Consider the following 144,179-nt stretch of genomic DNA (forward strand, 5'->3'; position numbering starts at 1 on the left):
CGAACTCATCACAAAGAACTTTCTGAGAATCCTTCTCTCTAGTTTTTATGTGAAGATATTTCCTTTTCCAACATAGGCCTCAAAGCGCTCCAAATAAACACTTGCAGATTCTACAAAAGGAGTGTTTCAAAACTGTTCTATCAAAGGGAACGTTCAAGTCTGTGAGTTGAATGCACTCATCACACAGAAGTTTCTCAGAATGCTTCTGTCTAGTTTTTAGTTGAAGAGATTTCATTTCCCAGCATAGGCCTCAAAGCGCTCCAAATATCCACTTGCAGATTCTACGAAAAGAGTGTTTCAAAGCTGCTCTCTCAAAAGCAAGGTTCAAGTCTGTGTGTTGAATGCACTCATCAGAAAGAAGTTTCTGAGAATGCTTCTGTCTAGTTCTTACGTGAAGATATTTCCTTTTCCAGCTTAGGCCTCAAAGCGCTCCAAATGAATACTTGCAAATTCTACAAAAGGAGTGTTTCAAAAGAGTTCTATCAAAAGGAACGTTCAAGTCTGTGAGTTGAATGCACTTATCATACAGAAGTTTCCTGGAATGCTTCTGTCTAGTTTTTATGTGAAGACATTTCCTTTTCCAGCATAGGCCTCAAAGCGCTCCAAATATCCACTTGCAGATTCTACCAAAAGAGTGTTTCAAACTGCTCTATCAAAAGCAAGCTTCAACACTGTGAGTAGAATGCACTCATCACAAAGAAGTTTCTGAGAATGCTTCTGTCTAGTTTTTATGTGCAGATATTTCCATTTCCAACAGAGGCCTCAAAGCGCTCCAAATAAACACTTGCAGATTCTACAAAAGGATTGTTTCAAAACTGCTCTTTCGAGAGGAACGTTCAAGTCTGTGAGTTGAATGCACTCATCACACAGAAGTTTCTGAGAATGCTTCTGTCTAGTTTTTATGTGAAGATATTTCCTTTTCCAGCATAGGCCTCCGAACGCTCCAAATATCCTCTTGCAGATTCTACAAAAAGAGTGTTTCAAAACTGTTCTATCAAAAGGAAGGTTCAACTCTGTGAGTTGAATGAATGCATCGTGAAGAACTTTCTGAGAATGCTTCTCTGTAGTTTTTAGGTGAAGATATTCCATATCCCAGCACAGGCCTCGAAGTGCTCCAAATAACCACTTGCAGATTTTACCAAAAGAGTGTTTCAAAACTGCTCTTTCTATAGGGAAGTTCAAGTCTGTGAGTTGAATGCACTCAACACAAAGAAGTTTCTGAGAATGCTTCTGTTCAGTTTTTATGTGAAGATATTTCCTTTTCCAGCATAGGCCTCAAAAGGCTCCAAATATCCACTTGCAGATTCTACAAAAAGAGTGTTTCCAAACTTCTCTATCAATTGGTAGGTTCAACTCTGTGAGTTGAATGAACTCATCACAAAGAAGTTTCTGAGAATACTTCTCTCTAGTTTTTATGTGAAGATATTTCCTTTTCCAACATAGGCCTCAAGGTGCTCCGAATAAACACTTGCAGACTCTACAAACGCAATGTTTCAAAATTGTTCTATCAAAAGGAACGTTCAAGTTTGTTTGTTCAATGCACTCATTGCAAAGAAGTTTCTCAGAATGTTTCTGTCTAGTTTTTAGGTGAAGAGATTTCATTTCCCATCATAGGCCTCAAAGCGCTCCAAATATCCACTTGAAGATTCTATAAGAAGAGTGTTTCCAAACTGCTCTTTCAAAAGGAAGCTTCAAGTCTGTGAGTTGAATGCATTCATCACAAAGAAGTTTCTGAGAATGCTTCCGTCTAGTTTCTATATGAAGATATTTCCTTTTCCAACATAGGCCTCAAAGCGCTCCAAATAAACACATGCAGATTCTACAAAAGGAGTGTTTCAAAACTGTTCTATCAAAGGGAACGTTCAAGTCTGTGAGTTGAATGCACTCATCACACAGAAGTTTCTCAGAATGCTTCTGTCTAGTTTTTAGGTGAAGAGATTTCATTTCCCAGCATAGGCCTCAAAGCGCTCCAAATATCCACTTGCAGATACTAAGAAAAGAGTGTTTCAAAGCTGCTCTCTCAAAGGCAAGGTTCAAGTCTCTGTGTTGAATGCGCTCATCAGAAAGAAGTTTCTGAGAATGCTTCTGTCTAGTTCTTACGTGAAGATATTTCCTTTTCCAGCTTAGGCCTCAAAGCGCTCCAAATGAACACTTGCAAATTCTACAAAAGGAGTGTTTCAAAAGAGTTCTATCAAAAGGAACGTTCAAGTCTGTGAGTTGAATGCACTTATCATACAGAAGTTTCCTGGAATGCTTCTGTCTACTTTTTATGTGAACACATTTCCTTTTCCAGCATAGGCCTCAAAGCGCTCCAAATATCCACTTGCAGATTCTACCAAAAGAGTGTTTCAAAACTGCTCTATCAAAAGCAAGCTTCAACACTGTGAGTAGAATGCACTCATCACAAAGAAGTTTCTGAGAATGCTTCTGTCTAGTTTTTATGTGCAGATATTTCCATTTCCAACAGAGGCCTCAAAGCGCTCCAAATAAACACTTGCAGATTCTACAAAAGGAGTGTTTCAAAACTGCTCTTTCGAGAGGAACGTTCAAGTCTGTGAGTTGAATGCACTCATCACACAGAAGTTTCTGAGAATGCTTCTGTCTAGTTTTTATGTGAAGATATTTCCTTTTCCAGCATAGGCCTCCGAACGCTCCAAGTATCCTCTTGCAGATTCTACAAAAAGAGTGTTTCAAAACTGTTCTATCAAAAGGAAGGTTCAACTCTGTGAGTTGAATGAATGCATCGTGAAGAACTTTCTGAGAATGCTTCTCTGCAGTTTTTAGGTGAAGATATTCCATATCCCAGCACAGGCCTCGAAGTGCTCCAAATAACCACTGCAGATTTTACCAAAAGAGTGTTTCAAAACTGCTCTTTCTATAGGGAAGTTCAAGTCTGTGAGTTGAATGCACTCAACACAAAGAAGTTTCTGAGAATGCTTCTGTTCAGTTTTTATGTGAAGATATTTCCTTTTCCAGCATAGGCCTCAAAAGGCTCCAAATATCCACTTGTAGATTCTACAAAAAGAGTGTTTCCAAACTTCTCTATCAATTGGTAGGTTCAACTCTGTGAGTTGAATGAACTCATCACAAAGAAGTTTCTGAGAATCCTTCTCTCTAGTTTTTATGTGAAGATATTTCCTTTTCCAACATAGGCCTCAAGGTGCTCCGAATAAACACTTGCAGACTCTACAAACGTAACGTGTCAAAACTGTTCTATCAAAAGGAACGTTCAAGTCTGTGAGTTGAATGCACTTATCATACAGAAGTTTCCTGGAATGCTTCTGTCTAGTTTTTATGTGAACACATTTCCTTTTCCAGCATAGGCCTCAAAGCGCTCCAAATATCCACTTGCAGATTCTACCAAAAGAGTGTTTCAAAACTGCTCTATCAAAAGCAAGCTTCAACACTGTGAGTAGAATGCACTCATCACAAAGAAGTTTCTGAGAATGCTTCTGTCTAGTTTTTATGTGCAGATATTTCCATTTCCAACAGAGGCCTCAAAGCGCTCCAAATAAACACTTGCAGATTCTACAAAAGGAGTGTTTCAAAACTGCTCTTTCGAGAGGAATGTTCAAGTCTGTGAGTTGAATGCACTCATCACACAGAAGTTTCTGAGAATGCTTCTGTCTTGTTTTTATGTGAAGATATTTCCTTTCCCAACATAGGCCTCAAAGCGCTCCAAATAAACACTTGCAGATTCTACAAAAGGAGTGTTTCAAAACTGCTCTTTCGAGAGGAACGTTCAAGTCTGTGAGTTGAATGCACTCATCACACAGAAGTTTCTGAGAATGCTTCTGTCTAGTTTTTATGTGAAGATATTTCCTTTTCCAGCATAGGCCTCCGAACGCTCCAAATATCCTCTTGCAGATTCTACAAAAAGAGTGTTTCAAAACTGTTCTATCAAAAGGAAGGTTCAACTCTGTGAGTTGAATGAATGCATCATGAAGAACTTTCTGAGAATGCTTCTCTGTAGTTTTTAGGTGAAGATATTCCATATCCCAGCACAGGCCTCGAAGTGCTCCAAATAACCACTTGCAGATTTTACCAAAAGAGTGTTTCCAAACTTCTCTATCAATTGGTAGGTTCAACTCTGTGAGTTGAATGAACTCATCACAAAGAAGTTTCTGAGAATCCTTCTCTCTGGTTTTTATGTGAAGATATTTCCTTTTCCAACATAGGCCTCAAGGTGCTCCGAATAAACACTTGCAGACTCTACAAAAGTAATGTTTCAAAACTGTTCTATCAAAAGGAACGTTCATGTCTGTGAGTTGAATGCACTCATTGCAAAGAAGTTTCTCAGAATGTTTCTGTCTAGTTTTTAGGTGAAGAGATTTCATTTCCCAGCATAGGCCTCAAAGCGCTCCAAATATCCACTTGAAGATTCTATAAGAAGAGTGTTTCCAAACTGCTCTTTCAAAAGGAAGCTTCAAGTCTGTGTGTTGAATGCACTCATCAGAAAGAAGTTTCTGAGAATGCTTCTGTCTAGTTCTTACGTGAAGATATTTCCTTTTCCATCTAAGGCCTCAAAGCGCTCCAAATGAACACTTGCAAATTCTACAAAAGGTGTGTTTCAAAAGAGTTCTATCAAAAGGAACGTTCAAGTCTGTGAGTTGAATGCACTTATCATACAGAAGTTTCCTGGAATGCTTCTGTCTAGTTTTTATGTGAAGACATTTCCTTTTCCAGCATAGGCCTCAAAGCGCTCCAAATATCCACTTGCAGATTCTACAAAAAGAGTGTTTCCAAACTTCTCTATCAATTGGTAGGTTCAACTCTGTGAGTTGAACGAACTCATCACAAAGAACTTTCTGAGAATCCTTCTCTCTAGTTTTTATGTGAAGATATTTCCTTTTCCAACATAGGCCTCAAAGCGCTCCAAATAAACACTTGCAGATTCTACAAAAGGAGTGTTTCAAAACTGTTCTATCAAAGGGAACGTTCAAGTCTGTGAGTTGAATGCACTCATCACACAGAAGTTTCTCAGAATGCTTCTGTCTAGTTTTTAGTTGAAGAGATTTCATTTCCCAGCATAGGCCTCAAAGCGCTCCAAATATCCACTTGCAGATTCTACGAAAAGAGTGTTTCAAAGCTGCTCTCTCAAAAGCAAGGTTCAAGTCTGTGTGTTGAATGCACTCATCAGAAAGAAGTTTCTGAGAATGCTTCTGTCTAGTTCTTACGTGAAGATATTTCCTTTTCCAGCTTAGGCCTCAAAGCGCTCCAAATGAATACTTGCAAATTCTACAAAAGGAGTGTTTCAAAAGAGTTCTATCAAAAGGAACGTTCAAGTCTGTGAGTTGAATGCACTTATCATACAGAAGTTTCCTGGAATGCTTCTGTCTAGTTTTTATGTGAAGACATTTCCTTTTCCAGCATAGGCCTCAAAGCGCTCCAAATATCCACTTGCAGATTCTACCAAAAGAGTGTTTCAAACTGCTCTATCAAAAGCAAGCTTCAACACTGTGAGTAGAATGCACTCATCACAAAGAAGTTTCTGAGAATGCTTCTGTCTAGTTTTTATGTGCAGATATTTCCATTTCCAACAGAGGCCTCAAAGCGCTCCAAATAAACACTTGCAGATTCTACAAAAGGAGTGTTTCAAAACTGCTCTTTCGAGAGGAACGTTCAAGTCTGTGAGTTGAATGCACTCATCACACAGAAGTTTCTGAGAATGCTTCTGTCTAGTTTTTATGTGAAGATATTTCCTTTTCCAGCATAGGCCTCCGAACGCTCCAAATATCCTCTTGCAGATTCTACAAAAAGAGTGTTTCAAAACTGTTCTATCAAAAGGAAGGTTCAACTCTGTGAGTTGAATGAATGCATCGTGAAGAACTTTCTGAGAATGCTTCTCTGTAGTTTTTAGGTGAAGATATTCCATATCCCAGCACAGGCCTCGAAGTGCTCCAAATAACCACTTGCAGATTTTACCAAAAGAGTGTTTCAAAACTGCTCTTTCTATAGGGAAGTTCAAGTCTGTGAGTTGAATGCACTCAACACAAAGAAGTTTCTGAGAATGCTTCTGTTCAGTTTTTATGTGAAGATATTTCCTTTTCCAGCATAGGCCTCAAACGGCTCCAAATATCCACTTGCAGATTCTACAAAAAGAGTGTTTCCAAACTTCTCTATCAATTGGTAGGTTCAACTCTGTGAGTTGAATGAACTCATCACCAAGAAGTTTCTGAGAATCCTTCTCTCTAGTTTTTATGTGAAGATATTTCCTTTTCCAACATAGGCCTCAAGGTGCTCCGAATAAACACTTGCAGACTCTACAAACGTAATGTTTCAAAACTGTTCTATCAAAAGGAACGTTCATGTCTGTGAGTTGAATGCACTCATTGCAAAGAAGTTTCTCAGAATGTTTCTGTCTAGTTTTTAGGTGAAGAGATTTCATTTCCCAGCATAGGCCTCAAAGCACTCCAAATATCCACTTGAAGATTCTATAAGAAGAGTGTTTCCAAACTGCTCTTTCAAAAGGAAGCTTCAAGTCTGTGTGTTGAATGCACTCATCAGAAAGAAGTTTCTGAGAATGCTTCTGTCTATTTCTTACGTGAAGATATTTCCTTTTCCTTCTTAGGCCTCAAAGCGCTCCAAATGAACACTTGCAAATTCTACAAAAGGAGTGTTTCAAAAGAGTTCTATCAAAAGGAACGTTCAAGTCTGTGAGTTGAATGCACTTATCATACAGAAGTTTCCTGGAATGCTTCTGTCTACTTTTTATGTGAACACATTTCCTTTTCCAGCATAGGCCTCAAAGCGCTCCAAATATCCACTTGCAGATTCTACCAAAAGAGTGTTTCAAAACTGCTCTATCAAAAGCAAGCTTCAACACTGTGAGTAGAATGCACTCATCACAAAGAAGTTTCTGAGAATGCTTCTGTCTAGTTTTTATGTGCAGATATTTCCATTTCCAACAGAGGCCTTAAAGCGCTCCAAATAAACACTTGCAGATTCTACAAAAGGAGTGTTTCAAATCTGCTCTTTCGAGAGGAACGTTCAAGTCTGTGAGTTGAATGCACTCATCACACAGAAGTTTCTGAGAATGCTTCTGTCTAGTTTTTATGTGAAGATATTTCCTTTTCCAGCATAGGCCTCCGAACGCTCCAAATATCCTCTTGCAGATTCTACAAAAAGAGTGTTTCAAAACTGTTCTATCAAAAGGAAGGTTCAACTCTGTGAGTTGAATGAATGCATCGTGAAGAACTTTCTGAGAATGCTTCTCTGTAGTTTTTAGGTGAAGATATTCCATATCCCAGCACAGGCCTCGAAGTGCTCCAAATAACCACTTGCAGATTTTACCAAAAGAGTGTTTCAAAACTGCTCTTTCTATAGGGAAGTTCAAGTCTGTGAGTTGAATGCACTCAACACAAAGAAGTTTCTGAGAATGCTTCTGTTCAGTTTTTATGTGAAGATATTTCCTTTTCCAGCATAGGCCTCAAACGGCTCCAAATATCCACTTGCAGATTCTACAAAAAGAGTGTTTCCAAACTTCTCTATCAATTGGTAGGTTCAACTCTGTGAGTTGAATGAACTCATCACCAAGAAGTTTCTGAGAATCCTTCTCTCTAGTTTTTATGTGAAGATATTTCCTTTTCCAACAAAGGCCTCAAGGTGCTCCGAATAAACACTTGCAGACTCTACAAACGTAATGTTTCAAAACTGTTCTATCAAAAGGAACGTTCATGTCTGTGAGTTGAATGCACTCATTGCAAAGAAGTTTCTCAGAATGTTTCTGTCTAGTTTTTAGGTGAAGAGATTTCATTTCCCAGCATAGGCCTCAAAGCACTCCAAATATCCACTTGAAGATTCTATAAGAAGAGTGTTTCCAAACTGCTCTTTCAAAAGGAAGCTTCAAGTCTGTGTGTTGAATGCACTCATCAGAAAGAAGTTTCTGAGAATGCTTCTGTCTATTTCTTACGTGAAGATATTTCCTTTTCCTTCTTAGGCCTCAAAGCGCTCCAAATGAACACTTGCAAATTCTACAAAAGGAGTGTTTCAAAAGAGTTCTATCAAAAGGAACGTTCAAGTCTGTGAGTTGAATGCACTTATCATACAGAAGTTTCCTGGAATGCTTCTGTCTACTTTTTATGTGAACACATTTCCTTTTCCAGCATAGGCCTCAAAGCGCTCCAAATATCCACTTGCAGATTCTACCAAAAGAGTGTTTCAAAACTGCTCTATCAAAAGCAAGCTTCAACACTGTGAGTAGAATGCACTCATCACAAAGAAGTTTCTGAGAATGCTTCTGTCTAGTTTTTATGTGCAGATATTTCCATTTCCAACAGAGGCCTTAAAGCGCTCCAAATAAACACTTGCAGATTCTACAAAAGGAGTGTTCAAATCTGCTCTTTCGAGAGGAACGTTCAAGTCTGTGAGTTGAATGCACTCATCACACAGAAGTTTCTGAGAATGCTTCTGTCTAGTTTTTATGTGAAGATATTTCCTTTTCCAGCATAGGCCTCCGAACGCTCCAAATATCCTCTTGCAGATTCTACAAAAAGAGTGTTTCAAAACTGTTCTATCAAAAGGAAGGTTCAACTCTGTGAGTTGAATGAATGCATCGTGAAGAACTTTCTGAGAATGCTTCTCTGTAGTTTTTAGGTGAAGATATTCCATATCCCAGCACAGGCCTCGAAGTGCTCCAAATAACCACTTGCAGATTTTACCAAAAGAGTGTTTCAAAACTGCTCTTTCTATAGGGAAGTTCAAGTCTGTGAGTTGAATGCACTCAACACAAAGAAGTTTCTGAGAATGCTTCTGTTCAGTTTTTATGTGAAGATATTTCCTTTTCCAGCATAGGCCTCAAACGGCTCCAAATATCCACTTGCAGATTCTACAAAAAGAGTGTTTCCAAACTTCTCTATCAATTGGTAGGTTCAACTCTGTGAGTTGAATGAACTCATCACCAAGAAGTTTCTGAGAATCCTTCTCTCTAGTTTTTATGTGAAGATATTTCCTTTTCCAACATAGGCCTCAAGGTGCTCCGAATAAACACTTGCAGACTCTACAAACGTAATGTTTCAAAACTGTTCTATCAAAAGGAACGTTCATGTCTGTGAGTTGAATGCACTCATTGCAAAGAAGTTTCTCAGAATGTTTCTGTCTAGTTTTTAGGTGAAGAGATTTCATTTCCCAGCATAGGCCTCAAAGCACTCCAAATATCCACTTGAAGATTCTATAAGAAGAGTGTTTCCAAACTGCTCTTTCAAAAGGAAGCTTCAAGTCTGTGTGTTGAATGCACTCATCAGAAAGAAGTTTCTGAGAATGCTTCTGTCTATTTCTTACGTGAAGATATTTCCTTTTCCTTCTTAGGCCTCAAAGCGCTCCAAATGAACACTAGCAAATTCTACAAAAGGAGTGTTTCAAAAGAGTTCTATCAAAAGGAACGTTCAAGTCTGTGAGTTGAATGCACTTATCATACAGAAGTTTCCTGGAATGCTTCTGTCTACTTTTTATGTGAACACATTTCCTTTTCCAGCATAGGCCTCAAAGCGCTCCAAATATCCACTTGCAGATTCTACCAAAAGAGTGTTTCAAAACTGCTCTATCAAAAGCAAGCTTCAACACTGTGAGTAGAATGCACTCATCACAAAGAAGTTTCTGAGAATGCTTCTGTCTAGTTTTTATGTGCAGATATTTCCATTTCCAACAGAGGCCTTAAAGCGCTCCAAATAAACACTTGCAGATTCTACAAAAGGAGTGTTTCAAATCTGCTCTTTCGAGAGGAACGTTCAAGTCTGTGAGTTGAATGCACTCATCACACAGAAGTTTCTGAGAATGCTTCTGTCTAGTTTTTATGTGAAGATATTTCCTTTTCCAGCATAGGCCTCCGAACGCTCCAAATATCCTCTTGCAGATTCTACAAAAAGAGTGTTTCAAAACTGTTCTATCAAAAGGAAGGTTCAACTCTGTGAGTTGAATGAATGCATCGTGAAGAACTTTCCGAGAATGCTTCTCTGTAGTTTTTAGGTGAAGATATTCCATATCCCAGCACAGGCCTCGAAGTGCTCCAAATAACCACTTGCAGATTTTACCAAAAGAGTGTTTCAAAACTGCTCTTTCTATAGGGAAGTTCAAGTCTGTGAGTTGAATGCACTCAACACAAAGAAGTTTCTGAGAATGCTTCTGTTCAGTTTTTATGTGAAGATATTTCCTTTTCCAGCATAGGCCTCAAAAGGCTCCAAATATCCACTTGCAGATTCTACAAAAAGAGTGTTTCCAAACTTCTCTATCAATTGGTAGGTTCAACTCTGTGAGTTGAATGAACTCATCACAAAGAAGTTTCTGAGAATACTTCTCTCTAGTTTTTATGTGAAGATATTTCCTTTTCCAACATAGGCCTCAAGGTGCTCCGAATAAACACTTGCAGACTCTACAAACGCAATGTTTCAAAACTGTTCTATCAAAAGGAACGTTCAAGTTTGTTTGTTCAATGCACTGATTGCAAAGAAGTTTCTCAGAATGTTTCTGTCTAGTTTTTAGGTGAAGAGATTTCATTTCCCAGCATAGGCCTCAAAGCGCTCCAAATATCCACTTGAAGATTCTATAAGAAGAGTGTTTCCAAACTGCTCTTTCAAAAGGAAGCTTCAAGTCTGTGAGTTGAATGCATTCATCACAAAGAAGTTTCTGAGAATGCTTCCGTCTAGTTTCTATATGAAGATATTTCCTTTTCCAACATAGGCCTCAAAGCGCTCCAAATAAACACATGCAGATTCTACAAAAGGAGTGTTTCAAAACTGTTCTATCAAAGGGAACGTTCAAGTCTGTGAGTTGAATGCACTCATCACACAGAAGTTTCTCAGAATGCTTCTGTCTAGTTTTTAGGTGAAGAGATTTCATTTCCCAGCATAGGCCTCAAAGCGCTCCAAATATCCACTTGCAGATACTACGAAAAGAGTGTTTCAAAGCTGCTCTCTCAAAAGCAAGGTTCAAGTCTCTGTGTTGAATGCGCTCATCAGAAAGAAGTTTCTGAGAATGCTTCTGTCTAGTTCTTACGTGAAGATATTTCCTTTTCCAGCTTAGGCCTCAAAGCGCTCCAAATGAACACTTGCAAATTCTACAAAAGGAGTGTTTCAAAAGAGTTCTATCAAAAGGAACGTTCAAGTCTGTGAGTTGAATGCACTTATCATACAGAAGTTTCCTGGAATGCTTCTGTCTACTTTTTATGCGAACACATTTCCTTTTCCAGCATAGGCCTCAAAGCGCTCCAAATATCCACTTGCAGATTCTACCAAAAGAGTGTTTCAAAACTGCTCTATCAAAAGCAAGCTTCAACACTGTGAGTAGAATGCACTCATCACAAAGAAGTTTCTGAGAATGCTTCTGTCTAGTTTTTATGTGCAGATATTTCCATTTCCAACAGAGGCCTCAAAGCGCTCCAAATAAACACTTGCAGATTCTACAAAAGGAGTGTTTCAAATCTGCTCTTTCAAGAGGAACGTTCAAGTCTGTGAGTTGAATGCACTCATTGCAAAGAAGTTTCTCAGAATGTTTCTGTCTAGTTTTTAGGTGAAGAGATTTCATTTCCCAGCATAGGCCTCAAAGCGCTCCAAATATCGACTTGAAGATTCTATAAGAAGAGTGTTTCCAAACTGCTCTTTCAAAAGGAAGCTTCAAGTCTGTGGGTTGAATGCACTCATCAGAAAGAAGTTTCTGAGAATGCTTCTGTCTAGTTCTTACGTGAAGATGTTTCCTTTTCCATCTGAGGCCTCAAAGCGCTCCAAATGAACACTTGCAAATTCTACAAAAGGAGTGTTTCAAAAGAGTTCTATCAAAAGGAACGTTCAAGTCTGTGAGTTGAATGCACTTATCATACAGTAGTTTCCTGGAATGCTTCTGTCTAGTTTTTATGTGAAGACATTTCCTTTTCCAGCATAGGCCTCAAAGCGCTCCAAATATCCACTTGCAGATTCTACCAAGAGTGTTTCAAAACTGCTCTATCAAAAGCAATCTTCAACACTGTGAGTAGAATGCACTGATCACATAGAAGTTTCTGAGAATGCTTCTGTCTAGTTTTTAAGTGAAGATATTTCCTTTTCCAACATAGGCCTCAAAGCGCTCCAAATAAACACTTGCAGATTCTACAAAAGGAGTGTTTCAAAACTGCTCTTTCGAGAGGAACGTTCAAGTCTGTGAGTTGAATGCACTCATCACACAGAAGTTTCTGAGAATGCTTCTGTCTAGTTTTTATGTGAAGATATTTCCTTTTCCAGCATAGGCCTCCGAATGCTCCAAATATCCTCTTGCAGATTCTACAAAAAGATTGTTTCAAAACTGTTCTATCAAAAGGAAGGTTCACCTCTGTGAGTTGAATGAATGCATCATGAAGAACTTTCTGAGAATGCTTCTCTGTAGTTTTTAGGTGAAGATATTCCATATCCCAGCAGAGGCCTCGAAGTGCTCCAAATAACCACTTGCAGATTTTACCAAAAGAGTGTTTCAAAACTGCTCTCTCTATAGGGAAGTTCAAGTCTGTGAGTTGAATGCAATCAACACAAAGAAGTTTCTGAGAATGCTTCTGTACAGTTTTTATGTGAAGATATTTCCTTTTCCAGCATAGGCCTCAAACGGCTCCAAATATCCACTTGCAGATTCTACCAAAAGAGCGTTTCAAAACTGCTCTATCAAAAGCAAGCTTCAACACTGTGAGTAGAATGCACTCATCACAAAGAAGTTTCTGAGAATGCTTCTGTCTAGTTTTTATGTGCAGATATTTCCATTTCCAACAGAGGCCTCAAAGCGCTCCAAATAAACACTTGCAGATTCTACAAAAGGAGTGTTTCAAAACTGCTCTTTCGAGAGGAATGTTCAAGTCTGTGAGTTGAATGCACTCATCACACAGAAGTTTCTGAGAATGCTTCTGTCTAGTTTTTATGTGCAGATATTTCCTTTTCCAACAGAGGCCTCAAAGCGCTCCAAATAAACACTTGCAGATTCTACAAAAGGAGTGTTTCAAAACTGCTCTTTCAAGAGTAACGTTCAAGTCTGTGAGTTGAATGCACTCATCACACAGAAGTTTCTGAGAATGCTTCTGTCTAGTTTTTATGTGAAGATATTTCCTTTTCCAGCATAGGCCTCCGAATGCTCCAAGTATCCTCTTGCAGATTCTACAAAAAGAGTGTTTCAAAACTGTTCTATCAAAAGGAAGGTTCAACTCTGTGAGTTGAATGAATGCATCGTGAAGAACTTTCTGAGAATGCTTCTCTGTAGTTTTTAGGTGAAGATATTCCATATCCCAGCACAGGCCTCGAAGTGCTCCAAATAACCACTTGCAGATTTTACCAAAAGAGTGTTTCAAAACTGCTCTTTCTATAGGGAAGTTCAAGTCTGTGAGTTGAATGCACTCAACACAAAGAAGTTTCTGAGAATGCTTCTGTTCAGTTTTTATGTGAAGATATTTCCTTTTCCAGCATAGGCCTCAAAGGGCTCCAAATATCCACTTGCAGATTCTACAAAAAGAGTGTTTCCAAACTTCTCTATCAATTGGTAGGTTCAACTCTGTGAGTTGAATGAACTCATCACAAAGAAGTTTCTGAGAATCCTTCTCTCTAGTTTTTATGTGAAGATATTTCCTTTTCCAACATAGGCCTCAAGGTGCTCCGAATAAACACTTGCAGATTCTACAAACGTAATGTTTCAAAACTGTTCTATCAAAAGGAACGTTCAAGTCTGTGAGTTGAATGCACTCATTGCAAAGAAGTTTCTCAGAATGTTTCTGTCTAGTTTTTAGGTGAAGAGATTTCATTTCCCAGCATAGGCCTCAAAGCGCTCCAAATATCGACTTGAAGATTCTATAAGAAGAGTGTTTCCAAACTGCTCTTTCAAAAGGAAGCTTCAAGTCTGTGGGTTGAATGCACTCATCAGAAAGAAGTTTCTGAGAATGCTTCTGTCTAGTTCTTACGTGAAGATATTTCCTTTTCCATCTTAGGCCTCAAAGCGCTCCAAATGAACACTTGCAAATTCTACAAAAGGAGTGTTTCAAAAGAGTTCTATCAAAAGGAACGTTCAAGTCTGTGAGTTGAATGCACTTATCATACAGTAGTTTCCTGGAATTCTTCTGTCTAGTTTTTATGTGAAGACATTTCCTTTTCCAGCATAGGCCTCAAAGCGCTCCAAATATCCACTTGCAGATTCTACCAAAAGAGTGTTTCAAAACTGCTCTATCAAAAGCAAGCTTCAACACTGTGAGTAGAATGCACTCATCACAAAGAAGTTTCTGAGAATGCTTCTGTCTAGTTTTTAAGTGAAGATATTTCCTTTTCCAACATAGGCCTCAAAGCGCTCCAAATAAACACTTGCAGATTCTACAAAAGGAGTGTTTCAAAACTGCTCTTTCAAGAGGAACGTTCAAGTCTGTGAGTTGAATGCACTCATCACACAGAAGTTTCTGAGAATGCTTCTGTCTAGTTTTTATGTGAAGATATTTCCTTTTCCAGCATAGGCCTCCGAATGCTCCAAATATCCTCTTGCAGATTCTACAAAAAGATTGTTTCAAAACTGTTCTATCAAAAGGAAGGTTCAACTCTGTGAGTTGAATGAATGCATCATGAAGAACTTTCTGAGAATGCTTCTCTGTAGTTTTTAGGTGAAGATATTCCATATCCCAGCAGAGGCCTCGAAGTGCTCCAAATAACCACTTGCAGATTTTACCAAAAGAGTGTTTCAAAACTGCTCTCTCTATAGGGAAGTTCAAGTCTGTGAGTTGAATGCAATCAACACAAAGAAGTTTCTGAGAATGCTTCTGTTCAGTTTTTATGTGAAGATATTTCCTTTTCCAGCATAGGCCTCAAACGGCTCCAAATATCCACTTGCAGATTCTACAAAAAGAGTGTTTCCAAACTACTCTATCAATTGGTAGGTTCAACTCTGTGAGTTGAATGAACTCATCACAAAGAAGTTTCTGAGAATCCTTCTCTCTAGTTTTTATGTGAAGATATTTCCTTTTCCAACATAGGCCTCAAGGTGCTCCGAATAAACACTTGCAGATTCTACAAACGTAATGTTTCAAAACTGTTCTATCAAAAGGAACGTTCAAGTCTGTTTGTTCAATGCACTCATTGCAAAGAAGTTTCTCAGAATGTTTCTGTCTAGTTTTTAGGTGAAGAGATTTCATTTCCCAGCATAGGCCTCAAAGCGCTCCAAATATCCACTTGAAGATTCTATAAGAAGAGTGTTTCCAAACTGCTCTTTCAAAAGGAAGCTTCAAGTCTGTGAGTTGAATGCATTCATCACAAAGAAGTTTCTGAGAATGCTTCCGTCTAGTTTCTATATGAAGATATTTCCTTTTCCAACATAGGCCTCAAAGCGCTCCAAATAAACACATGCAGATTCTACAAAAGGAGTGTTTCAAAACTGTTCTATCAAAGGGAACGTTCAAGTCTGTGAGGTGAATGCACTCATCACACAGAAGTTTCTCAGAATGCTTCTGTCTAGTTTTTAGGTGAAGAGATTTCATTTCCCAGCATAGGCCTCAAAGCGCTCCAAATATCCACTGGCAGATTCTACGAAAAGAGTGTTTCAAAGCTGCTCTCTCAAAAGCAAGGTTCAAGTCTCTGTGTTGAATACACTCATCAGAAAGAAGTTTCTGAGAATGCTTCTGTCTAGTTCTTACGTGAAGATATTTCCTTTTCCAGCTTAGGCCTCAAAGCGCTCCAAATGAACACTTGCAAATTCTACAAAAGGAGTGTTTCAAAAGAGTTCTATCAAAAGGAACGTTCAAGTCTGTGAGTTGAATGCACTTATCATACAGAAGTTTCCTGGAATGCTTTTGTCTAGTTTTTATGTGAAGACATTTCCTTTTCCAGCATAGGCCTCAAAGCGCTCCAAATATCCACTTGCAGATTCTACCAAAAGAGTGTTTCAAAACTGCTCTATCAAAAGCAAGCTTCAACACTGTGAGTAGAATGCACTCATCACAAAGAAGTTTCTGAGAATGCTTCTGTCTAGTTTTTATGTGCAGATATTTCCATTTCCAACAGAGGCCTCAAAGCGCTCCAAATAAACACTTGCAGATTCTACAAAAGGAGTGTTTCAAAACTGCTCTTTCGAGAGGAACGTTCAAGTCTGTGAGTTGAATGCACTCATCACACAGAAGTTTCTGAGAATGCTTCTGTCTAGTTTTTATGTGAAGATATTTCCTTTTCCAGCATAGGCCTCCGAACGCTCCAAGTATCCTCTTGAAGATTCTACAAAAAGAGTGCTTCAAAACTGTTCTATCAAAAGGAAGGTTCAACTCTGTGAGTTGAATGAATGCATCGTGAAGAACTTTCTGAGAATGCTTCTCTGTAGTTTTTAGGTGAAGATATTCCATATCCCAGCACAGGCCTCGAAGTGCTCCAAATAACCACTTGCAGATTTTACCAAAAGAGTGTTTCAAAACTGCTCTTTCTATAGGGAAGTTCAAGTCTGTGAGTTGAATGCACTCAACACAAAGAAGTTTCTGAGAATGCTTCTGTTCAGTTTTTATGTGAAGATATTTCCTTTTCCAGCATAGGCCTCAAAAGGCTCCAAATATCCACTTGCAGATTCTACAAAAAGAGTGTTTCCAAACTTCTCTATCAATTGGTAGGTTCAACTCTGTGAGTTGAATGAACTCATCACAAAGAAGTTTCTGAGAATCCTTCTCTCTAGTTTTTATGTGAAGATATTTCCTTTTCCAACATAGGCCTCAAGGTGCTCCGAATAAACACTTGCAGATTCTACAAACGTAATGTTTCAAAACTGTTCTATCAAAAGGAACGTTCAAGTCTGTGATTTGAATGCACTCATTGCAAAGAAGTTTCTCAGAATGTTTCTGTCTAGTTTTTAGGTGAAGAGATTTCATTTCCCAGCATAGGCCTCAAAGCGCTCCAAATATCCACTTGAAGATTCTATAAGAAGAGTGTTTCCAAACTGCTCTTTCAAAAGGAAGCTTCAAGTCTCTGAGTTGAATGCATTCATCACAAAGAAGTTTCTGAGAATGCTTCCGTATAGTTTCTATATGAAGATATTTCCTTTTCCAACATACGCCTCAAAGCGCTCCAAATAAACACTTGCAGATTCTACAAAAGGAGTGTTTCAAAACTGCTCTTTCAAGAGGAACGTTCAAGTCTGTGAGTTGAATGCACTCATCACACAGAAGTTTCTGAGAATGCTTCTGTCTAGTTTTTATGTGAAGATATTTCCTTTTCCAGCATAGGCCTCCGAATGCTCCAAATATCCTCTTGCAGATTCTACAAAAAGATTGTTTCAAAACTGTTCTATCAAAAGGAAGGTTCAACTCTGTGAGTTGAATGAATGCATCATGAAGAACTTTCTGAGAATGCTTCTCTGTAGTTTTTAGGTGAAGATATTCCATATCCCAGCAGAGGCCTCGAAGTGCTCCAAATAACCACTTGCAGATTTTACCAAAAGAGTGTTTCAAAACTGCTCTCTCTATAGGGAAGTTCAAGTCTGTGAGTTGAATGCAATCAACACAAAGAAGTTTCTGAGAATGCTTCTGTTCAGTTTTTATGTGAAGATATTTCCTTTTCCAGCATAGGCCTCAAACGGCTCCAAATATCCACTTGCAGATTCTACAAAAAGAGTGTTTCCAAACTACTCTATCAATTGGTAGGTTCAACTCTGTGAGTTGAATGAACTCATCACAAAGAAGTTTCTGAGAATCCTTCTCTCTAGTTTTTATGTGAAGATATTTCCTTTTCCAACATAGGCCTCAAGGTGCTCCGAATAAACACTTGCAGATTCTACAAACGTAATGTTTCAAAACTGTTCTATCAAAAGGAACGTTCAAGTCTGTTTGTTCAATGCACTCATTGCAAAGAAGTTTCTCAGAATGTTTCTGTCTAGTTTTTAGGTGAAGAGATTTCATTTCCCAGCATAGGCCTCAAAGCGCTCCAAATATCCACTTGAAGATTCTATAAGAAGAGTGTTTCCAAACTGCTCTTTCAAAAGGAAGCTTCAAGTCTGTGAGTTGAATGCATTCATCACAAAGAAGTTTCTGAGAATGCTTCCGTCTAGTTTCTATATGAAGATATTTCCTTTTCCAACATAGGCCTCAAAGCGCTCCAAATAAACACATGCAGATTCTACAAAAGGAGTGTTTCAAAACTGTTCTATCAAAGGGAACGTTCAAGTCTGTGAGTTGAATGCACTCATCACACAGAAGTTTCTCAGAATGCTTCTGTCTAGTTTTTAGGTGAAGAGATTTCATTTCCCAGCATAGGCCTCAAAGCGCTCCAAATATCCACTGGCAGATTCTACGAAAAGAGTGTTTCAAAGCTGCTCTCTCAAAAGCAAGGTTCAAGTCTCTGTGTTGAATACACTCATCAGAAAGAAGTTTCTGAGAATGCTTCTGTCTAGTTCTTACGTGAAGATATTTCCTTTTCCAGCTTAGGCCTCAAAGCGCTCCAAATGAACACTTGCAAATTCTACAAAAGGAGTGTTTCAAAAGAGTTCTATCAAAAGGAACGTTCAAGTCTGTGAGTTGAATGCACTTATCATACAGAAGTTTCCTGGAATGCTTTTGTCTAGTTTTTATGTGAAGACATTTCCTTTTCCAGCATAGGCCTCAAAGCGCTCCAAATATCCACTTGCAGATTCTACCAAAAGAGTGTTTCAAAACTGCTCTATCAAAAGCAAGCTTCAACACTGTGAGTAGAATGCACTCATCACAAAGAAGTTTCTGAGAATGCTTCTGTCTAGTTTTTATGTGCAGATATTTCCATTTCCAACAGAGGCCTCAAAGCGCTCCAAATAAACACTTGCAGATTCTACAAAAGGAGTGTTTCAAAACTGCTCTTTCGAGAGGAACGTTCAAGTCTGTGAGTTGAATGCACTCATCACACAGAAGTTTCTGAGAATGCTTCTGTCTAGTTTTTATGTGAAGATATTTCCTTTTCCAGCATAGGCCTCCGAACGCTCCAAGTATCCTCTTGAAGATTCTACAAAAAGAGTGCTTCAAAACTGTTCTATCAAAAGGAAGGTTCAACTCTGTGAGTTGAATGAATGCATCGTGAAGAACTTTCTGACAATGCTTCTCTGTAGTTTTTAGGTGAAGATATTCCATATCCCAGCACAGGCCTCGAAGTGCTCCAAATAACCACTTGCAGATTTTACCAAAAGAGTGTTTCAAAACTGCTCTTTCTATAGGGAAGTTCAAGTCTGTGAGTTGAATGCACTCAACACAAAGAAGTTTCTGAGAATGCTTCTGTTCAGTTTTTATGTGAAGATATTTCCTTTTCCAGCATAGGCCTCAAAAGGCTCCAAATATCCACTTGCAGATTCTACAAAAAGAGTGTTTCCAAACTTCTCTATCAATTGGTAGGTTCAACTCTGTGAGTTGAATGAACTCATCACAAAGAAGTTTCTGAGAATCCTTCTCTCTAGTTTTTATGTGAAGATATTTCCTTTTCCAACATAGGCCTCAAGGTGCTCCGAATAAACACTTGCAGATTCTACAAACGTAATGTTTCAAAACTGTTCTATCAAAAGGAACGTTCAAGTCTGTGAGTTGAATGCACTCATTGCAAAGAAGTTTCTCAGAATGTTTCTGTCTAGTTTTTAGGTGAAGAGATTTCATTTCCCAGCATAGGCCTCAAAGCGCTCCAAATATCCACTTGAAGATTCTATAAGAAGAGTGTTTCCAAACTGCTCTTTCAAAAGGAAGCTTCAAGTCTCTGAGTTGAATGCATTCATCACAAAGAAGTTTCTGAGAATGCTTCCGTATAGTTTCTATATGAAGATATTTCCTTTTCCAACATACGCCTCAAAGCGCTCCAAATAAACACATGCAGATTCTACAAAAGTAGTGTTTCAAAACTGTTCTATCAAAGGGAACGTTCAAGTCTGTGAGTTGAATGCACTCATCACACAGAAGTTTCCCAGAATGCTTCTGTCTAGTTTTTAGGTGAAGAGATTTCATTTCCCAGCATAGGCCTCAAAGCCCTCCAAATATCCACTTGCAGATTCTATGAAAAGAGAGTTTCAAAGCTGCTCTTTCAAAAGCAAGGTCCAAGTCTGTGTGTTGAATGCACTCATCAGAAAGAAGTTTCTGAGAATGCTTCTGTCTAGTTCTTACGTGAAGATATTTCCTTTTCCAGCTTAGGCCTCAAAGCGCTCCAAATGAACACTTGCAAATTCTACAAAAGGAGTGTTTCAAAAGAGTTCTATCAAAAGGAACGTTCAAGTCTGTGAGTTGAATGCACTTATCATACAGAAGTTTCCTGGAATGCTTCTGTCTAGTTTTTATGTGAACACATTTCCTTTTCCAGCATAGGCCTCAAAGCGCTCCAAATATCCACTTGCAGATTCTACCAAAAGAGTGTTTCAAAACTGCTCTATCAAAAGCAAGCTTCAACACTGTGAGTAGAATGCACTCATCACAAAGAAGTTTCTGAGAATGCTTCTGTCTAGTTTTTATGTGCAGATATTTCCTTTTCCAACAGAGGCCTCAAAGCGCTCCAAATAAACACTTGCAGATTCTACAAAAGGAGTGTTTCAAAACTGCTCTTTCGAGAGGAACGTTCAAGTCTGTGAGTTGAATGCACTCATCACACAGAAATTTCTGAGAATGCTTCTGTCTAGTTTTTATGTGCAGATATTTCCTTTTCCAGCATAGGCCTCCGAACGCTCCAAGTATCCTCTTGCAGATTCTACAAAAAGAGTGTTTCAAAACTGTTCTATCAAAAGGAAGGTTCAACTCTGTGAGTTGAATGAATGCATCGTGAAGAACTTTCTGAGAATGCTTCTCTGTAGTTTTTAGGTGAAGATATTCCATATCCCAGCACAGGCCTCGAAGTGCTCCCAATAACCACTTGCAGATTTTACCAAAAGAGTGTTTCAAAACTGCTCTTTCTATAGGGAAGTTCAAGTCTGTGAGTTGAATGCACTCAACACAAAGAAGTTTCTGAGAATGCTTCTGTTCAGTTTTTATGTGAAGATATTTCCTTTTCCAGCATAGGCCTCAAACGGCTACAAATATCCACTTGCAGATTCTACAAAAAGAGTGTTTCCAAACTTCTCTATCAATTGGTAGGTTCAACTCTGTGAGTTGAATGAACTCATCACAAAGAAGTTTCTGAGAATCCTTCTCTCTAGTTTTTATGTGAAGATATTTCCTTTTCCAACATAGGCATCAAGGTGCTCCGAATAAACACTTGCAGATTCTACAAACGTAATGTTTCAAAACTGTTCTATCAAAAGGAACGTTCAAGTCTGTGAGTTGAATGCACTCATTGCAAAGGAGTTTCTCAGAATGTTTCTGTCTAGTTTTTAGGTGAAGAGATTTCATTTCCCAGCATAGGCCTCAAAGCGCTCCAAATATCCACTTGAAGATTCTATAAGAAGAGTGTTTCCAAACTGCTCTTTCAAAAGGAAGCTTCAAGTCTGTGTGTTGAATGCACTCATCAGAAAGAAGTTTCTGAGAATGCTTCTGTCTAGTTCTTACGTGAAGATATTTCCTTTACCATCTTAGGCCTCAAAGCGCTCCAAATGAACACTTGCAAATCCTACAAAAGGAGTGTTTCAAAAGAGTTCTATCAAAAGGAACGTTCAAGTCTGTGAGTTGAATGCACTTATCATACAGAAGTTTCCTGGAATGCTTCTGTCTAGTTTTTATGTGAAGACATTTCCTTTTCCAGCATAGGCCTCAAAGCGCTCCAAATATACACTTGCAGATTCTACCAAAAGAGTGTTTCAAAACTGCTCTATCAAAAGCAAGCTTCAACACTGTGAGTAGAATGCACTCATCACAAAGAAGTTTCTGAGAATGCTTCTGTCTAGTTTTTATGTGCAGATATTTCCATTTCCAACAGAGGCCTCAAAGCGCTCCAAATAAACACTTGCAGATTCTACAAAAGGAGTGTTTCAAAACTGCTCTTTTGAGAGGAACGTTCAAGTCTGTGAGTTGAATGCACTCATCACACAGAAGTTTCTGAGAATGCTTCTGTCTAGTTTTTATGTGAAGATATTTCCTTTTCCAGCATAGGCCTCCGAACGCTCCAAGTATCCTCTTGAAGATTCTACAAAAAGAGTGCTTCAAAACTGTTCTATCAAAAGGAAGGTTCAACTCTGTGAGTTGAATGAATGCATCGTGAAGAACTTTCTGAGAATGCTTCTCTGTAGTTTTTAGGTGAAGATATTCCATATCCCAGCACAGGCCTCGAAGTGCTCCAAATAACCACTTGCAGATTTTACCAAAAGAGTGTTTCAAAACTGCTCTTTCTATAGGGAATTTCAAGTCTGTGAGTTGAATGCACTCAACACAAAGAAGTTTCTGAGAATGCTTCTGTTCAGTTTTTATGTGAAGATATTTCCTTTTCCAGCATAGGCCTCAAAAGGCTCCAAATATCCACTTGCAGATTCTACAAAAAGAGTGTTTCCAAACTTCTCTATCAATTGGTAGGTTCAACTCTGTGAGTTGAATGAACTCATCACAAAGAAGTTTCTGAGAATCCTTCTCTCTAGTTTTTATGTGAAGATATTTCCTTTTCCAACATAGGCCTCAAGGTGCTCCGAATAAACACTTGCAGATTCTACAAACGTAATGTTTCAAAACTGTTCTATCAAAAGGAACGTTCAAGTCTGTGATTTGAATGCACTCATTGCAAAGAAGTTTCTCAGAATGTTTCTGTCTAGTTTTTAGGTGAAGAGATTTCATTTCCCAGCATAGGCCTCAAAGCGCTCCAAATATCCACTTGAAGATTCTATAAGAAGAGTGTTTCCAAACTGCTCTTTCAAAAGGAAGCTTCAAGTCTCTGAGTTGAATGCATTCATCACAAAGAAGTTTCTGAGAATGCTTCCGTATAGTTTCTATATGAAGATATTTCCTTTTCCAACATACGCCTCAAAGCGCTCCAAATAAACACTTGCAGATTCTACAAAAGGAGTGTTTCAAAACTGCTCTTTCAAGAGGAACGTTCAAGTCTGTGAGTTGAATGCACTCATCACACAGAAGTTTCTGAGAATGCTTCTGTCTAGTTTTTATGTGAAGATATTTCCTTTTCCAGCATAGGCCTCCGAATGCTCCAAATATCCTCTTGCAGATTCTACAAAAAGATTGTTTCAAAACTGTTCTATCAAAAGGAAGGTTCAACTCTGTGAGTTGAATGAATGCATCATGAAGAACTTTCTGAGAATGCTTCTCTGTAGTTTTTAGGTGAAGATATTCCATATCCCAGCAGAGGCCTCGAAGTGCTCCAAATAACCACTTGCAGATTTTACCAAAAGAGTGTTTCAAAACTGCTCTCTCTATAGGGAAGTTCAAGTCTGTGAGTTGAATGCAATCAACACAAAGAAGTTTCTGAGAATGCTTCTGTTCAGTTTTTATGTGAAGATATTTCCTTTTCCAGCATAGGCCTCAAACGGCTCCAAATATCCACTTGCAGATTCTACAAAAAGAGTGTTTCCAAACTACTCTATCAATTGGTAGGTTCAACTCTGTGAGTTGAATGAACTCATCACAAAGAAGTTTCTGAGAATCCTTCTCTCTAGTTTTTATGTGAAGATATTTCCTTTTCCAACATAGGCCTCAAGGTGCTCCGAATAAACACTTGCAGATTCTACAAACGTAATGTTTCAAAACTGTTCTATCAAAAGGAACGTTCAAGTCTGTTTGTTCAATGCACTCATTGCAAAGAAGTTTCTCAGAATGTTTCTGTCTAGTTTTTAGGTGAAGAGATTTCATTTCCCAGCATAGGCCTCAAAGCGCTCCAAATATCCACTTGAAGATTCTATAAGAAGAGTGTTTCCAAACTGCTCTTTCAAAAGGAAGCTTCAAGTCTGTGAGTTGAATGCATTCATCACAAAGAAGTTTCTGAGAATGCTTCCGTCTAGTTTCTATATGAAGATATTTCCTTTTCCAACATAGGCCTCAAAGCGCTCCAAATAAACACATGCAGATTCTACAAAAGGAGTGTTTCAAAACTGTTCTATCAAAGGGAACGTTCAAGTCTGTGAGTTGAATGCACTCATCACACAGAAGTTTCTCAGAATGCTTCTGTCTAGTTTTTAGGTGAAGAGATTTCATTTCCCAGCATAGGCCTCAAAGCGCTCCAAATATCCACTGGCAGATTCTACGAAAAGAGTGTTTCAAAGCTGCTCTCTCAAAAGCAAGGTTCAAGTCTCTGTGTTGAATACACTCATCAGAAAGAAGTTTCTGAGAATGCTTCTGTCTAGTTCTTACGTGAAGATATTTCCTTTTCCAGCTTAGGCCTCAAAGCGCTCCAAATGAACACTTGCAAATTCTACAAAAGGAGTGTTTCAAAAGAGTTCTATCAAAAGGAACGTTCAAGTCTGTGAGTTGAATGCACTTATCATACAGAAGTTTCCTGGAATGCTTTTGTCTAGTTTTTATGTGAAGACATTTCCTTTTCCAGCATAGGCCTCAAAGCGCTCCAAATATCCACTTGCAGATTCTACCAAAAGAGTGTTTCAAAACTGCTCTATCAAAAGCAAGCTTCAACACTGTGAGTAGAATGCACTCATCACAAAGAAGTTTCTGAGAATGCTTCTGTCTAGTTTTTATGTGCAGATATTTCCATTTCCAACAGAGGCCTCAAAGCGCTCCAAATAAACACTTGCAGATTCTACAAAAGGAGTGTTTCAAAACTGCTCTTTCGAGAGGAACGTTCAAGTCTGTGAGTTGAATGCACTCATCACACAGAAGTTTCTGAGAATGCTTCTGTCTAGTTTTTATGTGAAGATATTTCCTTTTCCAGCATAGGCCTCCGAACGCTCCAAGTATCCTCTTGAAGATTCTACAAAAAGAGTGCTTCAAAACTGTTCTATCAAAAGGAAGGTTCAACTCTGTGAGTTGAATGAATGCATCGTGAAGAACTTTCTGAGAATGCTTCTCTGTAGTTTTTAGGTGAAGATATTCCATATCCCAGCACAGGCCTCGAAGTGCTCCAAATAACCACTTGCAGATTTTACCAAAAGAGTGTTTCAAAACTGCTCTTTCTATAGGGAAGTTCAAGTCTGTGAGTTGAATGCACTCAACACAAAGAAGTTTCTGAGAATGCTTCTGTTCAGTTTTTATGTGAAGATATTTCCTTTTCCAGCATAGGCCTCAAAAGGCTCCAAATATCCACTTGCAGATTCTACAAAAAGAGTGTTTCCAAACTTCTCTATCAATTGGTAGGTTCAACTCTGTGAGTTGAATGAACTCATCACAAAGAAGTTTCTGAGAATCCTTCTCTCTAGTTTTTATGTGAAGATATTTCCTTTTCCAACATAGGCCTCAAGGTGCTCCGAATAAACACTTGCAGATTCTACAAACGTAATGTTTCAAAACTGTTCTATCAAAAGGAACGTTCAAGTCTGTGAGTTGAATGCACTCATTGCAAAGAAGTTTCTCAGAATGTTTCTGTCTAGTTTTTAGGTGAAGAGATTTCATTTCCCAGCATAGGCCTCAAAGCGCTCCAAATATCCACTTGAAGATTCTATAAGAAGAGTGTTTCCAAACTGCTCTTTCAAAAGGAAGCTTCAAGTCTCTGAGTTGAATGCATTCATCACAAAGAAGTTTCTGAGAATGCTTCCGTATAGTTTCTATATGAAAATATTTCCTTTTCCAACATACGCCTCAAAGCGCTCCAAATAAACACATGCAGATTCTACAAAAGTAGTGTTTCAAAACTGTTCTATCAAAGGGAACGTTCAAGTCTGTGAGTTGAATGCACTCATCACACAGAAGTTTCCCAGAATGCTTCTGTCTAGTTTTTAGGTGAAGAGATTTCATTTCCCAGCATAGGCCTCAAAGCCCTCCAAATATCCACTTGCAGATTCTATGAAAAGAGAGTTTCAAAGCTGCTCTTTCAAAAGCAAGGTCCAAGTCTGTGTGTTGAATGCACTCATCAGAAAGAAGTTTCTGAGAATGCTTCTGTCTAGTTCTTACGTGAAGATATTTCCTTTTCCAGCTTAGGCCTCAAAGCGCTCCAAATGAACACTTGCAAATTCTACAAAAGGAGTGTTTCAAAAGAGTTCTATCAAAAGGAACGTTCAAGTCTGTGAGTTGAATGCACTTATCATACAGAAGTTTCCTGGAATGCTTCTGTCTAGTTTTTATGTGAACACATTTCCTTTTCCAGCATAGGCCTCAAAGCGCTCCAAATATCCACTTGCAGATTCTACCAAAAGAGTGTTTCAAAACTGCTCTATCAAAAGCAAGCTTCAACACTGTGAGTAGAATGCACTCATCACAAAGAAGTTTCTGAGAATGCTTCTGTCTAGTTTTTATGTGCAGATATTTCCTTTTCCAACAGAGGCCTCAAAGCGCTCCAAATAAACACTTGCAGATTCTACAAAAGGAGTGTTTCAAAACTGCTCTTTCGAGAGTAACGTTCAAGTCTGTGAGTTGAATGCACTCATCACACAGAAATTTCTGAGAATGCTTCTGTCTAGTTTTTATGTGCAGATATTTCCTTTTCCAGCATAGGCCTCCGAACGCTCCAAGTATCCTCTTGCAGATTCTACAAAAAGAGTGTTTCAAAACTGTTCTATCAAAAGGAAGGTTCAACTCTGTGAGTTGAATGAATGCATCGTGAAGAACTTTCTGAGAATGCTTCTCTGTAGTTTTTAGGTGAAGATATTCCATATCCCAGCACAGGCCTCGAAGTGCTCCCAATAACCACTTGCAGATTTTACCAAAAGAGTGTTTCAAAACTGCTCTTTCTATAGGGAAGTTCAAGTCTGTGAGTTGAATGCACTCAACACAAAGAAGTTTCTGAGAATGCTTCTGTTCAGTTTTTATGTGAAGATATTTCCTTTTCCAGCATAGGCCTCAAACGGCTACAAATATCCACTTGCAGATTCTACAAAAAGAGTGTTTCCAAACTTCTCTATCAATTGGTAGGTTCAACTCTGTGAGTTGAATGAACTCATCACAAAGAAGTTTCTGAGAATCCTTCTCTCTAGTTTTTATGTGAAGATATTTCCTTTTCCAACATAGGCATCAAGGTGCTCCGAATAAACACTTGCAGATTCTACAAACGTAATGTTTCAAAACTGTTCTATCAAAAGGAACGTTCAAGTCTGTGAGTTGAATGCACTCATTGCAAAGGAGTTTCTCAGAATGTTTCTGTCTAGTTTTTAGGTGAAGAGATTTCATTTCCCAGCATAGGCCTCAAAGCGCTCCAAATATCCACTTGAAGATTCTATAAGAAGAGTGTTTCCAAACTGCTCTTTCAAAAGGAAGCTTCAAGTCTGTGTGTTGAATGCACTCATCAGAAAGAAGTTTCTGAGAATGCTTCTGTCTAGTTCTTACGTGAAGATATTTCCTTTACCATCTTAGGCCTCAAAGCGATCCAAATGAACACTTGCAAATCCTACAAAAGGAGTGTTTCAAAAGAGTTCTATCAAAAGGAACGTTCAAGTCTGTGAGTTGAATGCACTTATCATACAGAAGTTTCCTGGAATGCTTCTGTCTAGTTTTTATGTGAAGACATTTCCTTTTCCAGCATAGGCCTCAAAGCGCTCCAAATATACACTTGCAGATTCTACCAAAAGAGTGTTTCAAAACTGCTCTATCAAAAGCAAGCTTCAACACTGTGAGTAGAATACACTCATCACAAAGAAGTTTCTGAGAATGCTTCTGTCTAGTTTTTATGTGCAGATATTTCCATTTCCAACAGAGGCCTCAAAGCGCTCCAAATAAACACTTGCAGATTCTACAAAAGGAGTGTTTCAAAACTGCTCTTTCGAGAGGAACGTTCAAGTCTGTGAGTTGAATGCACTCATCACACAGAAGTTTCTGAGAATGCTTCTGTCTAGTTTTTATGTGAAGATATTTCCTTTTCCAGCATAGGCCTCCGAACGCTCCAAGTATCCTCTTGCAGATTCTACAAAAAGAGTGTTTCAAAACTGTTCTATCAAAAGGAAGGTTCAACTCTGTGAGTTGAATGAATGCATCGTGAAGAACTTTCTGAGAATGCTTCTCTGTAGTTTTTAGGTGAAGATATTCCATATCCCAGCACAGGCCTCGAAGTGCTCCAAATAACCACTTGCAGATTTTACCAAAAGAGTGTTTCAAAACTGCTCTTTCTATAGGGAAGTTCAAGTCTGTGAGTTGAATGCACTCAACACAAAGAAGTTTCTGAGAATGCTTCTGTTCAGTTTTTATGTGAAGATATTTCCTTTTCCAGCATAGGCCTCAAACGGCTCCAAATATCCACTTGCAGATTCTACAAAAAGAGTGTTTCCAAACTTCTCTATCAATTGGTAGGTTCAACTCTGTGAGTTGAATGAACTCATCACAAAGAAGTTTCTGAGAATCCTTCTCTCTAGTTTTTATGTGAAGATATTTCCTTTTCCAACATAGGCCTCAAGGTGCTCCGAATAAACACTTGCAGATTCTACAAACGTAATGTTTCAAAACTGTTCTATCAAAAGGAACGTTCAAGTCTGTGAGTTGAATGCACTCATTGCAAAGAAGTTTCTCAGAATGTTTCTGTCTAGTTTTTAGGTGAAGAGATTTCATTTCCCAGCATAGGCCTCAAAGCGCTCCAAATATCCACTTGAAGATTCTATAAGAAGAGTGTTTCCAAACTGCTCTTTCAAAAGGAAGCTTCAAGTCTGTGAGTTGAATGCATTCATCACAAAGAAGTTTCTGAGAATGCTTCCGCCTAGTTTCTATATGAAGATATTTCCTTTTCCAACATAGGCCTCAAAGCGCTCCAAATAAACACATGCAGATTCTACAAAAGGAGTGTTTCAAAACTGTTCTATCAAAGGGAACGTTCAAGTCTGTGAGTTGAATGCACTCATCACACAGAAGTTTCTCAGAATGTTTCTGTCTAGTTTTTAGGTGAAGAGATTTCATTTCCCAGCATAGGCCTCAAAGCGCTCCAAATATCCACTTGCAGATTCTACGAAAAGAGTGTTTCAAAGCTGCTCTTTCAAAAGCAAGGTTCAAGTCTGTGTGTTGAATGCACTCATCAGAAAGAAGTTTCTGAGAATGCTTCTGTCTAGTTCTTACGTGAAGATATTTCCTTTTCCAGCTTAGGCCTCAAAGCGCTCCAAATGAACACTTGCAAATTCTACAAAAGGAGGGTTTCAAAAGAGTTCTATCAAAAGGAACGTTCAAGTCTGTGAGTTGAATGCACTTATCATACAAAAGTTTCCTGGAATGTTTCTGTCTAGTTTTTATGTGAACACATTTCCTTTTCCAGCATAGGCCTCAAAGCGCTCCAAATATCCACTTGCAGATTCTACCAAAAGAGTGTTTCAAAACTGCTCTATCAAAAGCAAGCTTCAACACTGTGAGTAGAATGCACTCATCACAAAGAAGTTTCTGAGAATGCTTCTGTCTAGTTTTTATGTGCAGATATTTCCTTTTCCAACATAGGCCTCAAAGCGCTCAAAATAAACACTTGCAGATTCTACAAAAGGAGTGTTTCAAAACTGCTCTTTCGAGAGGAACGTTCAAGTCTGTGAGTTGAATGCACTCATCACACAGAAGTTTCTGAGAATGCTTCTGTCTAGTTTTTATGTGAAGATATTTCCTTTTCCAGCGTAGGCCTCCGAACGCTCCAAATATCCTCTTGCAGATTCTACAAAAAGAGTGTTTCAAAACTGTTCTATCAAAAGGAAGGTTCAACTCTGTGAGTTGAATGATGCATCGTGAAGAACTTTCTGAGAATGCTTCTCTGTAGTTTTTAGGTGAAGATATTCCATATCCCAGCACAGTCCTCGAAGTGCTCCAAATAACCACTTGCAGATTTTAACAAAAGAGTGTTTCAAAACTGCTCTTTCTATAGGGAAGTTCAAGTCTGTGAGTTGAATGCACTCAACACAAAGAAGTTTCTGAGAATGCTTCTGTTCAGTTTTTATGTGAAGATATTTCCTTTTCCAGCATAGGCCTCAAACGGCTCCAAATATCCACTTGCACATTCTACAAAAAGAGTGTTTCCAAACTTCTCTATCAATTGGTAGGTTCAACTCTGTGAGTTGAATGAACTCATCACAAAGAAGTTTCTGAGAATCCTTCTCTCTAGTTTTTATGTGAAGATATTTCCTTTTCCAACATAGGCCTCAAGGTGCTCCGAATAAACACTTGCAGATTCTACAAACGTAATGTTTCAAAACTGTTCTATCAAAAGGAACGTTCAAGTCTGTGAGTTGAATGCACTCATTGCAAAGAAGTTTCTCAGAATGTTTCTGTCTAGTTTTTAGGTGAAGAGATTTCATTTCCCAGCATAGGCCTCAAAGCGCTCCAAATATCCACTTGAAGATTCTATAAGAAGAGTGTTTCCAAACTGCTCTTTCAAAAGGAAGCTTCAGTCTGTGAGTTGAATGCATTCATCACAAAGAAGTTTCTGAGAATGCTTCCGTCTAGTTTCTATATGAAGATATTTCCTTTTCCAACATAGGCCTCAAGGCGCTCCAAATAAACACATGCAGATTCTACAAAAGGAGTGTTTCAAAACTGTTCTATCAAAGGGAACGTTCAAGTCTGTGAGTTGAATGCACTCATCACAGAAGTTTCTCAGAATGCTTCTGTCTAGTTTTTAGGTGAAGAGATTTCATTTCCCAGCATAGGCCTCAAAGCGCTCCAAATATCCACTTGCAGATTCAACGAAAAGAGTGTTTCAAAGCTGCTCTTTCAAAAGCAAGGTTCAAGTCTGTGTGTTGAATGCACTCATCAGAAAGAAGTTTCTGAGAATGCTTCTGTCTAGTTCTTACGTGAAGATATTTCCTTTTCCAGCTTAGGCCTCAAAGCGCTCCAAATGAACACTTGCAAATTCTACAAAAGGAGTGTTTCAAAAGAGTTCTATCAAAAGGAACGTTCAAGTCTGTGAGTTGAATGCACTTATCATACAGAAGTTTCCTGGAATGCTTCTGTCTAGTTTTTATGTGAAGACATTTCCTTTTCCAGCATAGGCCTCAAAGCGCTCCAAATATCCACTTGCAGATTCTACCAAAAGAGTGTTTCAAAACTGCTCTATCAAAAGCAAGCTTCAACACTGTGAGTAGAATGCACTCATCACAAAGAAGTTTCTGAGAATGCTTCTGTCTAGTTTTTATGTGCAGATATTTCCATTTCCAACAGAGGCCTCAAAGCGCTCCAAATAAACACTTGCAGATTCTACAAAAGGAGTGTTTCAAAACTGCTGTTTCGAGAGGAACGTTCAAGTCTGTGAGTTGAATGCACTCATCACACAGAAGTTTCTGAGAATGCTTCTGTCTAGTTTTTATGTGAAGATATTTCCTTTTCCAGCACAGGCCTCCGAACGCTCCAAGTATCCTCTTGCAGATTCTACAAAAAGAGTGTTTCAAAACTGTTCTATCAAAAGGAAGGTTCAACTCTGTGAGTTGAATGAATGCATCGTGAAGAACTTTCTGAGAATGCTTCTCTGTAGTTTTTAGGTGAAGATATTCCATATCCCAGCACAGGCCTCGAAGTGCTCCAAATAACCACTTGCAGATTTTACCAAAAGAGTGTTTCAAAACTGCTCTTTCTATAGGGAAGTTCAAGTCTGTGAGTTGAATGCACTCAACACAAAGAAGTTTCTGAGAATGCTTCTGTTCAGTTTTTATGTGAAGATATTTCCTTTTCCAGCATAGGCCTCAAACGGCTCCAAATATCCACTTGCACATTCTACAAAAAGAGTGTTTCCGAACTTCTCTATCAATTGGTAGGTTCAACTCTGTGAGTTGAATGAATTCATCACAAAGAAGTTTCTGAGAATCCTTCTCTCTAGTTTTTATGTGAAGATATTTCCTTTTCCAACATAGGCATCAAGGTGCTCCGAATAAACACTTGCAGATTCTACAAACGTAATGTTTCAAAACTGTTCTATCAAAAGGAACGTTCAAGTCTGTGAGTTGAATGCACTCATTGCAAAGAAGTTTCTCAGAATGTTTCTGTCTAGTTTTTAGGTGAAGAGATTTCATTTCCCAGCATAGGCCTCAAAGCGCTCCAAATATCCACTTGAAGATTCTATAAGAAGAGTGTTTCCAAACTGCTCTTTCAAAAGGAAGCTTCAAGTCTGTGAGTTGAATGCATTCATCACAAAGTAGTTTCTGAGAATGCTTCCATCTTGTTTCTATATGAAGATATTTCCTTTTCAAACATAGGCCTCAAAGTGCTCCAAATAAACACATGCAGATTCTACAAAAGGAGTGTTTCAAAACTGTTCTATCAAAGGGAACGTTCAAGTCTGTGAGTTAAATGCACTCATCACAGAAGTTTCTCAGAATGCTTCTGTCTAGTTTTTAGGTGAAGAGATTTCATTTCCCAGCATAGGTCTCAAAGCCCTCCAAATATCCACTTGCAGATTCTACGAAAAGAGTGTTTCAAAGCTGCTCTTTCAAAAGCAAGGTTCAAGTCTGTGTGTTGAATGCACTCATCAGAAAGAAGTTTCTGAGAATGCTTCTGTCTAGTTCTTACGTGAAGATATTTCCTTTTCCAGCTTAGGCCTCAAAGCGCTCCAAATGAACACTTGCAAATTCTACAAAAGGAGTGTTTCAAAAGAGTTCTATCAAAAGGAACGTTCAAGTCTGTGAGTTGAATGCACTTATCATACAGTAGTTTCTTGGAATGCTTCTGTCTAGTTTTTATGTGAAGACATTTCCTTTTCCAGCATAGGCCTCAAATCGCTCCAAATATCCACTTGCAGATTCTACCAAAAGAGTGTTTCAAAACTGCTCTATCAAAAGCAAGCTTCAACACTGTGAGTAGAATGCACTCATCACAAAGAAGTTTCTGAGAATGCTTCTGTCTAGTTTTTATGTGAAGATACTTCCTTTTCGAACATAGGTCTCAAAGCGCTCCAAATAAACGCTTGCAGATTCTACAAAAGGAGTGTTTCAAAACTGCTCTTTTGAGAGGAACGTTGAAGTCTGTGAGTTGAATGCACTCATCACACAGAAGTTTCTGAGAATGCTTCTGTCTAGTTTTTATGTGAAGATATTTCCTTTTCAAGCATAGGCCTCCGAATGCTCCAAATATCCTCTTGCAGATTCTACAAAAAGATTGTTTCAAAACTGTTCTATCAAAAGGAAGGTTCAACTCTGTGAGTTGAATGAATGCATCGTGAAGAACTTTCTGAGAATGCTTCTCTGTAGTTTTTAGGTGAAGATATTCCATATACCAGCACAGGCCTCAAAGTGCTCCAAATAACCACTTGCAGATTTTACCAAAAGAGTGTTTCAAAACTGCTCTTTCTATAGGGAAGTTCAAGTCTGTGAGTTGAATGCACTCAACACAAAGAAGTTTCTGAGAATGCTTCTGTTCAGTTTTTATGTGAAGATATTTCCTTTTCCAGCATAGGCCTCAAACGGCTCCAAATATCCACTTGCAGATTCTACAAAAGGAGTGTTTCCAAACTTCTCTATCAATTGGTAGGTTCAACTCTGTAAGTTGAATGAACTCATCACAAAGAAGTTTCTGAGAATCCTTCTCTCTAGTTTTTATGTGAAGATACTTCCTTTTCCAACATAGGCCTCAAGGTGCTCCGAAAAAACACTTGCAGATTCTACAAACGTAATGTTTCAAAACTGTTCTATCAAAAGGAACTTTCAAGTCTGTGAGTTGAATGCACTCATTGCAAAGAAGTTTCTCAGAATGTTTCTGTCTAGTTTTTAGGTGAAGAGATTTCATTTCCCAGCATAGGCCTCAAAGCGCTCCAAATATCCACTTGAAGATTCTATAAGAAGAGTGTTTCCAAACTGCTCTTTCAAAAGGAAGCTTCAAGTCTGAGAGTTGAATGCATTCATCACAAAGAAGTTTCTGAGAATGCTTCCGTCTAGTTTCTATATGAAGATATTTCCTTTTCCAACATAGGCCTCAAAGCGCTCCAACTAAACACATGCAGATTCTACAAAAGGAGTGTTTCAAAACTGTTCTATCAAAAGGAACGTTCATGTCTGTGAGTTGAATGCACTCATTGCAAAGAAGTTTCTCAGAATGTTTCTGTCTAGTTTTTAGGTGAAGAGATTTCATTTCCCAGCATAGGCCTCAAAGCGCTCCAAATATCCACTTGAAGATTCTATAAGAAGAGTGTTTACAAACTGCTCTTTCAAACGGAAGCTTCAAGTCTGTGTGTTGAATGCACTCATCAGAAAGAAGTTTCTGAGAATGCTTCTGTCTAGTTCTTACGTGAAGATATTTCCTTTTCCTTCTTAGGCCTCAAAGCGCTCCAAATGAACACTTGCAAATTCTACAAAAGGAGTGTTTCAAAAGAGTTCTATCAAAAGGAACGTTCAAGTCTTTGAGTTGAATGCACTTATCATACAGAAGTTTCCTGGAATGCTTCTGTCTACTTTTTATGTGAACACATTTCCTTTTCCAGCATAGGCCGCAAAGCGCTCCAAATATCCACTTGCAGATTCTACCAAAAGAGTGTTTCAAAACTGCTCTATCAAAAGCAAGCTTCAACACTGTGAGTAGAATGCACTCATCACAAAGAAGTTTCTGAGAATGCTTCTGTCTAGTTTTTATGTGCAGATATTTCCATTTCCAACAGAGGCCTCAAAGCGCTCCAAATAAACACTTGCAGATTCTACAAAAGGAGTGTTTCAAATCTGCTCTTTCGAGAGGAACGTTCAAGTCTGTGAGTTGAATGCACTCATCACACAGAAGTTTCTGAGAATGCTTCTGTCTAGTTTTTATGTGAAGATATTTCCTTTTCCAGCATAGGCCTCCGAACGCTCCAAATATCCTCTTGCAGATTCTACAAAAAGAGTGTTTCAAAACTGTTCTATCAAAAGGAAGGTTCAACTCTGTGAGTTGAATGAATGCATCGTGAAGAACTTTCTGAGAATGCTTCTCTGTAGTTTTTAGGTGAAGATATTCCATCTCCCAGCACAGGCCTCGAAGTGCTCCAAATAACCACTTGCAGATTTTACCAAAAGAGTGTTTCAAAACTGCTCTTTCTATAGGGAAGTTCAAGTCTGTGAGTTGAATGCAATCAACACAAAGAAATTTCTGAGAATGCTTCTGTTCAGTTTTTATGTGAAGATATTTCCTTTTCCAGCATAGGCCTCAAACGGCTCCAAATATCCACTTGCAGATTCTACAAAAAGAGTGTTTCCAAACTTCTCTATCAATTGGTAGGTTCAACTCTGTGAGTTGAATGAACTCATCACAAAGAAGTTTCTGAGAATCCTTCTCTCTAGTTTTTATGTGAAGATATTTCCTTTTCCAACATAGGCCTCAAGGTGCTCCGAATAAACACTTGCAGATTCTACAAACGTAATGTTTCAAAACTGTTCTATCAAAAGGAACGTTCAAGTCTGTTTGTTCAATGCACTCATTGCAAAGAAGTTTCTCAGAATGTTTCTGTCTAGTTTTTAGGTGAAGAGATTTCATTTCCCAGCATAGGCCTCAAAGCGCTCCAAATATCCACTTGAAGATTCTATAAGAAGAGTGTTTCCAAACTGCTCTTTCAAAAGGAAGCTTCAAGTCTGTGAGTTGAATGCATTCATCACAAAGAAGTTTCTGAGAATGCTTCCGTCTAGTTTCTATATGAAGATATTTCCTTTTCCAACATAGGCCTCAAAGCGCTCCAAATAAACACATGCAGATTCTACAAAAGGAGAGTTTCAAAACTGTTCTATCAAAGGGAACGTTCAAGTCTGTGAGTTGAATGCACTCATCACACAGAAGTTTCTCAGAATGCTTCTGTCTAGTTTTTAGGTGAAGAGATTTCATTTCCCAGCATAGGCCTCAAAGCGCTCCAAATATCCACTTGCAGATTCTACGAAAAGAGTGTTTCAAAGCTGCTCTCTCAAAAGCAAGGTTCAAGTCTGTGTGTTGAATGCACTCATCAGAAAGAAGTTTCTGAGAATGCTTCTGTCTAGTTCTTACGTGAAGATATTTCCTTTTCCAGCTTAGGCCTCAAAGCGCTCCAAATGAACACTTGCAAATTCTACAAAAGGAGTGTTTCAAAAGAGTTCTATCAAAAGGAACGTTCAAGTCTGTGAGTTGAATGCACTTATCATACAGAAGTTTCCTGGAATGCTTCTGTCTAGTTTTTATGTGAACACATTTCCTTTTCCAGCATAGGCCTCAAAGCGCTCCAAATATCCACTTGCAGATTCTACCAAAAGAGTGTTTCAAAACTGCTCTATCAAAAGCAAGCTTCAACACTGTGAGTAGAATGCACTCATCACAAAGAAGTTTCTGAGAATGCTTCTGTCTAGTTTTTATGTGCAGATATTTCCATTTCCAACAGAGGCCTCAAAGCGCTCCAAATAAACACTTGCAGATTCTACAAAAGGGGTGTTTCAAAACTGCTGTTTCGAGAGGAACGTTCAAGTCTGTGAGTTGAATGCACTCATCACACAGAAGTTTCTGAGAATGCTTCTGTCTAGTTTTTATGTGAAGATATTTCCTTTTCCAGCACAGGCCTCCGAACGCTCCAAGTATCCTCTTGCAGATTCTACAAAAAGAGTGTTTCAAAACTGTTCTATCAAAAGGAAGGTTCAACTCTGTGAGTTGAATGAATGCATCGTGAAGAACTTTCTGAGAATGCTTCTCTGTAGTTTTTAGGTGAAGATATTCCATATCCCAGCACAGGCCTCGAAGTGCTCCAAATAACCACTTGCAGATTTTACCAAAAGAGTGTTTCAAAACTGCTCTTTCTATAGGGAAGTTCAAGTCTGTGAGTTGAATGCACTCAACACAAAGAAGTTTCTGAGAATGCTTCTGTTCAGTTTTTATGTGAAGATATTTCCTTTTCCAGCATAGGCCTCAAACGGCTCCAAATATCCACTTGCAGATTCTACAAAAAGAGTGTTTCCAAACTTCTCTATCAATTGGTAGGTTCAACTCTGTGAGTTGAATGAACTCATCACAAAGAAGTTTCTGAGAATCCTTCTCTCTAGTTTTTATGTGAAGATATTTCCTTTTCCAACATAGGCCTCAAGGTGCCCCGAATAAACACTTGCAGACTCTACAAACGCAATGTTTCAAAACTGTTCTATCAAAAGGAACGTTCATGTCTGTGAGTTGAATGCACTCATTGCAAAGAAGTTTCTCAGAAAGTTTCTGTCTAGTTTTTAGGTGAAGAGATTTCATTTCCCAGCATAGGCCTCAAAGCGCTCCAAATATCCACTTGAAGATTCTATAAGAAGAGTGTTTCCAAACTGCTCTTTCAAAAGGAAGCTTCAAGTCTGTGTGTTGAATGCACTCGTCAGAAAGAAGTTTCTGAGAATGCTTCTGTCTAGTTCTTACGTGAAGATATTTCCTTTTCCAGCTTAGGCCTCAAAGCGCTCCAAATGAACACTTGCAAATTCTACAAAAGGAGTGTTTCAAAAGAGTTCTATCAAAAGGAACGTTCAAGTCTGTGAGTTGAATGCACTTATCATACAGAAGTTTCCTGGAATGCTTCTGTCTAGTTTTCATGTGAACACATTTCCTTTTCCAGCATAGGCCTCAAAGCGCTCCAAATATCCACTTGCAGATTCTACCAAAAGAGTGTTTCAAAACTGCTCTATCAAAAGCAAGCTTCAACACTGTGAGTAGAATGCACTCATCACAAAGAAGTTTCTGAGAATGCTTCTGTCTAGTTTTTATGTGCAGATATTTCCATTTCCAACAGAGGCCTCAAAGCGCTCCAAATAAACACATGCAGATTCTACAAAAGGAGTGTTTCAAAACTGTTCTATCAAAGGGAACGTTCAAGTCTGTGAGTTGAATGCACTCATCACAGAAGTTTCTCAGAATGCTTCTGTCTAGTTTTTAGGTGAAGAGATTTCACTTCCCAGCATAGGCCTCAAAGCGCTCCAAATATCCACTTGCAGATTCTACGAAAAGAGTGTTTCAAAGCTGCTCTTTCAAAAGCAAGGTTCAAGTCTGTGTGTTGAATGCACTCATCAGAAAGAAGTTTCTGAGAATGCTTCTGTCTAGTTCTTACGTGAAGATATTTCCTTTTCCAGCTTAGGCCTCAAAGCGCTCCAAATGAACACTTGCAAATTCTACAAAAGGAGTGTTTCAAAAGAGTTCTATCAAAAGGAACGTTCAAGTCTGTGAGTTGAATGCACTTATCATACAGAAGTTTCCTGGAATGCTTCTGTCTAGTTTTTATGTGAACACATTTCCTTTTCCAGCATAGGCCTCAAAGCGCTCCAAATATCCACTTGCAGATTCTACCAAAAGAGTGTTTCAAAACTGCTCTATCAAAAGCAAGCTTCAACACTGTGAGTAGAATGCACTCATCACAAAGAAGTTTCTGAGAATGCTTCTGTCTAGTTTTTATGTGCAGATATTTCCATTTCCAACAGAGGCCTCAAAGCGCTCCAAATAAACACTTGCAGATTCTACAAAAGGAGTGTTTCAAAACTGCTCTTTCGAGAGGAACGTTCAAGTCTGTGAGTTGAATGCACTCATCACACAGAAGTTTCTGAGAATGCTTCTGTCTAGTTTTTATGTGTAGATATTTCCTTTTCCAGCACAGGCCTCCGAACGCTCCAAGTATCCTCTTGCAGATTCTACAAAAAGAGTGTTTCAAAACTGTTCTATCAAAAGGAAGGTTCAACTCTGTGAGTTGAATGAATGCATCGTGAAGAACTTTCTGAGAATGCTTCTCTGTAGTTTTTAGGTGAAGATATTCCATATCCCAGCACAGGCCTCGAAGTGCTCCAAATAACCACTTGCAGATTTTACCAAAAGAGTGTTTCAAAACTGCTCTTTCTATAGGGAAGTTCAAGTCTGTGAGTTGAATGCACTCAACACAAAGAAGTTTCTGAGAATGCTTCTGTTCAGTTTTTATGTGAAGATATTTCCTTTTCCAGCATAGGCCTCAAACGGCTCCAAATATCCACTTGCAGATTCTACAAAAAGAGTGTTTCCAAACTTCTCTATCAATTGGTAGGTTCAACTCTGTGAGTTGAATGAACTCATCACAAAGAAGTTTCTGAGAATCCTTCTCTCTAGTTTTTATGTGAAGATATTTCCTTTTGCAACATAGGCCTCAAGGTGCCCCGAATAAACACTTGCAGACTCTACAAACGTAATGTTTCAAAACTGTTCTATCAAAAGGAACGTTCATGTCTGTGAGTTGAATGCACTCATTGCAAAGAAGTTTCTCAGAAAGTTTCTGTCTAGTTTTTAGGTGAAGAGATTTCATTTCCCAGCATAGGCCTCAAAGCGCTCCAAGTATCCACTTGAAGATTCTATAAGAAGAGTGTTTCCAAACTGCTCTTTCAAAAGGAAGCTTCAAGTCTGTGTGTTGAATGCACTCGTCAGAAAGAAGTTTCTGAGAATGCTTCTGTCTAGTTCTTACGTGAAGATATTTCCTTTTCCAGCTTAGGCCTCAAAGCGCTCCAAATGAACACTTGCAAATTCTACAAAAGGAGTGTTTCAAAAGAGTTCTATCAAAAGGAACGTTCAAGTCTGTGAGTTGAATGCACTTATCATACAGAAGTTTCCTGGAATGCTTCTGTCTACTTTTTATGTGAACACATTTCCTTTTCCAGCATAGGCCTCAAAGCGCTCCAAATATCCTCTTGCAGATTCTACCAAAAGAGTGTTTCAAAACTGCTCTATCAAAAGCAAGCTTCAACACTGTGAGTAGAATGCACTCATCACAAAGAAGTTTCTGAGAATGCTTCTGTCTAGTTTTTATGTGCAGATATTTCCATTTCCAACAGAGGCCTCAAAGCGCTCCAAATAAACACTTGCAGATTCTACAAAAGGAGTGTTTCAAATCTGCTCTTTCGAGAGGAACGTTCAAGTCTGTGAGTTGAATGCACTCATCACACAGAAGTTTCTGAGAATGCTTCTGTCTATTTTTTATGTGAAGATATTTCCTTTTCCAGCATAGGCCTCCGAACGCTCCAAATATCCTCTTGCAGATTCTACAAAAAGAGTGTTTCAAAACTGTTCTATCAAAAGGAAGGTTCAACTCTGTGAGTTGAATGAATGCATCGTGAAGAACTTTCTGAGAATGCTTCTCTGTAGTTTTTAGGTGAAGATATTCCATCTCCCAGCACAGGCCTCGAAGTGCTCCAAATAACCACTTGCAGATTTTACCAAAAGAGTGTTTCAAAACTGCTCTTTCTATAGGGAAGTTCAAGTCTGTGAGTTGAATGCAATCAACACAAAGAAATTTCTGAGAATGCTTCTGTTCAGTTTTTATGTGAAGATATTTCCTTTTCCAGCATAGGCCTCAAACGGCTCCAAATATCCACTTGCAGATTCTACAAAAAGAGTGTTTCCAAACTTCTCTATCAATTGGTAGGTTCAACTCTGTGAGTTGAATGAACTCATCACAAAGAAGTTTCTGAGAATCCTTCTCTCTAGTTTTTATGTGAAGATATTTCCTTTTCCAACATAGGCCTCAAGGTGCTCCGAATAAACACTTGCAGATTCTACAAACGTAATGTTTCAAAACTGTTCTATCAAAAGGAACGTTCAAGTCTGTTTGTTCAATGCACTCATTGCAAAGAAGTTTCTCAGAATGTTTCTGTCTAGTTTTTAGGTGAAGAGATTTCATTTCCCAGCATAGGCCTCAAAGCGCTCCAAATATCCACTTGAAGATTCTATAAGAAGAGTGTTTCCAAACTGCTCTTTCAAAAGGAAGCTTCAAGTCTGTGAGTTGAATGCATTCATCACAAAGAAGTTTCTGAGAATGCTTCCGTCTAGTTTCTATATGAAGATATTTCCTTTTCCAACATAGGCCTCAAAGCGCTCCAAATAAACACATGCAGATTCTACAAAAGGAGTGTTTCAAAACTGTTCTATCAAAGGGAACGTTCAAGTCTGTGAGTTGAATGCACTCATCACACAGAAGTTTCTCAGAATGCTTCTGTCTAGTTTTTAGGTGAAGAGATTTCATTTCCCAGCATAGGCCTCAAAGCGCTCCAAATATCCACTTGCAGATTCTACGAAAAGAGTGTTTCAAAGCTGCTCTCTCAAAAGCAAGGTTCAAGTCTGTGTGTTGAATGCACTCATCAGAAAGAAGTTTCTGAGAATGCTTCTGTCTAGTTCTTACGTGAAGATATTTCCTTTTCCAGCTTAGGCCTCAAAGCGCTCCAAATGAACACTTGCAAATTCTACAAAAGGAGTGTTTCAAAAGAGTTCTATCAAAAGGAACGTTCAAGTCTGTGAGTTGAATGCACTTATCATACAGAAGTTTCCTGGAATGCTTCTGTCTAGTTTTTATGTGAACACATTTCCTTTTCCAGCATAGGCCTCAAAGCGCTCCAAATATCCACTTGCAGATTCTACCAAAAGAGTGTTTCAAAACTGCTCTATCAAAAGCAAGCTTCAACACTGTGAGTAGAATGCACTCATCACAAAGAAGTTTCTGAGAATGCTTCTGTCTAGTTTTTATGTGCAGATATTTCCATTTCCAACAGAGGCCTCAAAGCGCTCCAAATAAACACTTGCAGATTCTACAAAAGGAGTGTTTCAAAACTGCTGTTTCGAGAGGAACGTTCAAGTCTGTGAGTTGAATGCACTCATCACACAGAAGTTTCTGAGAATGCTTCTGTCTAGTTTTTATGTGAAGATATTTCCTTTTCCAGCACAGGCCTCCGAACGCTCCAAGTATCCTCTTGCAGATTCTACAAAAAGAGTGTTTCAAAACTGTTCTATCAAAAGGAAGGTTCAACTCTGTGAGTTGAATGAATGCATCGTGAAGAACTTTCTGAGAATGCTTCTCTGTAGTTTTTAGGTGAAGATATTCCATATCCCAGCACAGGCCTCGAAGTGCTCCAAATAACCACTTGCAGATTTTACCAAAAGAGTGTTTCAAAACTGCTCTTTCTATAGGGAAGTTCAAGTCTGTGAGTTGAATGCACTCAACACAAAGAAGTTTCTGAGAATGCTTCTGTTCAGTTTTTATGTGAAGATATTTCCTTTTCCAGCATAGGCCTCAAACGGCTCCAAATATCCACTTGCAGATTCTACAAAAAGAGTGTTTCCAAACTTCTCTATCAATTGGTAGGTTCAACTCTGTGAGTTGAATGAACTCATCACAAAGAAGTTTCTGAGAATCCTTCTCTCTAGTTTTTATGTGAAGATATTTCCTTTTCCAACATAGGCCTCAAGGTGCCCCGAATAAACACTTGCAGACTCTACAAACGTAATGTTTCAAAACTGTTCTATCAAAAGGAACGTTCATGTCTGTGAGTTGAATGCACTCATTGCAAAGAAGTTTCTCAGAAAGTTTCTGTCTAGTTTTTAGGTGAAGAGATTTCATTTCCCAGCATAGGCCTCAAAGCGCTCCAAATATCCACTTGAAGATTCTATAAGAAGAGTGTTTCCAAACTGCTCTTTCAAAAGGAAGCTTCAAGTCTGTGTGTTGAATGCACTCGTCAGAAAGAAGTTTCTGAGAATGCTTCTGTCTAGTTCTTACGTGAAGATATTTCCTTTTCCAGCTTAGGCCTCAAAGCGCTCCAAATGAACACTTGCAAATTCTACAAAAGGAGTGTTTCAAAAGAGTTCTATCAAAAGGAACGTTCAAGTCTGTGAGTTGAATGCACTTATCATACAGAAGTTTCCTGGAATGCTTCTGTCTAGTTTTCATGTGAACACATTTCCTTTTCCAGCATAGGCCTCAAAGCGCTCCAAATATCCACTTGCAGATTCTACCAAAAGAGTGTTTCAAAACTGCTCTATCAAAAGCAAGCTTCAACACTGTGAGTAGAATGCACTCATCACAAAGAAGTTTCTGAGAATGCTTCTGTCTAGTTTTTATGTGCAGATATTTCCATTTCCAACAGAGGCCTCAAAGCGCTCCAAATAAACACATGCAGATTCTACAAAAGGAGTGTTTCAAAACTGTTCTATCAAAGGGAACGTTCAAGTCTGTGAGTTGAATGCACTCATCACAGAAGTTTCTCAGAATGCTTCTGTCTAGTTTTTAGGTGAAGAGATTTCACTTCCCAGCATAGGCCTCAAAGCGCTCCAAATATCCACTTGCAGATTCTACGAAAAGAGTGTTTCAAAGCTGCTCTTTCAAAAGCAAGGTTCAAGTCTGTGTGTTGAATGCACTCATCAGAAAGAAGTTTCTGAGAATGCTTCTGTCTAGTTCTTACGTGAAGATATTTCCTTTTCCAGCTTAGGCCTCAAAGCGCTCCAAATGAACACTTGCAAATTCTACAAAAGGAGTGTTTCAAAAGAGTTCTATCAAAAGGAACGTTCAAGTCTGTGAGTTGAATGCACTTATCATACAGAAGTTTCCTGGAATGCTTCTGTCTAGTTTTTATGTGAACACATTTCCTTTTCCAGCATAGGCCTCAAAGCGCTCCAAATATCCACTTGCAGATTCTACCAAAAGAGTGTTTCAAAACTGCTCTATCAAAAGCAAGCTTCAACACTGTGAGTAGAATGCACTCATCACAAAGAAGTTTCTGAGAATGCTTCTGTCTAGTTTTTATGTGCAGATATTTCCATTTCCAACAGAGGCCTCAAAGCGCTCCAAATAAACACTTGCAGATTCTACAAAAGGAGTGTTTCAAAACTGCTCTTTCGAGAGGAACGTTCAAGTCTGTGAGTTGAATGCACTCATCACACAGAAGTTTCTGAGAATGCTTCTGTCTAGTTTTTATGTGTAGATATTTCCTTTTCCAGCACAGGCCTCCGAACGCTCCAAGTATCCTCTTGCAGATTCTACAAAAAGAGTGTTTCAAAACTGTTCTATCAAAAGGAAGGTTCAACTCTGTGAGTTGAATGAATGCATCGTGAAGAACTTTCTGAGAATGCTTCTCTGTAGTTTTTAGGTGAAGATATTCCATATCCCAGCACAGGCCTCGAAGTGCTCCAAATAACCACTTGCAGATTTTACCAAAAGAGTGTTTCAAAACTGCTCTTTCTATAGGGAAGTTCAAGTCTGTGAGTTGAATGCACTCAACACAAAGAAGTTTCTGAGAATGCTTCTGTTCAGTTTTTATGTGAAGATATTTCCTTTTCCAGCATAGGCCTCAAACGGCTCCAAATATCCACTTGCAGATTCTACAAAAAGAGTGTTTCCAAACTTCTCTATCAATTGGTAGGTTCAACTCTGTGAGTTGAATGAACTCATCACAAAGAAGTTTCTGAGAATCCTTCTCTCTAGTTTTTATGTGAAGATATTTCCTTTTGCAACATAGGCCTCAAGGTGCCCCGAATAAACACTTGCAGACTCTACAAACGTAATGTTTCAAAACTGTTCTATCAAAAGGAACGTTCATGTCTGTGAGTTGAATGCACTCATTGCAAAGAAGTTTCTCAGAAAGTTTCTGTCTAGTTTTTAGGTGAAGAGATTTCATTTCCCAGCATAGGCCTCAAAGCGCTCCAAGTATCCACTTGAAGATTCTATAAGAAGAGTGTTTCCAAACTGCTCTTTCAAAAGGAAGCTTCAAGTCTGTGTGTTGAATGCACTCGTCAGAAAGAAGTTTCTGAGAATGCTTCTGTCTAGTTCTTACGTGAAGATATTTCCTTTTCCAGCTTAGGCCTCAAAGCGCTCCAAATGAACACTTGCAAATTCTACAAAAGGAGTGTTTCAAAAGAGTTCTATCAAAAGGAACGTTCAAGTCTGTGAGTTGAATGCACTTATCATACAGAAGTTTCCTGGAATGCTTCTGTCTAGTTTTTTTTTTTTTTTTTTTTTATTGTAATTATTATTATTATTATTATTATTATTATTATACTTTAGGTTTTATGGTACATGTGCCCAATGTGCAGTAAGTTACATATGTATACATGTGCCATGCTGGTGCACTGCACCCACCAACTCGTCATCTAGCATTAGGTATATCTCCCAATGTTATCCCTCCCCCCTCCCCCCAACCCACAACAGTCCCTGAAGTGTGATGTTCCCCTTCCTGTGTCCATGTGTTCTCATTGTTCAATTCCCACCTATGAGTGAGAATATGCGGTGTTTGGTTTTTTGTTCTTGTGATAGTTTACTGAGAATGATGATTTCCAATTTCATCCATGTCCCTACAAAGGACATGAACTCATCATTTCTTATGGCTGCATAGTATTCCATGGTGTAGATGTGCCACATTTTCTTAATCCAGTCTATCATTGTTGGACATTTGGGTTGGTTCCAAGTCTTTGCTATTGTGAATAATGCGGCAATAAACATACGTGTGCATGTGTCTTTATAGCAGCATGATTTATAGTCCTTTGGGTATATACCCAGTAATGGGATGGCTGGGTCGAATGGAATTTCTAGTTCTAGATCCCTGAGGAATCGCCACACTGACATCCACAAGGGTTGAACTAGTTTACAGTCCCACCAACCGTGTAAAAGTGTTCCTATTTCTCCACATCCTCTCCAGCACCTGTTGTTTCCTGACTTTTTAATGATTGCCATTCTAACTGGTGTGACATGGTATCTCATTGTGGTTTTGATTTGCATTTCTCTGATGGCCAGTGATGGTGAGCATTTTTTCATGTGTCTTTTGGCTGCATAAATGTCTTCTTTTGAGAAGTGTCTGTTCATGTCCTTCGCCCACTTTTTGATGGGGTTGTTTGTTTTTTCCTTGTAAATTTGTTGGAGTTCATTGTAGATTCTGGATATTAGCCCTTTGTCAGATGAGTAGGTTGCGAAAATTTTCTCCCATTTTGTAGGTTGCCTGTTCACTCTGATGGTAGTTTCCTTTGCTGTGCAGAAGCTCTTTAGTTTAATTAGATCCCATTTGTCAATTTTGGCTTTTGTTGCCATTGCTTTTGGTGTTTTAGACATGAAGTCCTTGCCCATGCCTATGTCCTGAATGGTATTGCCTAGGTTTTCTTCTAGGGTTTTTATGGTTTTAGGTCTAACATTTAAGTCTTTAATCCATCTTGAATTGATTTTTGTATAAGGTGTAAGGAAGGGATCCAGTTTCAGCTTTCTACATATGGCTAGCCAGTTTTCCCAACACCATTTATTAAATAGGGAATCCTTTCTCCATTTCTTGTTTTTCTCAGGTTTGTCAAAGATCAGATGGTTGTAGATATGTGGCATTATTTCTGACGGCTCTGTTCTGTTCCATTGATCTATATCTCTGTTTTGGTACCCGTACCATGCTGTTTTGGTTACTGTAGCCTTGTAGTATAGTTTGAAGTCAGGTAGCGTGATGCCTCCAGCTTTGTTCTTTTGGCTTAGGATTGACTTGGCGATGCGGGCTCTTTTTTGGTTCCATATGAACTTTAAAGTAGTTTTTTCCAATTCTGTGAAGAAAGTCATTGGTAGCTTGATGGGGATGGCATTGAATCTGTAAATTACCTTGGGAAGGATGGCCATTTTCATGATATTGATTATTCCTACCCATGAGCATGGAATGTTCTTCCATTTGTTTGTATCCTCTTTTATTTCCTTGAGCAGTGGTTTGTAGTTCTCCTTGAAGAGGTCTTTCACATCCCTTGTAAGTTGGATTCCTAGGTATTTTATTCTCTTTGAAGCAATTGTGAATGGGAGTTCACTCATGATTTGGCTCTCTGTTTGTCTGTTATTGATGTATAAGAATGCTTGTGATTTTTGCACATTGATTTTGTATCCTGAGACTTTGCTGAAGTTGCTTATCAGCTTAAGGAGATTTTGGGCTGAGACAATGGGGTTTTCTAGATATACTATCATGTCATCTGCAAACAGGGACAATTTGACTTCCTCTTTTCCTAATTGAATACCCTTGATTTCCTTCTCCTGCCTAATTGCCCTGGCCAGAACTTCCAACACTATGTTGAATAGAAGTGGCGAGAGAGGGCATCCCTGTCTTGTGCCAGTTTTCAAAGGGATTCTGTCTAGTTTTTATGTGAAGACATTTCCTTTTCCAGCGTAGGCCTCAAAGCGCTCCAAATATCCACTTGCAGATTCTACCAAAAGAGTGTTTCAAAACTGCTCTATCAAAAGCAAGCTTCAACACTGTGAGTAGAATGCACTCATCACAAAGAAGTTTCTGAGAATGCTTCTGTCTAGTTTTTATGTGCAGATATTTCCTTTTCCAACATAGGCCTCAAAGCGCTCCAAATAAACACTTGCAGATTCTACAAAAGGAGTGTTTCAAAACTGCTCTTTCGAGAGGAACGTTCAAGTCTGTGAGTTGAATGCACTCATCACACAGAAGTTTCTGAGAATGCTTCTGTCTAGTTTTTATGTGAAGATATTTCCTTTTCCAGCATAGGCCTCCGAACGCTCCAAATATCCTCTTGCAGATTCTACAAAAAGAGTGTTTCAAAACTGTTCTATCAAAAGGAAGGTTCAACTCTGTGAGTTGAATGAATACATCGTGAAGAACTTTCTGAGAATGCTTCTCTGTAGTTTTTAGGTGAAGATATTCCATATCCCAGCACAGGCCTCGAAGTGCTCCAAATAACCACTTGCAGATTTTACCAAAAGAGTGTTTCAAAACTGCTCTTTCTATAGGGAATTTCAAGTCTGTGAGTTGAATGCACTCAACACAAAGAAGTTTCTGAGAATGCTTCTGTTCAGTTTTTATGTGAAGATATTTCCTTTTCCAGCATAGGCCTGAAACGGCTCCAAATATCCACTTGCAGATTCTACAAAAAGAGTGTTTCCAAACTTCTCTATCAATTGGTAGGTTCAACTCTGTGAGTTGAATGAACTCATCACAAAGAAGTTTCTGAGAATCCTTCTCTCTAGTTTTTATGTGAAGATATTTCCTTTTCCAACATAGGCCTCAAGGTGCTCCGAATAAACACTTGCAGATTCTACAAACGTAATGTTTCAAAACTGTTCTATCAAAAGGAACGTTCAAGTCTGTGAGTTGAATGCACTCATTGCAAAGAAGTTTCTCAGAATGTTTCTGTCTAGTTTTTAGGTGAAGAGATTTCATTTCCCAGCATAGGCCTCAAAGCGCTCCAAATATCCACTTGAAGATTCTATAAGAAGAGTGTTTCCAAACTGCTCTTTCAAAAGGAAGCTTCAAGTCTGTGAGTTGAATGCATTCATCACAAAGAAGTTTCTGAGAATGCTTCTGTCTAGTTCTTACGTGAAAATATTTCCTTTTCCAGCTTAGGCCTCAAAGCGCTCCAAATGAACACTTGCAAATTCTACAAAAGGAGTGTTTCAAAAGAGTTCTATCAAAAGGAACGTTCAAGTCTGTGAGTTGAATGCACTTATCATACAGTAGTTTCCTGGAATGCTTCTGTCTAGTTTCTATGTGAAGACATTTCCTTTTCCAGCATAGGCCTCAAATCGCTCCAAATATCCACTTGCAGATTCTACCAAAAGAGTGTTTCAAAACTGCTCTATCAAAAGCAAGCTTCAACACTGTGAGTAGAATGCACTCATCACAAAGAAGTTTCTGAGAATGCTTCCGTCTAGTTTCTAAATGAAGATATTTCCTTTTCCAACATAGGCCTCAAAGCGCTCCAAATAAACACATGCAGGTTCTACAAAAGGAGTGTCTCAAAACTGTTCTATGAAAGGGAACGTTCAAGTCTGTGAGTTGAATGCACTCATCACACAGAAGTTTCTCAGAATGCTTCTGTCTAGTTTTTAGGTGAAGAGATTTCATTTCCCAGCATAGGCCTCAAAGCCCTCCAAATATCCACTTGCAGATTCTACGAAAAGAGTGTTTCAAAGCTGCTCTTTCAAAAGCAAGGTTCAAGTCTGTGTGTTGAATGCACTCATCAGAAAGAAGTTTATGAGAATGCTTCTGTCTAGTTCTTACGTGAAGATATTTCCTTTTCCAGCTTAGGCCTCAAAGCGCTCCAAAAGAACACTTGCAAATTCTACAAAAGGAGTGTTTCAAAAGAGTTCTATCAAAAGGAACGTTCAAGTCTGTGAGTTGAATGCACTTATCATACAGAAGTTTCCTGGAATGCTTCTGTCTAGTTTTTATGTGAAGACATTTCCTTTTCCAGCATAGGCCTCAAAGCGCTCCAAATAAACACTTGCAGATTCTACAAAAGGAGTGTTTCAAAACTGCTCTTTTGAGAGGAACGTTCAGGTCTGTGAGTTGAATGCACTCATCACACAGAAGTTTCTGAGAATGCTTCTGTCTAGTTTTTATGTGAAGATATTTCCTTTTCCAGCATAGGCCTCAGAACGCTCCAAATATCCTCTTGCAGATTCTACAAAAAGATTGTTTCAAAACTGTTCTATCAAAAGGAAGGTTCAACTCTGTGAGTTGAATGAATGCATCGTGAAGAACTTTCTGACAATGCTTCTCTGTAGTTTTTAGGTGAAGATATTCCATATCCCAGCACAGGCCTCGAAGTGCTCCAAATAACCCCTTGCAGATTTTACCAAAAGAGTGTTTCAAAACTGCTCTTTCTATAGGGAAGTTCAAGTCTGTGAGTTGAATGCACTCAACACAAAGAAGTTTCTGAGAATGCTTCTGTTCAGTTTTTATGTGAAGATATTTCCTTTTCCAGCATAGGCCTGAAACGGCTCCAAATATCCACTTGCAGATTCTACAAAAAGAGTGTTTCCAAACTTCTCTATCAATTGGTAGGTTCAACTCTGTGAGTTGAATGAACTCATCACAAAGAAGTTTCTGAGAATCCTTCTCTCTAGTTTTTATGTGAAGATACTTCCTTTTCCAACATAGGCCTCAAGGTGCTCCGAAAAAACACTTGCAGATTCTACAAATGTAATGTTTCAAAACCGTTCTATCAAAAGGAACTTTCAAGTCTGTGAGTTGAATGCACTCATTGCAAAGAAGTTTCTCAGAATGTTTCTGTCTAGTTTTTAGGTGAAGAGATTTCATTTCCCAGCCTAGGCCTCAAAGCACTCCAAATATCCACTTGAAGATTCTATAAGAAGAGTGTTTCCAAACTGCTCTTTCAAAAGGAAGCTTCAAGTCTGAGAGTTGAATGCATTCATCACAAAGAAGTTTCTGAGAATGCTTCCGTCTAGTTTCTATATGAAGATATTTCCTTTTCCAACATAGGCCTCAAAGCGCTCCAAATAAACACATGCAGATTCTACAAAAGGAGTGTTTCAAAACTGTTCTATCAAAGGGAACGTTCAAGTCTGTGAGTTGAATGCACTCATCACAGAAGTTTCTCAGAATGCTTCTGTCTAGTTTTTAGGTGAAGAGATTTCATTTCCCAGCATAGGCCTCAAAGCGCTCCAAATATCCACTTGCAGATTCAACGAAAAGAGTGTTTCAAAGCTGCTCTTTCAAAAGCAAGGTTCAAGTCTGTGTGTTGAATGCACTCATCAGAAAGAAGTTTCTGAGAATGCTTCTGTCTAGTTCTTACATGAAGATATTTCCTTTTCCAGCTTAGGCCTCAAAGCGCTCCAAATGAACACTTGCAAATTCTACAAAAGGAGGGTTTCAAAAGAGTTCTATCAAAAGGAACGTTCAAGTCTGTGAGTTGAATGCACTTATCATACAGAAGTTTCCTGGAATGCTTCTGTCTAGTTTTTATGTGAACACATTTCCTTTTCCAGCATAGGCCTCAAAGCGCTCCAAATATCCACTTGCAGATTCTACCAAAAGAGTGTTTCAAAACTGCTCTATCAAAAGCAAGCTTCAACACTGTGAGTAGAATGCACTCATCACAAAGAAGTTTCTGAGAATGCTTCTGTCTAGTTTTTATGTGCAGATATTTCCTTTTCCAACATAGGCCTCAAAGCGCTCCAAATAAACACTTGCAGATTCTACAAAAGGAGTGTTTCAAAACTGCTCTTTCGAGAGGAACTTTCAAGTCTGTGAGTTGAATGCACTCATCACACAGAAGTTTCTGAGAATGCTTCTGTCTAGTTTTTATGTGAAGATATTTCCTTTTCCAGCATAGGCCTCCGAACGCTCCAAATATCCTCTTGCAGATTCTACAAAAAGAGTGTTTCAAAACTGTTCTATCAAAAGGAAGGTTCAACTCTGTGAGTTGAATGAATGCATCGTGAAGAACTTTCTGAGAATGCTTCTCTGGAGTTTTTAGGTGAAGATATTCCATATCCCAGCACAGGCCTCGAAGTACTCCAAATAACCACTTGCAGATTTTACCAAAAGAGTGTTTCAAAACTGCTCTTTCTATAGGGAAGTTCAAGTCTGTGAGTTGAATGCACTCAACACAAAGAAGTTTCTGAGAATGCTTCTGTTCAGTTTTTATGTGAAGATATTTCCTTTTCCAGCATAGGCCTGAAACGGCTCCAAATATCCACTTGCAGATTCTACAAAAAGAGTGTTTCCAAACTTCTCTATCAATTGGTAGGTTCAACTCTGTGAGTTGAATGAACTCATCACAAAGAAGTTTCTGAGAATCCTTCTCTCTAGTTTTTATGTGAAGATATTTCCTTTTCCAACATAGGCCTCAAGGTGCTCCGAATAAACACTTGCAGATTCTACAAACGTAATGTTTCAAAACTGTTCTATCAAAAGGAACGTTCAAGTCTGTGAGTTGAATGCACTCATTGCAAAGAAGTTTCTCAGAATGTTTCTGTCTAGTTTTTAGGTGAAGAGATTTCATTTCCCAGCATAGGCCTCAAAGCGCTCCAAATATCCACTTGAAGATTCTATAAGAAGAGTGTTTCCAAACTGCTCTTTCAAAAGGAAGCTTCAAGTCTGTGTGTTGAATGCACTCATCAGAAAGAAGTTTCTGAGAATGCTTCTGTCTAGTTCTTACGTGAAGATATTTCCTTTTCCAGCTTAGGCCTCAAAGCGCTCCAAATGAACACTTGCAAATTCTAAAAAAGGAGTGTTTCAAAAGAGTTCTATCAAAAGGAACGTTCAAGTCTGTGAGTTGAACGCACTTATCATACAGTAGTTTCCTGGAATGCTTCTGTCTAGTTTTTATGTGAAGACATTTCCTTTTCCAGCATAGGCCTCAAAGCGCTCCAAATATCCACTTGCAGATTCTACCAAAAGAGTGTTTCAAAACTGCTCTATCAAAATCAAGCTTCAACACTGTGAGTAGAATGCACTCATCACAAAGAAGTTTCTGAGAATGCTTCTGTCTAGTTTTTATGTGAAGATATTTCCTTTTCGAACATAGGTCTCAAAGCGCTCCAAATAAACGCTTGCAGATTCTACAAAAGGAGTGTTTCAAAACTGCTCTTTTCAGAGGAACGTTCAAGTCTGTGAGTTGAATGCACTCATCACACAGAAGTTTCTGAGAATGCTTCTGTCTAGTTTTTATGTGAAGATATTTCCTTTTCAAGCATAGGCCTCCGAATGCTCCAAATATCCTCTTGCAGATTCTACAAAAAGATTGTTTCAAAACTGTTCTATCAAAAGGAAGGTTCAACTCTGTGAGTTGAATGAATGCATCGTGAAGAACTTTCTGAGAATGCTTCTCTGTAGTTTTTAGGTGAAGATATTCCATATCCCAGCACAGGCCTCGAAGTGCTCCAAATAACCACTTGCAGATTTTACCAAAAGAGTGTTTCAAAACTGCTCTTTCTATAGGGAAGTTCAAGTCTGTGAGTTGAATGCACTCAACACAAAGAAGTTTCTGAGAATGCTTCTGTTCAGTTTTTATGTGAAGATATTTCCTTTTCCAGCATAGGCCTCAAACGGCTCCAAATATCCACTTGCAGATTCTACAAAAAGAGTGTTTCCAAACGTCTCTATCAATTGGTAGGTTCAACTCTGTGAGTTGAATGAACTCATCACAAAGAAGTTTCTGAGAATCCTTCTCTCTAGTTTTAATGTGAAGATACTTCCTTTTCCAACATAGGCCTCAAGGTGCTCCGAAAAAACACTTGCAGATTCTACAAACGTAATGTTTCAAAACTGTTCTATCAAAAGGAACTTTCAAGTCTGTGAGTTGAATGCACTCATTGCAAGGAAGTTTCTCAGAATTTTTCTGTCTAGTTTTTAGGTGAAGAGATTTCATTTCCCAGCATAGGCCTCAAAGCACTCCAAATATCCACTTGAAGATTCTATAAGAAGAGTGTTTCCAAACTGCTCTTTCAAAAGGAAGCTTCAAGTCTGAGAGTTGAATGCATTCATCACAAAGAAGTTTCTGAGAATGCTTCCGTCTAGTTTCTATATGAAGATATTTCCTTTTCCAACATAGGCCTCAAAGCGCTCCAAATAAACACATGCAGATTCTACAAAAGGAGTGTTTCAAAACTGTTCTATCAAAGGGAACGTTCAAGTCTGTGAGTTGAATGCACTCATCACAGAAGTTTCTCAGAATGCTTCTGTCTAGTTTTTAGGTGAAGAGATTTCATTTCCCAGCATAGGCCTCAAAGCGCTCCAAATATCCACTAGCAGATTCTACGAAAAGAGTGTTTCAAAGCTGCTCTTTCAAAAGCAAGGTTCAAGTCTGTGTGTTGAATGCACTCATCAGAAAGAAGTTTCTGAGAATGCTTCTGTCTAGTTCTTACGTGAAGATATTTCCTTTTCCAGCTTAGGCCTCAAAGCGCTCCAAATGAACACTTGCAAATTCTACAAAAGGAGTGTTTCAAAAGAGTTCTATCAAAAGGAACGTTCAAGTCTGTGAGTTGAATGCACTTATCATACAGAAGTTTCCTGGAATGCTTCTGTCTAGTTTTTATGTGAAGACATTTCCTTTTCCAGCATAGGCCTCAAAGCGCTCCAAATATCCACTTGCACACTCTACCAAAAGAGTGTTTCAAAACTGCTCTATCAAAAGCAAGCTTCAACACTGTGAGTAGAATGCACTCATCACAAAGAAGTTTCTGAGAATGCTTCTGTCTAGTTTTTATGTGCAGATATTTCCATTTCCAACAGAGGCCTCAAAGCGCTCCAAATAAACACTTGCAGATTCTACAAAAGGAGTGTTTCAAAACTGCTCTTTCGAGAGGAACGTTCAAGTCTGTGAGTTGAATGCACTCATCACACAGAAGCTTCTGAGAATGCTTCTGTTCAGTTTTTATGTGAAGATATTTCCTTTTCCAGCACAGGCCTCAAACGGCTCCAAATATCCACTTGCAGATTCTACAAAAAGATTGTTTCCAAACTTCTCTATCAATTGGTAGGTTCAACTCTGTGAGTTGAATGAACTCATCACAAAGAAGTTTTTGAGAATCCTTCTCTCTGGTTTTTATGTGAAGATATTTCCTTTTCCAACATAGGCCTCAAGGTGCTCCGAATAAACACTTGCAGACTCTACAAACGTAATGTTTCAAAACTGTTCTATCAAAAGGAACGTTCATGTCTGTGAGTTGAATGCACTCATTGCAAAGAAGTTTCTCAGAATGTTTCTGTCTAGTTTTTAGGTGAAGAGATTTCATTTCCCAGCATAGGCCTCAAAGCGCTCCAAATATCCACTTGAAGATTCTGTAAGAAGAGTGTTTCCAAACTGCTCTTTCAAAAGGAAGCTTCAAGTCTGTGTGTTGAATGCACTCATCAGAAAGAAGTTTCTGAGAATGCTTCTGTCTAGTTCTTACGTGAAGATATTTCCTTTTCCATCTTAGGCCTCAAAGCGCTCCAAATGAACACTTGCAAATTCTACAAAAGGAGTGTTTCAAAAGAGTTCTATCAAAAGGAACGTTCAAGTCTGTGAGTTGAATGCCCTTATCATACAGAAGTTTCCTGGAATGCTTCTGTCTAGTTTTTATGTGAACACATTTCCTTTTCCAGCATAGGCCTCAAAGCGCTCCAAATATCCACTTGCAGATTCTACCAAAAGAGTGTTTCAAAACTGCCCTATCAAAAGCAAGCTTCAACACTGTGAGTAGAATGCACTCATCACAAAGTAGTTTCTGAGAATGCTTCTGTCTAGTTTTTATGTGCAGATATTTCCATTTCCAACAGAGGACTCAAAGCGCTCCAAATAAACACTTGCAGATTCTACAAAAGGAGTGTTTCAAATCTGCTCTTTCAAGAGGAACGTTCAAGTCTGTGAGTTGAATGCACTCATCACACAGAAGTTTCTGAGAATGCTTCTCTCTAGTTTTTATGTGAAGATATTTCCTTTTCCAGCATAGGCCTCTGAACGCTCCAAATATCCTCTTGCAGATTCTACAAAAAGAGTGTTTCAAAACTGTTCTATCAAAAGGAAGGTTCAACTCTGTGAGTTGAATGAATCCATCATGAAGAACTTTCTGAGAATGCTTCTCTGTAGTTTTTAGGGGAAGATATTCCATATCCCAGCACAGGCCTCGAAGTGCTCCAAATAACCACTTGCAGATTTTACCAAAAGAGTGTTTCAAAACTGCTCTTTCTATAGGGAAGTTCAAGTCTGTGAGTTGAATGCACTCAACACAAAGAAGTTTCTGAGAATGCTTCTGTTCAGTTTTTATGTGAAGATATTTCCTTTTCCAGCATAGGCCTCAAATTGCTCCAAATATCCTCTTGCAGATTCTACAAAAAGAGTGTTTCCAAACTTCTCTATCAATTGGTAGGTTCAACTCTGTGAGTTGAATGAACTCATCACAAAGAAGTTTCTGAGAATCCTTCTCTCTAGTTTTTATGTGAAGATATTTCCTTTTCCAACATAGGCCTCAAGGTGCTCCGAATAAACACTTGCAGACTCTACAAACGCAATGTTTCAAAACTGTTCTATCAAAAGGAACGTTCAAGTTTGTTTGTTCAATGCACTCATTGCAAAGAAGTTTCTCAGAATGTTTCTGTCTAGTTTTTATGTGAAGAGATTTCATTTCCCAGCATAGGCCTCAAAGCGCTCCAAATATCCACTTGAAGATTCTATAAGAAGAGTGTTTCCAAACTGCTCTTTCAAAAGGAAGCTTCAAGTCTGTGAGTTGAATGCATTCATCACAAAGAAGTTTCTGAGAATGCTTCCGTCTAGTTTCTATATGAAGATATTTCCTTTTCCAACATAGGCCTCAAAGCGCTCCAAATAAACACATGCAGATTCTACAAAAGGAGTGTTTCAAAACTGTTCTATCAAAGGGAACGTTCAAGTCTGTGAGTTGAATGCACTCATCACACAGAAGTTTCTCAGAATGCTTCTGTCTAGTTTTTAGGTGAAGAGATTTCATTTCCCAGCATAGGCCTCAAAGCGCTCCAAATATCCACTTGCAGATTCTACGAAAAGAGTGTTTCAAAGCTGCTCTCTCAAAAGCAAGGTTCAAGTCTGTGTGTTGAATGCACTCATCAGAAAGAAGTTTCTGAGAATGCTTCTGTCTAGTTCTTACGTGAAGATATTTCCTTTTCCAGCTTAGGCCTCAAAGCGCTCCAAATGAACACTTGCAAATTCTACAAAAGGAGTGTTTCAAAAGAGTTCTATCAAAAGGAACGTTCAAGTCTGTGAGTTGAATGCCCTTATCATACAGAAGTTTCCTGGAATGCTTCTGTCTAGTTTTTATGTGAACACATTTCCTTTTCCAGCATAGGCCTCAAAGCGCTCCAAATATCCACTTGCAGATTCTACCAAAAGAGTGTTTCAAAACTGCTCTATCAAAAGCAAGCTTCAACACTGTGAGTAGAATACACTCATCACAAAGAAGTTTCTGAGAATGCTTCTGTCTAGTTTTTATGTGCAGATATTTCCATTTCCAACAGAGGCCTCAAAGCGCTCCAAATAAACACTTGCAGATTCTACAAAAGGAGTGTTTCAAAACTGCTCTTTTGAGAGGAACGTTCAAGTCTGTGAGTTGAATGCACTCATCACACAGAAGTTTCTGAGAATGCTTCTGTCTAGTTTTTATGTGAAGATATTTCCTTTTCCAGCATAGGCCTCCGAACGCTCCAAATATCCTCTTGCAGATTCTACGAAAAGAGTGTTTCAAAACTGTTCTATCAAAAGGAAGGTTCAACTCTGTGAGTTGAATGAATGCATCGTGAAGAACTTTCTGAGAATGCTTCTCTGTAGTTTTTAGGTGAAGATATTCCATATCCCAGCACAGGCCTCGAAGTGCTCCAAATAACCACTTGCAGATTTTACCAAAAGAGTGTTTCAAAACTGCTCTTTCTATAGGGAAGTTCAAGTCTGTGAGTTGAATGCACTCAACACAAAGAAGTTTCTGAGAATGCTTCTGTTCAGTTTTTATGTGAAGATATTTCCTTTTCCAGCATAGGCCTCAAACGGCTCCAAATATCCACTTGCAGATTCTACAAAAAGAGTGTTTCCAAACTTCTCTATCAATTGGTAGGTTCAACTCTGTGAGTTGAATGAACTCATCACAAAGAAGTTTCTGAGAATCCTTCTCTCTAGTTTTTATGTGAAGATATTTCCTTTTCCAACATAGGCCTCAAGGTGCTCCGAATAAACACTTGCAGACTCTACAAACGCAATGTTTCAAAACTGTTCTATCAAAAGGAACGTTCAAGTTTGTTTGTTCAATGCACTCATTGCAAAGAAGTTTCTCAGAATGTTTCTGTCTAGTTTTTAGGTGAAGAGATTTCATTTCCCAGCATAGGCCTCAAAGCGCTCCAAATATCCACTTGAAGATTCTATAAGAAGAGTGTTTCCAAACTGCTCTTTCAAAAGGAAGCTTCAAGTCTGTGAGTTGAATGCATTCATCACAAAGAAGTTTCTGAGAATGCTTCCGTCTAGTTTCTATATGAAGATATTTCCTTTTCCAACATAGGCCTCAAAGCGCTCCAAATAAACACATGCAGATTCTACAAAAGGAGTGTTTCAAAACTGTTCTATCAAAGGGAACGTTCAAGTCTGTGAGTTGAATGCACTCATCACACAGAAGTTTCTCAGAATGCTTCTGTCTAGTTTTTAGGTGAAGAGATTTCATTTCCCAGCATAGGCCTCAAAGCGCTCCAAATATCCACTTGCAGATTCTACGAAAAGAGTGTTTCAAAGCTGCTCTCTCAAAAGCAAGGTTCAAGTCTGTGTGTTGAATGCACTCATCAGAAAGAAGTTTCTGAGAATGCTTCTGTCTAGTTCTTACGTGAAGATATTTCCTTTTCCAGCTTAGGCCTCAAAGCGCTCCAAATGAACACTTGCAAATTCTACAAAAGGAGTGTTTCAAAAGAGTTCTATCAAAAGGAACGTTCAAGTCTGTGAGTTGAATGCACTTATCATACAGAAGTTTCCTGGAATGCTTCTGTCTAGTTTTTATGTGAAGACATTTCCTTTTCCAGCATAGGCCTCAAAGCGCTCCAAATATCCACTTGCAGATTCTACCAAAAGAGTGTTTCAAAACTGCTCTATCAAAAGCAAGCTTCAACACTGTGAGTAGAATGCACTCATCACAAAGAAGTTTCTGAGAATGCTTCTGTCTAGTTTTTATGTGCAGATATTTCCATTTCCAACAGAGACCTCAAAGCGCTCCAAATAAACACTTGCAGATTCTACAAAAGGAGTGTTTCAAAACTGCTCTTTCGAGAGGAATGTTCAAGTCTGTGAGTTGAACGCACTCATCACACAGAAGTTTCTGAGAATGCTTCTGTCTAGTTTTTATGTGCAGATATTTCCTTTTCCAACAGAGGCCTCAAAGCGCTCCAAATAAACACTTGCAGATTCTACAAAAGGAGTGTTTCAAAACTGCTCTTTCAAGAGGAACGTTCAAGTCTGTGAGTTGAATGCACTCATCACACAGAAGTTTCTGAGAATGCTTCTGTCTAGTTTTTATGTGAAGATATTTCCTTTTCCAGCATAGGCCTCCGAATGCTCCAAGTATCCTCTTGCAGATTCTACAAAAAGAGTGTTTCAAAACTGTTCTATCAAAAGGAAGTTTCAACTCTGTGAGTTGAATGAATGCATCGTGAAGAACTTTCTGAGAATGCTTCTCTGTAGTTTCTAGGTGAAGATATTCCATATCCCAGCACAGGCCTCAAAGTGCTCCAAATAACCACTTGCAGATTTTACCAAAAGAGTGTTTCAAAACTGCTCTTTCTATAGGGAAGTTCAAGTCTGTGAGTTGAATGCACTCAACACAAAGAAGTTTCTGAGAATGCTTCTGTTCAGTTTTTATGTGAAGATATTTCCTTTTCCAGCATAGGCCTCAAACGGCTCCAAATATTCACTTGCAGATTCTACAAAAAGAGTGTTTCCAAACTTCTCTATCAATTGGTAGGTTCAACTCTGTGAGTTGAATGAACTCATCACAAAGAAGTTTCTGAGAATCCTTCTCTCTAGTTTTAATGTGAAAATACTTCCTTTTCCAACATAGGCCTCAAGGTGCTCCGAAAAAACACTTGCAGATTCTACAAACGTAATGTTTCAAAACTGTTCTATCAAAAGGTACTTTCAAGTCTGTGAGTTGAATGCACTCATTGCAAAGAAGTTTCTCAGAATGTTTCTGTCTAGTTTTTAGGTGAAGAGATTTCATTTCCCAGCATAGGCCTCAAAGCGCTCCAAATATCCACTTGAAGATTCTATAAGAAGAGTGTTTCCAAACTGCTCTTTCAAAAGGAAGCTTCAAGTCTGTGAGTTGAATGCATTCATCACAAAGAAGTTTCTGAGAATGCTTCCGTCTAGTTTCTATATGAAGATATTTCCTTTTCCAACATAGGCCTCAAAGCGCTCCAAATAAACACATGCAGATTTTACAAAAGGAGTGTTTCAAAACTGTTCTATCAAAGGGAACGTTCAAGTCTGTGAGTTGAATGCACTCATCACAGAAATTTCTCAGAATGCTTCTGTCTAGATTTTAGGTGAAGAGATTTCATTTCCCAGCATAGGCCTCAAAGCGCTCCAAATATCCACTTGCAGATTCTACGAAAAGAGTGTTTCAACGCTGCTCTTTCAAAAGCAAGGTTCAAGTCTGTGTGTTGAATGCACTCATCGGAAAGAAGTTTCTGAGAATGCTTCTGTCTAGTTCTTACGTGAAGATATTTCCTTTTCCAGCTTAGGCCTCAAAGCGCTCCAAATGAACACTTGCAAATTCTACAAAAGGAGTGTTTCAAAAGAGTTCTATCAAAAGGAACGTTCAAGTCTGTGAGTTGAATGCACTTATCATACAGAAGTTTCCTGGAATGCTTCTGTCTAGTTTTTATGTGAACACATTTCCTTTTCCAGCATAGGCCTCAAAGCGCTCCAAATATCCAATTGCAGATTCTACCAAAAGAGTGTTTCAAAACTGCTCTATCAAAAGCAAGCTTCAACACTGTGAGTAGAATGCACTCATCACAAAGAAGTTTCTGAGAATGCTTCTGTCTAGTTTTTATGTGCAGATATTTCCTTTTCCAACATAGGCCTCAAAGCGCTCCATATAAACACTTGCAGATTCTACAAAAGGAGTGTTTCAAAACTGCTCTTTCGAGAGGAACGTTCAAGTCTGTGAGTTGAATGCACTCATCACACAGAAGTTTCTGAAAATGCTTCTGTCTAGTTTTTATGTGAAGATATTTCCTTTTCCAGCATAGGCCTCCGAACGCTCCAAATATCCTCTTGCAGATTCTACAAAAAGAGTGTTTCAAAACTGTTGTATCAAAAGGAAGGTTCAACTCTGTGAGTTGAATGAATGCATCGTGAAGAACTTTCTGAGAATGCTTCTCTGTAGTTTTTAGGTGAAGATATTCCATATCCCAGCACAGGCCTCGAAGTGCTCCAAATAACCACTTGCAGATTTTACCAAAAGAGTGTTTCAAAACTGCTCTTTCTATAGGGATGTTCAAGTCTGTGAGTTGAATGCACTCAACACAAAGAAGTTTCTGAGAATGCTTCTGTTCAGTTTTTATGTGAAGATATTTCCTTTTCCAGCATAGGCCTGAAACGGCTCCAAATATCCACTTGCAGATTCTACAAAAAGAGTGTTTCCAAACTTCTCTATCAATTGGTAGGTTCAACTCTGTGAGTTGAATGAACTCATCACAAAGAAGTTTCTGAGAATCCTTCTCTCTAGTTTTTATGTGAAGATATTTCCTTTTCCAACATAGGCCTCAAGGTGCTCCGAATAAACACTTGCAGATTCTACAAACGTAATGTTTCAAAACTGTTCTATCAAAAGGAACGTTCAAGTCTGTGAGTTGAATGCACTCATTGCAAAGAAGTTTCTCAGAATGTTTCTGTCTAGTTTTTAGGTGAAGAGATTTCATTTCCCAGCATAGGCCTCAAAGCGCTCCAAATATCCACTTGAAGATTCTATAAGAAGAGTGTTTCCAAACTGCTCTTTCAAAAGGAAGCTTCAAGTCTGTGAGTTGAATGCATTCATCACAAAGAAGTTTCTGAGAATGCTTCTGTCTAGTTCTTACGTGAAAATATTTCCTTTTCCAGCTTAGGCCTCAAAGCGCTCCAAATGAACAATTGCAAATTCTACAAAAGGAGTGTTTCAAAAGAGTTCTATCAAAAGGAACGTTCAAGTCTGTGAGTTGAATGCACTTATCATACAGTAGTTTCCTGGAATGCTTCTGTCTAGTTTCTATGTGAAGACATTTCCTTTTCCAGCATAGGCCTCAAATCGCTCCAAATATCCACTTGCAGATTCTACCAAAAGAGTGTTTCAAAACTGCTCTATCAAAAGCAAGCTTCAACACTGTGAGTAGAATGCACTCATCACAAAGAAGTTTCTGAGAATGCTTCCGTCTAGTTTCTAAATGAAGATATTTCCTTTTCCAACATAGGCCTCAAAGCGCTCCAAATAAACACATGCAGGTTCTACAAAAGGAGTGTCTCAAAACTGTTCTATCAAAGGGAACGTTCAAGTCTGTGAGTTGAATGCACTCATCACACAGAAGTTTCTCAGAATGCTTCTGTCTAGTTTTTAGGTGAAGAGATTTCATTTCCCAGCATAGGCCTCAAAGCGCTCCAAATATCCACTTGCAGATTCTACGAAAAGAGTGTTTCAAAGCTGCTCTCTCAAAAGCAAGGTTCAAGTCTGTGTGTTGAATGCACTCATCAGAAAGAAGTTTCTGAGAATGCTTCTGTCTAGTTCTTACGTGAAGATATTTCCTTTTCCAGCTTAGGCCTCAAAGCGCTCCAAATGAACACTTGCAAATTCTACAAAAGGAGTGTTTCAAAAGAGTTCTATCAAAAGGAACGTTCAAGTCTGTGAGTTGAATGCACTTATCATACAGAAGTTTCCTGGAATGCTTCTGTCTAGTTTTTATGTGAAGACATTTCCTTTTCCAGCATAGGCCTCAAAGCGCTCCAAATATCCACTTGCAGATTCTACCAAAAGAGTGTTTCAAAACTGCTCTATCAAAAGCAAGCTTCAACACTGTGAGTAGAATGCACTCATCACAAAGAAGTTTCTGAGAATGCTTCTGTCTAGTTTTTATGTGCAGATATTTCCATTTCCAACAGAGACCTCAAAGCGCTCCAAATAAACACTTGCAGATTCTACAAAAGGAGTGTTTCAAAACTGCTCTTTCGAGAGGAATGTTCAAGTCTGTGAGTTGAACGCACTCATCACACAGAAGTTTCTGAGAATGCTTCTGTCTAGTTTTTATGTGCAGATATTTCCTTTTCCAACAGAGGCCTCAAAGCGCTCCAAATAAACACTTGCAGATTCTACAAAAGGAGTGTTTCAAAACTGCTCTTTCAAGAGGAACGTTCAAGTCTGTGAGTTGAATGCACTCATCACACAGAAGTTTCTGAGAATGCTTCTGTCTAGTTTTTATGTGAAGATATTTCCTTTTCCAGCATAGGCCTCCGAATGCTCCAAGTATCCTCTTGCAGATTCTACAAAAAGAGTGTTTCAAAACTGTTCTATCAAAAGGAAGTTTCAACTCTGTGAGTTGAATGAATGCATCGTGAAGAACTTTCTGAGAATGCTTCTCTGTAGTTTCTAGGTGAAGATATTCCATATCCCAGCACAGGCCTCAAAGTGCTCCAAATAACCACTTGCAGATTTTACCAAAAGAGTGTTTCAAAACTGCTCTTTCTATAGGGAAGTTCAAGTCTGTGAGTTGAATGCACTCAACACAAAGAAGTTTCTGAGAATGCTTCTGTTCAGTTTTTATGTGAAGATATTTCCTTTTCCAGCATAGGCCTCAAACGGCTCCAAATATTCACTTGCAGATTCTACAAAAAGAGTGTTTCCAAACTTCTCTATCAATTGGTAGGTTCAACTCTGTGAGTTGAATGAACTCATCACAAAGAAGTTTCTGAGAATCCTTCTCTCTAGTTTTAATGTGAAGATACTTCCTTTTCCAACATAGGCCTCAAGGTGCTCCGAAAAAACACTTGCAGATTCTACAAACGTAATGTTTCAAAACTGTTCTATCAAAAGGTACTTTCAAGTCTGTGAGTTGAATGCACTCATTGCAAAGAAGTTTCTCAGAATGTTTCTGTCTAGTTTTTAGGTGAAGAGATTTCATTTCCCAGCATAGGCCTCAAAGCGCTCCAAATATCCACTTGAAGATTCTATAAGAAGAGTGTTTCCAAACTGCTCTTTCAAAAGGAAGCTTCAAGTCTGTGAGTTGAATGCATTCATCACAAAGAAGTTTCTGAGAATGCTTCCGTCTAGTTTCTATATGAAGATATTTCCTTTTCCAACATAGGCCTCAAAGCGCTCCAAATAAACACATGCAGATTTTACAAAAGGAGTGTTTCAAAACTGTTCTATCAAAGGGAACGTTCAAGTCTGTGAGTTGAATGCACTCATCACAGAAATTTCTCAGAATGCTTCTGTCTAGATTTTAGGTGAAGAGATTTCATTTCCCAGCATAGGCCTCAAAGCGCTCCAAATATCCACTTGCAGATTCTACGAAAAGAGTGTTTCAACGCTGCTCTTTCAAAAGCAAGGTTCAAGTCTGTGTGTTGAATGCACTCATCGGAAAGAAGTTTCTGAGAATGCTTCTGTCTAGTTCTTACGTGAAGATATTTCCTTTTCCAGCTTAGGCCTCAAAGCGCTCCAAATGAACACTTGCAAATTCTACAAAAGGAGTGTTTCAAAAGAGTTCTATCAAAAGGAACGTTCAAGTCTGTGAGTTGAATGCACTTATCATACAGAAGTTTCCTGGAATGCTTCTGTCTAGTTTTTATGTGAACACATTTCCTTTTCCAGCATAGGCCTCAAAGCGCTCCAAATATCCAATTGCAGATTCTACCAAAAGAGTGTTTCAAAACTGCTCTATCAAAAGCAAGCTTCAACACTGTGAGTAGAATGCACTCATCACAAAGAAGTTTCTGAGAATGCTTCTGTCTAGTTTTTATGTGCAGATATTTCCTTTTCCAACATAGGCCTCAAAGCGCTCCATATAAACACTTGCAGATTCTACAAAAGGAGTGTTTCAAAACTGCTCTTTCGAGAGGAACGTTCAAGTCTGTGAGTTGAATGCACTCATCACACAGAAGTTTCTGAGAATGCTTCTGTCTAGTTTTTATGTGAAGATATTTCCTTTTCCAGCATAGGCCTCCGAACGCTCCAAATATCCTCTTGCAGATTCTACAAAAAGAGTGTTTCAAAACTGTTCTATCAAAAGGAAGGTTCAACTCTGTGAGTTGAATGAATGCATCGTGAAGAACTTTCTGAGAATGCTTCTCTGTAGTTTTTAGGTGAAGATATTCCATATCCCAGCACAGGCCTCGAAGTGCTCCAAATAACCACTTGCAGATTTTACCAAAAGAGTGTTTCAAAACTGCTCTTTCTATAGGGATGTTCAAGTCTGTGAGTTGAATGCACTCAACACAAAGAAGTTTCTGAGAATGCTTCTGTTCAGTTTTTATGTGAAGATATTTCCTTTTCCAGCATAGGCCTGAAACGGCTCCAAATATCCACTTGCAGATTCTACAAAAAGAGTGTTTCCAAACTTCTCTATCAATTGGTAGGTTCAACTCTGTGAGTTGAATGAACTCATCACAAAGAAGTTTCTGAGAATCCTTCTCTCTAGTTTTTATGTGAAGATATTTCCTTTTCCAACATAGGCCTCAAGGTGCTCCGAATAAACACTTGCAGATTCTACAAACGTAATGTTTCAAAACTGTTCTATCAAAAGGAACGTTCAAGTCTGTGAGTTGAATGCACTCATTGCAAAGAAGTTTCTCAGAATGTTTCTGTCTAGTTTTTAGGTGAAGAGATTTCATTTCCCAGCATAGGCCTCAAAGCGCTCCAAATATCCACTTGAAGATTCTATAAGAAGAGTGTTTCCAAACTGCTCTTTCAAAAGGAAGCTTCAAGTCTGTGAGTTGAATGCATTCATCACAAAGAAGTTTCTGAGAATGCTTCTGTCTAGTTCTTACGTGAAAATATTTCCTTTTCCAGCTTAGGCCTCAAAGCGCTCCAAATGAACAATTGCAAATTCTACAAAAGGAGTGTTTCAAAAGAGTTCTATCAAAAGGAACGTTCAAGTCTGTGAGTTGAATGCACTTATCATACAGTAGTTTCCTGGAATGCTTCTGTCTAGTTTCTATGTGAAGACATTTCCTTTTCCAGCATAGGCCTCAAATCGCTCCAAATATCCACTTGCAGATTCTACCAAAAGAGTGTTTCAAAACTGCTCTATCAAAAGCAAGCTTCAACACTGTGAGTAGAATGCACTCATCACAAAGAAGTTTCTGAGAATGCTTCCGTCTAGTTTCTAAATGAAGATATTTCCTTTTCCAACATAGGCCTCAAAGCGCTCCAAATAAACACATGCAGGTTCTACAAAAGGAGTGTTTCAAGACTGTTCTATCAAAGGGAACGTTCAAGTCTGTGAGTTGAATGCACTCATCACAGAAGTTTCTCAGAATGCTTCTGTCTAGTTTTTAGGTGAAGAGATTTCATTTCCCAGCATAGGCCTCAAAGCGCTCCAAATATCCACTTGCAGATTCAACGAAAAGAGTGTTTCAAAGCTGCTCTTTCAAAAGCAAGGTTCAAGTCTGTGTGTTGAATGCACTCATCAGAAAGAAGTTTCTGAGAATGCTTCTGTCTAGTTCTTACATGAAGATATTTCCTTTTCCAGCTTAGGCCTCAAAGCGCTCCAAATGAACACTTGCAAATTCTACAAAAGGAGGGTTTCAAAAGAGTTCTATCAAAAGGAACGTTCAAGTCTGTGAGTTGAATGCACTTATCATACAGAAGTTTCCTGGAATGCTTCTGTCTAGTTTTTATGTGAACACATTTCCTTTTCCAGCATAGGCCTCAAAGCGCTCCAAATATCCACTTGCAGATTCTACCAAAAGAGTGTTTCAAAACTGCTCTATCAAAAGCAAGCTTCAACACTGTGAGTAGAATGCACTCATCACAAAGAAGTTTCTGAGAATGCTTCTGTCTAGTTTTTATGTGCAGATATTTCCTTTTCCAACATAGGCCTCAAAGCGCTCCAAATAAACACTTGCAGATTCTACAAAAGGAGTGTTTCAAAACTGCTCTTTCGAGAGGAACGTTCAAGTCTGTGAGTTGAATGCACTCATCACACAGAAGTTTCTGAGAATGCTTCTGTCTAGTTTTTATGTGAAGATATTTCCTTTTCCAGCATAGGCCTCCGAACGCTCCAAATATCCTCTTGCAGATTCTACAAAAAGAGTGTTTCAAAACTGTTCTATCAAAAGGAAGGTTCAACTCTGTGAGTTGAATGAATGCATCGTGAAGAACTTTCTGAGAATGCTTCTCTGGAGTTTTTAGGTGAAGATATTCCATATCCCAGCACAGGCCCCGAAGTACTCCAAATAACCACTTGCAGATTTTACCAAAAGAGTGTTTCAAAACTGCTCTTTCTATAGGGAAGTTCAAGTCTGTGAGTTGAATGCACTCAACACAAAGAAGTTTCTGAGAATGCTTCTGTTCAGTTTTTATGTGAAGATATTTCCTTTTCCAGCATAGGCCTGAAACGGCTCCAAATATCCACTTGCAGATTCTACAAAAAGAGTGTTTCCAAACTTCTCTATCAATTGGTAGGTTCAACTCTGTGAGTTGAATGAACTCATCACAAAGAAGTTTCTGAGAATCCTTCTCTCTAGTTTTTATGTGAAGATATTTCCTTTTCCAACATAGGCCTCAAGGTGCTCCGAATAAACACTTGCAGATTCTACAAACGTAATGTTTCAAAACTGTTCTATCAAAAGGAACGTTCAAGTCTGTGAGTTGAATGCACTCATTGCAAAGAAGTTTCTCAGAATGTTTCTGTCTAGTTTTTAGGTGAAGAGATTTCATTTCCCAGCATAGGCCTCAAAGCGCTCCAAATATCCACTTGAAGATTCTATAAGAAGAGTGTTTCCAAACTGCTCTTTCAAAAGGAAGCTTCAAGTCTGTGTGTTGAATGCACTCATCAGAAAGAAGTTTCTGAGAATACTTCTGTCTAGTTCTTACGTGAAGATATTTCCTTTTCCAGCTTAGGCCTCAAAGCGCTCCAAATGAACACTTGCAAATTCTACAAAAGGAGTGTTTCAAAAGAGTTCTATCAAAAGGAACGTTCAAGTCTGTGAGTTGAACGCACTTATCATACAGTAGTTTCCTGGAATGCTTCTGTCTAGTTTTTATGTGAAGACATTTCCTTTTCCAGCATAGGCCTCAAAGCGCTCCAAATATCCACTTGCAGATTCTACCAAAAGAGTGTTTCAAAACTGGTCTATCTAAAGCAAGCTTCAACACTGTGAGTAGAATGCACTCATCACAAAGAAGTTTCTGAGAATGCTTCTGTCTAGTTTTTATGTGAAGATATTTCCTTTTCGAACATAGGTCTCAAAGCGCTCCAAATAAACGCTTGCAGATTCTACAAAAGGAGTGTTTCAAAACTGCTCTTTTCAGAGGAACGTTCAAGTCTGTGAGTTGAATGCACTCATCACACAGAAGTTTCTGAGAATGCTTCTGTCTAGTTTTTATGTGAAGATATTTCCTTTTCAAGCATAGGCCTCCGAATGCTCCAAATATCCTCTTGCAGATTCTACAAAAAGAGTGTTTCAAAACTGTTCTATCAAAAGGAAGGTTCAACTCTGTGAGTTGAATGAATGCATCGTGAAGAACTTTCTGAGAATGCTTCTCTGTAGTTTTTAGGTGAAGATATTCCATATCCCAGCACAGGCCTCGAAGTGCTCCAAATAACCACTTGCAGATTTTACCAAAAGAGTGTTTCAAAACTGCTCTTTCTATAGGGAAGTTCAAGTCTGTGAGTTGAATGCACTCAACACAAAGAAGTTTCTGAGAATGCTTCTGTTCAGTTTTTATGTGAAGATATTTCCTTTTCCAGCATAGGCCTCAAACGGCTCCAAATATCCACTTGCAGATTCTACAAAAAGAGTGTTTCCAAACTTCTCTATCAATTGGTAGGTTCAACTCTGTGAGTTGAATGAACTCATCACAAAGAAGTTTCTGAGAATCCTTCTCTCTAGTTTTAATGTGAAGATACTTCCTTTTCCAACATAGGCCTCAAGGTGCTCCGAAAAAACACTTGCAGATTCTACAAACGTAATGTTTCAAAACTGTTCTATCAAAAGGAACTTTCAAGTCTGTGAGTTGAATGCACTCATTGCAAGGAAGTTTCTCAGAATTTTTCTGTCTAGTTTTTAGGTGAAGAGATTTCATTTCCCAGCATAGGCCTCAAAGCACTCCAAATATCCACTTGAAGATTCTATAAGAAGAGTGTTTCCAAACTGCTCTTTCAAAAGGAAGCTTCAAGTCTGAGAGTTGAATGCATTCATCACAAAGAAGTTTCTGAGAATGCTTCCGTCTAGTTTCTATATGAAGATATTTCCTTTTCCAACATAGGCCTCAAAGCGCTCCAAATAAACACATGCAGATTCTACAAAAGGAGTGTTTCAAAACTGTTCTATCAAAGGGAACGTTCAAGTCTGTGAGTTGAATGCACTCATCACAGAAGTTTCTCAGAATGCTTCTGTCTAGTTTTTAGGTGAAGAGATTTCATTTCCCAGCATAGGCCTCAAAGCGCTCCAAATATCCACTTGCAGATTCAACGAAAAGAGTGTTTCAAAGCTGCTCTTTCAAAAGCAAGGTTCAAGTCTGTGTGTTGAATGCATTCATCAGAAAGAAGTTTCTGAGAATGCTTCTGTCTAGTTCTTACATGAAGATATTTCCTTTTCCAGCTTAGGCCTCAAAGCGCTCCAAATGAACACTTGCAAATTCTACAAAAGGAGGGTTTCAAAAGAGTTCTATCAAAAGGAACGTTCAAGTCTGTGAGTTGAATGCACTTATCATACAGAAGTTTCCTGGAATGCTTCTGTCTAGTTTTTATGTGAACACATTTCCTTTTCCAGGATAGGCCTCAAAGCGCTCCAAATATCCACTTGCAGATTCTACCAAAAGAGTGTTTCAAAACTGCTCTATCAAAAGCAAGCTTCAACACTGTGAGTAGAATGCACTCATCACAAAGAAGTTTCTGAGAATGCTTCTGTCTAGTTTTTATGTGCAGATATTTCCTTTTCCAACATAGGCCTCAAAGCGCTCCAAATAAACACTTGCAGATTCTACAAAAGGAGTGTTTCAAAACTGCTCTTTCGAGAGGAACGTTCAAGTCTGTGAGTTGAATGCACTCATCACACAGAAGTTTCTGAGAATGCTTCTGTCTAGTTTTTATGTGAAGATATTTCCTTTTCCAGCATAGGCCTCCGAACGCTCCAAATATCCTCTTGCAGATTCTACAAAAAGAGTGTTTCAAAACTGTTCTATCAAAAGGAAGGTTCAACTCTGTGAGTTGAATGAATGCATCGTGAAGAACTTTCTGAGAATGCTTCTCTGGAGTTTTTAGGTGAAGATATTCCATATCCCAGCACAGGCCTCGAAGTACTCCAAATAACCACTTGCAGATTTTACCAAAAGAGTGTTTCAAAACTGCTCTTTCTATAGGGAAGTTCAAGTCTGTGAGTTGAATGCACTCAACACAAAGAAGTTTCTGAGAATGCTTCTGTTCAGTTTTTATGTGAAGATATTTCCTTTTCCAGCATAGGCCTGAAACGGCTCCAAATATCCACTTGCAGATTCTACAAAAAGAGTGTTTCCAAACTTCTCTATCAATTGGTAGGTTCAACTCTGTGAGTTGAATGAACTCATCACAAAGAAGTTTCTGAGAATCCTTCTCTCTAGTTTTTATGTGAAGATATTTCCTTTTCCAACATAGGCCTCAAGGTGCTCCGAATAAACACTTGCAGATTCTACAAACGTAATGTTTCAAAACTGTTCTATCAAAAGGAACGTTCAAGTCTGTGAGTTGAATGCACTCATTGCAAAGAAGTTTCTCAGAATGTTTCTGTCTAGTTTTTAGGTGAAGAGATTTCATTTCCCAGCATAGGCCTCAAAGCGCTCCAAATATCGACTTGAAGATTCTATAAGAAGAGTGTTTCCAAACTGCTCTTTCAAAAGGAAGCTTCAAGTCTGTGGGTTGAATGCACTCATCAGAAAGAAGTTTCTGAGAATGCTTCTGTCTAGTTCTTACGTGAAGATGTTTCCTTTTCCATCTGAGGCCTCAAAGCGCTCCAAATGAACACTTGCAAATTCTACAAAAGGAGTGTTTCAAAAGAGTTCTATCAAAAGGAACGTTCAAGTCTGTGAGTTGAATGCACTTATCATACAGTAGTTTCCTGGAATGCTTCTGTCTAGTTTTTATGTGAAGACATTTCCTTTTCCAGCATAGGCCTCAAAGCGCTCCAAATATCCACTTGCAGATTCTACCAAGAGTGTTTCAAAACTGCTCTATCAAAAGCAATCTTCAACACTGTGAGTAGAATGCACTGATCACATAGAAGTTTCTGAGAATGCTTCTGTCTAGTTTTTAAGTGAAGATATTTCCTTTTCCAACATAGGCCTCAAAGCGCTCCAAATAAACACTTGCAGATTCTACAAAAGGAGTGTTTCAAAACTGCTCTTTCGAGAGGAACGTTCAAGTCTGTGAGTTGAATGCACTCATCACACAGAAGTTTCTGAGAATGCTTCTGTCTAGTTTTTATGTGAAGATATTTCCTTTTCCAGCATAGGCCTCCGAATGCTCCAAATATCCTCTTGCAGATTCTACAAAAAGATTGTTTCAAAACTGTTCTATCAAAAGGAAGGTTCACCTCTGTGAGTTGAATGAATGCATCATGAAGAACTTTCTGAGAATGCTTCTCTGTAGTTTTTAGGTGAAGATATTCCATATCCCAGCAGAGGCCTCGAAGTGCTCCAAATAACCACTTGCAGATTTTACCAAAAGAGTGTTTCAAAACTGCTCTCTCTATAGGGAAGTTCAAGTCTGTGAGTTGAATGCAATCAACACAAAGAAGTTTCTGAGAATGCTTCTGTACAGTTTTTATGTGAAGATATTTCCTTTTCCAGCATAGGCCTCAAACGGCTCCAAATATCCACTTGCAGATTCTACCAAAAGAGCGTTTCAAAACTGCTCTATCAAAAGCAAGCTTCAACACTGTGAGTAGAATGCACTCATCACAAAGAAGTTTCTGAGAATGCTTCTGTCTAGTTTTTATGTGCAGATATTTCCATTTCCAACAGAGGCCTCAAAGCGCTCCAAATAAACACTTGCAGATTCTACAAAAGGAGTGTTTCAAAACTGCTCTTTCGAGAGGAATGTTCAAGTCTGTGAGTTGAATGCACTCATCACACAGAAGTTTCTGAGAATGCTTCTGTCTAGTTTTTATGTGCAGATATTTCCTTTTCCAACAGAGGCCTCAAAGCGCTCCAAATAAACACTTGCAGATTCTACAAAAGGAGTGTTTCAAAACTGCTCTTTCAAGAGTAACGTTCAAGTCTGTGAGTTGAATGCACTCATCACACAGAAGTTTCTGAGAATGCTTCTGTCTAGTTTTTATGTGAAGATATTTCCTTTTCCAGCATAGGCCTCCGAATGCTCCAAGTATCCTCTTGCAGATTCTACAAAAAGAGTGTTTCAAAACTGTTCTATCAAAAGGAAGGTTCAACTCTGTGAGTTGAATGAATGCATCGTGAAGAACTTTCTGAGAATGCTTCTCTGTAGTTTTTAGGTGAAGATATTCCATATCCCAGCACAGGCCTCGAAGTGCTCCAAATAACCACTTGCAGATTTTACCAAAAGAGTGTTTCAAAACTGCTCTTTCTATAGGGAAGTTCAAGTCTGTGAGTTGAATGCACTCAACACAAAGAAGTTTCTGAGAATGCTTCTGTTCAGTTTTTATGTGAAGATATTTCCTTTTCCAGCATAGGCCTCAAAGGGCTCCAAATATCCACTTGCAGATTCTACAAAAAGAGTGTTTCCAAACTTCTCTATCAATTGGTAGGTTCAACTCTGTGAGTTGAATGAACTCATCACAAAGAAGTTTCTGAGAATCCTTCTCTCTAGTTTTTATGTGAAGATATTTCCTTTTCCAACATAGGCCTCAAGGTGCTCCGAATAAACACTTGCAGATTCTACAAACGTAATGTTTCAAAACTGTTCTATCAAAAGGAACGTTCAAGTCTGTGAGTTGAATGCACTCATTGCAAAGAAGTTTCTCAGAATGTTTCTGTCTAGTTTTTAGGTGAAGAGATTTCATTTCCCAGCATAGGCCTCAAAGCGCTCCAAATATCGACTTGAAGATTCTATAAGAAGAGTGTTTCCAAACTGCTCTTTCAAAAGGAAGCTTCAAGTCTGTGGGTTGAATGCACTCATCAGAAAGAAGTTTCTGAGAATGCTTCTGTCTAGTTCTTACGTGAAGATATTTCCTTTTCCATCTTAGGCCTCAAAGCGCTCCAAATGAACACTTGCAAATTCTACAAAAGGAGTGTTTCAAAAGAGTTCTATCAAAAGGAACGTTCAAGTCTGTGAGTTGAATGCACTTATCATACAGTAGTTTCCTGGAATTCTTCTGTCTAGTTTTTATGTGAAGACATTTCCTTTTCCAGCATAGGCCTCAAAGCGCTCCAAATATCCACTTGCAGATTCTACCAAAAGAGTGTTTCAAAACTGCTCTATCAAAAGCAAGCTTCAACACTGTGAGTAGAATGCACTCATCACAAAGAAGTTTCTGAGAATGCTTCTGTCTAGTTTTTAAGTGAAGATATTTCCTTTTCCAACATAGGCCTCAAAGCGCTCCAAATAAACACTTGCAGATTCTACAAAAGGAGTGTTTCAAAACTGCTCTTTCAAGAGGAACGTTCAAGTCTGTGAGTTGAATGCACTCATCACACAGAAGTTTCTGAGAATGCTTCTGTCTAGTTTTTATGTGAAGATATTTCCTTTTCCAGCATAGGCCTCCGAATGCTCCAAATATCCTCTTGCAGATTCTACAAAAAGATTGTTTCAAAACTGTTCTATCAAAAGGAAGGTTCAACTCTGTGAGTTGAATGAATGCATCATGAAGAACTTTCTGAGAATGCTTCTCTGTAGTTTTTAGGTGAAGATATTCCATATCCCAGCAGAGGCCTCGAAGTGCTCCAAATAACCACTTGCAGATTTTACCAAAAGAGTGTTTCAAAACTGCTCTCTCTATAGGGAAGTTCAAGTCTGTGAGTTGAATGCAATCAACACAAAGAAGTTTCTGAGAATGCTTCTGTTCAGTTTTTATGTGAAGATATTTCCTTTTCCAGCATAGGCCTCAAACGGCTCCAAATATCCACTTGCAGATTCTACAAAAAGAGTGTTTCCAAACTACTCTATCAATTGGTAGGTTCAACTCTGTGAGTTGAATGAACTCATCACAAAGAAGTTTCTGAGAATCCTTCTCTCTAGTTTTTATGTGAAGATATTTCCTTTTCCAACATAGGCCTCAAGGTGCTCCGAATAAACACTTGCAGATTCTACAAACGTAATGTTTCAAAACTGTTCTATCAAAAGGAACGTTCAAGTCTGTTTGTTCAATGCACTCATTGCAAAGAAGTTTCTCAGAATGTTTCTGTCTAGTTTTTAGGTGAAGAGATTTCATTTCCCAGCATAGGCCTCAAAGCGCTCCAAATATCCACTTGAAGATTCTATAAGAAGAGTGTTTCCAAACTGCTCTTTCAAAAGGAAGCTTCAAGTCTGTGAGTTGAATGCATTCATCACAAAGAAGTTTCTGAGAATGCTTCCGTCTAGTTTCTATATGAAGATATTTCCTTTTCCAACATAGGCCTCAAAGCGCTCCAAATAAACACATGCAGATTCTACAAAAGGAGTGTTTCAAAACTGTTCTATCAAAGGGAACGTTCAAGTCTGTGAGTTGAATGCACTCATCACACAGAAGTTTCTCAGAATGCTTCTGTCTAGTTTTTAGGTGAAGAGATTTCATTTCCCAGCATAGGCCTCAAAGCGCTCCAAATATCCACTGGCAGATTCTACGAAAAGAGTGTTTCAAAGCTGCTCTCTCAAAAGCAAGGTTCAAGTCTCTGTGTTGAATACACTCATCAGAAAGAAGTTTCTGAGAATGCTTCTGTCTAGTTCTTACGTGAAGATATTTCCTTTTCCAGCTTAGGCCTCAAAGCGCTCCAAATGAACACTTGCAAATTCTACAAAAGGAGTGTTTCAAAAGAGTTCTATCAAAAGGAACGTTCAAGTCTGTGAGTTGAATGCACTTATCATACAGAAGTTTCCTGGAATGCTTTTGTCTAGTTTTTATGTGAAGACATTTCCTTTTCCAGCATAGGCCTCAAAGCGCTCCAAATATCCACTTGCAGATTCTACCAAAAGAGTGTTTCAAAACTGCTCTATCAAAAGCAAGCTTCAACACTGTGAGTAGAATGCACTCATCACAAAGAAGTTTCTGAGAATGCTTCTGTCTAGTTTTTATGTGCAGATATTTCCATTTCCAACAGAGGCCTCAAAGCGCTCCAAATAAACACTTGCAGATTCTACAAAAGGAGTGTTTCAAAACTGCTCTTTCGAGAGGAACGTTCAAGTCTGTGAGTTGAATGCACTCATCACACAGAAGTTTCTGAGAATGCTTCTGTCTAGTTTTTATGTGAAGATATTTCCTTTTCCAGCATAGGCCTCCGAACGCTCCAAGTATCCTCTTGAAGATTCTACAAAAAGAGTGCTTCAAAACTGTTCTATCAAAAGGAAGGTTCAACTCTGTGAGTTGAATGAATGCATCGTGAAGAACTTTCTGAGAATGCTTCTCTGTAGTTTTTAGGTGAAGATATTCCATATCCCAGCACAGGCCTCGAAGTGCTCCAAATAACCACTTGCAGATTTTACCAAAAGAGTGTTTCAAAACTGCTCTTTCTATAGGGAAGTTCAAGTCTGTGAGTTGAATGCACTCAACACAAAGAAGTTTCTGAGAATGCTTCTGTTCAGTTTTTATGTGAAGATATTTCCTTTTCCAGCATAGGCCTCAAAAGGCTCCAAATATCCACTTGCAGATTCTACAAAAAGAGTGTTTCCAAACTTCTCTATCAATTGGTAGGTTCAACTCTGTGAGTTGAATGAACTCATCACAAAGAAGTTTCTGAGAATCCTTCTCTCTAGTTTTTATGTGAAGATATTTCCTTTTCCAACATAGGCCTCAAGGTGCTCCGAATAAACACTTGCAGATTCTACAAACGTAATGTTTCAAAACTGTTCTATCAAAAGGAACGTTCAAGTCTGTGATTTGAATGCACTCATTGCAAAGAAGTTTCTCAGAATGTTTCTGTCTAGTTTTTAGGTGAAGAGATTTCATTTCCCAGCATAGGCCTCAAAGCGCTCCAAATATCCACTTGAAGATTCTATAAGAAGAGTGTTTCCAAACTGCTCTTTCAAAAGGAAGCTTCAAGTCTCTGAGTTGAATGCATTCATCACAAAGAAGTTTCTGAGAATGCTTCCGTATAGTTTCTATATGAAGATATTTCCTTTTCCAACATACGCCTCAAAGCGCTCCAAATAAACACTTGCAGATTCTACAAAAGGAGTGTTTCAAAACTGCTCTTTCAAGAGGAACGTTCAAGTCTGTGAGTTGAATGCACTCATCACACAGAAGTTTCTGAGAATGCTTCTGTCTAGTTTTTATGTGAAGATATTTCCTTTTCCAGCATAGGCCTCCGAATGCTCCAAATATCCTCTTGCAGATTCTACAAAAAGATTGTTTCAAAACTGTTCTATCAAAAGGAAGGTTCAACTCTGTGAGTTGAATGAATGCATCATGAAGAACTTTCTGAGAATGCTTCTCTGTAGTTTTTAGGTGAAGATATTCCATATCCCAGCAGAGGCCTCGAAGTGCTCCAAATAACCACTTGCAGATTTTACCAAAAGAGTGTTTCAAAACTGCTCTCTCTATAGGGAAGTTCAAGTCTGTGAGTTGAATGCAATCAACACAAAGAAGTTTCTGAGAATGCTTCTGTTCAGTTTTTATGTGAAGATATTTCCTTTTCCAGCATAGGCCTCAAACGGCTCCAAATATCCACTTGCAGATTCTACAAAAAGAGTGTTTCCAAACTACTCTATCAATTGGTAGGTTCAACTCTGTGAGTTGAATGAACTCATCACAAAGAAGTTTCTGAGAATCCTTCTCTCTAGTTTTTATGTGAAGATATTTCCTTTTCCAACATAGGCCTCAAGGTGCTCCGAATAAACACTTGCAGATTCTACAAACGTAATGTTTCAAAACTGTTCTATCAAAAGGAACGTTCAAGTCTGTTTGTTCAATGCACTCATTGCAAAGAAGTTTCTCAGAATGTTTCTGTCTAGTTTTTAGGTGAAGAGATTTCATTTCCCAGCATAGGCCTCAAAGCGCTCCAAATATCCACTTGAAGATTCTATAAGAAGAGTGTTTCCAAACTGCTCTTTCAAAAGGAAGCTTCAAGTCTGTGAGTTGAATGCATTCATCACAAAAAAGTTTCTGAGAATGCTTCCGTCTAGTTTCTATATGAAGATATTTCCTTTTCCAACATAGGCCTCAAAGCGCTCCAAATAAACACATGCAGATTCTACAAAAGGAGTGTTTCAAAACTGTTCTATCAAAGGGAACGTTCAAGTCTGTGAGTTGAATGCACTCATCACACAGAAGTTTCTCAGAATGCTTCTGTCTAGTTTTTAGGTGAAGAGATTTCATTTCCCAGCATAGGCCTCAAAGCGCTCCAAATATCCACTGGCAGATTCTACGAAAAGAGTGTTTCAAAGCTGCTCTCTCAAAAGCAAGGTTCAAGTCTCTGTGTTGAATACACTCATCAGAAAGAAGTTTCTGAGAATGCTTCTGTCTAGTTCTTACGTGAAGATATTTCCTTTTCCAGCTTAGGCCTCAAAGCGCTCCAAATGAACACTTGCAAATTCTACAAAAGGAGTGTTTCAAAAGAGTTCTATCAAAAGGAACGTTCAAGTCTGTGAGTTGAATGCACTTATCATACAGAAGTTTCCTGGAATGCTTTTGTCTAGTTTTTATGTGAAGACATTTCCTTTTCCAGCATAGGCCTCAAAGCGCTCCAAATATCCACTTGCAGATTCTACCAAAAGAGTGTTTCAAAACTGCTCTATCAAAAGCAAGCTTCAACACTGTGAGTAGAATGCACTCATCACAAAGAAGTTTCTGAGAATGCTTCTGTCTAGTTTTTATGTGCAGATATTTCCATTTCCAACAGAGGCCTCAAAGCGCTCCAAATAAACACTTGCAGATTCTACAAAAGGAGTGTTTCAAAACTGCTCTTTCGAGAGGAACGTTCAAGTCTGTGAGTTGAATGCACTCATCACACAGAAGTTTCTGAGAATGCTTCTGTCTAGTTTTTATGTGAAGATATTTCCTTTTCCAGCATAGGCCTCCGAACGCTCCAAGTATCCTCTTGAAGATTCTACAAAAAGAGTGCTTCAAAACTGTTCTATCAAAAGGAAGGTTCAACTCTGTGAGTTGAATGAATGCATCGTGAAGAACTTTCTGACAATGCTTCTCTGTAGTTTTTAGGTGAAGATATTCCATATCCCAGCACAGGCCTCGAAGTGCTCCAAATAACCACTTGCAGATTTTACCAAAAGAGTGTTTCAAAACTGCTCTTTCTATAGGGAAGTTCAAGTCTGTGAGTTGAATGCACTCAACACAAAGAAGTTTCTGAGAATGCTTCTGTTCAGTTTTTATGTGAAGATATTTCCTTTTCCAGCATAGGCCTCAAAAGGCTCCAAATATCCACTTGCAGATTCTACAAAAAGAGTGTTTCCAAACTTCTCTATCAATTGGTAGGTTCAACTCTGTGAGTTGAATGAACTCATCACAAAGAAGTTTCTGAGAATCCTTCTCTCTAGTTTTTATGTGAAGATATTTCCTTTTCCAACATAGGCCTCAAGGTGCTCCGAATAAACACTTGCAGATTCTACAAACGTAATGTTTCAAAACTGTTCTATCAAAAGGAACGTTCAAGTCTGTGAGTTGAATGCACTCATTGCAAAGAAGTTTCTCAGAATGTTTCTGTCTAGTTTTTAGGTGAAGAGATTTCATTTCCCAGCATAGGCCTCAAAGCGCTCCAAATATCCACTTGAAGATTCTATAAGAAGAGTGTTTCCAAACTGCTCTTTCAAAAGGAAGCTTCAAGTCTCTGAGTTGAATGCATTCATCACAAAGAAGTTTCTGAGAATGCTTCCGTATAGTTTCTATATGAAGATATTTCCTTTTCCAACATACGCCTCAAAGCGCTCCAAATAAACACATGCAGATTCTACAAAAGGAGTGTTTCAAAACTGTTCTATCAAAGGGAACGTTCAAGTCTGTGAGTTGAATGCACTCATCACACAGAAGTTTCCCAGAATGCTTCTGTCTAGTTTTTAGGTGAAGAGATTTCATTTCCCAGCATAGGCCTCAAAGCCCTCCAAATATCCACTTGCAGATTCTATGAAAAGAGAGTTTCAAAGCTGCTCTTTCAAAAGCAAGGTCCAAGTCTGTGTGTTGAATGCACTCATCAGAAAGAAGTTTCTGAGAATGCTTCTGTCTAGTTCTTACGTGAAGATATTTCCTTTTCCAGCTTAGGCCTCAAAGCGCTCCAAATGAACACTTGCAAATTCTACAAAAGGAGTGTTTCAAAAGAGTTCTATCAAAAGGAACGTTCAAGTCTGTGAGTTGAATGCACTTATCATACAGAAGTTTCCTGGAATGCTTCTGTCTAGTTTTTATGTGAACACATTTCCTTTTCCAGCATAGGCCTCAAAGCGCTCCAAATATCCACTTGCAGATTCTACCAAAAGAGTGTTTCAAAACTGCTCTATCAAAAGCAAGCTTCAACACTGTGAGTAGAATGCACTCATCACAAAGAAGTTTCTGAGAATGCTTCTGTCTAGTTTTTATGTGCAGATATTTCCTTTTCCAACAGAGGCCTCAAAGCGCTCCAAATAAACACTTGCAGATTCTACAAAAGGAGTGTTTCAAAACTGCTCTTTCGAGAGTAACGTTCAAGTCTGTGAGTTGAATGCACTCATCACACAGAAATTTCTGAGAATGCTTCTGTCTAGTTTTTATGTGCAGATATTTCCTTTTCCAGCATAGGCCTCCGAACGCTCCAAGTATCCTCTTGCAGATTCTACAAAAAGAGTGTTTCAAAACTGTTCTATCAAAAGGAAGGTTCAACTCTGTGAGTTGAATGAATGCATCGTGAAGAACTTTCTGAGAATGCTTCTCTGTAGTTTTTAGGTGAAGATATTCCATATCCCAGCACAGGCCTCGAAGTGCTCCCAATAACCACTTGCAGATTTTACCAAAAGAGTGTTTCAAAACTGCTCTTTCTATAGGGAAGTTCAAGTCTGTGAGTTGAATGCACTCAACACAAAGAAGTTTCTGAGAATGCTTCTGTTCAGTTTTTATGTGAAGATATTTCCTTTTCCAGCATAGGCCTCAAACGGCTACAAATATCCACTTGCAGATTCTACAAAAAGAGTGTTTCCAAACTTCTCTATCAATTGGTAGGTTCAACTCTGTGAGTTGAATGAACTCATCACAAAGAAGTTTCTGAGAATCCTTCTCTCTAGTTTTTATGTGAAGATATTTCCTTTTCCAACATAGGCATCAAGGTGCTCCGAATAAACACTTGCAGATTCTACAAACGTAATGTTTCAAAACTGTTCTATCAAAAGGAACGTTCAAGTCTGTGAGTTGAATGCACTCATTGCAAAGGAGTTTCTCAGAATGTTTCTGTCTAGTTTTTAGGTGAAGAGATTTCATTTCCCAGCATAGGCCTCAAAGCGCTCCAAATATCCACTTGAAGATTCTATAAGAAGAGTGTTTCCAAACTGCTCTTTCAAAAGGAAGCTTCAAGTCTGTGTGTTGAATGCACTCATCAGAAAGAAGTTTCTGAGAATGCTTCTGTCTAGTTCTTACGTGAAGATATTTCCTTTACCATCTTAGGCCTCAAAGCGCTCCAAATGAACACTTGCAAATCCTACAAAAGGAGTGTTTCAAAAGAGTTCTATCAAAAGGAACGTTCAAGTCTGTGAGTTGAATGCACTTATCATACAGAAGTTTCCTGGAATGCTTCTGTCTAGTTTTTATGTGAAGACATTTCCTTTTCCAGCATAGGCCTCAAAGCGCTCCAAATATACACTTGCAGATTCTACCAAAAGAGTGTTTCAAAACTGCTCTATCAAAAGCAAGCTTCAACACTGTGAGTAGAATGCACTCATCACAAAGAAGTTTCTGAGAATGCTTCTGTCTAGTTTTTATGTGCAGATATTTCCATTTCCAACAGAGGCCTCAAAGCGCTCCAAATAAACACTTGCAGATTCTACAAAAGGAGTGTTTCAAAACTGCTCTTTTGAGAGGAACGTTCAAGTCTGTGAGTTGAATGCACTCATCACACAGAAGTTTCTGAGAATGCTTCTGTCTAGTTTTTATGTGAAGATATTTCCTTTTCCAGCATAGGCCTCCGAACGCTCCAAGTATCCTCTTGAAGATTCTACAAAAAGAGTGCTTCAAAACTGTTCTATCAAAAGGAAGGTTCAACTCTGTGAGTTGAATGAATGCATCGTGAAGAACTTTCTGAGAATGCTTCTCTGTAGTTTTTAGGTGAAGATATTCCATATCCCAGCACAGGCCTCGAAGTGCTCCAAATAACCACTTGCAGATTTTACCAAAAGAGTGTTTCAAAACTGCTCTTTCTATAGGGAATTTCAAGTCTGTGAGTTGAATGCACTCAACACAAAGAAGTTTCTGAGAATGCTTCTGTTCAGTTTTTATGTGAAGATATTTCCTTTTCCAGCATAGGCCTCAAAAGGCTCCAAATATCCACTTGCAGATTCTACAAAAAGAGTGTTTCCAAACTTCTCTATCAATTGGTAGGTTCAACTCTGTGAGTTGAATGAACTCATCACAAAGAAGTTTCTGAGAATCCTTCTCTCTAGTTTTTATGTGAAGATATTTCCTTTTCCAACATAGGCCTCAAGGTGCTCCGAATAAACACTTGCAGATTCTACAAACGTAATGTTTCAAAACTGTTCTATCAAAAGGAACGTTCAAGTCTGTGATTTGAATGCACTCATTGCAAAGAAGTTTCTCAGAATGTTTCTGTCTAGTTTTTAGGTGAAGAGATTTCATTTCCCAGCATAGGCCTCAAAGCGCTCCAAATATCCACTTGAAGATTCTATAAGAAGAGTGTTTCCAAACTGCTCTTTCAAAAGGAAGCTTCAAGTCTCTGAGTTGAATGCATTCATCACAAAGAAGTTTCTGAGAATGCTTCCGTATAGTTTCTATATGAAGATATTTCCTTTTCCAACATACGCCTCAAAGCGCTCCAAATAAACACTTGCAGATTCTACAAAAGGAGTGTTTCAAAACTGCTCTTTCAAGAGGAACGTTCAAGTCTGTGAGTTGAATGCACTCATCACACAGAAGTTTCTGAGAATGCTTCTGTCTAGTTTTTATGTGAAGATATTTCCTTTTCCAGCATAGGCCTCCGAATGCTCCAAATATCCTCTTGCAGATTCTACAAAAAGATTGTTTCAAAACTGTTCTATCAAAAGGAAGGTTCAACTCTGTGAGTTGAATGAATGCATCATGAAGAACTTTCTGAGAATGCTTCTCTGTAGTTTTTAGGTGAAGATATTCCATATCCCAGCAGAGGCCTCGAAGTGCTCCAAATAACCACTTGCAGATTTTACCAAAAGAGTGTTTCAAAACTGCTCTCTCTATAGGGAAGTTCAAGTCTGTGAGTTGAATGCAATCAACACAAAGAAGTTTCTGAGAATGCTTCTGTTCAGTTTTTATGTGAAGATATTTCCTTTTCCAGCATAGGCCTCAAACGGCTCCAAATATCCACTTGCAGATTCTACAAAAAGAGTGTTTCCAAACTACTCTATCAATTGGTAGGTTCAACTCTGTGAGTTGAATGAACTCATCACAAAGAAGTTTCTGAGAATCCTTCTCTCTAGTTTTTATGTGAAGATATTTCCTTTTCCAACATAGGCCTCAAGGTGCTCCGAATAAACACTTGCAGATTCTACAAACGTAATGTTTCAAAACTGTTCTATCAAAAGGAACGTTCAAGTCTGTTTGTTCAATGCACTCATTGCAAAGAAGTTTCTCAGAATGTTTCTGTCTAGTTTTTAGGTGAAGAGATTTCATTTCCCAGCATAGGCCTCAAAGCGCTCCAAATATCCACTTGAAGATTCTATAAGAAGAGTGTTTCCAAACTGCTCTTTCAAAAGGAAGCTTCAAGTCTGTGAGTTGAATGCATTCATCACAAAGAAGTTTCTGAGAATGCTTCCGTCTAGTTTCTATATGAAGATATTTCCTTTTCCAACATAGGCCTCAAAGCGCTCCAAATAAACACATGCAGATTCTACAAAAGGAGTGTTTCAAAACTGTTCTATCAAAGGGAACGTTCAAGTCTGTGAGTTGAATGCACTCATCACACAGAAGTTTCTCAGAATGCTTCTGTCTAGTTTTTAGGTGAAGAGATTTCATTTCCCAGCATAGGCCTCAAAGCGCTCCAAATATCCACTGGCAGATTCTACGAAAAGAGTGTTTCAAAGCTGCTCTCTCAAAAGCAAGGTTCAAGTCTCTGTGTTGAATACACTCATCAGAAAGAAGTTTCTGAGAATGCTTCTGTCTAGTTCTTACGTGAAGATATTTCCTTTTCCAGCTTAGGCCTCAAAGCGCTCCAAATGAACACTTGCAAATTCTACAAAAGGAGTGTTTCAAAAGAGTTCTATCAAAAGGAACGTTCAAGTCTGTGAGTTGAATGCACTTATCATACAGAAGTTTCCTGGAATGCTTTTGTCTAGTTTTTATGTGAAGACATTTCCTTTTCCAGCATAGGCCTCAAAGCGCTCCAAATATCCACTTGCAGATTCTACCAAAAGAGTGTTTCAAAACTGCTCTATCAAAAGCAAGCTTCAACACTGTGAGTAGAATGCACTCATCACAAAGAAGTTTCTGAGAATGCTTCTGTCTAGTTTTTATGTGCAGATATTTCCATTTCCAACAGAGGCCTCAAAGCGCTCCAAATAAACACTTGCAGATTCTACAAAAGGAGTGTTTCAAAACTGCTCTTTCGAGAGGAACGTTCAAGTCTGTGAGTTGAATGCACTCATCACACAGAAGTTTCTGAGAATGCTTCTGTCTAGTTTTTATGTGAAGATATTTCCTTTTCCAGCATAGGCCTCCGAACGCTCCAAGTATCCTCTTGAAGATTCTACAAAAAGAGTGCTTCAAAACTGTTCTATCAAAAGGAAGGTTCAACTCTGTGAGTTGAATGAATGCATCGTGAAGAACTTTCTGAGAATGCTTCTCTGTAGTTTTTAGGTGAAGATATTCCATATCCCAGCACAGGCCTCGAAGTGCTCCAAATAACCACTTGCAGATTTTACCAAAAGAGTGTTTCAAAACTGCTCTTTCTATAGGGAAGTTCAAGTCTGTGAGTTGAATGCACTCAACACAAAGAAGTTTCTGAGAATGCTTCTGTTCAGTTTTTATGTGAAGATATTTCCTTTTCCAGCATAGGCCTCAAAAGGCTCCAAATATCCACTTGCAGATTCTACAAAAAGAGTGTTTCCAAACTTCTCTATCAATTGGTAGGTTCAACTCTGTGAGTTGAATGAACTCATCACAAAGAAGTTTCTGAGAATCCTTCTCTCTAGTTTTTATGTGAAGATATTTCCTTTTCCAACATAGGCCTCAAGGTGCTCCGAATAAACACTTGCAGATTCTACAAACGTAATGTTTCAAAACTGTTCTATCAAAAGGAACGTTCAAGTCTGTGAGTTGAATGCACTCATTGCAAAGAAGTTTCTCAGAATGTTTCTGTCTAGTTTTTAGGTGAAGAGATTTCATTTCCCAGCATAGGCCTCAAAGCGCTCCAAATATCCACTTGAAGATTCTATAAGAAGAGTGTTTCCAAACTGCTCTTTCAAAAGGAAGCTTCAAGTCTCTGAGTTGAATGCATTCATCACAAAGAAGTTTCTGAGAATGCTTCCGTATAGTTTCTATATGAAAATATTTCCTTTTCCAACATACGCCTCAAAGCGCTCCAAATAAACACATGCAGATTCTACAAAAGTAGTGTTTCAAAACTGTTCTATCAAAGGGAACGTTCAAGTCTGTGAGTTGAATGCACTCATCACACAGAAGTTTCCCAGAATGCTTCTGTCTAGTTTTTAGGTGAAGAGATTTCATTTCCCAGCATAGGCCTCAAAGCCCTCCAAATATCCACTTGCAGATTCTATGAAAAGAGAGTTTCAAAGCTGCTCTTTCAAAAGCAAGGTCCAAGTCTGTGTGTTGAATGCACTCATCAGAAAGAAGTTTCTGAGAATGCTTCTGTCTAGTTCTTACGTGAAGATATTTCCTTTTCCAGCTTAGGCCTCAAAGCGCTCCAAATGAACACTTGCAAATTCTACAAAAGGAGTGTTTCAAAAGAGTTCTATCAAAAGGAACGTTCAAGTCTGTGAGTTGAATGCACTTATCATACAGAAGTTTCCTGGAATGCTTCTGTCTAGTTTTTATGTGAACACATTTCCTTTTCCAGCATAGGCCTCAAAGCGCTCCAAATATCCACTTGCAGATTCTACCAAAAGAGTGTTTCAAAACTGCTCTATCAAAAGCAAGCTTCAACACTGTGAGTAGAATGCACTCATCACAAAGAAGTTTCTGAGAATGCTTCTGTCTAGTTTTTATGTGCAGATATTTCCTTTTCCAACAGAGGCCTCAAAGCGCTCCAAATAAACACTTGCAGATTCTACAAAAGGAGTGTTTCAAAACTGCTCTTTCGAGAGTAACGTTCAAGTCTGTGAGTTGAATGCACTCATCACACAGAAATTTCTGAGAATGCTTCTGTCTAGTTTTTATGTGCAGATATTTCCTTTTCCAGCATAGGCCTCCGAACGCTCCAAGTATCCTCTTGCAGATTCTACAAAAAGAGTGTTTCAAAACTGTTCTATCAAAAGGAAGGTTCAACTCTGTGAGTTGAATGAATGCATCGTGAAGAACTTTCTGAGAATGCTTCTCTGTAGTTTTTAGGTGAAGATATTCCATATCCCAGCACAGGCCTCGAAGTGCTCCCAATAACCACTTGCAGATTTTACCAAAAGAGTGTTTCAAAACTGCTCTTTCTATAGGGAAGTTCAAGTCTGTGAGTTGAATGCACTCAACACAAAGAAGTTTCTGAGAATGCTTCTGTTCAGTTTTTATGTGAAGATATTTCCTTTTCCAGCATAGGCCTCAAACGGCTACAAATATCCACTTGCAGATTCTACAAAAAGAGTGTTTCCAAACTTCTCTATCAATTGGTAGGTTCAACTCTGTGAGTTGAATGAACTCATCACAAAGAAGTTTCTGAGAATCCTTCTCTCTAGTTTTTATGTGAAGATATTTCCTTTTCCAACATAGGCATCAAGGTGCTCCGAATAAACACTTGCAGATTCTACAAACGTAATGTTTCAAAACTGTTCTATCAAAAGGAACGTTCAAGTCTGTGAGTTGAATGCACTCATTGCAAAGGAGTTTCTCAGAATGTTTCTGTCTAGTTTTTAGGTGAAGAGATTTCATTTCCCAGCATAGGCCTCAAAGCGCTCCAAATATCCACTTGAAGATTCTATAAGAAGAGTGTTTCCAAACTGCTCTTTCAAAAGGAAGCTTCAAGTCTGTGTGTTGAATGCACTCATCAGAAAGAAGTTTCTGAGAATGCTTCTGTCTAGTTCTTACGTGAAGATATTTCCTTTACCATCTTAGGCCTCAAAGCGATCCAAATGAACACTTGCAAATCCTACAAAAGGAGTGTTTCAAAAGAGTTCTATCAAAAGGAACGTTCAAGTCTGTGAGTTGAATGCACTTATCATACAGAAGTTTCCTGGAATGCTTCTGTCTAGTTTTTATGTGAAGACATTTCCTTTTCCAGCATAGGCCTCAAAGCGCTCCAAATATACACTTGCAGATTCTACCAAAAGAGTGTTTCAAAACTGCTCTATCAAAAGCAAGCTTCAACACTGTGAGTAGAATACACTCATCACAAAGAAGTTTCTGAGAATGCTTCTGTCTAGTTTTTATGTGCAGATATTTCCATTTCCAACAGAGGCCTCAAAGCGCTCCAAATAAACACTTGCAGATTCTACAAAAGGAGTGTTTCAAAACTGCTCTTTCGAGAGGAACGTTCAAGTCTGTGAGTTGAATGCACTCATCACACAGAAGTTTCTGAGAATGCTTCTGTCTAGTTTTTATGTGAAGATATTTCCTTTTCCAGCATAGGCCTCCGAACGCTCCAAGTATCCTCTTGCAGATTCTACAAAAAGAGTGTTTCAAAACTGTTCTATCAAAAGGAAGGTTCAACTCTGTGAGTTGAATGAATGCATCGTGAAGAACTTTCTGAGAATGCTTCTCTGTAGTTTTTAGGTGAAGATATTCCATATCCCAGCACAGGCCTCGAAGTGCTCCAAATAACCACTTGCAGATTTTACCAAAAGAGTGTTTCAAAACTGCTCTTTCTATAGGGAAGTTCAAGTCTGTGAGTTGAATGCACTCAACACAAAGAAGTTTCTGAGAATGCTTCTGTTCAGTTTTTATGTGAAGATATTTCCTTTTCCAGCATAGGCCTCAAACGGCTCCAAATATCCACTTGCAGATTCTACAAAAAGAGTGTTTCCAAACTTCTCTATCAATTGGTAGGTTCAACTCTGTGAGTTGAATGAACTCATCACAAAGAAGTTTCTGAGAATCCTTCTCTCTAGTTTTTATGTGAAGATATTTCCTTTTCCAACATAGGCCTCAAGGTGCTCCGAATAAACACTTGCAGATTCTACAAACGTAATGTTTCAAAACTGTTCTATCAAAAGGAACGTTCAAGTCTGTGAGTTGAATGCACTCATTGCAAAGAAGTTTCTCAGAATGTTTCTGTCTAGTTTTTAGGTGAAGAGATTTCATTTCCCAGCATAGGCCTCAAAGCGCTCCAAATATCCACTTGAAGATTCTATAAGAAGAGTGTTTCCAAACTGCTCTTTCAAAAGGAAGCTTCAAGTCTGTGAGTTGAATGCATTCATCACAAAGAAGTTTCTGAGAATGCTTCCGCCTAGTTTCTATATGAAGATATTTCCTTTTCCAACATAGGCCTCAAAGCGCTCCAAATAAACACATGCAGATTCTACAAAAGGAGTGTTTCAAAACTGTTCTATCAAAGGGAACGTTCAAGTCTGTGAGTTGAATGCACTCATCACACAGAAGTTTCTCAGAATGTTTCTGTCTAGTTTTTAGGTGAAGAGATTTCATTTCCCAGCATAGGCCTCAAAGCGCTCCAAATATCCACTTGCAGATTCTACGAAAAGAGTGTTTCAAAGCTGCTCTTTCAAAAGCAAGGTTCAAGTCTGTGTGTTGAATGCACTCATCAGAAAGAAGTTTCTGAGAATGCTTCTGTCTAGTTCTTACGTGAAGATATTTCCTTTTCCAGCTTAGGCCTCAAAGCGCTCCAAATGAACACTTGCAAATTCTACAAAAGGAGGGTTTCAAAAGAGTTCTATCAAAAGGAACGTTCAAGTCTGTGAGTTGAATGCACTTATCATACAGAAGTTTCCTGGAATGCTTCTGTCTAGTTTTTATGTGAACACATTTCCTTTTCCAGCATAGGCCTCAAAGCGCTCCAAATATCCACTTGCAGATTCTACCAAAAGAGTGTTTCAAAACTGCTCTATCAAAAGCAAGCTTCAACACTGTGAGTAGAATGCACTCATCACAAAGAAGTTTCTGAGAATGCTTCTGTCTAGTTTTTATGTGCAGATATTTCCTTTTCCAACAGAGGCCTCAAAGCGCTCCAAATAAACACTTGCAGATTCTACAAAAGGAGTGTTTCAAAACTGCTCTTTCGAGAGTAACGTTCAAGTCTGTGAGTTGAATGCACTCATCACACAGAAATTTCTGAGAATGCTTCTGTCTAGTTTTTATGTGCAGATATTTCCTTTTCCAGCATAGGCCTCCGAACGCTCCAAGTATCCTCTTGCAGATTCTACAAAAAGAGTGTTTCAAAACTGTTCTATCAAAAGGAAGGTTCAACTCTGTGAGTTGAATGAATGCATCGTGAAGAACTTTCTGAGAATGCTTCTCTGTAGTTTTTAGGTGAAGATATTCCATATCCCAGCACAGGCCTCGAAGTGCTCCCAATAACCACTTGCAGATTTTACCAAAAGAGTGTTTCAAAACTGCTCTTTCTATAGGGAAGTTCAAGTCTGTGAGTTGAATGCACTCAACACAAAGAAGTTTCTGAGAATGCTTCTGTTCAGTTTTTATGTGAAGATATTTCCTTTTCCAGCATAGGCCTCAAACGGCTACAAATATCCACTTGCAGATTCTACAAAAAGAGTGTTTCCAAACTTCTCTATCAATTGGTAGGTTCAACTCTGTGAGTTGAATGAACTCATCACAAAGAAGTTTCTGAGAATCCTTCTCTCTAGTTTTTATGTGAAGATATTTCCTTTTCCAACATAGGCATCAAGGTGCTCCGAATAAACACTTGCAGATTCTACAAACGTAATGTTTCAAAACTGTTCTATCAAAAGGAACGTTCAAGTCTGTGAGTTGAATGCACTCATTGCAAAGGAGTTTCTCAGAATGTTTCTGTCTAGTTTTTAGGTGAAGAGATTTCATTTCCCAGCATAGGCCTCAAAGCGCTCCAAATATCCACTTGAAGATTCTATAAGAAGAGTGTTTCCAAACTGCTCTTTCAAAAGGAAGCTTCAAGTCTGTGTGTTGAATGCACTCATCAGAAAGAAGTTTCTGAGAATGCTTCTGTCTAGTTCTTACGTGAAGATATTTCCTTTACCATCTTAGGCCTCAAAGCGATCCAAATGAACACTTGCAAATCCTACAAAAGGAGTGTTTCAAAAGAGTTCTATCAAAAGGAACGTTCAAGTCTGTGAGTTGAATGCACTTATCATACAGAAGTTTCCTGGAATGCTTCTGTCTAGTTTTTATGTGAAGACATTTCCTTTTCCAGCATAGGCCTCAAAGCGCTCCAAATATACACTTGCAGATTCTACCAAAAGAGTGTTTCAAAACTGCTCTATCAAAAGCAAGCTTCAACACTGTGAGTAGAATACACTCATCACAAAGAAGTTTCTGAGAATGCTTCTGTCTAGTTTTTATGTGCAGATATTTCCATTTCCAACAGAGGCCTCAAAGCGCTCCAAATAAACACTTGCAGATTCTACAAAAGGAGTGTTTCAAAACTGCTCTTTCGAGAGGAACGTTCAAGTCTGTGAGTTGAATGCACTCATCACACAGAAGTTTCTGAGAATGCTTCTGTCTAGTTTTTATGTGAAGATATTTCCTTTTCCAGCATAGGCCTCCGAACGCTCCAAGTATCCTCTTGCAGATTCTACAAAAAGAGTGTTTCAAAACTGTTCTATCAAAAGGAAGGTTCAACTCTGTGAGTTGAATGAATGCATCGTGAAGAACTTTCTGAGAATGCTTCTCTGTAGTTTTTAGGTGAAGATATTCCATATCCCAGCACAGGCCTCGAAGTGCTCCAAATAACCACTTGCAGATTTTACCAAAAGAGTGTTTCAAAACTGCTCTTTCTATAGGGAAGTTCAAGTCTGTGAGTTGAATGCACTCAACACAAAGAAGTTTCTGAGAATGCTTCTGTTCAGTTTTTATGTGAAGATATTTCCTTTTCCAGCATAGGCCTCAAACGGCTCCAAATATCCACTTGCAGATTCTACAAAAAGAGTGTTTCCAAACTTCTCTATCAATTGGTAGGTTCAACTCTGTGAGTTGAATGAACTCATCACAAAGAAGTTTCTGAGAATCCTTCTCTCTAGTTTTTATGTGAAGATATTTCCTTTTCCAACATAGGCCTCAAGGTGCTCCGAATAAACACTTGCAGATTCTACAAACGTAATGTTTCAAAACTGTTCTATCAAAAGGAACGTTCAAGTCTGTGAGTTGAATGCACTCATTGCAAAGAAGTTTCTCAGAATGTTTCTGTCTAGTTTTTAGGTGAAGAGATTTCATTTCCCAGCATAGGCCTCAAAGCGCTCCAAATATCCACTTGAAGATTCTATAAGAAGAGTGTTTCCAAACTGCTCTTTCAAAAGGAAGCTTCAAGTCTGTGAGTTGAATGCATTCATCACAAAGAAGTTTCTGAGAATGCTTCCGCCTAGTTTCTATATGAAGATATTTCCTTTTCCAACATAGGCCTCAAAGCGCTCCAAATAAACACATGCAGATTCTACAAAAGGAGTGTTTCAAAACTGTTCTATCAAAGGGAACGTTCAAGTCTGTGAGTTGAATGCACTCATCACACAGAAGTTTCTCAGAATGTTTCTGTCTAGTTTTTAGGTGAAGAGATTTCATTTCCCAGCATAGGCCTCAAAGCGCTCCAAATATCCACTTGCAGATTCTACGAAAAGAGTGTTTCAAAGCTGCTCTTTCAAAAGCAAGGTTCAAGTCTGTGTGTTGAATGCACTCATCAGAAAGAAGTTTCTGAGAATGCTTCTGTCTAGTTCTTACGTGAAGATATTTCCTTTTCCAGCTTAGGCCTCAAAGCGCTCCAAATGAACACTTGCAAATTCTACAAAAGGAGGGTTTCAAAAGAGTTCTATCAAAAGGAACGTTCAAGTCTGTGAGTTGAATGCACTTATCATACAAAAGTTTCCTGGAATGTTTCTGTCTAGTTTTTATGTGAACACATTTCCTTTTCCAGCATAGGCCTCAAAGCGCTCCAAATATCCACTTGCAGATTCTACCAAAAGAGTGTTTCAAAACTGCTCTATCAAAAGCAAGCTTCAACACTGTGAGTAGAATGCACTCATCACAAAGAAGTTTCTGAGAATGCTTCTGTCTAGTTTTTATGTGCAGATATTTCCTTTTCCAACATAGGCCTCAAAGCGCTCAAAATAAACACTTGCAGATTCTACAAAAGGAGTGTTTCAAAACTGCTCTTTCGAGAGGAACGTTCAAGTCTGTGAGTTGAATGCACTCATCACACAGAAGTTTCTGAGAATGCTTCTGTCTAGTTTTTATGTGAAGATATTTCCTTTTCCAGCGTAGGCCTCCGAACGCTCCAAATATCCTCTTGCAGATTCTACAAAAAGAGTGTTTCAAAACTGTTCTATCAAAAGGAAGGTTCAACTCTGTGAGTTGAATGATGCATCGTGAAGAACTTTCTGAGAATGCTTCTCTGTAGTTTTTAGGTGAAGATATTCCATATCCCAGCACAGTCCTCGAAGTGCTCCAAATAACCACTTGCAGATTTTAACAAAAGAGTGTTTCAAAACTGCTCTTTCTATAGGGAAGTTCAAGTCTGTGAGTTGAATGCACTCAACACAAAGAAGTTTCTGAGAATGCTTCTGTTCAGTTTTTATGTGAAGATATTTCCTTTTCCAGCATAGGCCTCAAACGGCTCCAAATATCCACTTGCACATTCTACAAAAAGAGTGTTTCCAAACTTCTCTATCAATTGGTAGGTTCAACTCTGTGAGTTGAATGAACTCATCACAAAGAAGTTTCTGAGAATCCTTCTCTCTAGTTTTTATGTGAAGATATTTCCTTTTCCAACATAGGCCTCAAGGTGCTCCGAATAAACACTTGCAGATTCTACAAACGTAATGTTTCAAAACTGTTCTATCAAAAGGAACGTTCAAGTCTGTGAGTTGAATGCACTCATTGCAAAGAAGTTTCTCAGAATGTTTCTGTCTAGTTTTTAGGTGAAGAGATTTCATTTCCCAGCATAGGCCTCAAAGCGCTCCAAATATCCACTTGAAGATTCTATAAGAAGAGTGTTTCCAAACTGCTCTTTCAAAAGGAAGCTTCAGTCTGTGAGTTGAATGCATTCATCACAAAGAAGTTTCTGAGAATGCTTCCGTCTAGTTTCTATATGAAGATATTTCCTTTTCCAACATAGGCCTCAAAGCGCTCCAAATAAACACATGCAGATTCTACAAAAGGAGTGTTTCAAAACTGTTCTATCAAAGGGAACGTTCAAGTCTGTGAGTTGAATGCACTCATCACAGAAGTTTCTCAGAATGCTTCTGTCTAGTTTTTAGGTGAAGAGATTTCATTTCCCAGCATAGGCCTCAAAGCGCTCCAAATATCCACTTGCAGATTCAACGAAAAGAGTGTTTCAAAGCTGCTCTTTCAAAAGCAAGGTTCAAGTCTGTGTGTTGAATGCACTCATCAGAAAGAAGTTTCTGAGAATGCTTCTGTCTAGTTCTTACGTGAAGATATTTCCTTTTCCAGCTTAGGCCTCAAAGCGCTCCAAATGAACACTTGCAAATTCTACAAAAGGAGTGTTTCAAAAGAGTTCTATCAAAAGCAACGTTCAAGTCTGTGAGTTGAATGCACTTATCATACAGAAGTTTCCTGGAATGCTTCTGTCTAGTTTTTATGTGAAGACATTTCCTTTTCCAGCATAGGCCTCAAAGCGCTCCAAATATCCACTTGCAGATTCTACCAAAAGAGTGTTTCAAAACTGCTCTATCAAAAGCAAGCTTCAACACTGTGAGTAGAATGCACTCATCACAAAGAAGTTTCTGAGAATGCTTCTGTCTAGTTTTTATGTGCAGATATTTCCATTTCCAACAGAGGCCTCAAAGCGCTCCAAATAAACACTTGCAGATTCTACAAAAGGAGTGTTTCAAAACTGCTGTTTCGAGAGGAACGTTCAAGTCTGTGAGTTGAATGCACTCATCACACAGAAGTTTCTGAGAATGCTTCTGTCTAGTTTTTATGTGAAGATATTTCCTTTTCCAGCACAGGCCTCCGAACGCTCCAAGTATCCTCTTGCAGATTCTACAAAAAGAGTGTTTCAAAACTGTTCTATCAAAAGGAAGGTTCAACTCTGTGAGTTGAATGAATGCATCGTGAAGAACTTTCTGAGAATGCTTCTCTGTAGTTTTTAGGTGAAGATATTCCATATCCCAGCACAGGCCTCGAAGTGCTCCAAATAACCACTTGCAGATTTTACCAAAAGAGTGTTTCAAAACTGCTCTTTCTATAGGGAAGTTCAAGTCTGTGAGTTGAATGCACTCAACACAAAGAAGTTTCTGAGAATGCTTCTGTTCAGTTTTTATGTGAAGATATTTCCTTTTCCAGCATAGGCCTCAAACGGCTCCAAATATCCACTTGCACATTCTACAAAAAGAGTGTTTCCGAACTTCTCTATCAATTGGTAGGTTCAACTCTGTGAGTTGAATGAATTCATCACAAAGAAGTTTCTGAGAATCCTTCTCTCTAGTTTTTATGTGAAGATATTTCCTTTTCCAACATAGGCATCAAGGTGCTCCGAATAAACACTTGCAGATTCTACAAACGTAATGTTTCAAAACTGTTCTATCAAAAGGAACGTTCAAGTCTGTGAGTTGAATGCACTCATTGCAAAGAAGTTTCTCAGAATGTTTCTGTCTAGTTTTTAGGTGAAGAGATTTCATTTCCCAGCATAGGCCTCAAAGCGCTCCAAATATCCACTTGAAGATTCTATAAGAAGAGTGTTTCCAAACTGCTCTTTCAAAAGGAAGCTTCAAGTCTGTGAGTTGAATGCATTCATCACAAAGTAGTTTCTGAGAATGCTTCCATCTTGTTTCTATATGAAGATATTTCCTTTTCAAACATAGGCCTCAAAGTGCTCCAAATAAACACATGCAGATTCTACAAAAGGAGTGTTTCAAAACTGTTCTATCAAAGGGAACGTTCAAGTCTGTGAGTTAAATGCACTCATCACAGAAGTTTCTCAGAATGCTTCTGTCTAGTTTTTAGGTGAAGAGATTTCATTTCCCAGCATAGGTCTCAAAGCCCTCCAAATATCCACTTGCAGATTCTACGAAAAGAGTGTTTCAAAGCTGCTCTTTCAAAAGCAAGGTTCAAGTCTGTGTGTTGAATGCACTCATCAGAAAGAAGTTTCTGAGAATGCTTCTGTCTAGTTCTTACGTGAAGATATTTCCTTTTCCAGCTTAGGCCTCAAAGCGCTCCAAATGAACACTTGCAAATTCTACAAAAGGAGTGTTTCAAAAGAGTTCTATCAAAAGGAACGTTCAAGTCTGTGAGTTGAATGCACTTATCATACAGTAGTTTCTTGGAATGCTTCTGTCTAGTTTTTATGTGAAGACATTTCCTTTTCCAGCATAGGCCTCAAATCGCTCCAAATATCCACTTGCAGATTCTACCAAAAGAGTGTTTCAAAACTGCTCTATCAAAAGCAAGCTTCAACACTGTGAGTAGAATGCACTCATCACAAAGAAGTTTCTGAGAATGCTTCTGTCTAGTTTTTATGTGAAGATACTTCCTTTTCGAACATAGGTCTCAAAGCGCTCCAAATAAACGCTTGCAGATTCTACAAAAGGAGTGTTTCAAAACTGCTCTTTTGAGAGGAACGTTGAAGTCTGTGAGTTGAATGCACTCATCACACAGAAGTTTCTGAGAATGCTTCTGTCTAGTTTTTATGTGAAGATATTTCCTTTTCAAGCATAGGCCTCCGAATGCTCCAAATATCCTCTTGCAGATTCTACAAAAAGATTGTTTCAAAACTGTTCTATCAAAAGGAAGGTTCAACTCTGTGAGTTGAATGAATGCATCGTGAAGAACTTTCTGAGAATGCTTCTCTGTAGTTTTTAGGTGAAGATATTCCATATACCAGCACAGGCCTCAAAGTGCTCCAAATAACCACTTGCAGATTTTACCAAAAGAGTGTTTCAAAACTGCTCTTTCTATAGGGAAGTTCAAGTCTGTGAGTTGAATGCACTCAACACAAAGAAGTTTCTGAGAATGCTTCTGTTCAGTTTTTATGTGAAGATATTTCCTTTTCCAGCATAGGCCTCAAACGGCTCCAAATATCCACTTGCAGATTCTACAAAAGGAGTGTTTCCAAACTTCTCTATCAATTGGTAGGTTCAACTCTGTAAGTTGAATGAACTCATCACAAAGAAGTTTCTGAGAATCCTTCTCTCTAGTTTTTATGTGAAGATACTTCCTTTTCCAACATAGGCCTCAAGGTGCTCCGAAAAAACACTTGCAGATTCTACAAACGTAATGTTTCAAAACTGTTCTATCAAAAGGAACTTTCAAGTCTGTGAGTTGAATGCACTCATTGCAAAGAAGTTTCTCAGAATGTTTCTGTCTAGTTTTTAGGTGAAGAGATTTCATTTCCCAGCATAGGCCTCAAAGCGCTCCAAATATCCACTTGAAGATTCTATAAGAAGAGTGTTTCCAAACTGCTCTTTCAAAAGGAAGCTTCAAGTCTGAGAGTTGAATGCATTCATCACAAAGAAGTTTCTGAGAATGCTTCCGTCTAGTTTCTATATGAAGATATTTCCTTTTCCAACATAGGCCTCAAAGCGCTCCAACTAAACACATGCAGATTCTACAAAAGGAGTGTTTCAAAACTGTTCTATCAAAGGGAACGTTCAAGTCTGTGAGTTGAATGCACTCATCACAGAAGTTTCTCAGAATGCTTCTGTCTAGTTTTTAGGTGAAGAGATTTCATTTCCCAGCATAGGCCTCAAAGCGCTCCAAATATCCACTTGCAGATTCAATGAAAAGAGTGTTTCAAAGCTGCTCTTTCAAAAGCAAGGTTCAAGTCTGTGTGTTGAATGCACTCATCAGAAAGAAGTTTCTGAGAATGCTTCTGTCTAGTTCTTACGTGAAGATATTTCCTTTTCCAGCTTAGGCCTCAAAGCGCTCCAAATGAACACTTGCAAATTCTACAAAAGGAGTGTTTCAAAAGAGTTCTATCAAAAGGAATGTTCAAGTCTGTGAGTTGAATGCACTTATCATACAGAAGTTTCCTGGAATGCTTCTGTCTAGTTTTTATGTGAACACATTTACTTTTCCAGCATAGGCCTCAAAGCGCTCCAAATATCCACTTGCAGACTCTACCAAAAGAGTGTTTCAAAACTGCTCTATCAAAAGCAAGCTTCAACACTGTGAGTAGAATGCACTCATCACAAAGAAGTTTCTGAGAATGCTTCTGTCTAGTTTTTATGTGCAGATATTTCCTTTTCCAACATAGGCCTCAAAGCGCTCCAAATAAACACTTGCAGATTCTACAAAAGGAGTGTTTCAAAACTGCTCTTTCGAGAGGAACGTTCAATTCTGTGAGTTGAATGCACTCATCACACAGAAGTTTCTGAGAATGCTTCTGTCTAGTTTTTATGTGAAGATATTTCCTTTTCCAGCATAGGCCTCCGAACGCTCCAAATATCCTCTTGCAGATTCTACAAAAAGAGTGTTTAAAAACTGTTCTATCAAAAGGAAGGTTCAACTCTGTGAGTTGAATGAATGCATCGTGAAGAACTTTCTGAGAATGCTTCTCTGTAGTTTTTAGGTGAAGATATTCCATATCCCAGCACAGGCCTCGAAGTGCTCCAAATAACCACTTGCAGATTTTACCAAAAGAGTGTTTCAAAACTGCTCTTTCTATAGGGAAGTTCAAGTCTGTGAGTTGAATGCACTCAACACAAAGAAGTTTCTGAGAATGCTTCTGTTCAGTTTTTATGTGAAGATATTTCCTTTTCCAGCATAGGCCTCAAACGGCTCCAAATATCCACTTGCAGATTCTACAAAAAGAGTGTTTCCAAACTTCTCTATCAATTGGTAGGTTCAACTCTGTGAGTTGAATGAACTCATCACAAAGAACTTTCTGAGAATCCTTCTCTCTAGTTTTTATGTGAAGATATTTCCTTTTCCAACATAGGCCTCAAGGTGCTCCGAATAAACACTTGCAGATTCTACAAACGTAATGTTTCAAAACTGTTCTATCAAAAGGAACGTTCAAGTCTGTGAGTAGAATGCACTCATTGCAAAGAAGTTTCTCAGAATGTTTCTGTCTAGTTTTTAGGTGAAGAGATTCCATTTCCCAGCAGAGGCCTCAAAGCGCTCCAAATATCCACTTGAAGATTCTATAAGAAGAGTGTTTCCAAACTGCTCTTTCAAAAGGAAGCTTCAAGTCTGTGAGTTGAATGCATTCATCACAAAGAAGTTTCTGAGAATGCTTCCGTCTAGTTTCTATATGAAGATATTTCCTTTTCCAACATAGGCCTCAAAGCGCTCCAAATAAACACATGCAGATTCTACAAAAGGAGTGTTTCAAAACTGTTCTATCAAAGGGAACGTTCAAGTCTGTGAGTTGAATGCACTCATCACACAGAAGTTTCTCAGAATGCTTCTGTCTAGTTTTTAGGTGAAGAGATTTCATTTCCCAGCATAGGCCTCAAAGCGCTCCAAATATCCACTTGCAGATTCTACGAAAAGAGTGTTTCAAAGCTGCTCTTTCAAAAGCAAGGTTCAAGTCTGTGTGTTGAATGCACTCATCAGAAAGAAGTTTCTGAGAATGCTTCTGTCTAGTTCTTACGTGAAGATATTTCCTTTTCCAGCTTAGGCCTCAAAGCGCTCCAAATGAACACTTGCAGACTCTACCAAAAGAGTGTTTCAAAACTGCTCTATCAAAAGCAAGCTTCAACACTGTGAGTAGAATGCACTCATCACAAAGAAGTTTCTGAGAATGCTTCTGTCTAGTTTTTATGTGCAGATATTTCCTTTTCCAACATAGGCCTCAAAGCGCTCCAAATAAACACTTGCAGATTCTACAAAAGGAGTGTTTCAAAACTGCTCTTTCGAGAGGAACGTTCAATTCTGTGAGTTGAATGCACTCATCACACAGAAGTTTCTGAGAATGCTTCTGTCTAGTTTTTATGTGAAGATATTTCCTTTTCCAGCATAGGCCTCCGAACGCTCCAAATATCCTCTTGCAGATTCTACAAAAAGAGTGTTTAAAAACTGTTCTATCAAAAGGAAGGTTCAACTCTGTGAGTTGAATGAATGCATCGTGAAGAACTTTCTGAGAATGCTTCTCTGTAGTTTTTAGGTGAAGATATTCCATATCCCAGCACAGGCCTCGAAGTGCTCCAAATAACCACTTGCAGATTTTACCAAAAGAGTGTTTCAAAACTGCTCTTTCTATAGGGAAGTTCAAGTCTGTGAGTTGAATGCACTCAACACAAAGAAGTTTCTGAGAATGCTTCTGTTCAGTTTTTATGTGAAGATATTTCCTTTTCCAGCATAGGCCTCAAACGGCTCCAAATATCCACTTGCAGATTCTACAAAAAGAGTGTTTCCAAACTTCTCTATCAATTGGTAGGTTCAACTCTGTGAGTTGAATGAACTCATCACAAAGAACTTTCTGAGAATCCTTCTCTCTAGTTTTTATGTGAAGATATTTCCTTTTCCAACATAGGCCTCAAGGTGCTCCGAATAAACACTTGCAGATTCTACAAACGTAATGTTTCAAAACTGTTCTATCAAAAGGAACGTTCAAGTCTGTGAGTAGAATGCACTCATTGCAAAGAAGTTTCTCAGAATGTTTCTGTCTAGTTTTTAGGTGAAGAGATTCCATTTCCCAGCAGAGGCCTCAAAGCGCTCCAAATATCCACTTGAAGATTCTATAAGAAGAGTGTTTCCAAACTGCTCTTTCAAAAGGAAGCTTCAAGTCTGTGAGTTGAATGCATTCATCACAAAGAAGTTTCTGAGAATGCTTCCGTCTAGTTTCTATATGAAGATATTTCCTTTTCCAACATAGGCCTCAAAGCGCTCCAAATAAACACATGCAGATTCTACAAAAGGAGTGTTTCAAAACTGTTCTATCAAAGGGAACGTTCAAGTCTGTGAGTTGAATGCACTCATCACACAGAAGTTTCTCAGAATGCTTCTGTCTAGTTTTTAGGTGAAGAGATTTCATTTCCCAGCATAGGCCTCAAAGCGCTCCAAATATCCACTTGCAGATTCTACGAAAAGAGTGTTTCAAAGCTGCTCTTTCAAAAGCAAGGTTCAAGTCTGTGTGTTGAATGCACTCATCAGAAAGAAGTTTCTGAGAATGCTTCTGTCTAGTTCTTACGTGAAGATATTTCCTTTTCCAGCTTAGGCCTCAAAGCGCTCCAAATGAACACTTGCAAATTCTACAAAAGGAGTGTTTCAAAAGAGTTCTATCAAAAGGAACGTTCAAGTCTGTGAGTTGAATGCACTTATCATACAGAAGTTTCCTGGAATGCTTCTGTCTAGTTTTTTTTTTTTTTTTTTTTTTATTGTAATTATTATTATTATTATTATTATTATTATTATACTTTAGGTTTTATGGTACATGTGCCCAATGTGCAGTAAGTTACATATGTATACATGTGCCATGCTGGTGCACTGCACCCACCAACTCGTCATCTAGCATTAGGTATATCTCCCAATGTTATCCCTCCCCCCTCCCCCCAACCCACAACAGTCCCTGAAGTGTGATGTTCCCCTTCCTGTGTCCATGTGTTCTCATTGTTCAATTCCCACCTATGAGTGAGAATATGTGGTGTTTGGTTTTTTGTTCTTGTGATAGTTTACTGAGAATGATGATTTCCAATTTCATCCATGTCCCTACAAAGGACATGAACTCATCATTTCTTATGGCTGCATAGTATTCCATGGTGTAGATGTGCCACATTTTCTTAATCCAGTCTATCATTGTTGGACATTTGGGTTGGTTCCAAGTCTTTGCTATTGTGAATAATGCGGCAATAAACATACGTGTGCATGTGTCTTTATAGCAGCATGATTTATAGTCCTTTGGGTATATACCCAGTAATGGGATGGCTGGGTCGAATGGAATTTCTAGTTCTAGATCCCTGAGGAATCGCCACACTGACTTCCACAAGGGTTGAACTAGTTTACAGTCCCACCAACCGTGTAAAAGTGTTCCTATTTCTCCACATCCTCTCCAGCACCTGTTGTTTCCTGACTTTTTAATGATTGCCATTCTAACTGGTGTGACATGGTATCTCATTGTGGTTTTGATTTGCATTTCTCTGATGGCCAGTGATGGTGAGCATTTTTTCATGTGTCTTTTGGCTGCATAAATGTCTTCTTTTGAGAAGTGTCTGTTCATGTCCTTCGCCCACTTTTTGATGGGGTTGTTTGTTTTTTTCTTGTAAATTTGTTGGAGTTCATTGTAGATTCTGGATATTAGCCCTTTGTCAGATGAGTAGGTTGCGAAAATTTTCTCCCATTTTGTAGGTTGCCTGTTCACTCTGATGGTAGTTTCCTTTGCTGTGCAGAAGCTCTTTAGTTTAATTAGATCCCATTTGTCAATTTTGGCTTTTGTTGCCATTGCTTTTGGTGTTTTAGACATGAAGTCCTTGCCCATGCCTATGTCCTGAATGGTATTGCCTAGGTTTTCTTCTAGGGTTTTTATGGTTTTAGGTCTAACATTTAAGTCTTTAATCCATCTTGAATTGATTTTTGTATAAGGTGTAAGGAAGGGATCCAGTTTCAGCTTTCTACATATGGCTAGCCAGTTTTCCCAGCACCATTTATTAAATAGGGAATCCTTTCTCCATTTCTTGTTTTTCTCAGGTTTGTCAAAGATCAGATGGTTGTAGATATGTGGCATTATTTCTGACGGCTCTGTTCTGTTCCATTGATCTATATCTCTGTTTTGGTACCCGTACCATGCTGTTTTGGTTACTGTAGCCTTGTAGTATAGTTTGAAGTCAGGTAGCGTGATGCCTCCAGCTTTGTTATTTTGGCTTAGGATTGACTTGGCGATGCGGGCTCTTTTTTGGTTCCATATGAACTTTAAAGTAGTTTTTTCCAATTCTGTGAAGAAAGTCATTGGTAGCTTGATGGGGATGGCATTGAATCTGTAAATTACCTTGGGAAGGATGGCCATTTTCATGATATTGATTCTTCCTACCCATGAGCATGGAATGTTCTTCCATTTGTTTGTATCCTCTTTTATTTCCTTGAGCAGTGGTTTGTAGTTCTCCTTGAAGAGGTCTTTCACATCCCTTGTAAGTTGGATTCCTAGGTATTTTATTCTCTTTGAAGCAATTGTGAATGGGAGTTCACTCATGATTTGGCTCTCTGTTTGTCTGTTATTGATGTATAAGAATGCTTGTGATTTTTGCACATTGATTTTGTATCCTGAGACTTTGCTGAAGTTGCTTATCAGCTTAAGGAGATTTTGGGCTGAGACAATGGGGTTTTCTTGATATACTATCATGTCATCTGCAAACAGGGACAATTTGACTTCCTCTTTTCCTAATTGAATACCCTTGATTTCCTTCTCCTGCCTAATTGCCCTGGCCAGAACTTCCAACACTATGTTGAATAGAAGTGGCGAGAGAGGGCATCCCTGTCTTGTGCCAGTTTTCAAAGGGATTCTGTCTAGTTTTTATGTGAAGACATTTCCTTTTCCAGCGTAGGCCTCAAAGCGCTCCAAATATCCACTTGCAGATTCTACCAAAAGAGTGTTTCAAAACTGCTTTATCAAAAGCAAGCTTCAACACTGTGAGTAGAATGCACTCATCACAAAGAAGTTTCTGAGAATGCTTCTGTCTAGTTTTTATGTGCAGATATTTCCTTTTCCAACATAGGCCTCAAAGCGCTCCAAATAAACACTTTCAGATTCTACAAAAGGAATGTTTCAAAACTGCTCTTTCGAGAGGAACGTTCAAGTCTGTGAGTTGAATGCACTCATCACACAGAAGTTTCTGAGAATGCTTCTGTCTAGTTTTTATGTGAAGATATTTCCTTTTCCAGCATAGGCCTCCGAACGCTCCAAATATCCTCTTGCAGATTCTACAAAAAGAGTGTTTCAAAACTGTTCTATCAAAAGGAAGGTTCAACTCTGTGAGTTGAATGAATGCATCGTGAAGAACTTTCTGAGAATGCTTCTCTGTAGTTTTTAGGTGAAGATATTCCATATCCCAGCACAGGCCTCGAAGTGCTCCAAATAACCACTTGCAGATTTTACCAAAAGAGTGTTTCAAAACTGCTCTTTCTATAGGGAACTTCAAGTCTGTGAGTTGAATGCACTCAACACAAAGAACTTTCTGAGAATGCTTCTGTTCAGTTTTTATGTGAAGATATTTCCTTTTCCAGCATAGGCCTCAAACGGCTCCAAATATCCACTTGCAGATTCTACAAAAAGAGTGTTTCCAAACTTCTCTATCAATTGGTAGGTTCAACTCTGTGAGTTGAATGAACTCATCACAAAGAAGTTTCTGAGAATCCTTCTCTCTAGTTTTTATGTGAAGATATTTCCTTTTCCAACATAGGCCTCAAGGTGCTCCGAATAAACACTTGCAGACTCTACAAACGTAATGTTTCAAAACTGTTCTATCAAAAGGAACGTTCAAGTCTGTGAGTTGAATGCACTCATTGCAAAGAAGTTTCTCAGAATGTTTCTGTCTAGTTTTTAGGTGAAGAGATTTCATTTCCCAGCAGAGGCCTCAAAGCGCTCCAAATATCCACTTGAAGATTCTATAAGAAGAGTGTTTCCAAACTGCTCTTTCAAAAGGAAGCTTCAAGTCTGTGAGTTGAATGCATTCATCACAAGGAAGTTTCTGAGAATGCTTCCGTCTAGTTTCTATATGAAGATATTTCCTTTTCCAACATAGGCCTCAAAGCGCTCCAAATAAACACATGCAGATTCTACAAAAGGAGTGTTTCAAAACTATTCTATCAAAGGGAACGTTCAAGTCTGTGAGTTGAATGCACTCATCACACAGAAGTTTCTCAGAATGCTTCTGTCTAGTTTTTAGGTGAAGGGATTTCATTTCCCAGCATAGGCCTCAAAGCGCTCCAAATATCCACTTGAAGATTCTACGAAAAGAGTGTTTCTTTTTTTTTTTTTTTTTTTTTTTTCTCATTTCTTTTTTTTTTTATTTATTTTTATTTTTTATTTTTTATTTTTTTTATTTTATTATTATTATTATTATTATACTTTAGGTTTTATGGTACATGTGCACAATGTGCAGGTAAGTTACATATGTATACATGTGCCATGCTGGTGCGCTGCACCCACCAACTCGTCATCTAGCATTAGGTATATCTCCCAATGCTATCCCTCCCCCCTCCCCCCACCCCACAACAGTCCCCAGAGTGTGATGTTCCCCTTCCTGTGTCCATGTGTTCTCATTGTTCAATTCCCACCTATGAGTGAGAATATACGGTGTTTGGTTTTTTGTTCTTGCGATAGTTTACTGAGAATGATGATTTCCAATTTCATCCATGTCCCTACAAAGGACGTGAACTCATCATTTTTTATGGCTGCATAGTATTCCATGGTGTATATGTGCCACATTTTCTTAATCCAGTCTATCATTGTTGGACATTTGGGTTTTTTCCAAGTCTTTGCTATTGTGAATAATGCGGCAATAAACATACGTGTGCATGTGTCTTTATAGCAGCATGATTTATAGTCCTTTGGGTACATACCCAGTAATGGGATGGCTGGGTCAAATGGAATTTCTAGTTCTAGATCCCTGAGGAATCGCCACACTGACTTCCACAAGGGTTGAACTAGTTTACAGTCCCACCAACAGTGTAAAAGTGTTCCTATTTCTCCACATCCTCTCCAGCACCTGTTGTTTCCTGACTTTTTAATGATTGCCATTCTAACTGGTGTGAGATGGTATCTCATTGTGGTTTTGATTTGCATTTCTCTGATAGGCAGTGATGGTGAGCATTTTTTCATGTGTTTTTTGGCTGCATCAATGTCTTCTTTTGAGAAGTGTCTGTTCATGTCCTTTGCCCACTTTTTGATGGGGTTGTTTGTTTTTTTCTTGTAAATTTGTTGGAGTTCATTGTAGATTCTGGATATTAGCCCTTTGTCAGATGAGTAGGTTGCGAAAATTTTCTCCCATTTTGTAGGTTGCCTGTTCACTCTGATGGTAGTTTCTTTTGCTGTGCAGAAGCTCTTGAGTTTAATTAGATCCCATTTGTCAATTTTGGCTTTTGTTGCCATTGCTTTTGGTGTTTTAGACATGAAGTCCTTGCCCATGCCTATGTCCTGAATGGCAATGCCTAGGTTTTCTTCTAGGGTTTTTATGGTTTTAGGTCTAACATTTAAGTCTTTAATCCATCTTGAATTGATTTTTGTATAAGGTGTAAGGAAGGGATCCAGTTTCAGCTTTCTACATATGGCTAGCCAGTTTTCCCAGCACCATTTATTAAATAGGGAATCCTTTCCCCATTTCTTGTTTTTGTCAGGTTTGTCAAAGATCAGATACTTGTAGATATGTGGCATTATTTCTGACGGCTCTGTTCTGTTCCATTGATCTATATCTCTGTTTTGGTACCAGTACCATGCTGTTTTGGTTACTGTAGCCTTGTAGTATAGTTTGAAGTCAGCTAGTGTGATGCCTCCAGCTTTGTTCTTTTGGCTTAGGATTGACTTGGCGATGCGGGCTGAAAAGAGTGTTTCAAAGCTGCTCTTTCAAAAGCAAGGTTCAAGTCTGTGTGTTGAATGCACTCATCAGAAAGAAGTTTCTGAGAATGCTTCTGTCTAGTTCTTACGTGAAGATACTTCCTTTTCCAGCTTAGGCCTCAAAGCGCTCCAAATGAACACTTGCAAATTCTACAAAAGGAGTGTTTCAAAAGAGTTCTATCAAAAGGAACGTTCAAGTCTGTGAGTTGAATGCACTTATCATACAGAAGTTTCCTGGAATGCTTCTGTCTAGTTTTTATGTGAAGACATTTCCTTTTCCAGCATAGGCCTCAAAGCGCTCCAAATATCCACTTGCAGATTCTACCAAAAGAGTGTTTCAAAACTGCTCTATCAAAAGCAAGCTTCAACACTGTGAGTAGAATGCACTCATCACAAAGAAGTTTCTGAGAATGCTTCTGTCTAGTTTTTATGTGCAGATATTTCCATTTCCAACAGAGGCCTCAAAGCGCTCCAAATAAACACTTGCAGATTCTACAAAAGGAGTGTTTCAAAACTGCTCTTTCGAGAGGAACGTTCAAGTCTGTGAGTTGAATGCACTCATCACACAGAAGTTTCTGAGAATGCTTCTGTCTAGTTTTTATGTGAAGATACTTCCTTTTCCAGCATAGGCCTCCGAACGCTCCAAATATCCTCTTGCAGATTCTACAAAAAGAGTGTTTCAAAACTGTTCTATCAAAAGGAAGGTTCAACTCTGTGAGTTGAATGAATGCATCGTGAAGAACTTTCTGAGAATGCTTCTCTGTAGTTTTTAGGTGAAGATATTCCATATCCCAGCACAGGCCGCGAAGTGCTCCAAATAACCACTTGCAGATTTTACCAAAAGCGTGTTTCAAAACTGCTCTTTCTATAGGGAAGTTCAAGTCTGTGAGTTGAATGCACTCAACACAAAGAAGTTTCTGAGAATGCTTCTGTTCAGTTTTTATGTGAAGATATTTCCTTTTCCAGCATAGGCCTCAAACGGCTCCAAATATCCACTTGCAGATTCTACAAAAAGTGTGTTTCCAAACTTCTCTATCAATTGGTAGATTCAACTCTGTGAGTTGAATGAACTCATCACAAAGAAGTTTCTGAGAATCCTTCTCTCTAGTTTTTATGTGAAGATATTTCCTTTTCCAACATAGGCCTCAAGGTGCTCCGAATAAACACTTGCAGACTCTACAAACGTAATGTTTCAAAACTGTTCTATCAAAAGGAACGTTCAAGTCTGTGAGTTGAATGCACTCATTGCAAAGAAGTTTCTCAGAATGTTTCTGTCTAGTTTTTAGGTGAAGAGATTTCATTTCCCAGCATAGGCCTCAAAGCGCTCCAAATATCCACTTGAAGATTCTATAAGAAGAGTGTTTCCAAACTGCTCTTTTAAAAGGAAGCTTCAAGTCTGTGAGTTGAATGCATTCATCACAAAGAAGTTTCTGAGAATGCTTCCGTCTAGTTTCTATATGAAGATATTTCCTTTTCCAACATAGGCCTCAAAGCGCTCCAAATAAACACATGCAGATTCTACAAAAGGAGTGTTTCAAAACTGTTCTATCAAAGGGAACGTTCAAGTCTGTGAGTTGAATGCACTCATCACACAAAAGTTTCTCAGAATGCTTCTGTCTAGTTTTTAGGTGAAGAGATTTCATTTCCCAGCATAGGCCTCAAAGCGCTCCAAATATCCACTTGCAGATTCTACGAAAAGAGTGTTTCAAAGCTGCTCTTTCAAAAGCAAGGTTCAAGTCTGTGTGTTGAATGCACTCATCAGAAAGAAGTTTCTGAGAATGCTTCTGTCTAGTTCTTACGTGAAGATATTTCCTTTTCCAGCTTAGGCCTCAAAGCGCTCCAAATGAACACTTGCAAATTCTACAAAAGGAGTGTTTCAAAAGAGTTCTATCAAAAGGAACGTTCAAGTCTGTGAGTTGAATGTACTTATCATATAGAAGTTTCCTGGAATGCTTCTGTCTAGTTTTTATGTGAACACATTTCCTTTTCCAGCATAGGCCTCAAAGCGCTCCAAATATCCACTTGCAGACTCTACCAAAAGAGTGTTTCAAAACTGCTCTATCAAAAGCAAGCTTCAACACTTTGAGTAGAATGCACTCATCACAAAGAAGTTTCTGAGAATGCTTCTGTCTAGTTTTTATGTGCAGATATTTCCATTTCCAACAGAGGCCTCAAAGCGCTCCAAATAAACACTTGCAGATTCTACAAAAGGAGTGTTTCAAAACTGCTCTTTCGAGAGGAACGTTCAAGTCTGTGAGTTGAATGCACTCATCACACCGAAGTTTCTGAGAATGCTTCTGTCTAGTTTTTATGTGAAGATACTTCCTTTTCCAGCATAGGCCTCCGAACGCTCCAAATATCCTCTTGCAGATTCTACAAAAAGAGTGTTTCAAAACTGTTCTATCAAAAGGAAGGTTCAACTCTGTGAGTTGAATGAATGCATCGTGAAGAACTTTCTGAGAATTCTTCTCTGTAGTTTTTAGGTGAAGATATTCCATATCCCAGCACAGGCCTCGAAGTGCTCCAAATAACCACTTGCAGATTTTACCAAAAGAGTGTTTCAAAACTGCTCTTTCTATAGGGAAGTTCAAGTCTGTGAGTTGAATGCACTCAACACAAAGAAGTTTCTGAGAATGCTTCTGTTCAGTTTTTATGTGAAGATATTTCCTTTTCCAGCATAGGTCTCAAACGGCTCCAAATATCCACTTGCAGATTCTACAAAAAGAGTGTTTCCAAACTTCTCTATCAATTGGTAGGTTCAACTCTGTGAGTTGAATGAACTCATCACAAAGAAGTTTCTGAGAATCCTTCTCTCTAGTTTTTATGTGAAGATATTTCCTTTTCCTACATAGGCCTCAAGGTGCTCCGAATAAACACTTGCAGACTCTACAAACGTAATGTTTCAAAACTGTTCTATCAAAAGGAACGTTCAAGTCTGTGAGTTGAATGCACTCATTGCAAAGAAGTTTCTCAGAATATTTCTGTCTAGTTTTTAGGTGAAGAGATTTCATTTCCCAGCATAGGCCTCAAAGCGCTCCAAATATCCACTTGAAGATTCTATAAGAAGAGGGTTTCCAAACTGCTCTTTCAAAAGGAAGCTTCAAGTCTGTGAGTTGAATGCATTCATTGCAAAGAAGTTTCTGAGAATGCTTCCGTCTAGTTTCTATATGAAGATATTTCCTTTTCCAACATAGGCCTCAAAGCGCTCCAAATAAACACATGCAGATTCTACAAAAGGAGTGTTTCAAAACTGTTCTATCAAAGGGAACGTTCAAGTCAGTGAGTTGAATGCACTCATCACACAGAAGTTTCTCAGAATGCTTCTGTCTAGTTTTTAGGTGAAGAGATTTCATTTCCCAGCATAGGCCTCAAAGCGCTCCAAATATCCACTTGCAGATTCTACGAAAAGAGTGTTTCAAAGCTGCTCTTTCAAAAGCAAGGTTCAAGTCTGTGTGTTGAATGCACTCATCAGAAAGAAGTTTCTGAGAATGCTTCTGTCTAGTTCTTACGTGAAGATACTTCCTTTTCCAGCTTAGGCCTCAAAGCGCTCCAAATGAACACTTGCAAATTCTACAAAAGGAGTGTTTCAAAAGAGTTCTATCAAAAGGAACGTTCAAGTCTGTGAGTTGAATGCACTTATCATACAGAAGTTTCCTGGAATGCTTCTGTCTAGTTTTTATGTGAAGACATTTCCTTTTCCAGCATAGGCCTCAAAGCGCTCCAAATATCCACTTGCAGACTCTACCAAAAGAGTGTTTCAAAACTGCTCTATCAAAAGCAAGCTTCAACACTGTGAGTAGAATGCACTCATCACAAAGAAGTTTCTGAGAATGCTTCTGTCTAGTTTTTATGTGCAGATATTTCCATTTCCAACAGAGGCCTCAAAGCGCTCCGAATAAACACTTGCAGATTCTACAAAAGGAGTGTTTCAAAACTGCTCTTTCGAGAGGAACGTTCAAGTCTGTGAGTTGAATGCACTCATCACACCGAAGTTTCTGAGAATGCTTCTGTCTAGTTTTTATGTGAAGATACTTCCTTTTCCAGCATAGGCCTCCGAACGCTCCAAATATCCTCTTGCAGATTCTACAAAAAGAGTGTTTCAAAACTGTTCTATCAAAAGGAAGGTTCAACTCTGTGAGTTGAATGAATGCATCGTGAAGAACTTTCTGAGAATGCTTCTCTGTAGTTTTTAGGTGAAGATATTCCATATCCCAGCACAGGCCTCGAAGTGCTCCAAATAACCACTTGCAGATTTTACCAAAAGAGTGTTTCAAAACTGCTCTTTCTATAGGGAAGTTCAAGTCTGTGAGTTGAATGCACTCAACACAAAGAAGTTTCTGAGAATGCTTCTGTTCAGTTTTTATGTGAAGATATTTCCTTTTCCAGCATAGGCCTCAAACGGCTCCAAATATCCACTTGCAGATTCTACAAAAAGAGTGTTTCCAAACTTCTCTATCAATTGGTAGGTTCAACTCTGTGAGTTGAATGAACTCATCACAAAGAAGTTTCTGAGAATCCTTATCTCTAGTTTTTATGTGAAGATATTTCCTTTTCCAACATAGGCCTCAAGGTGCTCCGAATAAACACTTGCAGACTCTACAAACGTAATGTTTCAAAACTGTTCTATCAAAAGGAACGTTCATGTCTGTGAGTTGAATGCACTCATTGCAAAGAAGTTTCTCAGAATGTTTCTGTCTAGTTTTTAGGTGAAGAGATTTCATTTCCCAGCATAGGCCTCAAAGCGCTCCAAATATCCACTTGAAGATTCTATAAGAAGAGTGTTTACAAACTGCTCTTTCAAACGGAAGCTTCAAGTCTGTGTGTTGAATGCACTCATCAGAAAGAAGTTTCTGAGAATGCTTCTGTCTAGTTCTTACGTGAAGATATTTCCTTTTCCTTCTTAGGCCTCAAAGCGCTCCAAATGAACACTTGCAAATTCTACAAAAGGAGTGTTTCAAAAGAGTTCTATCAAAAGGAACGTTCAAGTCTTTGAGTTGAATGCACTTATCATACAGAAGTTTCCTGGAATGCTTCTGTCTACTTTTTATGTCAACACATTTCCTTTTCCAGCATAGGCCGCAAAGCGCTCCAAATATCCACTTGCAGATTCTACCAAAAGAGTGTTTCAAAACTGCTCTATCAAAAGCAAGCTTCAACACTGTGAGTAGAATGCACTCATCACAAAGAAGTTTCTGAGAATGCTTCTGTCTAGTTTTTATGTGCAGATATTTCCATTTCCAACAGAGGCCTCAAAGCGCTCCAAATAAACACTTGCAGATTCTACAAAAGGAGTGTTTCAAATCTGCTCTTTCGAGAGGAACGTTCAAGTCTGTGAGTTGAATGCACTCATCACACAGAAGTTTCTGAGAATGCTTCTGTCTATTTTTTATGTGAAGATATTTCCTTTTCCAGCATAGGCCTCCGAACGCTCCAAATATCCTCTTGCAGATTCTACAAAAAGAGTGTTTCAAAACTGTTCTATCAAAAGGAAGGTTCAACTCTGTGAGTTGAATGAATGCATCGTGAAGAACTTTCTGAGAATGCTTCTCTGTAGTTTTTAGGTGAAGATATTCCATCTCCCAGCACAGGCCTCGAAGTGCTCCAAATAACCACTTGCAGATTTTACCAAAAGAGTGTTTCAAAACTGCTCTTTCTATAGGGAAGTTCAAGTCTGTGAGTTGAATGCAATCAACACAAAGAAATTTCTGAGAATGCTTCTGTTCAGTTTTTATGTGAAGATATTTCCTTTTCCAGCATAGGCCTCAAACGGCTCCAAATATCCACTTGCAGATTCTACAAAAAGAGTGTTTCCAAACTTCTCTATCAATTGGTAGGTTCAACTCTGTGAGTTGAATGAACTCATCACAAAGAAGTTTCTGAGAATCCTTCTCTCTAGTTTTTATGTGAAGATATTTCCTTTTCCAACATAGGCCTCAAGGTGCTCCGAATAAACACTTGCAGATTCTACAAACGTAATGTTTCAAAACTGTTCTATCAAAAGGAACGTTCAAGTCTGTTTGTTCAATGCACTCATTGCAAAGAAGTTTCTCAGAATGTTTCTGTCTAGTTTTTAGGTGAAGAGATTTCATTTCCCAGCATAGGCCTCAAAGCGCTCCAAATATCCACTTGAAGATTCTATAAGAAGAGTGTTTCCAAACTGCTCTTTCAAAAGGAAGCTTCAAGTCTGTGAGTTGAATGCATTCATCACAAAGAAGTTTCTGAGAATGCTTCCGTCTAGTTTCTATATGAAGATATTTCCTTTTCCAACATAGGCCTCAAAGCGCTCCAAATAAACACATGCAGATTCTACAAAAGGAGAGTTTCAAAACTGTTCTATCAAAGGGAACGTTCAAGTCTGTGAGTTGAATGCACTCATCACACAGAAGTTTCTCAGAATGCTTCTGTCTAGTTTTTAGGTGAAGAGATTTCATTTCCCAGCATAGGCCTCAAAGCGCTCCAAATATCCACTTGCAGATTCTACGAAAAGAGTGTTTCAAAGCTGCTCTCTCAAAAGCAAGGTTCAAGTCTGTGTGTTGAATGCACTCATCAGAAAGAAGTTTCTGAGAATGCTTCTGTCTAGTTCTTACGTGAAGATATTTCCTTTTCCAGCTTAGGCCTCAAAGCGCTCCAAATGAACACTTGCAAATTCTACAAAAGGAGTGTTTCAAAAGAGTTCTATCAAAAGGAACGTTCAAGTCTGTGAGTTGAATGCACTTATCATACAGAAGTTTCCTGGAATGCTTCTGTCTAGTTTTTATGTGAACACATTTCCTTTTCCAGCATAGGCCTCAAAGCGCTCCAAATATCCACTTGCAGATTCTACCAAAAGAGTGTTTCAAAACTGCTCTATCAAAAGCAAGCTTCAACACTGTGAGTAGAATGCACTCATCACAAAGAAGTTTCTGAGAATGCTTCTGTCTAGTTTTTATGTGCAGATATTTCCATTTCCAACAGAGGCCTCAAAGCGCTCCAAATAAACACTTGCAGATTCTACAAAAGGGGTGTTTCAAAACTGCTGTTTCGAGAGGAACGTTCAAGTCTGTGAGTTGAATGCACTCATCACACAGAAGTTTCTGAGAATGCTTCTGTCTAGTTTTTATGTGAAGATATTTCCTTTTCCAGCACAGGCCTCCGAACGCTCCAAGTATCCTCTTGCAGATTCTACAAAAAGAGTGTTTCAAAACTGTTCTATCAAAAGGAAGGTTCAACTCTGTGAGTTGAATGAATGCATCGTGAAGAACTTTCTGAGAATGCTTCTCTGTAGTTTTTAGGTGAAGATATTCCATATCCCAGCACAGGCCTCGAAGTGCTCCAAATAACCACTTGCAGATTTTACCAAAAGAGTGTTTCAAAACTGCTCTTTCTATAGGGAAGTTCAAGTCTGTGAGTTGAATGCACTCAACACAAAGAAGTTTCTGAGAATGCTTCTGTTCAGTTTTTATGTGAAGATATTTCCTTTTCCAGCATAGGCCTCAAACGGCTCCAAATATCCACTTGCAGATTCTACAAAAAGAGTGTTTCCAAACTTCTCTATCAATTGGTAGGTTCAACTCTGTGAGTTGAATGAACTCATCACAAAGAAGTTTCTGAGAATCCTTCTCTCTAGTTTTTATGTGAAGATATTTCCTTTTCCAACATAGGCCTCAAGGTGCCCCGAATAAACACTTGCAGACTCTACAAACGTAATGTTTCAAAACTGTTCTATCAAAAGGAACGTTCATGTCTGTGAGTTGAATGCACTCATTGCAAAGAAGTTTCTCAGAAAGTTTCTGTCTAGTTTTTAGGTGAAGAGATTTCATTTCCCAGCATAGGCCTCAAAGCGCTCCAAATATCCACTTGAAGATTCTATAAGAAGAGTGTTTCCAAACTGCTCTTTCAAAAGGAAGCTTCAAGTCTGTGTGTTGAATGCACTCGTCAGAAAGAAGTTTCTGAGAATGCTTCTGTCTAGTTCTTACGTGAAGATATTTCCTTTTCCAGCTTAGGCCTCAAAGCGCTCCAAATGAACACTTGCAAATTCTACAAAAGGAGTGTTTCAAAAGAGTTCTATCAAAAGGAACGTTCAAGTCTGTGAGTTGAATGCACTTATCATACAGAAGTTTCCTGGAATGCTTCTGTCTAGTTTTCATGTGAACACATTTCCTTTTCCAGCATAGGCCTCAAAGCGCTCCAAATATCCACTTGCAGATTCTACCAAAAGAGTGTTTCAAAACTGCTCTATCAAAAGCAAGCTTCAACACTGTGAGTAGAATGCACTCATCACAAAGAAGTTTCTGAGAATGCTTCTGTCTAGTTTTTATGTGCAGATATTTCCATTTCCAACAGAGGCCTCAAAGCGCTCCAAATAAACACATGCAGATTCTACAAAAGGAGTGTTTCAAAACTGTTCTATCAAAGGGAACGTTCAAGTCTGTGAGTTGAATGCACTCATCACAGAAGTTTCTCAGAATGCTTCTGTCTAGTTTTTAGGTGAAGAGATTTCACTTCCCAGCATAGGCCTCAAAGCGCTCCAAATATCCACTTGCAGATTCTACGAAAAGAGTGTTTCAAAGCTGCTCTTTCAAAAGCAAGGTTCAAGTCTGTGTGTTGAATGCACTCATCAGAAAGAAGTTTCTGAGAATGCTTCTGTCTAGTTCTTACGTGAAGATATTTCCTTTTCCAGCTTAGGCCTCAAAGCGCTCCAAATGAACACTTGCAAATTCTACAAAAGGAGTGTTTCAAAAGAGTTCTATCAAAAGGAACGTTCAAGTCTGTGAGTTGAATGCACTTATCATACAGAAGTTTCCTGGAATGCTTCTGTCTAGTTTTTATGTGAACACATTTCCTTTTCCAGCATAGGCCTCAAAGCGCTCCAAATATCCACTTGCAGATTCTACCAAAAGAGTGTTTCAAAACTGCTCTATCAAAAGCAAGCTTCAACACTGTGAGTAGAATGCACTCATCACAAAGAAGTTTCTGAGAATGCTTCTGTCTAGTTTTTATGTGCAGATATTTCCATTTCCAACAGAGGCCTCAAAGCGCTCCAAATAAACACTTGCAGATTCTACAAAAGGAGTGTTTCAAAACTGCTCTTTCGAGAGGAACGTTCAAGTCTGTGAGTTGAATGCACTCATCACACAGAAGTTTCTGAGAATGCTTCTGTCTAGTTTTTATGTGTAGATATTTCCTTTTCCAGCACAGGCCTCCGAACGCTCCAAGTATCCTCTTGCAGATTCTACAAAAAGAGTGTTTCAAAACTGTTCTATCAAAAGGAAGGTTCAACTCTGTGAGTTGAATGAATGCATCGTGAAGAACTTTCTGAGAATGCTTCTCTGTAGTTTTTAGGTGAAGATATTCCATATCCCAGCACAGGCCTCGAAGTGCTCCAAATAACCACTTGCAGATTTTACCAAAAGAGTGTTTCAAAACTGCTCTTTCTATAGGGAAGTTCAAGTCTGTGAGTTGAATGCACTCAACACAAAGAAGTTTCTGAGAATGCTTCTGTTCAGTTTTTATGTGAAGATATTTCCTTTTCCAGCATAGGCCTCAAACGGCTCCAAATATCCACTTGCAGATTCTACAAAAAGAGTGTTTCCAAACTTCTCTATCAATTGGTAGGTTCAACTCTGTGAGTTGAATGAACTCATCACAAAGAAGTTTCTGAGAATCCTTCTCTCTAGTTTTTATGTGAAGATATTTCCTTTTGCAACATAGGCCTCAAGGTGCCCCGAATAAACACTTGCAGACTCTACAAACGTAATGTTTCAAAACTGTTCTATCAAAAGGAACGTTCATGTCTGTGAGTTGAATGCACTCATTGCAAAGAAGTTTCTCAGAAAGTTTCTGTCTAGTTTTTAGGTGAAGAGATTTCATTTCCCAGCATAGGCCTCAAAGCGCTCCAAGTATCCACTTGAAGATTCTATAAGAAGAGTGTTTCCAAACTGCTCTTTCAAAAGGAAGCTTCAAGTCTGTGTGTTGAATGCACTCGTCAGAAAGAAGTTTCTGAGAATGCTTCTGTCTAGTTCTTACGTGAAGATATTTCCTTTTCCAGCTTAGGCCTCAAAGCGCTCCAAATGAACACTTGCAAATTCTACAAAAGGAGTGTTTCAAAAGAGTTCTATCAAAAGGAACGTTCAAGTCTGTGAGTTGAATGCACTTATCATACAGAAGTTTCCTGGAATGCTTCTGTCTACTTTTTATGTGAACACATTTCCTTTTCCAGCATAGGCCTCAAAGCGCTCCAAATATCCTCTTGCAGATTCTACCAAAAGAGTGTTTCAAAACTGCTCTATCAAAAGCAAGCTTCAACACTGTGAGTAGAATGCACTCATCACAAAGAAGTTTCTGAGAATGCTTCTGTCTAGTTTTTATGTGCAGATATTTCCATTTCCAACAGAGGCCTCAAAGCGCTCCAAATAAACACTTGCAGATTCTACAAAAGGAGTGTTTCAAATCTGCTCTTTCGAGAGGAACGTTCAAGTCTGTGAGTTGAATGCACTCATCACACAGAAGTTTCTGAGAATGCTTCTGTCTATTTTTTATGTGAAGATATTTCCTTTTCCAGCATAGGCCTCCGAACGCTCCAAATATCCTCTTGCAGATTCTACAAAAAGAGTGTTTCAAAACTGTTCTATCAAAAGGAAGGTTCAACTCTGTGAGTTGAATGAATGCATCGTGAAGAACTTTCTGAGAATGCTTCTCTGTAGTTTTTAGGTGAAGATATTCCATCTCCCAGCACAGGCCTCGAAGTGCTCCAAATAACCACTTGCAGATTTTACCAAAAGAGTGTTTCAAAACTGCTCTTTCTATAGGGAAGTTCAAGTCTGTGAGTTGAATGCAATCAACACAAAGAAATTTCTGAGAATGCTTCTGTTCAGTTTTTATGTGAAGATATTTCCTTTTCCAGCATAGGCCTCAAACGGCTCCAAATATCCACTTGCAGATTCTACAAAAAGAGTGTTTCCAAACTTCTCTATCAATTGGTAGGTTCAACTCTGTGAGTTGAATGAACTCATCACAAAGAAGTTTCTGAGAATCCTTCTCTCTAGTTTTTATGTGAAGATATTTCCTTTTCCAACATAGGCCTCAAGGTGCTCCGAATAAACACTTGCAGATTCTACAAACGTAATGTTTCAAAACTGTTCTATCAAAAGGAACGTTCAAGTCTGTTTGTTCAATGCACTCATTGCAAAGAAGTTTCTCAGAATGTTTCTGTCTAGTTTTTAGGTGAAGAGATTTCATTTCCCAGCATAGGCCTCAAAGCGCTCCAAATATCCACTTGAAGATTCTATAAGAAGAGTGTTTCCAAACTGCTCTTTCAAAAGGAAGCTTCAAGTCTGTGAGTTGAATGCATTCATCACAAAGAAGTTTCTGAGAATGCTTCCGTCTAGTTTCTATATGAAGATATTTCCTTTTCCAACATAGGCCTCAAAGCGCTCCAAATAAACACATGCAGATTCTACAAAAGGAGTGTTTCAAAACTGTTCTATCAAAGGGAACGTTCAAGTCTGTGAGTTGAATGCACTCATCACACAGAAGTTTCTCAGAATGCTTCTGTCTAGTTTTTAGGTGAAGAGATTTCATTTCCCAGCATAGGCCTCAAAGCGCTCCAAATATCCACTTGCAGATTCTACGAAAAGAGTGTTTCAAAGCTGCTCTCTCAAAAGCAAGGTTCAAGTCTGTGTGTTGAATGCACTCATCAGAAAGAAGTTTCTGAGAATGCTTCTGTCTAGTTCTTACGTGAAGATATTTCCTTTTCCAGCTTAGGCCTCAAAGCGCTCCAAATGAACACTTGCAAATTCTACAAAAGGAGTGTTTCAAAAGAGTTCTATCAAAAGGAACGTTCAAGTCTGTGAGTTGAATGCACTTATCATACAGAAGTTTCCTGGAATGCTTCTGTCTAGTTTTTATGTGAACACATTTCCTTTTCCAGCATAGGCCTCAAAGCGCTCCAAATATCCACTTGCAGATTCTACCAAAAGAGTGTTTCAAAACTGCTCTATCAAAAGCAAGCTTCAACACTGTGAGTAGAATGCACTCATCACAAAGAAGTTTCTGAGAATGCTTCTGTCTAGTTTTTATGTGCAGATATTTCCATTTCCAACAGAGGCCTCAAAGCGCTCCAAATAAACACTTGCAGATTCTACAAAAGGAGTGTTTCAAAACTGCTGTTTCGAGAGGAACGTTCAAGTCTGTGAGTTGAATGCACTCATCACACAGAAGTTTCTGAGAATGCTTCTGTCTAGTTTTTATGTGAAGATATTTCCTTTTCCAGCACAGGCCTCCGAACGCTCCAAGTATCCTCTTGCAGATTCTACAAAAAGAGTGTTTCAAAACTGTTCTATCAAAAGGAAGGTTCAACTCTGTGAGTTGAATGAATGCATCGTGAAGAACTTTCTGAGAATGCTTCTCTGTAGTTTTTAGGTGAAGATATTCCATATCCCAGCACAGGCCTCGAAGTGCTCCAAATAACCACTTGCAGATTTTACCAAAAGAGTGTTTCAAAACTGCTCTTTCTATAGGGAAGTTCAAGTCTGTGAGTTGAATGCACTCAACACAAAGAAGTTTCTGAGAATGCTTCTGTTCAGTTTTTATGTGAAGATATTTCCTTTTCCAGCATAGGCCTCAAACGGCTCCAAATATCCACTTGCAGATTCTACAAAAAGAGTGTTTCCAAACTTCTCTATCAATTGGTAGGTTCAACTCTGTGAGTTGAATGAACTCATCACAAAGAAGTTTCTGAGAATCCTTCTCTCTAGTTTTTATGTGAAGATATTTCCTTTTCCAACATAGGCCTCAAGGTGCCCCGAATAAACACTTGCAGACTCTACAAACGTAATGTTTCAAAACTGTTCTATCAAAAGGAACGTTCATGTCTGTGAGTTGAATGCACTCATTGCAAAGAAGTTTCTCAGAAAGTTTCTGTCTAGTTTTTAGGTGAAGAGATTTCATTTCCCAGCATAGGCCTCAAAGCGCTCCAAATATCCACTTGAAGATTCTATAAGAAGAGTGTTTCCAAACTGCTCTTTCAAAAGGAAGCTTCAAGTCTGTGTGTTGAATGCACTCGTCAGAAAGAAGTTTCTGAGAATGCTTCTGTCTAGTTCTTACGTGAAGATATTTCCTTTTCCAGCTTAGGCCTCAAAGCGCTCCAAATGAACACTTGCAAATTCTACAAAAGGAGTGTTTCAAAAGAGTTCTATCAAAAGGAACGTTCAAGTCTGTGAGTTGAATGCACTTATCATACAGAAGTTTCCTGGAATGCTTCTGTCTAGTTTTCATGTGAACACATTTCCTTTTCCAGCATAGGCCTCAAAGCGCTCCAAATATCCACTTGCAGATTCTACCAAAAGAGTGTTTCAAAACTGCTCTATCAAAAGCAAGCTTCAACACTGTGAGTAGAATGCACTCATCACAAAGAAGTTTCTGAGAATGCTTCTGTCTAGTTTTTATGTGCAGATATTTCCATTTCCAACAGAGGCCTCAAAGCGCTCCAAATAAACACATGCAGATTCTACAAAAGGAGTGTTTCAAAACTGTTCTATCAAAGGGAACGTTCAAGTCTGTGAGTTGAATGCACTCATCACAGAAGTTTCTCAGAATGCTTCTGTCTAGTTTTTAGGTGAAGAGATTTCACTTCCCAGCATAGGCCTCAAAGCGCTCCAAATATCCACTTGCAGATTCTACGAAAAGAGTGTTTCAAAGCTGCTCTTTCAAAAGCAAGGTTCAAGTCTGTGTGTTGAATGCACTCATCAGAAAGAAGTTTCTGAGAATGCTTCTGTCTAGTTCTTACGTGAAGATATTTCCTTTTCCAGCTTAGGCCTCAAAGCGCTCCAAATGAACACTTGCAAATTCTACAAAAGGAGTGTTTCAAAAGAGTTCTATCAAAAGGAACGTTCAAGTCTGTGAGTTGAATGCACTTATCATACAGAAGTTTCCTGGAATGCTTCTGTCTAGTTTTTATGTGAACACATTTCCTTTTCCAGCATAGGCCTCAAAGCGCTCCAAATATCCACTTGCAGATTCTACCAAAAGAGTGTTTCAAAACTGCTCTATCAAAAGCAAGCTTCAACACTGTGAGTAGAATGCACTCATCACAAAGAAGTTTCTGAGAATGCTTCTGTCTAGTTTTTATGTGCAGATATTTCCATTTCCAACAGAGGCCTCAAAGCGCTCCAAATAAACACTTGCAGATTCTACAAAAGGAGTGTTTCAAAACTGCTCTTTCGAGAGGAACGTTCAAGTCTGTGAGTTGAATGCACTCATCACACAGAAGTTTCTGAGAATGCTTCTGTCTAGTTTTTATGTGTAGATATTTCCTTTTCCAGCACAGGCCTCCGAACGCTCCAAGTATCCTCTTGCAGATTCTACAAAAAGAGTGTTTCAAAACTGTTCTATCAAAAGGAAGGTTCAACTCTGTGAGTTGAATGAATGCATCGTGAAGAACTTTCTGAGAATGCTTCTCTGTAGTTTTTAGGTGAAGATATTCCATATCCCAGCACAGGCCTCGAAGTGCTCCAAATAACCACTTGCAGATTTTACCAAAAGAGTGTTTCAAAACTGCTCTTTCTATAGGGAAGTTCAAGTCTGTGAGTTGAATGCACTCAACACAAAGAAGTTTCTGAGAATGCTTCTGTTCAGTTTTTATGTGAAGATATTTCCTTTTCCAGCATAGGCCTCAAACGGCTCCAAATATCCACTTGCAGATTCTACAAAAAGAGTGTTTCCAAACTTCTCTATCAATTGGTAGGTTCAACTCTGTGAGTTGAATGAACTCATCACAAAGAAGTTTCTGAGAATCCTTCTCTCTAGTTTTTATGTGAAGATATTTCCTTTTGCAACATAGGCCTCAAGGTGCCCCGAATAAACACTTGCAGACTCTACAAACGTAATGTTTCAAAACTGTTCTATCAAAAGGAACGTTCATGTCTGTGAGTTGAATGCACTCATTGCAAAGAAGTTTCTCAGAAAGTTTCTGTCTAGTTTTTAGGTGAAGAGATTTCATTTCCCAGCATAGGCCTCAAAGCGCTCCAAGTATCCACTTGAAGATTCTATAAGAAGAGTGTTTCCAAACTGCTCTTTCAAAAGGAAGCTTCAAGTCTGTGTGTTGAATGCACTCGTCAGAAAGAAGTTTCTGAGAATGCTTCTGTCTAGTTCTTACGTGAAGATATTTCCTTTTCCAGCTTAGGCCTCAAAGCGCTCCAAATGAACACTTGCAAATTCTACAAAAGGAGTGTTTCAAAAGAGTTCTATCAAAAGGAACGTTCAAGTCTGTGAGTTGAATGCACTTATCATACAGAAGTTTCCTGGAATGCTTCTGTCTAGTTTTTTTTTTTTTTTTTTTTTATTGTAATTATTATTATTATTATTATTATTATTATTATACTTTAGGTTTTATGGTACATGTGCCCAATGTGCAGTAAGTTACATATGTATACATGTGCCATGCTGGTGCACTGCACCCACCAACTCGTCATCTAGCATTAGGTATATCTCCCAATGTTATCCCTCCCCCCTCCCCCCAACCCACAACAGTCCCTGAAGTGTGATGTTCCCCTTCCTGTGTCCATGTGTTCTCATTGTTCAATTCCCACCTATGAGTGAGAATATGCGGTGTTTGGTTTTTTGTTCTTGTGATAGTTTACTGAGAATGATGATTTCCAATTTCATCCATGTCCCTACAAAGGACATGAACTCATCATTTCTTATGGCTGCATAGTATTCCATGGTGTAGATGTGCCACATTTTCTTAATCCAGTCTATCATTGTTGGACATTTGGGTTGGTTCCAAGTCTTTGCTATTGTGAATAATGCGGCAATAAACATACGTGTGCATGTGTCTTTATAGCAGCATGATTTATAGTCCTTTGGGTATATACCCAGTAATGGGATGGCTGGGTCGAATGGAATTTCTAGTTCTAGATCCCTGAGGAATCGCCACACTGACATCCACAAGGGTTGAACTAGTTTACAGTCCCACCAACCGTGTAAAAGTGTTCCTATTTCTCCACATCCTCTCCAGCACCTGTTGTTTCCTGACTTTTTAATGATTGCCATTCTAACTGGTGTGACATGGTATCTCATTGTGGTTTTGATTTGCATTTCTCTGATGGCCAGTGATGGTGAGCATTTTTTCATGTGTCTTTTGGCTGCATAAATGTCTTCTTTTGAGAAGTGTCTGTTCATGTCCTTCGCCCACTTTTTGATGGGGTTGTTTGTTTTTTTCTTGTAAATTTGTTGGAGTTCATTGTAGATTCTGGATATTAGCCCTTTGTCAGATGAGTAGGTTGCGAAAATTTTCTCCCATTTTGTAGGTTGCCTGTTCACTCTGATGGTAGTTTCCTTTGCTGTGCAGAAGCTCTTTAGTTTAATTAGATCCCATTTGTCAATTTTGGCTTTTGTTGCCATTGCTTTTGGTGTTTTAGACATGAAGTCCTTGCCCATGCCTATGTCCTGAATGGTATTGCCTAGGTTTTCTTCTAGGGTTTTTATGGTTTTAGGTCTAACATTTAAGTCTTTAATCCATCTTGAATTGATTTTTGTATAAGGTGTAAGGAAGGGATCCAGTTTCAGCTTTCTACATATGGCTAGCCAGTTTTCCCAACACCATTTATTAAATAGGGAATCCTTTCTCCATTTCTTGTTTTTCTCAGGTTTGTCAAAGATCAGATGGTTGTAGATATGTGGCATTATTTCTGACGGCTCTGTTCTGTTCCATTGATCTATATCTCTGTTTTGGTACCCGTACCATGCTGTTTTGGTTACTGTAGCCTTGTAGTATAGTTTGAAGTCAGGTAGCGTGATGCCTCCAGCTTTGTTCTTTTGGCTTAGGATTGACTTGGCGATGCGGGCTCTTTTTTGGTTCCATATGAACTTTAAAGTAGTTTTTTCCAATTCTGTGAAGAAAGTCATTGGTAGCTTGATGGGGATGGCATTGAATCTGTAAATTACCTTGGGAAGGATGGCCATTTTCATGATATTGATTATTCCTACCCATGAGCATGGAATGTTCTTCCATTTGTTTGTATCCTCTTTTATTTCCTTGAGCAGTGGTTTGTAGTTCTCCTTGAAGAGGTCTTTCACATCCCTTGTAAGTTGGATTCCTAGGTATTTTATTCTCTTTGAAGCAATTGTGAATGGGAGTTCACTCATGATTTGGCTCTCTGTTTGTCTGTTATTGATGTATAAGAATGCTTGTGATTTTTGCACATTGATTTTGTATCCTGAGACTTTGCTGAAGTTGCTTATCAGCTTAAGGAGATTTTGGGCTGAGACAATGGGGTTTTCTAGATATACTATCATGTCATCTGCAAACAGGGACAATTTGACTTCCTCTTTTCCTAATTGAATACCCTTGATTTCCTTCTCCTGCCTAATTGCCCTGGCCAGAACTTCCAACACTATGTTGAATAGAAGTGGCGAGAGAGGGCATCCCTGTCTTGTGCCAGTTTTCAAAGGGATTCTGTCTAGTTTTTATGTGAAGACATTTCCTTTTCCAGCGTAGGCCTCAAAGCGCTCCAAATATCCACTTGCAGATTCTACCAAAAGAGTGTTTCAAAACTGCTCTATCAAAAGCAAGCTTCAACACTGTGAGTAGAATGCACTCATCACAAAGAAGTTTCTGAGAATGCTTCTGTCTAGTTTTTATGTGCAGATATTTCCTTTTCCAACATAGGCCTCAAAGCGCTCCAAATAAACACTTGCAGATTCTACAAAAGGAGTGTTTCAAAACTGCTCTTTCGAGAGGAACGTTCAAGTCTGTGAGTTGAATGCACTCATCACACAGAAGTTTCTGAGAATGCTTCTGTCTAGTTTTTATGTGAAGATATTTCCTTTTCCAGCATAGGCCTCCGAACGCTCCAAATATCCTCTTGCAGATTCTACAAAAAGAGTGTTTCAAAACTGTTCTATCAAAAGGAAGGTTCAACTCTGTGAGTTGAATGAATACATCGTGAAGAACTTTCTGAGAATGCTTCTCTGTAGTTTTTAGGTGAAGATATTCCATATCCCAGCACAGGCCTCGAAGTGCTCCAAATAACCACTTGCAGATTTTACCAAAAGAGTGTTTCAAAACTGCTCTTTCTATAGGGAAGTTCAAGTCTGTGAGTTGAATGCACTCAACACAAAGAAGTTTCTGAGAATGCTTCTGTTCAGTTTTTATGTGAAGATATTTCCTTTTCCAGCATAGGCCTGAAACGGCTCCAAATATCCACTTGCAGATTCTACAAAAAGAGTGTTTCCAAACTTCTCTATCAATTGGTAGGTTCAACTCTGTGAGTTGAATGAACTCATCACAAAGAAGTTTCTGAGAATCCTTCTCTCTAGTTTTTATGTGAAGATATTTCCTTTTCCAACATAGGCCTCAAGGTGCTCCGAATAAACACTTGCAGATTCTACAAACGTAATGTTTCAAAACTGTTCTATCAAAAGGAACGTTCAAGTCTGTGAGTTGAATGCACTCATTGCAAAGAAGTTTCTCAGAATGTTTCTGTCTAGTTTTTAGGTGAAGAGATTTCATTTCCCAGCATAGGCCTCAAAGCGCTCCAAATATCCACTTGAAGATTCTATAAGAAGAGTGTTTCCAAACTGCTCTTTCAAAAGGAAGCTTCAAGTCTGTGAGTTGAATGCATTCATCACAAAGAAGTTTCTGAGAATGCTTCTGTCTAGTTCTTACGTGAAAATATTTCCTTTTCCAGCTTAGGCCTCAAAGCGCTCCAAATGAACACTTGCAAATTCTACAAAAGGAGTGTTTCAAAAGAGTTCTATCAAAAGGAACGTTCAAGTCTGTGAGTTGAATGCACTTATCATACAGTAGTTTCCTGGAATGCTTCTGTCTAGTTTCTATGTGAAGACATTTCCTTTTCCAGCATAGGCCTCAAATCGCTCCAAATATCCACTTGCAGATTCTACCAAAAGAGTGTTTCAAAACTGCTCTATCAAAAGCAAGCTTCAACACTGTGAGTAGAATGCACTCATCACAAAGAAGTTTCTGAGAATGCTTCCGTCTAGTTTCTAAATGAAGATATTTCCTTTTCCAACATAGGCCTCAAAGCGCTCCAAATAAACACATGCAGGTTCTACAAAAGGAGTGTCTCAAAACTGTTCTATGAAAGGGAACGTTCAAGTCTGTGAGTTGAATGCACTCATCACACAGAAGTTTCTCAGAATGCTTCTGTCTAGTTTTTAGGTGAAGAGATTTCATTTCCCAGCATAGGCCTCAAAGCCCTCCAAATATCCACTTGCAGATTCTACGAAAAGAGTGTTTCAAAGCTGCTCTTTCAAAAGCAAGGTTCAAGTCTGTGTGTTGAATGCACTCATCAGAAAGAAGTTTATGAGAATGCTTCTGTCTAGTTCTTACGTGAAGATATTTCCTTTTCCAGCTTAGGCCTCAAAGCGCTCCAAAAGAACACTTGCAAATTCTACAAAAGGAGTGTTTCAAAAGAGTTCTATCAAAAGGAACGTTCAAGTCTGTGAGTTGAATGCACTTATCATACAGAAGTTTCCTGGAATGCTTCTGTCTAGTTTTTATGTGAAGACATTTCCTTTTCCAGCATAGGCCTCAAAGCGCTCCAAATAAACACTTGCAGATTCTACAAAAGGAGTGTTTCAAAACTGCTCTTTTGAGAGGAACGTTCAGGTCTGTGAGTTGAATGCACTCATCACACAGAAGTTTCTGAGAATGCTTCTGTCTAGTTTTTATGTGAAGATATTTCCTTTTCCAGCATAGGCCTCCGAACGCTCCAAATATCCTCTTGCAGATTCTACAAAAAGATTGTTTCAAAACTGTTCTATCAAAAGGAAGGTTCAACTCTGTGAGTTGAATGAATGCATCGTGAAGAACTTTCTGACAATGCTTCTCTGTAGTTTTTAGGTGAAGATATTCCATATCCCAGCACAGGCCTCGAAGTGCTCCAAATAACCCCTTGCAGATTTTACCAAAAGAGTGTTTCAAAACTGCTCTTTCTATAGGGAAGTTCAAGTCTGTGAGTTGAATGCACTCAACACAAAGAAGTTTCTGAGAATGCTTCTGTTCAGTTTTTATGTGAAGATATTTCCTTTTCCAGCATAGGCCTGAAACGGCTCCAAATATCCACTTGCAGATTCTACAAAAAGAGTGTTTCCAAACTTCTCTATCAATTGGTAGGTTCAACTCTGTGAGTTGAATGAACTCATCACAAAGAAGTTTCTGAGAATCCTTCTCTCTAGTTTTTATGTGAAGATACTTCCTTTTCCAACATAGGCCTCAAGGTGCTCCGAAAAAACACTTGCAGATTCTACAAATGTAATGTTTCAAAACCGTTCTATCAAAAGGAACTTTCAAGTCTGTGAGTTGAATGCACTCATTGCAAAGAAGTTTCTCAGAATGTTTCTGTCTAGTTTTTAGGTGAAGAGATTTCATTTCCCAGCCTAGGCCTCAAAGCACTCCAAATATCCACTTGAAGATTCTATAAGAAGAGTGTTTCCAAACTGCTCTTTCAAAAGGAAGCTTCAAGTCTGAGAGTTGAATGCATTCATCACAAAGAAGTTTCTGAGAATGCTTCCGTCTAGTTTCTATATGAAGATATTTCCTTTTCCAACATAGGCCTCAAAGCGCTCCAAATAAACACATGCAGATTCTACAAAAGGAGTGTTTCAAAACTGTTCTATCAAAGGGAACGTTCAAGTCTGTGAGTTGAATGCACTCATCACAGAAGTTTCTCAGAATGCTTCTGTCTAGTTTTTAGGTGAAGAGATTTCATTTCCCAGCATAGGCCTCAAAGCGCTCCAAATATCCACTTGCAGATTCAACGAAAAGAGTGTTTCAAAGCTGCTCTTTCAAAAGCAAGGTTCAAGTCTGTGTGTTGAATGCACTCATCAGAAAGAAGTTTCTGAGAATGCTTCTGTCTAGTTCTTACATGAAGATATTTCCTTTTCCAGCTTAGGCCTCAAAGCGCTCCAAATGAACACTTGCAAATTCTACAAAAGGAGGGTTTCAAAAGAGTTCTATCAAAAGGAACGTTCAAGTCTGTGAGTTGAATGCACTTATCATACAGAAGTTTCCTGGAATGCTTCTGTCTAGTTTTTATGTGAACACATTTCCTTTTCCAGCATAGGCCTCAAAGCGCTCCAAATATCCACTTGCAGATTCTACCAAAAGAGTGTTTCAAAACTGCTCTATCAAAAGCAAGCTTCAACACTGTGAGTAGAATGCACTCATCACAAAGAAGTTTCTGAGAATGCTTCTGTCTAGTTTTTATGTGCAGATATTTCCTTTTCCAACATAGGCCTCAAAGCGCTCCAAATAAACACTTGCAGATTCTACAAAAGGAGTGTTTCAAAACTGCTCTTTCGAGAGGAACTTTCAAGTCTGTGAGTTGAATGCACTCATCACACAGAAGTTTCTGAGAATGCTTCTGTCTAGTTTTTATGTGAAGATATTTCCTTTTCCAGCATAGGCCTCCGAACGCTCCAAATATCCTCTTGCAGATTCTACAAAAAGAGTGTTTCAAAACTGTTCTATCAAAAGGAAGGTTCAACTCTGTGAGTTGAATGAATGCATCGTGAAGAACTTTCTGAGAATGCTTCTCTGGAGTTTTTAGGTGAAGATATTCCATATCCCAGCACAGGCCTCGAAGTACTCCAAATAACCACTTGCAGATTTTACCAAAAGAGTGTTTCAAAACTGCTCTTTCTATAGGGAAGTTCAAGTCTGTGAGTTGAATGCACTCAACACAAAGAAGTTTCTGAGAATGCTTCTGTTCAGTTTTTATGTGAAGATATTTCCTTTTCCAGCATAGGCCTGAAACGGCTCCAAATATCCACTTGCAGATTCTACAAAAAGAGTGTTTCCAAACTTCTCTATCAATTGGTAGGTTCAACTCTGTGAGTTGAATGAACTCATCACAAAGAAGTTTCTGAGAATCCTTCTCTCTAGTTTTTATGTGAAGATATTTCCTTTTCCAACATAGGCCTCAAGGTGCTCCGAATAAACACTTGCAGATTCTACAAACGTAATGTTTCAAAACTGTTCTATCAAAAGGAACGTTCAAGTCTGTGAGTTGAATGCACTCATTGCAAAGAAGTTTCTCAGAATGTTTCTGTCTAGTTTTTAGGTGAAGAGATTTCATTTCCCAGCATAGGCCTCAAAGCGCTCCAAATATCCACTTGAAGATTCTATAAGAAGAGTGTTTCCAAACTGCTCTTTCAAAAGGAAGCTTCAAGTCTGTGTGTTGAATGCACTCATCAGAAAGAAGTTTCTGAGAATGCTTCTGTCTAGTTCTTACGTGAAGATATTTCCTTTTCCAGCTTAGGCCTCAAAGCGCTCCAAATGAACACTTGCAAATTCTACAAAAGGAGTGTTTCAAAAGAGTTCTATCAAAAGGAACGTTCAAGTCTGTGAGTTGAACGCACTTATCATACAGTAGTTTCCTGGAATGCTTCTGTCTAGTTTTTATGTGAAGACATTTCCTTTTCCAGCATAGGCCTCAAAGCGCTCCAAATATCCACTTGCAGATTCTACCAAAAGAGTGTTTCAAAACTGCTCTATCAAAATCAAGCTTCAACACTGTGAGTAGAATGCACTCATCACAAAGAAGTTTCTGAGAATGCTTCTGTCTAGTTTTTATGTGAAGATATTTCCTTTTCGAACATAGGTCTCAAAGCGCTCCAAATAAACGCTTGCAGATTCTACAAAAGGAGTGTTTCAAAACTGCTCTTTTCAGAGGAACGTTCAAGTCTGTGAGTTGAATGCACTCATCACACAGAAGTTTCTGAGAATGCTTCTGTCTAGTTTTTATGTGAAGATATTTCCTTTTCAAGCATAGGCCTCCGAATGCTCCAAATATCCTCTTGCAGATTCTACAAAAAGATTGTTTCAAAACTGTTCTATCAAAAGGAAGGTTCAACTCTGTGAGTTGAATGAATGCATCGTGAAGAACTTTCTGAGAATGCTTCTCTGTAGTTTTTAGGTGAAGATATTCCATATCCCAGCACAGGCCTCGAAGTGCTCCAAATAACCACTTGCAGATTTTACCAAAAGAGTGTTTCAAAACTGCTCTTTCTATAGGGAAGTTCAAGTCTGTGAGTTGAATGCACTCAACACAAAGAAGTTTCTGAGAATGCTTCTGTTCAGTTTTTATGTGAAGATATTTCCTTTTCCAGCATAGGCCTCAAACGGCTCCAAATATCCACTTGCAGATTCTACAAAAAGAGTGTTTCCAAACGTCTCTATCAATTGGTAGGTTCAACTCTGTGAGTTGAATGAACTCATCACAAAGAAGTTTCTGAGAATCCTTCTCTCTAGTTTTAATGTGAAGATACTTCCTTTTCCAACATAGGCCTCAAGGTGCTCCGAAAAAACACTTGCAGATTCTACAAACGTAATGTTTCAAAACTGTTCTATCAAAAGGAACTTTCAAGTCTGTGAGTTGAATGCACTCATTGCAAGGAAGTTTCTCAGAATTTTTCTGTCTAGTTTTTAGGTGAAGAGATTTCATTTCCCAGCATAGGCCTCAAAGCACTCCAAATATCCACTTGAAGATTCTATAAGAAGAGTGTTTCCAAACTGCTCTTTCAAAAGGAAGCTTCAAGTCTGAGAGTTGAATGCATTCATCACAAAGAAGTTTCTGAGAATGCTTCCGTCTAGTTTCTATATGAAGATATTTCCTTTTCCAACATAGGCCTCAAAGCGCTCCAAATAAACACATGCAGATTCTACAAAAGGAGTGTTTCAAAACTGTTCTATCAAAGGGAACGTTCAAGTCTGTGAGTTGAATGCACTCATCACAGAAGTTTCTCAGAATGCTTCTGTCTAGTTTTTAGGTGAAGAGATTTCATTTCCCAGCATAGGCCTCAAAGCGCTCCAAATATCCACTAGCAGATTCTACGAAAAGAGTGTTTCAAAGCTGCTCTTTCAAAAGCAAGGTTCAAGTCTGTGTGTTGAATGCACTCATCAGAAAGAAGTTTCTGAGAATGCTTCTGTCTAGTTCTTACGTGAAGATATTTCCTTTTCCAGCTTAGGCCTCAAAGCGCTCCAAATGAACACTTGCAAATTCTACAAAAGGAGTGTTTCAAAAGAGTTCTATCAAAAGGAACGTTCAAGTCTGTGAGTTGAATGCACTTATCATACAGAAGTTTCCTGGAATGCTTCTGTCTAGTTTTTATGTGAAGACATTTCCTTTTCCAGCATAGGCCTCAAAGCGCTCCAAATATCCACTTGCACACTCTACCAAAAGAGTGTTTCAAAACTGCTCTATCAAAAGCAAGCTTCAACACTGTGAGTAGAATGCACTCATCACAAAGAAGTTTCTGAGAATGCTTCTGTCTAGTTTTTATGTGCAGATATTTCCATTTCCAACAGAGGCCTCAAAGCGCTCCAAATAAACACTTGCAGATTCTACAAAAGGAGTGTTTCAAAACTGCTCTTTCGAGAGGAACGTTCAAGTCTGTGAGTTGAATGCACTCATCACACAGAAGCTTCTGAGAATGCTTCTGTTCAGTTTTTATGTGAAGATATTTCCTTTTCCAGCACAGGCCTCAAACGGCTCCAAATATCCACTTGCAGATTCTACAAAAAGATTGTTTCCAAACTTCTCTATCAATTGGTAGGTTCAACTCTGTGAGTTGAATGAACTCATCACAAAGAAGTTTTTGAGAATCCTTCTCTCTGGTTTTTATGTGAAGATATTTCCTTTTCCAACATAGGCCTCAAGGTGCTCCGAATAAACACTTGCAGACTCTACAAACGTAATGTTTCAAAACTGTTCTATCAAAAGGAACGTTCATGTCTGTGAGTTGAATGCACTCATTGCAAAGAAGTTTCTCAGAATGTTTCTGTCTAGTTTTTAGGTGAAGAGATTTCATTTCCCAGCATAGGCCTCAAAGCGCTCCAAATATCCACTTGAAGATTCTGTAAGAAGAGTGTTTCCAAACTGCTCTTTCAAAAGGAAGCTTCAAGTCTGTGTGTTGAATGCACTCATCAGAAAGAAGTTTCTGAGAATGCTTCTGTCTAGTTCTTACGTGAAGATATTTCCTTTTCCATCTTAGGCCTCAAAGCGCTCCAAATGAACACTTGCAAATTCTACAAAAGGAGTGTTTCAAAAGAGTTCTATCAAAAGGAACGTTCAAGTCTGTGAGTTGAATGCCCTTATCATACAGAAGTTTCCTGGAATGCTTCTGTCTAGTTTTTATGTGAACACATTTCCTTTTCCAGCATAGGCCTCAAAGCGCTCCAAATATCCACTTGCAGATTCTACCAAAAGAGTGTTTCAAAACTGCCCTATCAAAAGCAAGCTTCAACACTGTGAGTAGAATGCACTCATCACAAAGTAGTTTCTGAGAATGCTTCTGTCTAGTTTTTATGTGCAGATATTTCCATTTCCAACAGAGGACTCAAAGCGCTCCAAATAAACACTTGCAGATTCTACAAAAGGAGTGTTTCAAATCTGCTCTTTCAAGAGGAACGTTCAAGTCTGTGAGTTGAATGCACTCATCACACAGAAGTTTCTGAGAATGCTTCTCTCTAGTTTTTATGTGAAGATATTTCCTTTTCCAGCATAGGCCTCTGAACGCTCCAAATATCCTCTTGCAGATTCTACAAAAAGAGTGTTTCAAAACTGTTCTATCAAAAGGAAGGTTCAACTCTGTGAGTTGAATGAATCCATCATGAAGAACTTTCTGAGAATGCTTCTCTGTAGTTTTTAGGGGAAGATATTCCATATCCCAGCACAGGCCTCGAAGTGCTCCAAATAACCACTTGCAGATTTTACCAAAAGAGTGTTTCAAAACTGCTCTTTCTATAGGGAAGTTCAAGTCTGTGAGTTGAATGCACTCAACACAAAGAAGTTTCTGAGAATGCTTCTGTTCAGTTTTTATGTGAAGATATTTCCTTTTCCAGCATAGGCCTCAAATTGCTCCAAATATCCTCTTGCAGATTCTACAAAAAGAGTGTTTCCAAACTTCTCTATCAATTGGTAGGTTCAACTCTGTGAGTTGAATGAACTCATCACAAAGAAGTTTCTGAGAATCCTTCTCTCTAGTTTTTATGTGAAGATATTTCCTTTTCCAACATAGGCCTCAAGGTGCTCCGAATAAACACTTGCAGACTCTACAAACGCAATGTTTCAAAACTGTTCTATCAAAAGGAACGTTCAAGTTTGTTTGTTCAATGCACTCATTGCAAAGAAGTTTCTCAGAATGTTTCTGTCTAGTTTTTATGTGAAGAGATTTCATTTCCCAGCATAGGCCTCAAAGCGCTCCAAATATCCACTTGAAGATTCTATAAGAAGAGTGTTTCCAAACTGCTCTTTCAAAAGGAAGCTTCAAGTCTGTGAGTTGAATGCATTCATCACAAAGAAGTTTCTGAGAATGCTTCCGTCTAGTTTCTATATGAAGATATTTCCTTTTCCAACATAGGCCTCAAAGCGCTCCAAATAAACACATGCAGATTCTACAAAAGGAGTGTTTCAAAACTGTTCTATCAAAGGGAACGTTCAAGTCTGTGAGTTGAATGCACTCATCACACAGAAGTTTCTCAGAATGCTTCTGTCTAGTTTTTAGGTGAAGAGATTTCATTTCCCAGCATAGGCCTCAAAGCGCTCCAAATATCCACTTGCAGATTCTACGAAAAGAGTGTTTCAAAGCTGCTCTCTCAAAAGCAAGGTTCAAGTCTGTGTGTTGAATGCACTCATCAGAAAGAAGTTTCTGAGAATGCTTCTGTCTAGTTCTTACGTGAAGATATTTCCTTTTCCAGCTTAGGCCTCAAAGCGCTCCAAATGAACACTTGCAAATTCTACAAAAGGAGTGTTTCAAAAGAGTTCTATCAAAAGGAACGTTCAAGTCTGTGAGTTGAATGCCCTTATCATACAGAAGTTTCCTGGAATGCTTCTGTCTAGTTTTTATGTGAACACATTTCCTTTTCCAGCATAGGCCTCAAAGCGCTCCAAATATCCACTTGCAGATTCTACCAAAAGAGTGTTTCAAAACTGCTCTATCAAAAGCAAGCTTCAACACTGTGAGTAGAATACACTCATCACAAAGAAGTTTCTGAGAATGCTTCTGTCTAGTTTTTATGTGCAGATATTTCCATTTCCAACAGAGGCCTCAAAGCGCTCCAAATAAACACTTGCAGATTCTACAAAAGGAGTGTTTCAAAACTGCTCTTTTGAGAGGAACGTTCAAGTCTGTGAGTTGAATGCACTCATCACACAGAAGTTTCTGAGAATGCTTCTGTCTAGTTTTTATGTGAAGATATTTCCTTTTCCAGCATAGGCCTCCGAACGCTCCAAATATCCTCTTGCAGATTCTACAAAAAGAGTGTTTCAAAACTGTTCTATCAAAAGGAAGGTTCAACTCTGTGAGTTGAATGAATGCATCGTGAAGAACTTTCTGAGAATGCTTCTCTGTAGTTTTTAGGTGAAGATATTCCATATCCCAGCACAGGCCTCGAAGTGCTCCAAATAACCACTTGCAGATTTTACCAAAAGAGTGTTTCAAAACTGCTCTTTCTATAGGGAAGTTCAAGTCTGTGAGTTGAATGCACTCAACACAAAGAAGTTTCTGAGAATGCTTCTGTTCAGTTTTTATGTGAAGATATTTCCTTTTCCAGCATAGGCCTCAAACGGCTCCAAATATCCACTTGCAGATTCTACAAAAAGAGTGTTTCCAAACTTCTCTATCAATTGGTAGGTTCAACTCTGTGAGTTGAATGAACTCATCACAAAGAAGTTTCTGAGAATCCTTCTCTCTAGTTTTTATGTGAAGATATTTCCTTTTCCAACATAGGCCTCAAGGTGCTCCGAATAAACACTTGCAGACTCTACAAACGCAATGTTTCAAAACTGTTCTATCAAAAGGAACGTTCAAGTTTGTTTGTTCAATGCACTCATTGCAAAGAAGTTTCTCAGAATGTTTCTGTCTAGTTTTTAGGTGAAGAGATTTCATTTCCCAGCATAGGCCTCAAAGCGCTCCAAATATCCACTTGAAGATTCTATAAGAAGAGTGTTTCCAAACTGCTCTTTCAAAAGGAAGCTTCAAGTCTGTGAGTTGAATGCATTCATCACAAAGAAGTTTCTGAGAATGCTTCCGTCTAGTTTCTATATGAAGATATTTCCTTTTCCAACATAGGCCTCAAAGCGCTCCAAATAAACACATGCAGATTCTACAAAAGGAGTGTTTCAAAACTGTTCTATCAAAGGGAACGTTCAAGTCTGTGAGTTGAATGCACTCATCACACAGAAGTTTCTCAGAATGCTTCTGTCTAGTTTTTAGGTGAAGAGATTTCATTTCCCAGCATAGGCCTCAAAGCGCTCCAAATATCCACTTGCAGATTCTACGAAAAGAGTGTTTCAAAGCTGCTCTCTCAAAAGCAAGGTTCAAGTCTGTGTGTTGAATGCACTCATCAGAAAGAAGTTTCTGAGAATGCTTCTGTCTAGTTCTTACGTGAAGATATTTCCTTTTCCAGCTTAGGCCTCAAAGCGCTCCAAATGAACACTTGCAAATTCTACAAAAGGAGTGTTTCAAAAGAGTTCTATCAAAAGGAACGTTCAAGTCTGTGAGTTGAATGCACTTATCATACAGAAGTTTCCTGGAATGCTTCTGTCTAGTTTTTATGTGAAGACATTTCCTTTTCCAGCATAGGCCTCAAAGCGCTCCAAATATCCACTTGCAGATTCTACCAAAAGAGTGTTTCAAAACTGCTCTATCAAAAGCAAGCTTCAACACTGTGAGTAGAATGCACTCATCACAAAGAAGTTTCTGAGAATGCTTCTGTCTAGTTTTTATGTGCAGATATTTCCATTTCCAACAGAGACCTCAAAGCGCTCCAAATAAACACTTGCAGATTCTACAAAAGGAGTGTTTCAAAACTGCTCTTTCGAGAGGAATGTTCAAGTCTGTGAGTTGAACGCACTCATCACACAGAAGTTTCTGAGAATGCTTCTGTCTAGTTTTTATGTGCAGATATTTCCTTTTCCAACAGAGGCCTCAAAGCGCTCCAAATAAACACTTGCAGATTCTACAAAAGGAGTGTTTCAAAACTGCTCTTTCAAGAGGAACGTTCAAGTCTGTGAGTTGAATGCACTCATCACACAGAAGTTTCTGAGAATGCTTCTGTCTAGTTTTTATGTGAAGATATTTCCTTTTCCAGCATAGGCCTCCGAATGCTCCAAGTATCCTCTTGCAGATTCTACAAAAAGAGTGTTTCAAAACTGTTCTATCAAAAGGAAGTTTCAACTCTGTGAGTTGAATGAATGCATCGTGAAGAACTTTCTGAGAATGCTTCTCTGTAGTTTCTAGGTGAAGATATTCCATATCCCAGCACAGGCCTCAAAGTGCTCCAAATAACCACTTGCAGATTTTACCAAAAGAGTGTTTCAAAACTGCTCTTTCTATAGGGAAGTTCAAGTCTGTGAGTTGAATGCACTCAACACAAAGAAGTTTCTGAGAATGCTTCTGTTCAGTTTTTATGTGAAGATATTTCCTTTTCCAGCATAGGCCTCAAACGGCTCCAAATATTCACTTGCAGATTCTACAAAAAGAGTGTTTCCAAACTTCTCTATCAATTGGTAGGTTCAACTCTGTGAGTTGAATGAACTCATCACAAAGAAGTTTCTGAGAATCCTTCTCTCTAGTTTTAATGTGAAAATACTTCCTTTTCCAACATAGGCCTCAAGGTGCTCCGAAAAAACACTTGCAGATTCTACAAACGTAATGTTTCAAAACTGTTCTATCAAAAGGTACTTTCAAGTCTGTGAGTTGAATGCACTCATTGCAAAGAAGTTTCTCAGAATGTTTCTGTCTAGTTTTTAGGTGAAGAGATTTCATTTCCCAGCATAGGCCTCAAAGCGCTCCAAATATCCACTTGAAGATTCTATAAGAAGAGTGTTTCCAAACTGCTCTTTCAAAAGGAAGCTTCAAGTCTGTGAGTTGAATGCATTCATCACAAAGAAGTTTCTGAGAATGCTTCCGTCTAGTTTCTATATGAAGATATTTCCTTTTCCAACATAGGCCTCAAAGCGCTCCAAATAAACACATGCAGATTTTACAAAAGGAGTGTTTCAAAACTGTTCTATCAAAGGGAACGTTCAAGTCTGTGAGTTGAATGCACTCATCACAGAAATTTCTCAGAATGCTTCTGTCTAGATTTTAGGTGAAGAGATTTCATTTCCCAGCATAGGCCTCAAAGCGCTCCAAATATCCACTTGCAGATTCTACGAAAAGAGTGTTTCAACGCTGCTCTTTCAAAAGCAAGGTTCAAGTCTGTGTGTTGAATGCACTCATCGGAAAGAAGTTTCTGAGAATGCTTCTGTCTAGTTCTTACGTGAAGATATTTCCTTTTCCAGCTTAGGCCTCAAAGCGCTCCAAATGAACACTTGCAAATTCTACAAAAGGAGTGTTTCAAAAGAGTTCTATCAAAAGGAACGTTCAAGTCTGTGAGTTGAATGCACTTATCATACAGAAGTTTCCTGGAATGCTTCTGTCTAGTTTTTATGTGAACACATTTCCTTTTCCAGCATAGGCCTCAAAGCGCTCCAAATATCCAATTGCAGATTCTACCAAAAGAGTGTTTCAAAACTGCTCTATCAAAAGCAAGCTTCAACACTGTGAGTAGAATGCACTCATCACAAAGAAGTTTCTGAGAATGCTTCTGTCTAGTTTTTATGTGCAGATATTTCCTTTTCCAACATAGGCCTCAAAGCGCTCCATATAAACACTTGCAGATTCTACAAAAGGAGTGTTTCAAAACTGCTCTTTCGAGAGGAACGTTCAAGTCTGTGAGTTGAATGCACTCATCACACAGAAGTTTCTGAAAATGCTTCTGTCTAGTTTTTATGTGAAGATATTTCCTTTTCCAGCATAGGCCTCCGAACGCTCCAAATATCCTCTTGCAGATTCTACAAAAAGAGTGTTTCAAAACTGTTGTATCAAAAGGAAGGTTCAACTCTGTGAGTTGAATGAATGCATCGTGAAGAACTTTCTGAGAATGCTTCTCTGTAGTTTTTAGGTGAAGATATTCCATATCCCAGCACAGGCCTCGAAGTGCTCCAAATAACCACTTGCAGATTTTACCAAAAGAGTGTTTCAAAACTGCTCTTTCTATAGGGATGTTCAAGTCTGTGAGTTGAATGCACTCAACACAAAGAAGTTTCTGAGAATGCTTCTGTTCAGTTTTTATGTGAAGATATTTCCTTTTCCAGCATAGGCCTGAAACGGCTCCAAATATCCACTTGCAGATTCTACAAAAAGAGTGTTTCCAAACTTCTCTATCAATTGGTAGGTTCAACTCTGTGAGTTGAATGAACTCATCACAAAGAAGTTTCTGAGAATCCTTCTCTCTAGTTTTTATGTGAAGATATTTCCTTTTCCAACATAGGCCTCAAGGTGCTCCGAATAAACACTTGCAGATTCTACAAACGTAATGTTTCAAAACTGTTCTATCAAAAGGAACGTTCAAGTCTGTGAGTTGAATGCACTCATTGCAAAGAAGTTTCTCAGAATGTTTCTGTCTAGTTTTTAGGTGAAGAGATTTCATTTCCCAGCATAGGCCTCAAAGCGCTCCAAATATCCACTTGAAGATTCTATAAGAAGAGTGTTTCCAAACTGCTCTTTCAAAAGGAAGCTTCAAGTCTGTGAGTTGAATGCATTCATCACAAAGAAGTTTCTGAGAATGCTTCTGTCTAGTTCTTACGTGAAAATATTTCCTTTTCCAGCTTAGGCCTCAAAGCGCTCCAAATGAACAATTGCAAATTCTACAAAAGGAGTGTTTCAAAAGAGTTCTATCAAAAGGAACGTTCAAGTCTGTGAGTTGAATGCACTTATCATACAGTAGTTTCCTGGAATGCTTCTGTCTAGTTTCTATGTGAAGACATTTCCTTTTCCAGCATAGGCCTCAAATCGCTCCAAATATCCACTTGCAGATTCTACCAAAAGAGTGTTTCAAAACTGCTCTATCAAAAGCAAGCTTCAACACTGTGAGTAGAATGCACTCATCACAAAGAAGTTTCTGAGAATGCTTCCGTCTAGTTTCTAAATGAAGATATTTCCTTTTCCAACATAGGCCTCAAAGCGCTCCAAATAAACACATGCAGGTTCTACAAAAGGAGTGTCTCAAAACTGTTCTATCAAAGGGAACGTTCAAGTCTGTGAGTTGAATGCACTCATCACACAGAAGTTTCTCAGAATGCTTCTGTCTAGTTTTTAGGTGAAGAGATTTCATTTCCCAGCATAGGCCTCAAAGCGCTCCAAATATCCACTTGCAGATTCTACGAAAAGAGTGTTTCAAAGCTGCTCTCTCAAAAGCAAGGTTCAAGTCTGTGTGTTGAATGCACTCATCAGAAAGAAGTTTCTGAGAATGCTTCTGTCTAGTTCTTACGTGAAGATATTTCCTTTTCCAGCTTAGGCCTCAAAGCGCTCCAAATGAACACTTGCAAATTCTACAAAAGGAGTGTTTCAAAAGAGTTCTATCAAAAGGAACGTTCAAGTCTGTGAGTTGAATGCACTTATCATACAGAAGTTTCCTGGAATGCTTCTGTCTAGTTTTTATGTGAAGACATTTCCTTTTCCAGCATAGGCCTCAAAGCGCTCCAAATATCCACTTGCAGATTCTACCAAAAGAGTGTTTCAAAACTGCTCTATCAAAAGCAAGCTTCAACACTGTGAGTAGAATGCACTCATCACAAAGAAGTTTCTGAGAATGCTTCTGTCTAGTTTTTATGTGCAGATATTTCCATTTCCAACAGAGACCTCAAAGCGCTCCAAATAAACACTTGCAGATTCTACAAAAGGAGTGTTTCAAAACTGCTCTTTCGAGAGGAATGTTCAAGTCTGTGAGTTGAACGCACTCATCACACAGAAGTTTCTGAGAATGCTTCTGTCTAGTTTTTATGTGCAGATATTTCCTTTTCCAACAGAGGCCTCAAAGCGCTCCAAATAAACACTTGCAGATTCTACAAAAGGAGTGTTTCAAAACTGCTCTTTCAAGAGGAACGTTCAAGTCTGTGAGTTGAATGCACTCATCACACAGAAGTTTCTGAGAATGCTTCTGTCTAGTTTTTATGTGAAGATATTTCCTTTTCCAGCATAGGCCTCCGAATGCTCCAAGTATCCTCTTGCAGATTCTACAAAAAGAGTGTTTCAAAACTGTTCTATCAAAAGGAAGTTTCAACTCTGTGAGTTGAATGAATGCATCGTGAAGAACTTTCTGAGAATGCTTCTCTGTAGTTTCTAGGTGAAGATATTCCATATCCCAGCACAGGCCTCAAAGTGCTCCAAATAACCACTTGCAGATTTTACCAAAAGAGTGTTTCAAAACTGCTCTTTCTATAGGGAAGTTCAAGTCTGTGAGTTGAATGCACTCAACACAAAGAAGTTTCTGAGAATGCTTCTGTTCAGTTTTTATGTGAAGATATTTCCTTTTCCAGCATAGGCCTCAAACGGCTCCAAATATTCACTTGCAGATTCTACAAAAAGAGTGTTTCCAAACTTCTCTATCAATTGGTAGGTTCAACTCTGTGAGTTGAATGAACTCATCACAAAGAAGTTTCTGAGAATCCTTCTCTCTAGTTTTAATGTGAAGATACTTCCTTTTCCAACATAGGCCTCAAGGTGCTCCGAAAAAACACTTGCAGATTCTACAAACGTAATGTTTCAAAACTGTTCTATCAAAAGGTACTTTCAAGTCTGTGAGTTGAATGCACTCATTGCAAAGAAGTTTCTCAGAATGTTTCTGTCTAGTTTTTAGGTGAAGAGATTTCATTTCCCAGCATAGGCCTCAAAGCGCTCCAAATATCCACTTGAAGATTCTATAAGAAGAGTGTTTCCAAACTGCTCTTTCAAAAGGAAGCTTCAAGTCTGTGAGTTGAATGCATTCATCACAAAGAAGTTTCTGAGAATGCTTCCGTCTAGTTTCTATATGAAGATATTTCCTTTTCCAACATAGGCCTCAAAGCGCTCCAAATAAACACATGCAGATTTTACAAAAGGAGTGTTTCAAAACTGTTCTATCAAAGGGAACGTTCAAGTCTGTGAGTTGAATGCACTCATCACAGAAATTTCTCAGAATGCTTCTGTCTAGATTTTAGGTGAAGAGATTTCATTTCCCAGCATAGGCCTCAAAGCGCTCCAAATATCCACTTGCAGATTCTACGAAAAGAGTGTTTCAACGCTGCTCTTTCAAAAGCAAGGTTCAAGTCTGTGTGTTGAATGCACTCATCGGAAAGAAGTTTCTGAGAATGCTTCTGTCTAGTTCTTACGTGAAGATATTTCCTTTTCCAGCTTAGGCCTCAAAGCGCTCCAAATGAACACTTGCAAATTCTACAAAAGGAGTGTTTCAAAAGAGTTCTATCAAAAGGAACGTTCAAGTCTGTGAGTTGAATGCACTTATCATACAGAAGTTTCCTGGAATGCTTCTGTCTAGTTTTTATGTGAACACATTTCCTTTTCCAGCATAGGCCTCAAAGCGCTCCAAATATCCAATTGCAGATTCTACCAAAAGAGTGTTTCAAAACTGCTCTATCAAAAGCAAGCTTCAACACTGTGAGTAGAATGCACTCATCACAAAGAAGTTTCTGAGAATGCTTCTGTCTAGTTTTTATGTGCAGATATTTCCTTTTCCAACATAGGCCTCAAAGCGCTCCATATAAACACTTGCAGATTCTACAAAAGGAGTGTTTCAAAACTGCTCTTTCGAGAGGAACGTTCAAGTCTGTGAGTTGAATGCACTCATCACACAGAAGTTTCTGAGAATGCTTCTGTCTAGTTTTTATGTGAAGATATTTCCTTTTCCAGCATAGGCCTCCGAACACTCCAAATATCCTCTTGCAGATTCTACAAAAAGAGTGTTTCAAAACTGTTCTATCAAAAGGAAGGTTCAACTCTGTGAGTTGAATGAATGCATCGTGAAGAACTTTCTGAGAATGCTTCTCTGTAGTTTTTAGGTGAAGATATTCCATATCCCAGCACAGGCCTCGAAGTGCTCCAAATAACCACTTGCAGATTTTACCAAAAGAGTGTTTCAAAACTGCTCTTTCTATAGGGATGTTCAAGTCTGTGAGTTGAATGCACTCAACACAAAGAAGTTTCTGAGAATGCTTCTGTTCAGTTTTTATGTGAAGATATTTCCTTTTCCAGCATAGGCCTGAAACGGCTCCAAATATCCACTTGCAGATTCTACAAAAAGAGTGTTTCCAAACTTCTCTATCAATTGGTAGGTTCAACTCTGTGAGTTGAATGAACTCATCACAAAGAAGTTTCTGAGAATCCTTCTCTCTAGTTTTTATGTGAAGATATTTCCTTTTCCAACATAGGCCTCAAGGTGCTCCGAATAAACACTTGCAGATTCTACAAACGTAATGTTTCAAAACTGTTCTATCAAAAGGAACGTTCAAGTCTGTGAGTTGAATGCACTCATTGCAAAGAAGTTTCTCAGAATGTTTCTGTCTAGTTTTTAGGTGAAGAGATTTCATTTCCCAGCATAGGCCTCAAAGCGCTCCAAATATCCACTTGAAGATTCTATAAGAAGAGTGTTTCCAAACTGCTCTTTCAAAAGGAAGCTTCAAGTCTGTGAGTTGAATGCATTCATCACAAAGAAGTTTCTGAGAATGCTTCTGTCTAGTTCTTACGTGAAAATATTTCCTTTTCCAGCTTAGGCCTCAAAGCGCTCCAAATGAACAATTGCAAATTCTACAAAAGGAGTGTTTCAAAAGAGTTCTATCAAAAGGAACGTTCAAGTCTGTGAGTTGAATGCACTTATCATACAGTAGTTTCCTGGAATGCTTCTGTCTAGTTTCTATGTGAAGACATTTCCTTTTCCAGCATAGGCCTCAAATCGCTCCAAATATCCACTTGCAGATTCTACCAAAAGAGTGTTTCAAAACTGCTCTATCAAAAGCAAGCTTCAACACTGTGAGTAGAATGCACTCATCACAAAGAAGTTTCTGAGAATGCTTCCGTCTAGTTTCTAAATGAAGATATTTCCTTTTCCAACATAGGCCTCAAAGCGCTCCAAATAAACACATGCAGGTTCTACAAAAGGAGTGTCTCAAAACTGTTCTATCAAAGGGAACGTTCAAGTCTGTGAGTTGAATGCACTCATCACACAGAAGTTTCTCAGAATGCTTCTGTCTAGTTTTTAGGTGAAGAGATTTCATTTCCCAGCATAGGCCTCAAAGCCCTCCAAATATCCACTTGCAGATTCTACGAAAAGAGTGTTTCAAAGCTGCTCTTTCAAAAGCAAGGTTCAAGTCTGTGTGTTGAATGCACTCATCAGAAAGAAGTTTATGAGAATGCTTCTGTCTAGTTCTTACGTGAAGATATTTCCTTTTCCAGCTTAGGCCTCAAAGCGCTCCAAAAGAACACTTGCAAATTCTACAAAAGGAGTGTTTCAAAAGAGTTCTATCAAAAGGAACGTTCAAGTCTGTGAGTTGAATGCACTTATCATACAGAAGTTTCCTGGAATGCTTCTGTCTAGTTTTTATGTGAAGACATTTCCTTTTCCAGCATAGGCCTCAAAGCGCTCCAAATAAACACTTGCAGATTCTACAAAAGGAGTGTTTCAAAACTGCTCTTTTGAGAGGAACGTTCAGGTCTGTGAGTTGAATGCACTCATCACACAGAAGTTTCTGAGAATGCTTCTGTCTAGTTTTTATGTGAAGATATTTCCTTTTCCAGCATAGGCCTCAGAACGCTCCAAATATCCTCTTGCAGATTCTACAAAAAGATTGTTTCAAAACTGTTCTATCAAAAGGAAGGTTCAACTCTGTGAGTTGAATGAATGCATCATGAAGAACTTTCTGACAATGCTTCTCTGTAGTTTTTAGGTGAAGATATTCCATATCCCAGCACAGGCCTCGAAGTGCTCCAAATAACCCCTTGCAGATTTTACCAAAAGAGTGTTTCAAAACTGCTCTTTCTATAGGGAAGTTCAAGTCTGTGAGTTGAATGCACTCAACACAAAGAAGTTTCTGAGAATGCTTCTGTTCAGTTTTTATGTGAAGATATTTCCTTTTCCAGCATAGGCCTGAAACGGCTCCAAATATCCACTTGCAGATTCTACAAAAAGAGTGTTTCCAAACTTCTCTATCAATTGGTAGGTTCAACTCTGTGAGTTGAATGAACTCATCACAAAGAAGTTTCTGAGAATCCTTCTCTCTAGTTTTTATGTGAAGATACTTCCTTTTCCAACATAGGCCTCAAGGTGCTCCGAAAAAACACTTGCAGATTCTACAAACGTAATGTTTCAAAACTGTTCTATCAAAAGGAACCTTCAAGTCTGTGAGTTGAATGCACTCATTGCAAAGAAGTTTCTCAGAATGTTTCTGTCTAGTTTTTAGGTGAAGAGATTTCATTTCCCAGCATAGGCCTCAAAGCACTCCAAATATCCACTTGAAGATTCTATAAGAAGAGTGTTTCCAAACTGCTCTTTCAAAAGGAAGCTTCAAGTCTGAGAGTTGAATGCATTCATCACAAAGAAGTTTCTGAGAATGCTTCCGTCTAGTTTCTATATGAAGATATTTCCTTTTCCAACATAGGCCTCAAAGCGCTCCAAATAAACACATGCAGATTCTACAAAAGGAGTGTTTCAAGACTGTTCTATCAAAGGGAACGTTCAAGTCTGTGAGTTGAATGCACTCATCACAGAAGTTTCTCAGAATGCTTCTGTCTAGTTTTTAGGTGAAGAGATTTCATTTCCCAGCATAGGCCTCAAAGCGCTCCAAATATCCACTTGCAGATTCAACGAAAAGAGTGTTTCAAAGCTGCTCTTTCAAAAGCAAGGTTCAAGTCTGTGTGTTGAATGCACTCATCAGAAAGAAGTTTCTGAGAATGCTTCTGTCTAGTTCTTACATGAAGATATTTCCTTTTCCAGCTTAGGCCTCAAAGCGCTCCAAATGAACACTTGCAAATTCTACAAAAGGAGGGTTTCAAAAGAGTTCTATCAAAAGGAACGTTCAAGTCTGTGAGTTGAATGCACTTATCATACAGAAGTTTCCTGGAATGCTTCTGTCTAGTTTTTATGTGAACACATTTCCTTTTCCAGCATAGGCCTCAAAGCGCTCCAAATATCCACTTGCAGATTCTACCAAAAGAGTGTTTCAAAACTGCTCTATCAAAAGCAAGCTTCAACACTGTGAGTAGAATGCACTCATCACAAAGAAGTTTCTGAGAATGCTTCTGTCTAGTTTTTATGTGCAGATATTTCCTTTTCCAACATAGGCCTCAAAGCGCTCCAAATAAACACTTGCAGATTCTACAAAAGGAGTGTTTCAAAACTGCTCTTTCGAGAGGAACGTTCAAGTCTGTGAGTTGAATGCACTCATCACACAGAAGTTTCTGAGAATGCTTCTGTCTAGTTTTTATGTGAAGATATTTCCTTTTCCAGCATAGGCCTCCGAACGCTCCAAATATCCTCTTGCAGATTCTACAAAAAGAGTGTTTCAAAACTGTTCTATCAAAAGGAAGGTTCAACTCTGTGAGTTGAATGAATGCATCGTGAAGAACTTTCTGAGAATGCTTCTCTGGAGTTTTTAGGTGAAGATATTCCATATCCCAGCACAGGCCCCGAAGTACTCCAAATAACCACTTGCAGATTTTACCAAAAGAGTGTTTCAAAACTGCTCTTTCTATAGGGAAGTTCAAGTCTGTGAGTTGAATGCACTCAACACAAAGAAGTTTCTGAGAATGCTTCTGTTCAGTTTTTATGTGAAGATATTTCCTTTTCCAGCATAGGCCTGAAACGGCTCCAAATATCCACTTGCAGATTCTACAAAAAGAGTGTTTCCAAACTTCTCTATCAATTGGTAGGTTCAACTCTGTGAGTTGAATGAACTCATCACAAAGAAGTTTCTGAGAATCCTTCTCTCTAGTTTTTATGTGAAGATATTTCCTTTTCCAACATAGGCCTCAAGGTGCTCCGAATAAACACTTGCAGATTCTACAAACGTAATGTTTCAAAACTGTTCTATCAAAAGGAACGTTCAAGTCTGTGAGTTGAATGCACTCATTGCAAAGAAGTTTCTCAGAATGTTTCTGTCTAGTTTTTAGGTGAAGAGATTTCATTTCCCAGCATAGGCCTCAAAGCGCTCCAAATATCCACTTGAAGATTCTATAAGAAGAGTGTTTCCAAACTGCTCTTTCAAAAGGAAGCTTCAAGTCTGTGTGTTGAATGCACTCATCAGAAAGAAGTTTCTGAGAATACTTCTGTCTAGTTCTTACGTGAAGATATTTCCTTTTCCAGCTTAGGCCTCAAAGCGCTCCAAATGAACACTTGCAAATTCTACAAAAGGAGTGTTTCAAAAGAGTTCTATCAAAAGGAACGTTCAAGTCTGTGAGTTGAACGCACTTATCATACAGTAGTTTCCTGGAATGCTTCTGTCTAGTTTTTATGTGAAGACATTTCCTTTTCCAGCATAGGCCTCAAAGCGCTCCAAATATCCACTTGCAGATTCTACCAAAAGAGTGTTTCAAAACTGCTCTATCAAAATCAAGCTTCAACACTGTGAGTAGAATGCACTCATCACAAAGAAGTTTCTGAGAATGCTTCTGTCTAGTTTTTATGTGAAGATATTTCCTTTTCTAACATAGGTCTCAAAGCGCTCCAAATAAACGCTTGCAGATTCTACAAAAGGAGTGTTTCAAAACTGCTCTTTTCAGAGGAACGTTCAAGTCTGTGAGTTGAATGCACTCATCACACAGAAGTTTCTGAGAATGCTTCTGTCTAGTTTTTATGTGAAGATATTTCCTTTTCAAGCATAGGCCTCCGAATGCTCCAAATATCCTCTTGCAGATTCTACAAAAAGATTGTTTCAAAACTGTTCTATCAAAAGGAAGGTTCAACTCTGTGAGTTGAATGAATGCATCGTGAAGAACTTTCTGAGAATGCTTCTCTGTAGTTTTTAGGTGAAGATATTCCATATCCCAGCACAGGCCTCGAAGTGCTCCAAATAACCACTTGCAGATTTTACCAAAAGAGTGTTTCAAAACTGCTCTTTCTATAGGGAAGTTCAAGTCTGTGAGTTGAATGCACTCAACACAAAGAAGTTTCTGAGAATGCTTCTGTTCAGTTTTTATGTGAAGATATTTCCTTTTCCAGCATAGGCCTCAAACGGCTCCAAATATCCACTTGCAGATTCTACAAAAAGAGTGTTTCCAAACTTCTCTATCAATTGGTAGGTTCAACTCTGTGAGTTGAATGAACTCATCACAAAGAAGTTTCTGAGAATCCTTCTCTCTAGTTTTAATGTGAAGATACTTCCTTTTCCAACATAGGCCTCAAGGTGCTCCGAA

This window comes from Pongo pygmaeus, chromosome 21 (genome assembly GCF_028885625.2).
Source record: "Pongo pygmaeus isolate AG05252 chromosome 21, NHGRI_mPonPyg2-v2.0_pri, whole genome shotgun sequence".
In the NCBI taxonomy this organism is placed as follows: domain Eukaryota; kingdom Metazoa; phylum Chordata; class Mammalia; order Primates; family Hominidae; genus Pongo; species Pongo pygmaeus.